The following is a 117,606-nucleotide window of genomic DNA, read 5'->3' as shown; positions in this document are numbered from 1 at the left end:
AGCAAAGTTGAAACAGTTTAACAGAAATAAATGTTGCATGTATTAATATATCTGTTTCCTACAATCATTGTTAATAATTATTTCGAGGAATAATTAACATTAACTTGATCAGACAGTCTCTTCACATATATTATTAATAATATTAAAAGGTGATCTGTGCAACTCTGTTATTCAGGACGTTTGTATCAAACAAGCAGTGGTGTATAAAGTACTTGAAAGCCATACTTGAGTAAAAGTACAGATATCTTACTTGAAAGTGACTCCGGTAAAAGTAAAAGTCACCTGTCAGAAAATGACTTGAGTAAAAGTCTTAGAGTTGCTCATATTAAATGTACTTAAGTATCAAAAGTATCTGGTGTTGAAATGTACTTAAGTATCAAAAGTAAAAGTACAAGTACCAAAATTAAAAATGCTAAGTGCTTTTTATAGTAGGCCTATACAGACACAAAACAACCCAAAATTGTTCAGTTCAGGATTTATTTCAACTGACTGAAAAATTATAACAACACTATATATATATTGTATAATTTTACAAATTTTGAACCCGAGATGCTGAGGTTAAAAAAGTATTGGACAAGTGCATCTGAACTTCTAGAGACAACAAAGAATCAACACAACAGAATAAACAAGTGCCTCTTGATTCTACCTAAGAACACTATTAGACCAAATTAACCTTTTGTGTCTATTAGCTGTATTTTGTAACTGCCTGGATGTTTACCTGCCTGTATATCTGCCCGCCAGCTTGTCCACGCATCTACATGTAAGCCTGTTTATTTATCATTAGACTATCTTCACTGAATGGGCCTGTGTTTGTGTTTGCATTTGTTTGAAGCAGGGTGACAATACACCTGTAGGGTATCTTGCCTGTAGGGACAACAAAGTGAAGACACAACCCTGCTTGAAGTTGTACACATTAGCCAGTTTGTACAATATATATATAAAGACTCAACAGCTTCTAAGTTGTGTTGAGTCAGCACAAAGGGCGGCTAAAGATTGGAATTGGCAATATATAGATATATAATATCTTTGCAAAAATTATATTGGCATTATAGTGAGTGGAAAACTGGGCCTGATTACCCAGGGTTCCATTTGGCGAGGTCCACTAAAAAACCTTAATTGTGTGCGTGAATATGCAGTAGTCCACAACATGAAGCCTGTCTTGCTCTTGGGTTCACAGTGAATGAAGGAGGACATGAGGAGAGACTTTATGGATTTTAGGTCTGAAAACTCTGGCAGCTGACAGTATGAGACCCAAAAAATGAAGAAGACACTTAGAAACATTACACCCCAGTCATATGCATGTGTTATTTTTGGTTGAGCTTTATCATCTTGTAACAAAGTGCTTATAAGTGGTTATTTTTTATCTACTTTTGAAAAAGAACAGACTGATGGAGGCATGTAGTGATAACTGTCACCAAAAGTACTTCAATTAAGTTGAATTTAGGCAAAGTTGAAACAGTTTAACAGAAATAAATGTTGCATGTATTAATATATCTGTTTCCTACAATCATTGTTGTGGAAATCATTGTTAATAATTACTTCGAGGAATAATTAACATTAACTTGATCAGACAGTCTCTTCACATATATTATTAATAATATTAAAAGGTGATCTGTGCAACTCTGTTATTCAGGATGTTTGTATCAAACAAGCAGTGGTGTATAAAGTACTTGAAAGCCATACTTGAGTAAAAGTACAGATATCTTACTTGACTGCCCACAGACTGAGATTAAGACTCATGACCCATGTATAGGGCCAGTAATATACTCTTGTATAAGGAATGATAAGGAATGATATCCTGCTGTGTACTGTTGCTAAGAAACCACATCGGAGTCTTGACACTCCTTGTGTGCTGCATCGTGCTGCAGTCGTCTCATCCATATGCTCTGTGTGGCTTCAGCAGGATCCCCCATAGTCAGTAAGCAAAAACTGATGTGTCTAATTTTGAAAAATATAACATTAAATTTAACTTTATAGCCAGTTGTTTACCAATGTGCTGGATGCACTCATATCTATGATGTAGGTCAATGATTGAGATATTGTAAAATTATCTCTCCACACCCTTTTCTCCTATTGTTCCACCTCTGGCACCAGATCATGTCAATGTCCCAGGGACAATACTGACCTTTGATATGTCTCAGGCCAAATACAAGATTACCAAGCACTTCAAACGTAAAGGTTGCTTGGAAATATGGCAGTTGAGGGAATGGGTTGAACATGTATTGGTGCTGTTTCATAGAGGCACATGATGAACATAGCTTCCAGAGTGTAAGTGCTATTCTCGTCAAACACCTCCAGCACCCTAACATGCATAACTAGCACATGTTGTTGCTGCATTTCTTTACCTGATCCTCCCACACATTGTCTTAATGAGCAGATTTAGCACTCAGTGCTTACTTGGCTCTGCTGAACCACCAGAGGGCCCCTTCATACCATATCAAGTCAAGAATGGTGGAGTTTTTTTGTACTTTACAGGCTTCAGCATAGTGAAAATAATAAGTGTTCTCCATATGAACAAGATATGAAGATTGTTTGTTTAGCGTAGTTCTACTCAAGCCCTCATATTCATTTGATAATGTTTTATTTTCTTCTTTCCTCAATGTTTAACATGGACACTGTCTTCTTTCTCTGTCTCTGATCCTAGCAGGAAAAACTTTAAATTAAAATTTGATATCATCAAAATAAAAGTTTTAGAAATGTATGTTACATTTTTCAGAGAAGGTAGGGACCAAAGGGTTGCTGGTTCAAATATCTGGAACTCCAGATAAACATGGATTATGACATTATTTGTGACCATCAGTTTGAAAGAAAAATGGCTGTGGACTCCAACTGTTTGCAGTCTGGTTGTAAATTCAGAAGAATAGGGCTGTGTGTTTCGCTAGACTAAACAGTCTCATGCTCACATTGTAGATCTTGAAGAAGCACCCATGTTGACAGTGTGACAAGTCCTTCAGCTCCTCTCACAGTCTCTGTCGACACAACTGTCTCAAACACAAGGGGCTGCGGAAAGTCTACACATGCCCGTGAGTACACACACTCCTTCATCAGGCCTCAGTGAATACAATTGCAAATCCGTGCAGGGTCCAAACAATTGTTGTGTTTAACTGTTTGAGTTGCACTCTCGTATGTAAAGGAGTTCTTGTTGCTCTACAACACTACAGTAGCCAATGTTGACAAATCTGCAGCAACCAAACCAAAAAGGATCCTGATGTGTAGTCGATTAAAGCAGAAAAATATTAATGTCTAAGTTGCCCCTTGATTCTTCTTGTCTTAAAAATCCAATGTCTATTTAGTCGAGACGAAACAATGAAAACTGCTCATCCTTGATGCTCACAATCTTGTGTCATACAAAATTTGTTGTACCCTGCCTCTGAAAGTTTAAGTTTTATGCATTGAGAGTTATCACTGTTTAGCGTTAGGAAGAATATCAAGTTAGGCCAATCAGAAATTCAAAAGGCCGCAGTAAACCCTAACCCTAACCGTAACCCACACTTGCATAATACATGCCTAACTGCTAGTTTGGCACCCAGGTCACAAGTGTGCGGTTTGTGGCTTCACCTCAGAGGACATCGCCGCTTTCCACAAACACATTCCCCAGCACAATTCCGATGGCTCGTCCTACCAGTGTCAGGAGTGCGGCCTGTGCTACACCTCCAACCGATCACTGTCCCGACACCTCTTCATCGTTCATCGGCTGAAGGAGCCGCACGGCCTCGCCAGATACTACGGACGTGCCAGGGATGATGATGTGAGTCAGAGGGAGAACCAGCTGGACGTTACGGACGAGAACAACGATGGGAAACCCATCACCAAATGCAAAGTGTGTGGGAAGATGTTTGAAACTGAAGGAAACCTGAACACTCACATGAGGACACATGTAATGGCCTTTATCAAGTCTAAGAGACTGAGTGCAGCTGAGAAGTGAGAATAACTCACTTTTTAACATTGCAAACAACATACAGTACCTTGGTGATTATGCTGTACATAATGTACACAATAAATACTACATCATGTATACAATATACTCACAGAAATATGTAATACATGTTGTAAGTCAGTGTCTTTAAGTATCAAAAACAAGATACTTTATAGGCCTTGAATAGACCTTTTTATAGAGGAGCTTTCTATTTTAAAAAGTTTCCATTGTAGTTTTTCACTTGGATAAGATGATGTATGGATATATTAGTGTAATATGGGACTAATCCTCATACAGTCAGCAGTGATCCAAATTCTCAATGCTGCTAATGTCCATTGAATGTCTGCAAGAATAAATATTCCACTTGGATATTAAGGTTTCTCAGAGGATACGCCACACCAAGCTGAGGTCCTCAATTGTAACTTAACCTCAACTTTGTTTATTTTCACAGATAACACATTTTTCTCTCTGAGCCATTCCTGGCAAAACAGAGGTCCTAGTCTCCTTCTAAAACACCCTGAAGTGAAACTCAATCTCTCCATTCGATTGGAGCTGCAATTACATGGAACATCACAAATTTTAGGAAAATCATTCAAAGATAAATCCTACCTTCAGCTGCACCCCCACACCACCCAGTCAAGTTGTTATATTTTATATATAAAACACACATACCATGAAAATCAAGTACATTAAGTATTAATGTATATAGATGTATTAAGTACATCAGGCATTGTCTAAGACAAACATATGTGCCAAATTTGAAATTAAAACTGCATTTTTGAAAAAGACAGTGAGACTTTGTAAGTTGACGTTTCATGCCTGTCTTAGTACACTATAAATGGCAGCTCTTTGAGATTTCAACTTGACTTAAAACATTTTTTTATGTACCTGAATATTTAAAGTATAAGATACAAAACCCTCACGTGTCTTTTAAACAGCAGTTAATCCACAGATTAATTCACCTATCAATATAGCACAATAAAAACAAAAAAGACATTCAGTAGAAATCATTCAGTTCCTGTGAATTCAATCAAGGTGCACCAAATCACACACTCTCATAATTATATTTCATTAAATTCCTTGAACTATTCCCTGGGAAATTTACCAAAATGAGCCATAGCACATCTATTTTTCCACATTTTCTCTATAAGCTTCTTCAGTTTGTAGTTTATTGTGAAATCATAATGAATGTTGATATTACAGAGCAGTATTTATGTGCATGAATATAAACTTGGCTGTGACACTCATAAAATCAAACCAGTGAACATACCTTTGGAAGTTGTGTGAAAACTATCTACAGCTTGACTTTCAGGTCTCATCATCATCTTCATCACTCTGTTTTGAAAAGCAGTTTTTCTACTCCGAAAAATAAGACAAACTGTCTTAAGCTGTAAAACTGCAAGTGAGAATCAGTCTGTGAATTGTTTGTGGGTTAGAAAGTGTCTTGCATCTGGTGCTTCCATGTTTTTAGACATTTCTGATGCTTGTGTACAAAGTTGTTCTTTGTGTCAATAAATTATGAAACCTGCCAGAGGGCTATCTGATGTCGGCTGCACATAAGACATCAGCGCGTCTCCAAGGACCTAAATCACAAATCCTCTCGTGATCGTTCATACTCCTGCTGAATTTGATTAACAGTGATTTGAAATGCGATTGTCCTGCAATATACTGAATGTTAAAACAATGGACAAGGATATTGCCTTTTTCTATGCCAACCATTCCACCAGTCTGATGGGAAGTGTAGCTGGTGTGTAGGCAAATAGTTCCTAAGCTCATTAACTATAACTGACTTGACTGAAACTATTTCATACTAAATTAGTGCCGGTATTTTCCATCACTGTTGCCTGGTAAATGCAATTTTAGGACAAGCTTTACCTCTAGTGGTCAGATAGTGGACTGTCTGTGGTATTTCTTTCCCCATATTTTAACTTCGGATTTACAGTTAAAATAATATTGAGATAAAAGCTCAAATTCAAGGGGAGTTCTTCTTCTGTGAATATTTAAGGATTTTTCAAACGTGAAATTCACATATATGATAAATCATCTGGAGTCCCAGTGGTAATCATGGGACCACAAAACTAAGTTGATTTTGCACTGGGACATAATCACAAAGCCTGGATCTCTCTGTCAGCCTCCTCATGTAAACCAATCTTTCTCACACCTGCAGGTGGGGATGTTTGCCTTTGCCACTGTAAGTCCAGCCAGAGGATTACTTAATGTGACCTCTCTGAAAAGGGTGTGTCCCTTCCTATATTATTTAAACTCTCCTCTACTAAGATATTCATTCAGTCCTGAAAATGGCTCTGGGTTTTTTGGTGTTCTTTCTGTTTGCAGGGTCTAGTTTAGAGCTGGAAACCACACAGGTAATCCATGTGACTACAAAATGTGAGGAGGACACAAACGCTTTCCTCTGGGAACTAAACCAGGAGAGACCACAGGAATATGCTGTCCGCAGTAAGTGATGCTGCCTTTTTAAAGAAATACATTAATTATGAAAATAGACAATGTGAGATTTCTGATAGTTCCAAATTTGAGACAATAGATTTAAAAAGAAAAGTTGCCCACAAAGACATTGGTTTTCTTAGATTACAAAAATATGTGCAGGACTACAAACTGTAAAGTTATGAGGCCAGTGGTTATAAATCCTAATTATTGTAGTTAGATAGATATATCATTTTATTTACTTGTTGACTATCTAATAATTAATATTTAATTTTTAACAATGTTTTGCCTCTTTCTTTTTAAGACACTTTTAGATGCTTGTTTATGCATGAAATAGGTTCTGAAAACAAAGTTATTCAATTACTCTTCATTATTATTATATTGATTGTTATTATTATTATTATTATTAACATTTTTTTCATAAAATGAAACTGAATTTAATAAATAACTATTCATGTATGTGATTTTATATAAGTTTGAAAGATTTACTCTGTTAAGATCAAAGTTTGAATTCACTGGATCTGGATTTATTTTTAGATCTGCAGCAAATTGTCATTAACATCAGTCCAATAAATATGCCAGACAAACCATGGCAAATGCTGAAAAAAAGCCCTATCTAGCAATGTTAAAGAAAGTTAATACAATATAATTTTTTTTGTATTTGTGTTTATTATCAGTGTATGATGCATTTGGAAAGATGGGCAGCAATGTTAAAGGAGGTAATGTTAACCAGCTGCATGGCTCGCGGCAGCAGTGTCAGTCTGCCCTTAGCTCCACCTTCTCTGGAGAGTACTGCCAGGTGCTTCTTCAGCAGGTAACAACATGAACCGTCATTTTAAGAGATGGTAACTTGTCCTGGCATCTAGCTACAAGGATGGGAGATTTCTATTTCAACTGCAGTGTTTTTACTTACCTAGGAAGCAGTCCGCTATTTTGTGGGTATTTGTGTTCCTGACTCCTGCAGGGAAGAGGATGTGGAAATGCTGGTGCTATACGGTCAGTGATTCTAAAAGTCTTGATTCACTCAGTTTATTTGGTGAAATTTTGTTATCTTGACATCTTGACTTTTTTAACAGGGAGACTTCAGATTGATCAGACGTCCCTCATTCCTCCTTTTCCTTCCATCCTGGTCAATCAAACCGCTCAGGCCCTGTTGATGACCCACTGTTTGTCCAACACCGTTTCCCCAGATGCATTCGATATCATCTGCCTGTCAGTGTACTCGCTACTGAATTATTTCCATGAGTATTGAACTGGAAAAGTGGTTCTTTACATGTGCAGGACTTCATCTGAGGGATTCTACACTCCATCTAAAATACTGGCACCTTTTCTCCTGTAGGGTTGTGTGTTGCGTGATGGTCACGATTCCTCTTGCCGCCACCCTGCTCACCGCTATAATAAGGTGGAAAAAGCACAGGGAGGTCAGTCCTTCTCTTGAATCTTCCTCTATAAACACTGACCTCAACCCTATGGGACCCTATGGGACCCTGAAGAGCAATGGCTCCTCTGGCAGTGAAAGGAACAGTGGCACCCTAGAGGAAAAGGGTAAGTTCACAGGAACATGTTGCAAGTTGTGACTGCAAGATCACCAGAAAATAGATAATGAAATAGACACTGAACTAGGGTTGTAATGATACCAAAACTAAACAAAGACTTTGATAAGAATGTATAAAAAACAACGCTTCATCGTCAGCCACCTGACGAAGAAAAATATATATATAAATTTATATTTGCGACCCTACTCTTTCTGTCACAACCCAAAAGTTGTGACAATAGGTGAGGGTCATATACATATACAATACATATCCATTTAATTCTTAATTAAGTCATCAAATTGTACAAGTAATGGATTTACACTAAAAACTGTAAAAAGCCACAACAAACTATAAAAGAGCCACAGGTTGAGGATCAGTTAATTTGCTTTGGTTCTTTTCTTCGATACCATCAAAAGTGAAATTTATGGAGATTGCATAATTTTTAAACACACGTTATTGAAAAGTATCAAGTATTGATACTTTAGAAAACCCTAATAAACAGCTTCACTTTGTACTTAAATAAACTTTATATATGCAACCACAACAGAGCAGCTGTTACATTTTGAAACCACATATAAAAGTAATTTATGCGCAAGAAAATTTCATTAATAATTTCAAGGTGCAGTAGCCAAATCTTTATATTTATAGATTGCTTCTTTTTTAAAATTTTTATATTGTCCTTATAGATAGCACCAGCCACGCACCACTGTGTTTTCCTCGAAGCTGTGTGAACCGGGGCCTGGAGGCACTTTCTCTTCAGAATACCAGCCAAGGTGTCCTGAGCACCTCCTCATCCATCACAGGCTACTCCTCCCTGAACGGCATCCGTGTCCTCAGCCTGTTCTGGATCATGTGTGGCCACTCCACCCTATTTTCAATGAACAACCCGGGTATGAGATACTGGTATTTGCTCCTTCAGCTCGGAATTCTCCCCATTACTCACATATCATTGTACCTATATTGTATCATCTCTGTTGCAGATAACAAGAAACCTTGGGAGAAAGCAGTAAAAAGCAACCCTCTCCATGTGATTGACTCCGCTGGACCTGTTTTTCTGGCTGTTGACAGCTTTTTGGTGCTGGGGTGAGGAGAAACGTAAAGACAGTGGGGGAATCGACAAGCGGGTTCGAGGCAGTTCCAGAATTTCCCCTGTCAGCCCCTTAATTAAAAGGGCCAGGAAAATGTCCGAGTTGGCCTATGTGAGAATACAACAGTAAAATATATTGAAAGTTCAAGAAAGTGGGCGTGTTGATGACATTTCTAACACGCAAAGTACACATAACTTAAAGAGTACACAAATATTTACGATTTTTCCTGTTGTTGTGAATGTGTCGGACAATCTCCTGCTACGTTCCTAATATGTATAAGGAAGAGTTCTGAAGAATAACCAATTTCTGGATATTATATTCTGGTGTTCATGCCTGAAAGCTGTTATAATCCAATGTATCTGAAAAAGGGTTAAGGGTTAGTTTAAAGGCAGCTTCTGTGTTTCAGGGGTCTGCTCAGTGCCAGGTCTCTGCTAAACTCCATTAATAGGGCTGATGGCAAACTGAGCATCTCTATGGTGGCCAGCTACCTCTTAAACAGGATTAAAAGGTAAAGTGTATTCATCAATTCACCCAATCAACTCATGCAAATCTGTCAGTGTCACAAAGTCATTTTTTCCCATCAGAATCTCGACGCCCTTCATTTAAAACGTGATCTCAGAACCAATGTCGATTTAACTGTTTCTTTCTTTCATTACAGGATTCAGCCACTGCATCTGTTCATCCTGTGTTTCACCTATGGCCTCACCTCTTTAGTACGGGGGGGGCCAGACTGGTTCAAAATCAAGACGATAGCGGTGGGCTGTAAGACGTACTTGTGGACGAACATCCTGTTGATTAGCAATTTTTTCCCAACCTCACAACAGGTACTAATTTTAACCTGTCTCTGGCTGTCTGTTGGAAATGTATTTTCATGTTTATTGACCCACTGTATTTGTTTCTTGTCTCTCTCCAGACCATCTCGTGGGCATGGTACTTGTCTCTTGACTTCCAGTGCTATGCCACCACTCCACTGTTGCTCTATTTTTACAAATTGTATGTCCACTGTGCTTTCATATCATTTCAAAATATATTTTATCATTAGTAGTGTTTTAAAACAGCCACCGCATTTCACACACGTAATCCTACCCATCCTATCTGGTGTTTATCAGGAACAAAGGTGTGTTTGCGGCTGTGGCAGGAGGCCTGATGCTGATGACCATTGCTGCTGGTGTCATCACGACTGCGCTCCTGCAGCTGCCCGTCTTCCATCCATCTGCACTGTAAGATTGTGGTCCAGTGCGAATGCAAATAGGAACCAAATCTATCTAATAATTCCATAAATATGTCTGTTGACACTGACACGTCGTTACTGTAGAATCCAATGTAAAAGATAGTAAAAGCAAACTAGCCATTCCATCTGTTTCTTTTGAATTAAAAAAATATCTTATTCGTTCATTTTTGTAGGTTCAATTTGGATTATGCATCACATTACTATATGAAACCCTACACAAGATATGGGCCATTTTTAATAGGGGTCTTGACTGCAATATACTTGACCACAAAGAAAGATCAGGTCCTAATGCAGAAGGTAAGAATGTATGATTATATTAAAAGGCACCTCACATATTGTTTCAACAAGAATTATATGCTTGTTTGTAATATCAGATACAAATAAAAGTCACAATGCTGCCCTCATGTGTGATCTTGATCTGTTGCTGTTCTTGCTGTTGCTGCAGTGGCAGGCTGCACTTGGTTGGTTCTGCTGTCTTTCACTTATGGCTGTGGTGGTTGGATTAGCCTACGTCCTACAGGAGACGCCAACCTCTCTGTCGTTGCCACATGCATTCTATCAAGGACTACACAGACCCCTCTGGGCTTTGGCTGTGACCTGGATCATAGTGGCCTGCGAGGAAGGTTATGGAGGTAAACAAAACCCGAGTCCTGAGTCCAAAAAACTGATGGTTGTTGAAATATTCAATCTATAAATAAAGTCATCTGGGTCTGGGGTGTCATACATCACAGCAGTTGGCATGAAAGTAATGGAAGTTGTCAGTTAGTGATGTGTTCATGTATTTTGGGGGCGTGGCTTTGACAATGGGAGGATGTAGGATTTATCGTTGCAATTTTTTCAAACTGTAGCCTGCTCTGCTTTACCAGGATTACCAATCTGAGCTTTAAGCCCAAATTACCCTTAACATGAAAAGCAAAATTGTTTAGCTTGCTTTTGCACAGTATCCAAGAACAAGCTGTGATCAGTGGTAGCATGTGTGTACATTTCTTGTTAAGTAATAAGTAAGATATTTTACACATGAAAGCAAATATATGAATGTATTTTAAATTTCTGATTCTCTAGGTTTTATCAAGAGCTTCTTGTCATTGGGTTTCTGGCTTCCACTTTCCAACATGAGTTTTGCCTGCTACCTGTTACATCCTATTATCATGAACATCTATCTAGGCCTGCAAGAGACCCCGATCCACTACACAGACTTAAACTTTGTAAGTGGTTTGTTTCATTTGGTTCGATAAAACCCACATCTGACGCAGAGTTGTCTCTTTCTTTATATACGGTATATATACTATTTAACTTAGTGCACTGTGTCTTCTCTCTTCATTAGATGTACATGTTCCTTGGCCATGTGGTGCTGACGCTGGTGGGGAGCTACGTGCTGACTGTGCTGATTGAGAAGCCCTACCTCCTAAAATACAGCCGTACATAGATGATAGTCAGAACACAATAGAGAACCTTCATCCAGTCGTTATACCTCCATTTCTATACTCTGTTTGTTTGTGCCTTATGAGCTGTGTCAGTTTCCCTGTGGATATATGCTTCCCGGTTAATAAACTTAAGGCACGTGTTTTATATAGAAAAAGGAAATGTCCCCAAAACAAGGTGAGCTTGTGATTGATTGCACTAAAATCAACATTTGCACCAACCTTCAGAATGATATATGTTTAAATATATTGAAAATAGATTTTAGTTGTCAATAAAACATACAACCAATTCATTGTAATTTTAAAGAGTGTGTGTGTTAATTCATAAAGCTCATCATTGATTTCTCACCATAACAATTGTTTCTTGGTGGTGATGGTGGTTAATGAACTCGGTGGCTGCTGCCCGAGGACTATGATTACAACAAGACTGCTTGATATCCAATATTTCTTCTCAGATACTCGACCATTACTGACAGTAATCCATCAATTCACGAAACTTCCATTATGCTACAAACTGTTTACTCTAATCAGCACGGAAAACATCCTTATCTTGGTGATGTTCTCCATTACACGTGGCATCTAGTGCACTTCTGTCCGTCCTGGGGGAGGGATCCCTCACATGTGGCTCTCTCTAAGGGTTCTTTGTTCTTTTTACCCTGTTAAAAGGGTTTTTAGTAGTTTTTCCTTACTCTTGTTGAGGGTTAAGGGCAGAGGATGTCACACCTTGTTAAAGCCCTATGAGACAAATTGTGATTAGTGAAAATGGGCTATACAAATACTTTTTTTTTTGCTTTCGCAAAAATAATTTTGCGAAAGCAGGTGGAGCTCTCAGATGAGCAGTAGCTAGAAACAGTCTATTTTCTCTCTCTACCATTTTAAACTTGGAGCATTGCTGTTTTACGCAAGGCCAAGTCTCTTTTGTTAAACTACTATTTACAACGTGTTGATTTTAGCCGTTAAAGTCTCTGTTCCATCTCACCTGTCACAGGAACAATGATGTTATAGCTCGCACTTGGTTACAAAACTGCCCCTTGCTGTTATTACGATACAACCTTTAGGAAGCGGTTTACGTGGACAAAATGTGCAGTACATGCAATATGAGTCAAGTTAGATCCAATCAAAAGTATTGATTGTCAGAGATGAAGATTTGGAAAGGCCTGGCAAAGATCATTGACAACCTACGGGTCACAACGTGCTATAGATCAAGTAGTCCGGCAGCTGGTTACCATAGCTTAGTTTATTTTAGCTTAGCAAGTAAAAGCAGTAATGTTTCATGCTTTTGCAATTTAAAAACATCGCACCATTTAAATGATTGGAAACTAGCCCGCTGCTTATGTCATCAGGAGATGAGCAAGGTCATTTCAAGGTGAGCAAATTCATAATTAATACTTTTTCAAAGAACAGTTTGGGCCTCATACAGTTGCATTGTTGCTTTGCCAGTGCAGTTAGAGGTGTTACAGGTGTATCAGGTGTATTTTAAATAAAACATATTAAATTTTTTTTCCAATCATAAAAATGAACGTTGTCTCTGTTTTTAACTGTGTATATAGTGACTCATAAAACATTTACAAATGTGACATTACTTGCAAAGCATTAAAGATTTAAACTTTGAAATTCATATTTAATTTTAATTCTTGCACAAAAAATATACAAAAAACTGTATTTACAGCTGCCTTTGTCAGCAGCTCCTCGTCCGTTTGTCGGTTTATGAACCTTTTGTGTCTATTAGCTGTATTTTGTAACTGCCTGGATGTTTACCTGCCTGTAAACCTGCCCGCCAGCTTGTCCACACATCTACATGTAAGCCTGTTTATTTATCATTAGACTATCTTTACTGAAGGGGCCTGGAGTTGTGTTTGCATTTGTTTCCAGTAGGGTGACAATACACCTCTAGGGTATCTTGCCTGTAGGTACGGCAAAGTGCACATTAGCCAGTTTGTACAATATATATATAAAGACTCAACAGCTTCTAAGTTGTGTTGAGTCAGCACAAAGGGCGACTGAGGATTGGAATTGGCAATATATAGATATATAATACCTTTGCAAAAATTATATTGGCATTATAGTGACTGGAAAACTGGGCCTGATTACCCTGGGTTCCATTTGGTGAGGTCCATTGAAAAACGTGAATTGTGTGCGCGAATATGCAGTAGTCCACGACACAGTGTTTGTTTTTGGTTGTGTTGGCTGAAAGTTGTTTTTGCGTTTGCTTATATAATTGGTTGTGTTGTGTGTTTTTTCATCTCGACTTGTTTTAAATCTGTTTATTTTGTTTACGTGGACGTGTAAGATTAAGCAGACACGGCCAACCAATGATAGTCTATTTACCAACAGTTTTTTTTTAAACCAAATACTTCCAATATTTTCTTTAAGAAAAGTTAACCACTTGCTGCTTCGAGCTATGTGTTTATGTGCAGATGTTGACACGAAGCAGGAAAGGGAAAACGAATGTGAATCGAAAAGGAATACTTTCAAAAAATCATGTAAAGTCAACTAATAACATTAATAAAAACAATAATTAAAACCAGAATTACTCAACCCTGCAAAGTACCAACTATAAAATACAATTTCTAAAATTTCTAGGACTGCAAAGCAGTACTGGGCGTCCCAGAGCACATGCATTTTGAAGCGTTGCGTGCGTTTTGCCTGAAAAAAAAAAAATTACTGAGAAAATATTGACACATAGAGCTGTTCAGGCTTGGCATAGAATGCCATATTTATTAATGAGAGACTTTTGTACCCCATGAAGTTGAGACTCCGCTAGGCTCAACCAAGGCTCTGGATATGAAAAACGGATCGAAATGGGGGTTTGGGTTAGCAGGGTCATAGGGAATCATTGAAATGAGAAGAGAGCAGATATCGAAGTTTGATCGGCTGATTGAGATCATAGAGAAATCTGATTGGATTACTGAAACAATACCCACAATCAGCTGATTAGAAAAACAGAGAACTGTGAATAAATGAGAAAGATGACGTTCCTGATAGACATTATGCTGAGCTTCATTAGTGTTTTCTTTTTGAGACGCAGATTTTATTTGTGACCTTTTAACCTTGTTTCATCTGCTAAGCTAAGCCAAGCTAAATGACAATACATCAAACAGATTTTAAAAAGATCATTTGATCATTTGAATTAAATTGAATTAACGTTCAAGTCTGTGTGACTGTTACCTTTTCTCCCTTTTCCCCCCTGTCTCCCTCCAGCTGCCATCATGTGGTCTTCGCCAATGTTGCAACGCTGAAGTCCCACATCCAGAGCGCTCACTGTGAGACCTTCTACAAATGTGCTCTCTGCCCCATGGCCTTCAAGACTGCGCCTGGCACACATTCCCATGCACATATACAGCATCCAGGAGTGAAGGCTGGAGAGCCCAAGTAGGTCTTTGCAAAATTTGTGATATATAAAAAGTTCTCAACGCAATCTGTTTCAATTTTATGCAACATTGAATACAGAATTCAGTAAAGGCTACGGAAACTGTTATGCCTTCTGAAGTACAAAAACTTGAATTTCAATGCTAAATTCAATGCTCAATCACAGATAATTCAAAAGCTCTTTACTCAAGAAGATTCCAACCTCACATCGACACATTTCCTTTGACTTCTCTTTGACCCGATACCCATGTCCAATTCATTTTTCTAAGGACAATCGTCCTCGCTGAGTCATCAGTTGCAGGATTTGTGGGTGTAAGACATGGCGGCTTAACCTGAGTTTGTTTTATTCCATATGGCAACCTTTCACTGACACTATCCCTCATCAGCACTACTGATCATTCAGGTGTTAAGGAGCAGGTTCTCTGTGTGGTTTCAGCTCTTGTTGTGCCTCAAGCCTAAAGCTGCATTACCATCTGAATTTAAACCATTTACACTGAGCTGAACTGTATATTTCAATACATTAAATTATATTTTCATATCCTGATCTGACATAATTTTATTATCAAAAGTTTCTTTAAAACATAAGTTGCAGCTGAAGGTTTAATGTCTTTATGTGAAACAAAACACTCATCAACAGCTGGGACTCTAAACACTTATTTCAGTTTCCTAATAATAATAATAACAACAGACGAACCCTTTTATTCCAACGTCACATCATCGCTCTTCCTTCCACACTGACACATTTCCCTGTAACCCAACACCCATGTCCAATTCCTTTCTCTCAGGAAAACCTTCATCGCTGCTTCGTCAGTAGCAGGATTTGTTGGAGTTAAGGCTCTTATATACTTCTACGTATCCGTTTCTCGGAGAGGTCTCAGCGGGGGACAAAGAGTCTTTTTGATTTTTACTTCTCCGACGACTATCCGTCTAAAAACAATTCCCCGCCAAACCCATAGGTGGCGCAACGGAAGACGAGCTCAGAGAAGCCTACCCCATTTGGGAAGAAGAAGTCCACGTGTCTCCGTTGACATGTTAGCTTGCGTCCCACACACTGAACCATGGCAACTAACAGAACTAAATAAAGTGACACCCAGCGGGTCAAGATGCTGATGTCATCGTTTCTTAGCGCAGCGATTCCCCGGTCTTGTTTCCGAACTGTGTTGCTGATTCCACAGCTTGAATCTGCTTGAGGCTACATGTAGCTAGAAGCTAACCGGAGCTAGCTCCCCCCCAGCTTCCACACACAGTCAGCAGGGACTCCCGGCACTAACAACTACTATCCAGTGTTTGCTTCTAACCTGACGGTATTATAGAAACAGTGTCATGATAGAAGTGGAATTAAAGTCGTGACGGCGGGTTCTTGCACTGTTACCACCGTAGTTAGCATGGTGGCTAGCCTAGCCCGCTAGCCTAGCCTGCTAGCGCCGTTTTGAAAGCTCGTTATAACCGTATGTGACCGTGCACACATGCCCTCAGTGCTCGAACGAGCCACCGTCAGCCGGACAACTCCGCTGGCTTAACACACACGTCACATTAATCGTAGAATCATAGTTGTGTTCATATCTGTGGTTGTGTTTGTGTTTGTGGCTACAAGTAAACAGGAAGTTTGAGGTCCGGAAATACGGAAATGACGTCATACGGAAATGATGTCGTTCGCGGACCAATCACAGCCAAGAGCGGTCCGTCGGGTCTCAAACATGAAGACGGATAGTTAGAAAAATCAGATGTGTACGAAAAGCTGTCCGAAGCACTCGGAGAGGGCGTTTCACGACGGATAGGGTGGTCTTATCTGTCCGTAATAGAAAAAACGGAGAGGCATAAATTGGCCTTTAGACATGGTGGCTTAACCGGAGCTTAACATGTTTTCTTAAGAACACAACTCAAGTAACAGCTGGGATTCGCTTAACACTTCTTTCAGTATGTATGTACCAATTGAGTATTGTAACGTCGTGCAGTCAATTCATAGTACACTTTTGTGTGTATTTTTCAGGTTGATCTACAAGTGCTCCATGTGTGACAGTGTGTTCACTCAGCAGTCCCTGCTCTGCGCACACTTCGACCAGCATGTTGTCAATCCCAAAGTCTCAGTGTTCAAATGCCCCGACTGCTCCTTGCACTACGCACAGAAACAGCTCATGTTGGACCATATCAAAGTAGGATTGAAGAACATCATCATTAAGTCTGCAACAAAACATCATGCAAAATTAAACGATTTCTATTTAAATTCTCTAGAAATGTTTTGCATACCAGTCTTAATGATATAAATTCAGAAATATGATTAAATCTGCATGTGTGGATCATTCATCCAGGCCATTCATGGAACCCTGAAGACCATCGAGGGTCCACCAAACTTGGTCATCAACCTTCCTCTCAGCATCAAGCCCACAAATTCTAATAACAGCACTAACACCAGCAATAACAACAAAAAAGATGGAGGAAATGTTAATCGTCAAGACAAGGGAGAAAAGAAACCTTCAAGTTTGCCACAAAAGAAAAGCAACAGTAAATCCTCAGCAGGTCTCAAGAGCCCTCCAAGCTTAAGATACAGATGTGGGGACTGCAGTACCCTCTTCAGTTCCAGGGAGGTCTTTGTGGCTCATATGAGGCATGAACATGCCAAGGTGAATGTCTGACTTCACTCTTATAGAAGTTTTTTTATTTGATCACATCATGTTTTTGAAATACCTTGTCAGGAAGTGATTTCAAAATGGAGAAGATTCTCAGCATATTTCTAGCATAGAAAGACAAATAATCGTGTTTGGAATGGGCTTTTTTCTTGGTCTGTGGTTATTCTGAATGCAGCTGTCTTTCTAAAATGTGTTAAAGTGACCTGAAGTTCATGAGCCCCGGTAAAGACCTGCTGTTGTCAGGATCGACATGGTAACTTACGTTTATGAATCCCAGCTGCCACCGCTATCGAATGCTAGCTGCCTGTTTATATGTATTTAATCAATATTGAATGTACCATGTATCCAATTTCGACCAAATTGGACACTGCACTTCCTCTGGTCCAAGTGTGAAGCCGATTAGTTGAAGGTAGCTTGAGATATGCGAGTCACATACAGACAGACAGAGTTCTGGAATTAGATAGATAAATGGTGTTCATTAAGCATTTCTTTAGGTTACCCTAGAGAGGGAAACTGGTAATGGGCCTACTGGAGCTGGACCCATTAAACGTTAAGATTATTTTCAGCGTCTTTCTCATGTGGTTCACCTGCGTCTCTGCAACCAGTATTGTGGCTAAAATGATCCTAAATGTGGGTTGTGTATTTTGCATGACTTTTATAAAGACACTGCTGGTACAAAAATTCCACAGAGAAGACACAAATGTGGGGGGGAGCGAGGTGCAGGCGTTTGGTGTGTTTATGTGTGTGTGTGTGTGTATGTGTTCAATGATAAAACCTAAAGTGAGACAAAAGCAAACAATTTTGAAATGTCAAACCCCAGATGTTTGTGTCATGTTGTTCAATATAAACAGGCACTATAAACAAGGACTGTGTATGAGTGTGTTTTGACTTAGTCCTGTTTTCCCTTACTTATTGCATAATGACACTTGTACTTTTCAATCTAAATAGTAAAACAGTAAATCATCGCCTCCTCCCTCCCTTCATCACCTCCTCCCTCCCTTCATCACCTCCTCCCTCCCTTCATCACCTCCTCCCTCCCTTCATCACCTCCTCCCTCCCTTCATCACATCCTCCCTCCCTTCATCGCCTCCTCCCTCCCTTCATTATATGTGTAGTTTAGCTTGATTCATCATGTATGTGGCAGAAAGACAGTTATGTGGCAGGGAAACACTTTGTCTTCCCTCTGCATTAGATGTGCCGTTAATAATGCTCCCTAGGGCTGTAGCATGGCTGTCCCCTGCTTCCTCCAGATGTGTACTGCTGGTGTGTGTGTGTGTATACGTGTGGTTATGTGTGGGCTTGTGTGGGCTTGTGTGTGAGTGTGCATGTTTATTTTACAGATAGGTTTAAGCAGTAGTCAAATTTCCTGTGTGTGGACAATAAAAGATTCTCCTTCAAGTGTCCTGTGTTGGTTTCAGAGGAAATTAAAAGGTTTAATTTAAAGAGGTTTATGTGTGAGCGCAAATGTTCGAGTGAGAGCCTCTGGAGTTTCTGCTGAATTTCTCCCACTGGGCCCCCCCGAGTATAAATTGTGCAGAAAGTTCGGAGGAGCCAATGTGAGAAGGAAGCAAGAGGTCCTCCGCAGTACTCACTGCAAGTGAGTTGGTGTGTTGTAACCTTTTAACAAGAGACAGATGCAAAATAGAAAATTACAGAAAGAAAACCTTTGTCTCAGGGTGAAAAAGCACAATGAGATGTCAAGAGAGCTTTTGCAGATCGTAGCTGACGCGGGTGTCGATGTGCCCGAAACAAAATCAAGTGATCTTTGCAGTGGAATTAATACGTTAGGTCCTGCCTCTGCCTGCTGCAACACCCCTCACCTGAACAAAGGAGATTACTGTGTTGTGAACGCGCCACTGCGGGGAATCTCCTGCTGCATTGTTTATGTGCGAAAGAAAACTTCTAAAGAAAGTCAAGACCCAATTCTATGGGTTTCCTCCGAAAGGACATCACTGAAAAACGGCTTAAGTTACACTTGAATCTGAATGGAAACCATCCTCTTTAATGAGCACCTGCACTCCCAGAATAAACTTAACAATGACCTGTAAACAGTGGAACAGCACCATTCAAACAGAACCAGAAGACATCTGGAGAAGAGGATTGCAATGCTTGAGACTTTTCAGCCATGCATGTTTCATTTCATCCTGTTACCTTGACATCATTTGACCCAGCGCTAGTTTCCGTATCAGAGTGTTTTCCCTGTTGTCACTGGCAAGCAGGGCAGAGACTGTGATGGCTCTACAAGCTCTTGTCTAACCTGCATATCAGAGTCTAGAAACAAAGGGTGTTTGTGTTGTGAACTTTTTCACTGAGAGCCATAGTTTCCATTGAAAGACAAAGCCCTGAGAAGGGAGTGCCTTCAGTCCATGGACTAAGTTTAACATATCCATAGTCTTATTCTGCGTCCTCAGATAAAACTATATCTTGGGGATCATACCGCAGGGCAAAATCGATTCCCTATCATGATGATAATCGGATTATTATCATTACACCATATCGGACTGACACACAAACACAGAAAATGACCCTTGACGGTTGCTGATTTCCATAATGCCAACAACATTCATAGAATAACTTCCCGTTTGGCCACATGTCTTCAAAGTATAAGTACAACGTTCATGTTGTTTGAGTGGAATTGTAGAACTTTTATTTTGAGCAAGGGTCTGAAGATTGTGTTGATTGATTAACAGACTTCGGAAACAGTCAACATGCAATGCTTTAAAAAATAAAAGCAGTTAGGTAAATCAGTCAAACATCTACATACATCTAAGACACTCACATTAACAGTAATGAAGCAAATTCAGTTTCATTTTACGGAAAAAACATTGACCATAAAACTTCATTGTATGTAAACCAGGTGGGAAGAACACACTGCACCATAGACAGTTTATAAAAATCTCAGTACAAAACATCCACACAAGCAATAAAAGTGAAAGTATATTGTAGAACTGCTTAAGGAAGACTCACTAATGACAAGATATTATTCTGAAGTAGCTGCAGAGCTCTCTCTCTCTCTCTCTCTCTCTCTCTCTCTCTCTCTCTCTCTCTCTCATTCTCTCTCTCTTTCTTCCTGTACCAGTGTCTCAACACTCGTGGAGGCGTGGAAGCTGCGGAAGCATTGAAAAAGGGGGAACAATTGCCTATAAGAAGTGGACACTGCTTAATTATCCTCTTGTTGGATAATTAAGCAGTGTCTTATTTTGCAGTTAGACCTACATTTTTAATTTTTCATTGACATATCCAACTCACTTTGTTCTTTTGTCACATCTGATTATGATTGGTTTAAATGAAAAAAAACTCTTTATTTTTCATTGAACATCTATTGTCTTGGTATCCCCTCTAATATGTCTCCAGTTGAGCCATTGTTTGTTCAGGGAGGCCATACCATTTCATTACAGAGGCTCTTGGGAAACTGATGTCAGTCATAGCAGATATACATCTACAGCATCTTCACTTATCTGAACTGTAAGTGTAAAAGAATCAAGAGACGTAGCATCAATTAGGCTGCACCACCAACCTGGTAGAGTGGGCAGGTACCTGGAGGGCCCCGGACCCTCAGAACCCCCAAAAGCCCCAATGTATGGCAGTTGTCTTGAGTAAACTTGATCAACTGCGTCATAAAGTGACTTCAGTCTTGACCCAGGGACAAAACTGAGTTTAAATTTAACACGATATAGAATTGAAATAAAGTTGATGTACATTGTTTTTGGCAAAACTTTCTCCTCTTATTTTGCATTATACAAGATGTATACAATTCCGCAGGGAACATCCATATGAGGAGGCTGCTGTTTAAACAGATAATGAATAATAATGCTTAAACAATAAATATCATAGGATAAGTTCTATTTCTAGTCCACATATACTGTACATGAATAAACATATGACCCATCGAAGTGTCTTATAAACTGTTTTTTGTTTATGTTTGGGTGATGTGAATGTTGTGGGTCAGTATGTTTTCATTTGTACTGTGTTATACTTGATCCATTAACAAAGACTCTTGAAAAGACACACTTTGTAGTGACTGATTTACTTCATGAACATAAAAACACACAAGAGACTCTGTGTGTTGTGTTGTTTTTCCATTTTGATATGTTAAAATCATTTGCTTGTGGCAGTTGAGTGTCATTCACTGCATCATGGGACACTGACTGGGTCAATTTGAGCTGTTGCCTCAAGAGATATCTCATGATGTGAGCTGAACAAAACAGGTCTGATGAGTCATCTTTGAAGTTTGGGCAATTGTGGAATTATGGGACCTGATAGACGACACTGAGACACTCACAGGGGTCTGCCAGCTACTTCAAGTTTAACCTTATTCTAGTAATTTGTATTGTGAAATATCTATCTTTCCATCTAGGGAAGGAGGAAGGAGGTAAACCTCATGGGAATCAATGCTGTAAGTCTGAGTGGTTCTCTGCATGTGAGCTCAGCAGCAAACATCAAACCCAACACAAGCAGAGAGGCGGTGGACTAGTGGCAGAAACTTGGACTATGGGCAGAAAAGGTCTCTGGTTCGACTTCAAGGAGAAACAACAAAAAGACAAACCTGGATTGATCTGTCCAAAAATCCAAGAGGATTCTCCATACCCTGTCTAGTGCCCCTGAACAAGGCACCTTACTCCCCTAACATATGTGTCTGGCACCAGATGGGTTAAAAGCAGAGGTTGAATTTCCCCTTGCATGAGTGTGCCTGTGCATGTCTGTGGATGTGTGCGGTGGACTAGTGGCAGAAAAAAGGTCTCTAGTTCGATGCTGGTTCGACTCCAAGGTTCGACTCCACAGAGTTTCAACAAAAACCTACCTGGATGTGTTCTGTGTGCTCTGACAAATTTCCCTCAATTGCATGAGTGTGCCTTTGCATGTTTGTGCATGTGTGTGGGTTAAATAAAAATGTAAAATGTATCTTAAGCAGCAGAGGAGTGCACTTCCTCCCCAGGCTTTCAGATCTTTGAAGCTATTCTGATGGCGAGGATTTCGAATCACTTACTTAGATAGATAGATAGATAGATAGATAGATAGATAGATAGATAGATAGATAGATAGATAGATAGATAGATAGATAGATAGATAGATAGATAGATAGATAGATAGATAGAGTACTTTATTCATCCCCGAAGGGAAATTAAGTTGTCATAGCAGCCGGTATATTTGAATACAATAAAATACAATACAATAGAATAAAATAAAAAATATTGAGGTAGAAAGAATAAAAAACACAAGCACAAGATAAAATAAAATAAAATAGGCAGATAAAGTGCAGTGGCAAGATGATGTTAATAGTACTGATGATATGATGATACAATGTTATTGTTAGACAGTATATAAGAATAGTACAGTATATATAGTATATAATATAACATAATATACATTTATATATTATACCAATATAAAAGCAGTATATAATAATAATGGCAGCAACAGTATATATAATAATAATAGTAATAGTGATATAATAATAGTAATTATAACATGTACACATGTATAAATATGTGTATATAGACTTATGTTTACAAAGAATATACAGAGAGTATGATATATAGTAGAGGTATGAATATAAGTATTTGACTATACAATAGGTAATATAATATACTATGAGTGTAGGAATATGTAGACAGAGTGTGCAAAGACAATATTATTGTATAAAATGATATATAATATCAATATGGTTTATATGAACACATATCACATATGATGTGAAGTAAGTGTATATGGAGCGGAGTGTTGTACAGGGTACAGAGTGCAAGGAGACAGGTTTAGTGCAGTTCTGTGATGGTGGCTCTGACAGAGGTAGAGGAGTTGTACAGTCTTATTGCGGTTGGGAGGAACGATTTCCTGTATCGTTCCTTAGAGCAGCGGGGTTGAATGAGTCTGTGGCTGAAGCTGCTCCTTAGCTTGTCCAGTGTTTTGTGGAGGGGGTGAGAGGGATTGTCCATGATTGCCAGCAGTTTTGCCAGCATCCTGTCCTCCACCACCTCCTCCAGGTTGACAAGCTTAGAGCCAACCACAGACATACTGAACCTTGTCCAACCACATTGGTCCATTGACCTGCCCAAATACCCTGCGTGGTGCAGACAAAGCCCAGTTGTCCACTTACCACCTCAGCTTCATACAACCCCCATATCATCATGGCTGAGGGGTAGAGTGGTCATCCTTCAACCTGAAGGTCGGCGGTTCGATCCCCAGTCTGAACCATCTGCATGCCGAAGTGTCCTTGGGCAAGATGCTGAACCCTCAATAACCCCCCATAGAATAACAAAGTGCTGCAAGTAGATGCACTGTATGAATGTGTGTATGAATGTGTGTGTGAATGGGCGAATGTGAAACTGTACTGTAAAGCGCTTTGAGTGGTCATCATCAGACTAGAAAAGCGCTGTATAAATACAAATCCATTTACTTGTTACATTAATAGGTGCCTCCATTATTGTGTACGCCATCAATAGACCACATTGTATCCATGCACGCTGTGATCGCTGTATATTCTTTGTATACATAAGTCTATATACACATATTTATACATGTGTACATGTTATAATTACGATATTATATCACCATTACTATTATTATTATATATACTGTTGCTGCCATTATTACCATATACTGCTTTTATATTGGTATAATTACTATCATATATAAATATATATTATATACTATATATACTGTACTATTCTTATATACTGTCTAACAATACCATTACCATCATATCATCAGTACTTTTACCATCATCTTGCCACTGCACTTTATCTGCGTATTTTATTGTATTTTATCTTGTGCTTCGGTTTTTTTTATTCTTTCTACCTCAATATTTTTAATTTTATTCTATTGTATTGTATTTTATTGTATTCAAATATACCGGCTGCTATGACAACTTAATTTTCCTTCGGGGATGAATAAAGTACTCTGTCTATATCTATCTATCTATCTATCTATCTATCTATCTATCTATCTATCTATCTATCTATCTATCTATCTATCTATCTATCTATCTATCTATCTATCTATCTATCTATCTATCTATCTATCTATCTATCTATTGTCAATACTTACTTCTTACATTAATAGGTGCCTCCATTATTGTGTACGCCATCAATAGACCACATTGTATCCATGCACGCTGTGATCCACCATGAACACATGGCAGTCAGACTCTATCGAGCGGCAGCCAATCGGGGCTCGACTATTAGGGCGAGCCTCCGTTGATCGCAGCCAATCAGAAGCGCGGAGCAGGACCCGTGCCTCCGAGTTGTGCAGCGATGCGGTCACGTGACGCTGGGAGAAGGAATGCCAACATGGAGCCGTGGCAAGGACGGGATGTGTGAGCGTTCCACGACAACAACACGACGGAGGAGAACAGGAAAGGCCGAGATACAGCGAGCGATCGACGGCGCTGGGTTACTCCGCCGAGCCGAGCAAGGTAGGTCGAGCCGAATGTCCGGGATCCTCGTCCGCGGAGACGGAGGCTGAGGAGAAGTAGATCCTGTTTTTATGACCCAGGCGAACTTGAGGCTGGTGGATTGATTCCTGTGCAGGCGCAGTTGCGTTCAGGCGCCTCGCTGTCGACCGCGCCTCCTTCACAAGCAGCGTGTTGTGAGTCTGTGCGGGACGATGCGTTCCTCACAGGGACTTCTCCCCCCCCCCCCCACATGTTTCTGGGTGCGTCACAGTGCGGGGCCGTGTTTGTGCAGCGCCTGGTCCACGCACTTTGGAGTGCGAGGCCCCGCTGCAACATGTGCCTGGCGGTCTGACAGCAGCAACAACCAGCCTGTACATAAGCCCATGGAGACGGTGTTACCGGGGGGGGAGGACTCTGTTTGGACTCTGTTTAGACTCTGCTGTCCTATTCGAGGTCCGGGGACCTGATAGAGGACACTGAGACACTCACAGGGGTCCGCCAGCTATTTCAAGTAGGGCTAGGCAACGATTAAAAGTTTTAATTGCGATTAATCGCATGATTTCCCTGATTAATCGCATTTGTATACGCAAAATCCAATAATGAATTAAAAAGTAGTGTATAGCGCAATTTTATTTTCAATGTCCTGCCATATGAACGAAAGTGCCATAATATATGTTGTGCAAACACTTTTAACATCAGCATTTAATACAGTAGCAGTTAAATAAAATATTCAGTGTAAATCTCAACTTAACAATGTTATCAAAGCAAATACAAAATTAAAGCTCATTGCCAGGGCATTAATGTTATCCTCTTCGTTATGAAAAATCTATACTCCTCCCTGCGTCTAACGTAGTCTGCCGAAGCCTCGCTCCACTCGCTGTTTCGTTGAATGATTTGCTGATATCAACTGTGTGTTTTGCATTTAGGTGATATTTTAGACTGGAAGTACTCGCCATGGCAGTGGCTACAAATTACTTTGGTTCTGTCGACTCCGCCGTCTGGAAGGACTTTAAAATGAAAATGGCCATGTGAAAGCTCCGTACCCTTATCCATGGTTGTTTATCCGCCAATTATTTTATTTTTTTCCGGTTCCACAGCAGTCAGCAACAGACTTTCACAAAATAAAAGCCTGACTTTCACAATTAAACAATAAATAATCAAACCTGAGTTAATGCGAGATAAAATAATTGAGTTAAATAAGTGATGAGTTAACTCGATTAAAACGAGTTAACTTGCCCAGCCCTAATTTCAAGTTTAACTTTATTCTAGTAATTTGTATTGTGAAATATCTATCTTTCCATCTATCTGTCTATTGCACCAAACGTGATAAGAGTAACAAGATATCAATATCTAACTTCTCACATGGTAGTAACAGAAAAGTCTTAATGATTGGGGCCCTGAGATTAAAATGACCTTTGTACAAGTGGCCCATATCAATATCTAATTTAAGACATGAATCATAATAGTTTGTTATGTGCAAAATCGTGCATAATTCCATTATAAGCTGTGTTTGATCAAATCACCACAGACTTTTGTAAATAATTTCTGATCATATACGACCTGGAAGTGGCAGCGTGGCTCTGAAGGGGCCCACAGGTTAATATGTCAGTTGAGCGTCATTCACCACATCATGGGACACTGACTGGGTCAATTTGAGCTGTTGCCTCAAGAGATATCCCATGATGTGAGCTTAACAAAACAGGTCTGATGAGTCATCTTTGAAGTTTGGGCAATTGTTGAATTAGGGGACCTGATAGACGACACTGAGACACTCACAGGGGTCTGCCAGCTACTTCAAGTTTAACTTTATTCTAGTAATTTGTATTGTGAAATATCTATCTTTCCATCTATCTGTCTATTGTACCAAACGTGATAAGATTAACAAGATATCAATATCTAACTTTTCACATGGTAGTAACTAGGGGTGGGAACTGGCAAATATGTGAGGATTCAATAGCATTGCGATATTTGGGCCACGATTCAATAGTATTGCGATACTGCGATATATTGCGATACTGCAAGTATTGCGATTCATGTCCCCCATATTATTCAAAGGCATTACAAAAAGAGGGAAATAAGACTGCTCAACTCACTTCAAATGTCACATTTAATTCTGTGAACAACATTGTCTTCTACACATTAACTGAAGTGCAAAAACTAAGAAAGGGTAGTGCAAAAACTTTGTCCTTGAACATTCAGGACACAGGACCTTTGTAATTATTTTCTGAATAGGAGACCTCTCACATGAACGCTGAGCTCCCAGCACATAACTTAAAATTATTTAAATACAATACAGTAACATCAAGCAGACATAATAGAGTAACATAAACCTGAGAATAATCATATAAATAAGAGTAACCTAGAGCTTCAATCAAATTGAGAAAAATAAACAAATGTGTACTGTAGAGTCCAGTCCAGTTGGCTGCAAGGTCATGACCCAAAATGTTAAATTCATTTGGGAATATTGGCATTTTTGTTCAGAAAAAGGAGTTGGTCAGCATGCTCAGATGTTAAAGTGCTCCTCTGGGCCGTTACTATATCTCCTGCAGTGGAGAACATCCTTTCTGCATACACACTAGGTATCTTTTAAACTCTGAAACTCTCCTCGTCATGCTTTGCCAGCCAGGGGCTGTTACATATATAATTGTAAAAAAAAAAAAGAAAAATATTGCAATACTTTGTTTTACAGTACAGATATAATCGCGGGTGCAAAATATCGTGATACTGAACAGAATCGATTTTTTTCCCCACCACTAGTAGCAACAGAAAAGTCTTAATATTGGGGCCCTGAGATTAAAATGACCTTAGTACAAATGGCCCATATCAATATCTAATTTAAGACATGAATCATAATAGTTTGTTATGTGCAAAATCGTGCATAATTCCATAATAAGCTGTGTTTGATCAAATCACCACAGACTTTTGTAAATAATTTCTGATCATATACGACCTGGAAGTGGCAGCGTGGCTCTGAAGGGACCGACAGGTTAATATGTCAGTGACTGCTCTGAGCAAGACACACCCGTAGGACACAACTGATGATATAACTCTGTCATCTGAGATATTCACCATCATGTGATATGTTTTCTTTTACTGATATAAAAAAATAATGTATTGTTAATTAACTCACAGCAGAGGGTTAAATGTATTTGGGTAAATTTCTGCTCATACTTAAGGCTGTTTAATAACATCCTTTCTTGATGTTGCCTGTGCAGGTTTTTGTGCTTCGGCTTCTGGGTCAAGTTTCCTCAACATCCTCTCCTCTGTGTTTGGCCTGCATCAATGGTGTCTCTCAGCAGCAGAACGCTGAGTCTGGAGAATGACCTGTTCAGGGACAGCAGCAGCAACAGCATGTGCTCCCTCGGCCTGGGAGACGGAGCCTGCAGCGAGGGAGCGAGCTTGGCTTCCTGCGACAGCCCTGAGGCAGGGGACTTGTGGATCACGCACAGCCCCAGCCTCGGAGTGGACGAAGATGAGGAGGAGGAGGAAGATGAAGATGATGGCTCTCGCCTGCATATTTTTCTAGAGGCAGCAGAAGAAGAGGAACCTGAGGGTCAGGACCCTAATATGCCAGAATTTTCTTTTGACCCCTCTTCCCATTTCTCCCCGACCATGGAGGACATAGAAGAGTTCTTGAGAGAGAAGATGGAGCTGGTCAAAGAGGTGTTAATGGTCCCAAAAGAGGAGGACTGCCCTCTCCCATGCAGCTCCGGTAACTCTCCATCTTCCACTACGCCCCCGTCCTCCTCTTCAGACACCTACAGTGATGAAGGGATGAGTGCCTCCCATTGCACTTCAAGCCCAAACACACCTCACAATGAGCAAAACAGCCCCAGCCCAGCTGACCCTTCCCCTTCTGGCCAAGTAACCCCCTCACCATCCAACTTAACCCCCTCCATGCTCCTGGGTGCTCCGCTGGTTCTCCAGCTCCAGTCCCTACCTCTGGCCCAGCCTCAGAACCCGGCAGCCTCTCCCCCCGCGGCCCAAAACAGCATTTGGCTCACTCATCTCATCATGGGGCTCCAGGGCGCCACGGGACAAAATGTCACCCTGCTAGCCCCCCAGGGGCCCTCCGGCCCCACCACTATTTTATCACTAAACAGTGGAGATCTCAAGTCAGCTGACCAGAAGTATGTGAAGATCGCCCCTCTGCCCATCACAATGAGGACTGTAGAGATTATGGGTCTGGCTGCGATTAGTTCCCAGGCCAGTGGTCTGTTGAAGGCCATGGCTCCTCGGGTGAGCAGAGGGCCTCCTACAGAGAGGGTCCATAAGTGCGCGCACCCAGGCTGTGGGAAGATGTACACCAAGAGCAGCCATCTGAAGGCTCATTTCCGCCGGCACACAGGAGAGAAGCCGTACACGTGTAACTGGCCTGAGTGTGGCTGGAGGTATGTGACATAATGTGAACTGTACTGTTTAACAATTGTTACAAAGATCAAGGGTTTCGATTAAAGTTTCAGTTTTAAGGATTTATTTGCATCTATGAGCTTGCAGGAGAATGTATGATGGCCTACAGGTAACATAAAAACAAGAAAGGTCCTCCAGAGCTAGTGTATGGTTTGTCCATTCTGAGCAACTGTAGAAACATGAAACATAAAGGTTTCATTCTAAGAAAAGTAAAACTTGACAATTGTTTCAGGTGAGTTTGCGCTATTAAAATCATATAATCATATTTTAATTTCTGCCAATAAATCCCCCTTAAGTATATACACTGGAACATTTAAGGAATACAGTGAGTTATAGGGAGATTTTCCCACTCGTTGATGGAAGGGCCTGCATTTCTGAGTTGTGTTGTTTCAGGCACCAGTGAAATGATGTTACCAAGGAAAATGTTACCAAGAAAAATAGACAAAGATTTCCACAAGGGTAAGAAGAACACAGCTAGAGGGAAAAAGTAGCCAATCAAAGGGGGGTGACCTCAGGCACATTCTAATGCCACTTTCCATAATGAATTACTGCATATTTTAATGAGTTAGCCTGATTGTAAACATGTAATTAATCATTCAGTGAAAATGCAGTAATGGTTATTTTAAGGGAGGACAATTATTGTTCCCATGTCTTAGCTAGCCCATGCATTGGTGCTGCTTTCAGACATGCAGTGAACTCCAGAGAATCTCCAGATCCTGGAGAGGCTGCATGTGAGAAGTGTCTCTGGAGTTCCCCCTGCCAGCCCCTGAGTAAATACCCTGGAAATTGTCTGAATGAACCGATGTGAGAACAAAGCAGGAAATCCTGCCATAAGAGACAGAAAATATAAAAAATAAAAAATAAATATGTCGAATAAAAGAAGCAGTTCACACACATAGAAGACACTTACAAAGATGTTAGGAAAGCTTTTAGCTGGATGTGGCTGAGGGGTAGAGCAGTCGTCCTCCAGAGATTTCTGTGTTGTTGTGAACATGTCTGAGCAGAGAATCTCCTGCTGTGTTGTGCATGTGTGAAAGACAAACTCTGGAGAAAGTCCGGACCCAATTCTTTGGACATCCTCCGGAGTTCTTGTCTAAAACGACTTTACACAACTTACCGCAAAGAAATGACTGAATGACGGGATAGTCATAAATGTAAACCATGGATTAACTGATGTGTTACACTCACCTGGGATTAATATAGACTCAGTTCAGTTTAGCCAACGATCACTCAACATAAGCTCTGATTAAAATCTCTGCAGCGTTTAGTTGCATTAAGTACAATGTGATGAGTGGAGATTTCAAACCATCATCAGGGATTTGCTGTCAGCTGTAGCTTACTTATCCATCATTGCAACGTAAGACTCTTGGCAAAAAGTATACATGCTATGAATGCTACCATTTTCATTATGTTTGGTATTGTGGGGCATTTGTCATCCCCGTCTAGTGCATGAATAATTAAACAGATGAAAGTAACTATAGAAATGGGTCCCAGCATGGTCATTCAAGGGGTTTTCAAAAGATATTGACGTACATTGAAATGTAATCTTTATTTTATCATTTTTTCAACCCCATCAACATCAAATGCTTTGCAGCTTATGTTTCCTTTACAAGGGGTTACAACATTTATATGACCATATTTATCCAAACAATCTGACATATCTGTATAAAAGTAAATCCAAACTAATTGAAATGATCCCAGCCCTGAACATAAACAAAATAACACTAACTTATTAAAATTCAAATAAACGCAAGATATATATCATTTTCCCAAATACATGAATGTTCAGTCCAATATATATAAAGAGTGTCCATATTCCTTATAAAGTTTTATTAGATGACCTCATGCTATAAACTGCAGTACAGTTCCCTGTTAGTTTCAGTTATCAATCCCAATGTTCCCCTATTGATTCCATAAGTAATGTCCACCTTTCTATAAACACTTAACCCATCTATAACCTTAATGACAGATTTTTTGCCCCATTGTATAAATGTTGTTATTAACCTTTCAGCATGGCGTCCTTTTATTTCTCTTTTGTGACTGTTCTCCTTACACCACCCATCTGCTCTTGTGTCGACAGGTTCTCCCGGTCTGACGAACTCTCCCGTCACCGTCGCTCTCACTCCGGCATCAAGCCATACGAGTGCTCGCTGTGTGAGAAAAAGTTCGCCCGCAGCGACCACTTATCCAAACACACCAAGGTCCACCGTGGCTCCAGACCCAGCAGGATTATCAGAGCCACCGTGTGATACCTTCAACTGGCCCTGCACCCTGCCCTCACCCTCCCACCCTGTCTGCCCAGGGCGGCTTATTACCAGGGTGGGGTCAGGGTCTCCCTCAGGACTTTTGGTGCTTCACGGGCAGAACTTTTCTGAAAAATCTTAAGAGCTGACTGCTGTTTTTCGCACTCATTGTTTCTGCGTTCTCCTCTGCTCCCTGCTGTTTACTTTTCACTTGTTTGGTCTGAGCAGCTCGTCTTATACAGAGCTAACAGCCACCTCAGGAAAAGTGGATTTCCTGACCTTCCAACACAGACAGACATAAAACAAAACATATATAGCGGGAGAAAGTCTTACAGAGAGGCCCCCTTTTTCCACCTCTGCTTGCACTACTGTTCCTATTCCAAACCACCAGGTGCTGTTGAGTGTAGGGTGGTGCTGTAACAGTAATGGGAGCGTCTGTAATTATATTATCTCCTTCCTACTTTTTGCATTTGCCCGTCTGTCTTGAAGCCAAACTTCAGGGTCCACACGGATGAAGGTTCCCAATATTTTTGTGTATCGTTAAAGTGAAACATTGTCTTTAGCATCACAATCTTGCCTTGTGTATTAATCATAAGGCATGCGATAGACGCTATCAATGTGTCAGAGCGTGACATCCCTGTGGGGTGAAATTGTGACTAAAGCAGTAGAAGACTCTTCTAAGTATTTTCGATTTTCAGAGTTACAGTTCACTCTGAATGAACAGTGTGACTCTTGATATTAAGAGTAAAAGCTGAGACATTGATTCAGTCATACTAAACTTGTGGCTATGCTCACAGATTAATTCTCCCTAAACTCTGATGTTTTTAAAAATCCGAACCTGGCCTTTACTCGTCCAACCACAATGCTTCCTGTTTTGACCCTTTGTATGCCTTTGCTCAGTCCCAGTCTGCCCTACTTTCTATCAATGCCTTTGTCCATATGGCAAAACCTCACTTGATCCTACTGTTAAAGATAAAGTTACCATATGACTGCTCTTATTGAACTGTGATTCCGTGCTGAGGGTAGCCAAACCAGAAATTCCAGTTGTGGCCCTGTGAGAGCATGAATAATTACACTCTCAGTGTGTGACAGTTTATAAGCTGTTCTAAGAAAATCTCTTGGAAATCGTTGTGCAGCCGACTTACGTGGCCTATGAGCTACTCGGCCTGTATATTGTATTTTGGCTCCATGTTTCAGAAGTGCTCGATGGTTCAAAAAGTGCTGCTCTTTCTTACTTACAGTAGCAGTTACTGTAAACACTTTTTTTTCTGTTGGTTATAGCAACAAGGAAGAGCTAATAGTTTTTAACAGCTGGAAAAGGTTGCTAACATCTATCCAATCATGTGTATTAGCATATACTCAATATAATGTGTACTGAACGTTAAGGACAACGTGTACAGCTTGTAGCCTTTATATTATGTAGATGTTTTTTTTTATCAAAGATGATTTTCGATCAGTGCATTAAGCTATTCAGTGGTGTTTCTGGAGAGGTGTCCGGTCTTTTTTGTGAGTTTGATTGTAGCGTCATCAATCTGTGATCAGTCTGATCCAACGACGTGTCAGGCTGATTATGGTGCGGGATCTGGAGTCCCGCTCTTCCCAATTCTCTAACCATTAAGCCGAATTTGCTGGTTTCAAGTGCACTTGTTTTCGTGGAAATAGAGAAATGGTCGTCGTGCTATAATGGACGTTCCATTAAAAATGTATCAGAACCCTTAAGATGCCAAAAAACAGGAAAGCTTATTTTCTCTGGATGGGTAAACTCCACTGTGATGTGCAGATAATATTATCATGTGTTCTTTGAACTCATCACTTCGGTGCTTGTTCACCCACCCGTGCTTCACACACAGACAGTATAACCGAAAGCTCCACATAACCTTTCTGTAACTGCAACTTACGACTACAAACTGCAGGCTAATGGCAATCTTACCTTAGCCTGAACAACATATGTGCTTTTGGATGAACTTAACAAAGTACAGCACTTTTGCATGTAGCAGTGCAGACTTTTACATCGCACCCATCCTCTTTTCTTTGTCTCTTTTATTATGGACAAACTAGGTTTTATTATTTTTAAACAACAATTCTTAGTAATATAGAAACCTGTTCAGAGTGGACAGACGGTCAGACATGTTTATCTGTCTGAACCAGGGTGCTCTTTGTGTCTGAGCCTCCCCAGGCTGCATCTACTGACCTACATCCAGACCTGTATTCGCTCAACATGCAATTCTCTCTGTTCCTGTCTCAGTCCTGCCTGTGTATTTGTTGTTGTTGTTTTTTTTTGAATACCAGAAATGCTATTTTCCTATTTGCAGAAATAAATAACAAAAAATAAAATGCTGTATCTTTTGTTAATAAAATTGTTGCTCATTTGAATGGTGCCAAATGGAAATATCTGTCATTCAAATATTCAAAGACAGCAATATTAGCATTTGTAATGAAGTTAATGCTGGGGTTGGACATAAATTTTAACATTAAAAAAATAATAGAAAAAAGTGTAGTACAGTTAAGTAATGGTACGGATGGTCAAACCGTACACCCCCGCCCATTCACTCTGCTTTGCATCTGCCAATCGGCTTGTTGCTCCCTCACTGCTCCCTCACCACTCAACTGGAACTAGGTCCCCAATTACATCAGGACAGCAGAAAGTCTACACATCTTCCGCCGCAGGCTAAAGACACATCTCTTCCAACTATACCTTGGATACAAACATTTTTTTAAAACCCTTAGTAGCACTTATATGTGCAACATGTTAGCACTTTGTAGTTTGGCTTTCTTGAAGCCAATTGTACTTTCTTGATTCTTGTTGGGTTGGTACCCTCATGGTGTAATGCACTTATTGTAAGCTGCTTTGGATAAAAGCGTCAGCTAAATGTAATGTAATGTAATGTTAAGAATGTTTTAGCATCTTTTAGCCAATCGTTTTGGCCTCATGACTTGGTGGTTGATCTTTTTGGTTCATTGTCACCACTGTCGTCATTTGGTATCTTCAATACAGAATAGTGAGGCGGAATAGGAATGCAACGTTACTGCAATTGTATAAGTGGCTCAAGCTAGCGACTACCTAGTAAATAAAGTGAAGCATTTAGCCAGATTTAACCAGAAACCAGATGCTTTTCTCAGCAGTTTGTGGAGAACAGCATATGCAATAGGATAATAAACATTGGGCCTATATTGGTTTACACAAAATGAGTTGGTATTCACAGGTTCTTTAAACACAGGTAAACACACTAAAACAGGCCATTGACTCCTTTCCCATTGTCTGTAGAGGAGATTGCTACTATGTTTTTTTCCCCCTCTGGGTCATTTTTGACATCTCAAGCGCACTGACAACTGAGGCCCTCTCTCACCTAGCTGTCCTGTCAAATCAGTGTGTTCTAATTTCCATCTCTGCTGCTCGGAGTTGAAGCTGATAAAAAATAACTGTGTCTTCTTTAGAGTAATTTGACCCTGGAGAGAATGCAGTTCCATTCACACTACAGACAATCACCAGATGTTAGTGGGGTTTTTTGAGCAGTGGACTAAGCTGGGCAGAATCACAACTACAAATGACAGCTATTTTTTCTCTGTGTGATTTTACACTTTAACACTTTATATTGCAATGTTTACTTCTCAACATTTATTTGAGTGTGGTTCATAGTCATACCTTTTTACATATGGCCATAGAAAGTTAATGTCACTTGTAAACGTTTCGTTTTATACACATTAAGTGAATGAAGCGACGTAACATCATTGAGTATTTCTAACATATACCATTTCTGATAAGCCCATTATTGGTTATTAACAGCTATGTGAAGTATACATGGTCTTTAGCTACTAAGGACAGTCCTCAAGCTACAGCAGCTGCCGAGTCCCTCTGTTGTTTGGTGTTAGTACAGTGCCACACACTAAATGAGATCGATGAATCACAGCAGAAGATTTATGGGCAGTAAAACAATGAGCTAAAAGAGGCTTGTCCGAGCTGAGGGGAAGTGCAGCGTCAGATGACTCGAGCGGCTTCTTTAACATTGCATGTAGTCGTCTGACTTATCGTTCTTGTAGACGTATTGATCATTGCAGCCTTTAGGGTGATGCTCCCTTGTACTGGCATTAAAAATATTCTCAATCAAATATGTGATAAATCAGCAAAATGATGGACAACAACAATCGGGATAAAGCTTTTATGGAACACATATGAACCTTGTTTTCATGGCCGACCAGTTACCCGCCTGCTCTCATAAAAGCCTCTCTACTAATTTGCCTAGTGACTGTCTCGGTGAAATGACACCAATCTGAAATTCCTGTGCTGAGCAGCAGCAGAGATTACAGCTCAGAGTGGGTGGCAGGATAACCACACCAAGGCTGTTCCACTGAGGCTCTGGATAAATACATGCTGAAGGCTTTCTAACGCTGATCTGACGACTGCAGTAACATCTTTTTGCTCAATAGTCAGTGGAGGAAGCTGCAGCTTTAGCTCTGTGCGTATCAGGCTGGAATTTGGCTGTTGATGCTTTCCAGTCGTGTTTGGCTAAGGTGGGAGCACCCCGAGGAAGGACCAGCTTCAAAGCAGTTGTCTCCTCTGCTGCTCTGCCCTTTTACACTATCGCTACTCTGGAATAACACAGTGTGAAAAGGCTGCTCATCTGATTCCTAATGTGCAGTTTTTAATTCATAAACTGATCCGGGGCCTGCATCAAAAGAAATAGGCCAGTATCATTGGACAGAAGGGGGTTTCCTTTCAGAAATGAAATATGGCTGCAGGCTGTAATGTAATTAGAGAAATTGACCAACAATTGTGACTAGAGGTTACTGTAGGACAAGCCTTGTACTGACTTTAAATAAGAACAATGATGCCTTTAAAAAGCTGTATATTAATGCTAATGAGTAACTGTGACAAAACATCTTATTTCTAAAGAAAGTTTTTAGAATGCTCTTTTAATGGATAACTTAAAGCACTTACTTCGCCAATCAATAAGAAACTTATTTTAAGAATGGACAAGATGTTTTCTACCTCCCTCATTTTGTTCCTTTCCATCTTTCCATATTTCTTGTGGCCTTTTGGAAACTGTTTTCACATAAGAAAAAGAGCAGTTGCGTGACAGGGGTTTAAATATGCACTGATCAGTACTTTCAAATTAGTAATGGATAAAATAAATTACTTGGAAGAGAATCCTTGTTTTGATAAACCTAGTCGATTTGCTCTCTTTAGTTCCTCTCAGGCTCTGCAAATCATCACACAGACAGATATTTAAACAGAAGTTGGTTAAAGTCAAGAGAGAGCTGTAGTTTAGATATAAGTATAAGTATTAGATCATATATGTTGTATTAAGTTGGACAAAGCATCTCCACTTGCACCCACAATCTTGAAATGAAGCTTTAACATGCCAGAACGCTGCCATCTTGCATCAAAGATGTTATTTGGAGCCAGAGTTAGCACAGTAGCAATCGAGGGATGGAGCCACAGTAATAAGCTTGTTCGACCAATCCTGAGTGTGTCTCTGCTGTCAATCGTGACATTTGACCTTTTTTGTATACCAACGAGTAACTAATTAAAACCAAAATTTCCAGAAAAATGAACAGTTGAACATTCATCAGTGTGATAAGAACTACTTTAAATGACAGAAACCATATTTGAGAAACAAAATTATGTGATAATACTATAAGTTTTAGTTTGGTCCACGTCCCACCACTGACAGATTATAACCTATACTGCAACCAGCCAGCAGTCTAATCAACTAATGGTTGCAGCTCTAGTCCGAATGATGATGTCAGTGAGAACTATCTCATGAAGTGATAAAATCAAGCCATAAAAACAATATAATGCTGCCTTGGAAAACACCAAATTCTGTTATTAAATCATTCATTTTTATATCAGTTGTTTTTTGTGAAATTGGAAAAATAAAAAGGGCAAAAGAATTATGGACAAAAACATTTTTTTTAAATGCACAGTACATCTATGTAAAATGTAAACACATGACAAACCTGAACAAAGTTTAAATCCATAGTAGAATATTCCTCGGCTGTGATGACACACTCAGTCAGTAAATCAATGCAATAATAAAGTATCCATCTATCTATCTATCTATCTAGTACCATAACTATATATATATAAAACTCTATTTAGACCCTCTGGTCTGTCACTGCATCACAGTGAGAGCTGAATTGTCCTAATATTGTTTGGCTGCATGTCAGATTCATATAGGACACACACTATGCTCTGATTGGATGCTACTGAATGCAGATTACTTTATGTTCGTCCCAATGAATTTGTACAAGTTAGACTGAAGTTTGCGGTGAGTCAGTTGATTGTGTGACATTGCTGTGATATGCTGCCACTTGGTGGTGAATCTTAAACATACATTCAATGGCACCTGAGAAAGAGAAGACTATTTTCTAATTAGCTAATAACCAATAACTAATAAGTTGATTTACCCGAGTTCAAGTGGACACGTCTTCCCTTCCTTTAGAAAGGTTAAAAAATCTGTGCCGCAAGCTGATTGATTTCTACACTGCAGTCATTTCACCTGAGAGTTAATATTGATTGTGATCTTTCACACGGAAGATTAATGTCAGATGTTAGTGGGTGTTGTGATTATTTATTTATATCTTTGCATAGTGTTAGAGTGGGTATCTGCTGCCCATTTGTCTTGTTAAAATTCATTCATAAAGCTGTTCACAATTTAGTGAATCAAATCGTATTCGTCATTAATTCACTCATTTATTGAAAACATGTGACTACAGCCAGATAATACAGGTCAATATAAGAGAAAGCTTGCCCGATGAATTTCAGTTTTCTAGGAAATACTTCTTAATAAATAAAATGGGTAAGCAGTTTATATGTAAGTGATAGACATAGGCTTCTTGTGCCCAGTGCATGTAGCGATAGGTTAAAAATCCTGAACACAGTGAGGCAGAAATAAATATCCTGTGATCTCAGTCCCCAACATGATTTTCATATTAACTGTATGAAATTAGGTAACAAGCTCCCTATTTAATATTGACACCAAATCAAATTACAGGAAATTGTATCCACTCATCTTTTATTAACTGAAGTAACTTGTGAATTCGCACAATTGTCAAAGTAAAAATAGAATCTAATAAATTGTACTTTCAGTCAAAGAGTTTTGTTAAATTGGGTTCGATCTGCTAATGGTCGGTAAAATCACGGTATTGATTTACATTTAAACTTGACGCTCAGATGTTGTAGTAACACGTTATAAACCACAAGCCTTCACTGGAGAAATACACAGAACAGTCCTACAAGTTGGAGACGTCACATGTTTGTGTGTTTTCATTTTTATTTTAGTAAAGCAAATCCTCTCAAAACAAAAAGTCTCAAAACAACATGAAAAATCTGACAACCAGAGACACAAGACAGGAAGTGACCTCAATGTGAGTTTAATGGCGCGTTTAGGGCTATGAGGAGAATCGGAATTTTGAAAACATATACAACAGAGTGGTGTTATGAGAGTTTCTGAGGTGTAATGTTTACTGTCAAAGATCATGCTAACTACATCATCCAACAAAAAAGTGGATGTTAAGTATATTGCTTGAATATACTATGACAGTATTACTATCAATGTATTGTTCAAATATGATTAAATACTATTCATTATCTGAGTTGTCACACTTTGTTATTATTATTATTGTTATTATTAAAAGTAGTAGTAGTACTAGCAGAAACAATAACAATATTGTACTCTTACTTCTAATATTAATAATATCAACATATAACAATACAGCAACAGCTACCAACTCACAAAACCACATATGCCTAATTATGTCAGATATGACATAATACTGTATCGCACTTGTAGGCGACGCAGGCGTCCAATTGGAAATGTACGAGGAACAATGAACGCAACATAATTTCCTGTACAGAGGATATATCGTCGGTTCGAGTCAAAGCCAGTTAAATGTATTTCACATTCAGGTATTTGCTTGACACTCGGTTAGAAAGTTGTTTCCTGCGCTATGGCGGCGTAACAGGCTTTCCAGACATGTTTGGGGAATACCCGGACGCGGCTCGACGACTTGGAAATCCTGCGGGCTCTACGAGCGAGGTACTGTTAGCACACAAGCTAAAGTGAAGCTAGCGGAGCGCTAACTTACAGTGGCTCCTAATGTTGCTGCGCTGTGTTGTTTGTCGACTGTCACAGAGACTGACACACTTCAGCTCCCCCCGGACTCACTGTCAACAACCGGGAAATGGATGTTGACACATGTGGCCGACGAACCGAAACTAACATTATCCATCAACAAGTGGTCTTTTATATCAGTGTGTGTGTGTGTGTCTCTGTGTGTGTGTGAGTGTAACTGGTTAACCAAGCTCTCCAGCCTGAGAGTTTGTAGTGCTTGAACAATTCATGACTGATGTGACTGAGCTGACGTTATCGCATCGCTCCGTAGATAAGGTTTGCTAATGTCAGGCGTTATATAACATCCATCGGTAATCTCTCATTCTCTCTCCCCCCCCTCCAGGCAGCAGATCTAACACTGTCCTATTTTCCCTCCATATCACTGGTTTTAACGTGATTAGGACAGATTGTGTGTTTGTGTATGTGTGGGGGGTGTGTCTTCAACCCAGCAGGTCGGAGCAGATTTGCTCTTCCTCATAAGAAGCTTACACACACACACACACGCACACACACACGCACACGCACACGCACACGCACACACACATGCCGACAGATTCTGACAGGGACTCACAGTCTGTAGCATAGAGGGGACAAAAAACTGAAAGCAGAGAGTAGTTGAATCATCAGGAATTATGTTTGTGTGTGTGTTTGTGTGTCATCTTGCTGACAACAACTTTTTAGGCTTTAAAACATGCAAGTAGCTCAATAACCGGAGTGTGAATGAGATGGATAGAGACTTTATTGATCCCCAGGGAAATTTAGGCAAGCTTTGTGTCCCCATGTGAGGGTTGCTGTGGAAACATGGTGCACAAACAACCCCATTTCCACAATTGCATTGTGTGTGAATGTGTTATTGACACTGATCTGGAGCATAAGACTCCTCAGCAGAGCCTCTGCCATGTGGGAGGCATCCCGACATAGATGATGATTGGCGTTGTTGGCTAGCTCGGGTCATAACAAGTCTTCAAGCTGCTGCATGACAGTTTTCTGTCACAGTGCAAAGCTACAAGCGCACTGACAACCACAGCGGCACAAAGGGAAAGTGTAACTGACACTCTACCTGGAAGAATGGTGCAACCACAAGGTGTGTCATTCCTGTTTGTAAATCTTCATGCCTGAAGTGCATCCAGCCGGTGTATGTTTAGTTCATTCTAGGGGCGGGAATTGGCAAAAATGTGACGATTCAATAGTATTACGATATTTGGGCCACGATTCAATAGTATTGCGATTCTGCGATTTATTGCGATTCATTGCGATTCATGTCCCCCATATTATTCAAAGGCATTACAAAAAATGAGGAAAATAAGACTGCTCAACTCACTTCAAATGTCACATTTAATTCTGTGAACAACATTGTCTTCTACACATTAACTGAAGTGCAAAAACTAAGAAAGGGTAGTGCAAAAACTGAATAGGACACCTCTCACATGAACACTGAGCTCAATCATATAATCATATAAATAAGAGTAACCTAGAGCTTCAATCAAATTGAGACTTGCAAGGTCATGACCCAAAATGTTAAATTCATTTGGGAACATTGGCATTTTTGTTCAGAAAAAGGAGTTGGTCAACATGCTCAGATGTTAAAGTGCTCCTCTGGGCCGTTACTATATCTCCTGCAGTGGAGAACATCCTTTCCGCATACACACTAGGTATCTTTTAAACTCTGAAACTCTCCTCGTCATGCTTTGCCAGCCAGGGGCTGTTACATATATAATTGTAAATAAATATAAAAAAAAAAAAAAATATTGCAATACTTTGTGCTACAGTATCGATATAATCGCGTGCGCAAAATATCGTGATACTGAACAGAATCGATTTTTTCCCCCCACCACTAGTTCATTCCCTTTTTAAATTGATACCTTGACATTAACTGGCCACATCAGAGTGCTTAACAGTTCCCTCAGGGAAATGCTGCAGAAAACATGTCTCCACTACGTGTCTGTCTTAGTTGTTAATTGCAGTATTTATCTGCACTTACCATCTCTGTGATGTGCTGTTATTTGAGCTCAAATTAGTCTTTTTACATTAGGTCTGAGTTGTCTTGTGAAACTCTTTGCTTGGAAGTGGTATTTCATCAAGGTGTTTTATTCTTTTTTCCTATTTCAAGAACAAGACAAGTGCTAGGGACACAAAACAACTACAGAGGCAGTGATGTCTAGTGCTTTGTTACAGACTTTTGTACATTGTTGGTTTTCAGTATCGAAAATTACATTTAATTTCTGGTCAGATTCCTTGTTCACATATGTGTAAATTGTTGCCTTTTGCTTGAATAATCTCTTCCTGCACGTCTAGGCAGCTGTAGCATTATCAAAGTGCTCAACAACTGTTGGCAACAAGGTCAGCAGTGATTGTAATCTGTTCCTCATGTTACATTCACCAGTGGTAGTCGAGACTGATGCTGTTTGTTTTCCTCTGGCAAAGGGAATGCGATAGTGACGAATCAGGGATGGATAAATCATCACTGTTGGTAGAGAAATAAAGATATTATATTGGCACGGGTAAAAACAAATTCAAAACACACCAAGCCCCAATGATCTCACAATTATGAAACACCACCAGATCTGAGCACCTCTGAGGGGACGTATGTTTCCTCCTTTACCTACTCTACAGCTACAGGCTGCAGAAACACAGCAGGACAAGGAGTGCTGAAGCTGTTCTCAGCTCTACTCTTTAAGATACACATTGTCATGCTGGGGTGGACTATACAGCTTTCCCTGCCCTCACTTATGTGCTCACTCTCATTGTCAATCACAGCATGAACACTCTCATCTATCATCTTTTTTTATCTGGTGAACAGAGGAGCCTGTCACTTTCCTTCTGAACACCATGTAATTATGTGACCCTTTCATTATTCCCCCTGCTGATGTGACACAGGCAGGAGGGCATGTAATATAAGTGGAGTTTGACCTTCAAGAGTTACCAACACTGTAAAAGAGATAGTTCCCCTGAAAATTAAAATCCAGGTATTATCTTCTCACCACTATGCAGATGGAGTGTTGGGTGAAACTTTTGAGTCCACTAAACACTTTTGGAGATTCAGGGGTAAACAGCGTTGCAGCCAAATCCAATACAATTGAAGTAAATGATGAGTGCACGTTATTCAACAATGAAGACGTGAGGTTAGTGTTCAAGATTTGCTTGGTTACACATTTGTGTCCTGTTGACAGCACACTCGACTCAGTTTAGTTTGATCGTCTGTTGATTACAGAGAGATAAATAGCACTTGCATTACAGAAACTACTCAAGACAAATTGTAGTCAACTCGAACCCTTTTTCTGATGAGCGGTTGGGTTGTTTTCATTCTCAGATGACTGAACCCTGATCATCATCAACTTCGACCACGTCCTCTTTTAAACTCACGTCTACTGACAGTAACCAGCAGTGAGAGGAGGATACATGAAAGCCTAACACATCCAATAAAGCATGTTTGCTCACACTTGCTCACAAAAACACTGCATGAATCCACCTTGCTAATGTGAAGGATGTTTTCATATGACTGGTGACAATTGGCCCGCATCAATGTATAAAAATATAATGTATAAAAATTTTTTTTTTTTTTTTTTTTTTTTTTTTTTGAAACTCAAAATTGAGTAGCGTTGAAATGGCACTCACTTAAAGCACTTTGTTTTGCTTTATAAGGCCAGGCTTTGTCGACAGGGGGGAGGCCGCAGCATGCGTCTGTGTTTTCAGAGACACGCAAGTAGGGGCACGCAAGCACGCAAGAGCCCCTTGCGTGCCCCTTCTTTCGTGCTTGCGTGCGTTCACCAATTTTTGTAACTATACGACAAAGCTACGCAAGTCTCAGGCAGCCCACAAGGCTGTGATTGGTCCGCTAACTACATCCTTTCCAGAGTCATATTTACGGTTTCATGCCCCATAATACCGGCAGAAACCAAGGAAGATTTAGAAGAACGGATATGGACCAAATAGAAGAGCACTTGGCAGAAGAGATCTGAAAGTATGACCACTTGTATAACCCGTCACTGACTAAATACAAGGACACACAGATGACCTGCAATTCCTGGAAGGAGATCTCGGCTGACGTCGGTTTGCAGGTCAACGAGTGTACAGAATGATCAGGGACAAATTTGTTCTCCAGAAAAAGTCATAAACAGTCGACAAAGACTGCCACACACAAAGAAGGTGTCTCTAAGGTTGTCTTTGACAAAAAAACGTTACTCCACCTAGTGGTCTGGCGGTGAATTGCTTTGCTGACTTTGCTAGCTGTCCCTCAGAACGCCACCACGCCACGCCGCCACGCCGCCCCGCCCTTAGCGACGCGACTGTCAACAGTCCACTCCAGGGCAGGGGGGCGTGGCAGCGTGAGTGGCCCAGTCCTTGGTATTTTTTTCTATATGTGGCCCTCGGGACAAAAAGTTTGGACACCCCTGGCCTAGGCAATGATACCACTTAGTCATGTCGTTTTGAATCCTGTTTTTTACCCATATGATTCATGCTGTTGTTTCAAGTTGATATTGAAACGGACAGACATATTACATTAACTGTATATTACCTGTATATACTGAGACCTTCAGCGCACTTCAGGCACAGGCACTTTGTGAACATTATGAATCTGCGACCGAATCCGCGACTGACAACATTTGGAGCACAGAGAGTGGAATGTATATCACCAGTTAATACGATCACCAGTTAAAATAGAGCACTAAGACTCACCAACGTAAGTCCCATTGGTGCAGCAGCGTTGGTGCAGCTTCAGGGTCCTGGAGAGAAAAGCCCAGCAGTTAGTCTTTATTTGCCTAGGCTCAATTACTGCATTTTCTTATATAAAAATAGCATAACCACAGCCCGAGCAAGCAGCCCATTCCACCCATGCAGGTTCAGAACAGGCAATCCATTAGTTATTACAATACATAAAAGTTGGCATTGCCTGATTGGGGTATATGCAGGGCAGATGTATGCATTGCCACTCTAATGCCTTCATTTCAGATTGAAGCTGGGTGTAATAACCCTGGGAGTTTGCCGAGATCACAAAACATATGTTTGAAGAATTTAATGTTTTTCCACTTCTGACTGGTCCAGCAAATAAATGAGGCAGATGTCAATGAAACAGCTTCTGTACGAGCCCACAAAGAGCTGAGAGGAGGTCTAATCCAAAGTGAAAACGCCTGTGTGGGTGTACCTCCAGTGTGCATGGCCTTTAATCTGTGCGTAGGATGTCATGGTGGAAAAGCTGCAAAGTGCAAAGACTGCAGCAGAGCCCCTCAACAGCATCAAAGAAGGTGCCAGATGTGGCCTTGTACCTTAGCTGAAAGAACAATAAAGTCAAACACAGGCGTAAGAAGAAGTCAGCTTCTTTTGAACTACTTTGTTCACAAGCAAATTACAGAACACCAAAATATGTTTTACTGTTACTGAAGCATAATGAAAGCACCTCTAAAAAATGATTTACCATGATTTTTGTGGAGGTATTTTCTTGTCAGGGTTTTAGACAAAGACTGACAGTGCGACACTGTACAATAATAATTCCTATAGGCCTGGAAACTTAGGTTTGTGTTGTAATGTCTATTATTATGTTGGATGTGACATTTGTAGGAGCTGCAGTCATCATATTACAGTAGTTTAGAAAAAATGTGATTAGGGCTTCAACAAACAATTGTATTGATTTCTTTACCAATTATTTTCTTTATTGACTAATACATCATGGAATGTCACATAATAATAAAAAAGCCCATCACAATTTACCAAAGACCATGATGACACACTAAAAATGCCTTTTATTGTCAGACGAATTCTTAATGCACAATGACATTCGGTTTATTATCACTGAAGATAACCAGAAAATAACCAAATTTTTAGAGGCTGTAAACAGCAATTTTAAAAGTGAATTTTTTTCTTTAATATAACTAGTTTAGTTCTTATTGTGATTGTAACACTACAGCTATGATACTAGTACTGTATGTCAGCTTTACAGCCCTTGCCTTATGTGTGAATTACTTTACTTGGTGTAATTTTCTTTTTTCTGAATTATTGGTTTAATGTGAACAAAGTGACATCATGTTTAGATGTGGTCATAGATTGAACCATAATAGGGTCACACTTGAGCAGTTATCCTGCTATACTCACCCTGAACTGAATGGACAAGATCCCTATTCTTTACTGCACACTCTGGCTGACCAAAGGACAAAGAAGATGGACATTTACTTAACACTTTAGGCATCAGAATTTTCCCCTGAAGGGAAAGGCAAGGAAGGTGTTTGGCTTCATCCAGATGTTAATAAAACACTCTATAGTTTATTCAACAGGATGTATGGTGACATTTTCACCCTGAAATGTGGGAAACATGTGAGGAAACAATTGTTATAATAGATGGTGCACCTGGTCTTGTTAAAGAGCCTATTATTCCACGGCTATTAAATAACCATTTACCGCAATTACACACGATTTCTATTCATCTATATGTTTCCAATGGTTTGTGTAGTTTTTTTTTTGCTTTTAAAAAATAATGGTAAAGATGACTAAATATTCTTTGCATACGTCCTGAAGGTAAAATCTAGCACTCTTTGTAATCTATATAGCAGAATGATAATTAGGCTGATGCCTACATTTATCATCTATCTGCGTGCTGCTGTTTATGCACATGCTCGGTGTAGAAGCTTTCACCCGTTCTTTGGTTGACTGATCAAAAGAGGCAAATCAGAGCAAAGTGGTAAAAACAAGAACTAAATTGCAACATTTCATCATGGCTTAATTGTCAGAATGAACTTAAGTGACTCATGGCAGTGTGCTGATATAAGGCTGATATATTTCCCTGAAGCTTTTGTAATTCAATATTGTTGTGCTGTGAGCAGCAATTTCTTGGTTTATGAGCCTAATGATTTTTCTCCTCCTTCAAAAGTGAGAGACATGGACAACTCTGTCACCCTGTGGCAGTTCCTACTCCAGCTCCTATTGGATTCCAGTAATGACCAACTCATCTGCTGGACCAATGAGGAAGGGGAGTTCAAGCTGCGGCAGGCAGAGGAGGTTGCCCGGCTGTGGGGTGCTCGAAAAAACAAGCCCAACATGAACTATGACAAACTGAGCAGGGCCCTCAGATACTACTACGACAAGGTAAACACAACATCAACTCCTCTCTTCTGCAGTGGTTTTAGTTGACTGAAAGCAGCTGCCTTGTATTTGATGTGGCAGCTCAGTATTTGGTCTTCAGATTTCTTGTCAGGTAACTAGAACAGTTCCTTTACATTAACACTATACTACATATCCTCAAATAGAAGGTGGTAGCCAATTAACAGCTAAGTCTCTGCCAAGGGTGCGGCCGTCACCAACAAATAAAGGTTGGCCCTCAAATACAGGCCAGGAAAAAAACAATGGCTAATATCTGTAGTGTGCCTGCGGCAGTTAAGCACTATTTACATTTCTACTTTCTACCACATTTCTATGGCAATGAATCTTATTTTACAAAATTTTTGAGGATTCAAAAGGCTTTCCTCTGGTCCTAGAAGTGGGAAGATTTGAAAACAGGTTGTGTGAATTAAGAGTGGATGGGAATCAATCACAGTTTCTTCTTTATTGCCTTTCTTATGATGAGTTAAGTATAAAATAACAACATGCAATGCTGGTTCAAAATCCAGAAATGTTCTGGTGCACTGATGATGAAAGATAATTGCTCATTAGTTGGTTACCTTTGTTTCTCAATCTTGGGGGAAAAGTCAGAAAGGTTTATTTGTTTAGTATTGTTATTGATTCTGGGGATTCTTTATTTCTTGTAGTTTTTCTTTTTCTTAATAACTGTGTCTTGTAAGCCTGTTTCCGGGTGGGCACATAATGTGTATGAAAAGAAAAAAGAAAAAAATATCAATCTATCATTTCAGTAATATAACCCTCATATATTTAACACTTAAATGAATAGTTCACCCAAATATGAAAATGTAATCATTATCTACTCACCAGTATGCCAATGGAGGGGTGGGTGAAGTGTCTCTAGATGGATGATAAAGTCTCAGCCAACTTTTAGTAATGTACATTGTTTCACAATAAAAGCCCTAAGTTAAGGGTGTATATCCAATGAAATGCTTGAGGCCTTTTTAATTGAAAATTAAAAGGAAGTGTGGTATTGACAGCATAATGCAGTAACTAATGGGGCAAATGGTAGCTGAACAAAAGGATGTGTTATACTAATATGACCAATTATACTCATCAAACAGGGAATTAGAAAGACCTGCCTCTAATACAAATCTACCTTGAGGTAAATAAAGCCTGTGCTCTACATTGTCATTCCCACAAACAACCAGAATGGTAAAGGTCCATTGCTGAGTGACGTGTAGAGAGGGAGAGTGCTGTCTCTCAGTCTGCTTGTGGTTTGGCAGAAGCACTGCCTAACCCTGTGGGCGTTCTGGGCAGGGCTGCTTCGGTATGTGTGGCTGCAGTATTAGTGGCTGCTGGTTTGGTACAGACAGGAAGCACAGAGTTGTCCCATCCGTTAGGCTTTTCTGTGGTCTCCTCTTTTCTATTTTACTTCTAGTGCCTCCTGGGTAGAAACATACTACATGAGGGGAAGTCTTGTTTCTGCTCTCATCGAGTGCTTGCTTTCATATACTTCTTTAGGTGATGTAGTTCTTTTTATTTTGTATTCCTACCTACTAATTCCACAAACGTCTCTGTCTGTATGTAGAATGCATATCTGGAGAACAGTTCATCTCATTGGCTTCAAAGTTGGCATATGTATTGTAAATTGCTCAAGAAATGAAGTATGTATGAAGTACAGATTTTGGTGCGATTAGGACAGTCTTCCTTCCTAGTCTTCTTCTACATCCAAGGATAAACTACAACAGTGGTTAGCAATGGTATTAAACCCGGAGTCAAAATCTTAACTTAACTGCAGATAAACATATAAAATAACATAAAATGTATTCTGACATGTGTTTTCTGTGTCTTACAGAACATCATAAAGAAGGTGAATGGTCAGAAGTTTGTCTATCGCTTTGTGTCCTATCCTGAAATCCTGAAAGGAGATGTGACTACCCGAACAGATGGTGGGGATGTGGGTGGTGGGGGCGTTCCACCCTTAACAAGAAGGGACAGCACCCAACAGGAGGGTGAGTCTGGTGATGGAGGACAGGAAGGAGGTAGCACAGGGGCTCTGGGTTCAAGCATCAAGCAGTCAAACCGTAACGACTACATCCACTCAGGCCTGTACACGTCCTTCACACTCAACTCGCTACAAAATGGACGCCAGCTCTTCAAGTCCATAAAAATGGAGAACCCAGCAGAGAAGATGGCAGACAAGAGGGGTCTCACTGCCACAGCCCAGAGCCAGCCACAACAGCCAACTGCTTTGCCGTCTGTCATCAAGTTTGGAAACACCCCTTCGAAACCAGCACTAGCATCGCCTCCTCAGGTTGCCAACGAGCCAATCATTGTGTCCAACCACTTCAATCATCTGCAAGCTCCGCCCCGGAGGGTTGAAGACATCAGCTCACACTCCTCCCTGCCGCACCATTCTGTCTTCTTATTTGAACACATCCGCCCATCAGAACCAACGTTCAGCTTATCAGAACTGACGTCAGCCAGCCCATCCCGAAGTTTAGTGCCTGACTCCTCTCAGGAACTGGTGATTGACAGCGACATCGAGTCTGGATCATCTCAGCCCACAAATGCTAAGGCGGCAGAGCTGAGAGACTCTCAGGCACAGGAGAAGGCAAATATACATACAAACACATCACACGCAATTAATTAGTTGTCCCTGCGACATTATTATCTCTGTCAGCTTCTTATATGTTCCAACTCCAAAAGTTTTTAAAGTTCTTTGTGTACTCTGCTTCACTGGTTTGAATTTCATGCACCAATCAGATTTGAGCAACTTTTGACATTTGAATCTGATGACAGTTTATTTCCTTACCTTTCAAAGCCGACTCAGTTAAATTTAAATGCACCCATATATTAATGATGAAGCCAAATAAACTTTCAATAAATAATAGCTAAGACTGTGACACGAGTGTCATTGTGAGTGAACTCAGACTGGAGCCCAAAAAACAGCGCTTAGTAGATCTGCAGGCAGAAATACTAATTCCATGTTTGTAAATCCGATAGCCACATCTATGGTGAGCATTAAAGCATCTCACATGAACAACAGGTCCATTCTTAGGGTCAATGGGTTACGACAGCATCAATTTTGGAGCCCATTGGTTATTCGTCCGATGGTGGTGGCCTCTGTGAGCAACAGCCAATATTTGGTGGCTTTTGGTGTAGACAGCAGATAGACAGACAGCAGACCAGACTCTGTCTTCCACTGCCGCACACTGCTTACTGTTTGACTATTTTCTATTATCAGTTAAACATTTCTTTACAAAAGACAGGTCTTTAGGTCCAAACAACATTTTGTCTTATCTTTATTACCAGCTATTTGCATATAATTGCAGATACAAAAAAAAAAGTAAATAGCGATACATTTTGGTCAATGTGTTTCACAGATTCTGCAGACTCACAAACAGAGTCTGTTTATGATTACAACAACAAAGAACAGTGAGAGTGATCAGTAAAATATTAAAGTTATGTGAAACATAAAATAATGAAAAGACTCTTATGAAATCTTATAAAGAATTGATAGTTACTGCACAGTCAAGTGATGATTCTGTTTAAGTTCATCACGACACACCAAACCATTGTCATTCAAGGAGTCAAGCTTAGCACTTTTCATACAATGTAACACAAAGGGCTTTACAGAATAAAAGCAATAACAACAAAAAAAACATCCACACACTGAGCAAAACAATATTAACAGACTTGTGATTTGTTGTTATTAATATCTTTTGTGATATTTATAGTTGCTAAACTATGCAATTTGGTTCTTGTAGTCATGCAGCACCCCACCCAACAACCACTAACGAAGGAAAAAAAAATAGGTTTCACTATTAACTTCACTCAAGGTGAACAACAAAATGAATCCATAAAATTTCTGTTCTTACGCAATTAATCCAGGGGATCATTCTTGTGTGTGTTCTATATTAAAATCTAAACTATTATGGCTTACTGTTTCTACTTTAAAAATGTGTACACTGCCTAAGGCACATGCTTTGCTAATGTATATCCACAGATATTTTAGAGTATGACAAGTGTCTCACTGTGTCCAGCAGGTGGACAGCGGCACCGCTCTCTCTGGAGATGAGATCTGTTTTGTGGATGCTGAAACCAGTTCATCCTCAGTGAGCAGCTCTACCACATTCAGCACTCAGAGTTTTGGAAAGACACGCAAGCCGCCCAAAATCCTGCAGATCAGTCCACCTGCTCTGCTGGTCACCGCGTCCGACTTCTCCCCCATGAACCTCTGCAGCCCCTCACTACCTACTGCATCTCTCACACCAGCAATGCTACAGGTGAGTGGGGTCCTTTTTCCTGAGGTTGTGAAGAGAATTTTACTTCAGGTCACACTTAAACAATAAGCAAACAGCAGCAAGAAAATGAAGTGGTTGGACAGTTGAGTAAAGTGCTCAGACTGTTTAAAAGATTAAAACATCTCATGATACCAGTTTGCAGGAGTGATGTGTGTCAAAACAGCACTTGAAAGCAACAGCAGAAAAGTAATTGTGAAACTCACACAAATATAAACAAACTCGATAAAAGATTGAAATGCTGATTTGGTGAGCATTTGTTTTCAGGCTCATGAGGGAAAGAATAACAGCGCCACGAAACCTGTCTGAACTAGATTGAACATGTTGATGATAAATGAAATGTGTTATGTGAATATAATTCTGTAGCTGTAAGCATGCAGCTTGATGCTAGTGCAGGGGTAGGCAACCTATACTATCGAAAGAGACATTTTGCCCTCTCTTCCCCCAAATAAAATTTGTCTGGAGCCGCAAACATATTTGATAACACAGCTTATAAAGTTTTATATATAGTTATACTAAACATTTATAAAAACTAAAGTTTTAAATAAAGAAAACTGTTGACATTTTATTGCTATTTCCACCTGCTACAACAAAGGAAAACACCAAACTCTTATGAAGAGGAGAACAAAATACACTGGCATGTGTAGGCCTACTTTGAAATAAATTAAAAACAGAACTATCCAGGCCTATTTGAGTCCTCCCCATATTTGTGGGAAATGTATAAATAAGAAGTAGACCACTTTGAAATTAATAAAACATATAGCTGCAGACTTTTCTCTTTTGGGATTTATCCATGCTTAGCCTACCAAGATCGGGGGTCGAAGACTCAAGATTAGTAATACGATGTGACGCCTATTTTACTTGACAAAATATTCAAAATAAAAGTGAGAACATGTACGAATGGAGGCGGACACAGAAACTGAAGCTAGGTACAAACCAAATGCAGCTTCTGCTTATGTGAATGTGACGTTCATTCATGTTCATCATATAAAAACTGATTTGTAAAGTGCAGCGCAACATGCACAACACTGTACAGGGAGCCACTGCAGAGGGGCTGAAGAGCCGCATGTGGATCCAGAGCCGCGGGTTGCCGTGCTAGTGAGACAATCAAATGACCCAATTTCTTCCTGCCACAGTATGTAAACACTTTTTCTGTCAACAACATGGCAGCATCCATCCCACAGAGCACCTGCTGTAGCCTGAATAATTTGTGAGAAGTATAACATATCGTCTGCAGTCCTGACTGTGACTCACTGCAATGTAAAGTCCTGCATCCGTATGGAAGCAGCATAGTCATCAAAGAAGAGAGAGCTAAAAAATGTCCCCTGTGTAATGCTGCATTAATCAAAATGTTTAAAAACAACAAAAGTTAAAAAAAATGTGTTAATTATTTAAAAATACAAATTGGGGTTGCATGTGCTGTACATATATAATTATTTCTACATCCAACAAAGCTCAGTGTTAAGTGCTGAACTGATACTATCGTATTGTGACTGTTTTCCATGCGATTATGTGCATCTCCATGTATTGTGGTGAAGCGGCTAGACCTCTTACTTACTATAAACTTAGTAAAGTAAACTAAGACTGTAAGTAAATAGAAAACACATCAGCAGACAAACATCATTAGGCGATTAAATAACAGTCAAGAACTGGTTTTGCATAGAGAACAGCATTTAATGTTTATGACCAGTAGGTAGCAGCAGAGCTTCATTTATCGTTTGATGCTAAGTTGTTTGGACTAGTTTTGTTGTGATTAATTTAATCCTGCTGATGCTGTTTATAGACCACATGACTGTAAGATACTGTACAAATGTCTATTAGATCTGCTGATTCCAAGAGTATATTATTCTGTCTCTTTGCAGTAGGTCAGCTTAGGTCAGCTTAGGTCATGGGATCCACAGCTAAGACTGCCAGGAGTTCCACTCTGATTTCTCTCTCTCCGTTAGAGACTGACTGAAGGCAGTGTCTCTTGGTCATATAGGAGGAGTCTGTTGAGTTTCTTGATTATCAATACAAATTGATGTAGTTAAAGGTTTTTACTAGCGTGTAAATTACCATTGTGTTCAGTATCTTAAAATTTGACCTAACCCTTCATTAACAAACCTAAAACAAATTATCCAGAGTTAGTGACACTATAATGTGTTATAAGATTCCACTAAAAACTGAAAAATACATGTCAATAAGTGATTATAGACCTATTGAAATAGATGTGACAGGTAAGAAAACTAAATATTTACTCAAAGGCGTGTGATTTGTTCTACTGATCCTGTGTGTGTGTGTGTGTGTGTGTGTGTGTGTGTGTGTGTGTGTGTGTGTGTGTGTGCGTGCGTGCGTGCGTGCGTGCGTGCGTGTGCGTGCTGAGTCGGGCTTCACAGAACTTTGAACAAACAGGCAAACATTAAAAAGTCAGCTTCTATATGTAAACAAATTAGCCAGTATCAGCCATGGCTGCTTCATTGTTCACATTGTAATGAAAGTGACATAAGTCTGTCTTGTTTGTCTTCCTCCTCAGACTCCCACACTGTTGCTGACTCCCAGTCCTCTGCTGTCCAACATCCACTTCTGGAGCACGCTCAGTCCTGTCGCTCCACTCAGCCCAGCCACACGCCGCCAGGGAGGACACCTGTTCCAGTTTCCGTCCGTCCTCACCCCCCAGTTCCAGATCCCTGTATTCAGCACAGATGGGACCAACACGCCAGGCCCCATTTCACCAGACCCTCAAAAGACATAGAGTTCAACCGCCCAGGGATCACCATGTCTGGACCCAGACAGTCAAACTCTCCACACCCCACCACTCCAGAACTCCATCTTCTGCTCCCACATCCAGGACACTAATGTGGGAGCTCCGTCATGACCTTTCCCCCTCACACTGGTGCTTAAAAGTTCACTACAATCTGCTGTGTGGAGAGAGGAGATGAGGAATCCAGGTTTGATGGATGAAGGTCATACGTTCATAGCATTTACACCCTGAGGATGCCAAAGTGCACTCACACACACTTGCAAAGTATTTTTGTCTGGCTTTTTTGGGATCCTCAGTCACACCAGTTCAAAGGAGGGAGGAATTTCCAAAGCAAACGTGTGCAAGACCAATAAATTTCAGAATTTTCAACCTTTCCTTTAGAGCTCCCTTCTTATCTTGTGCAACAGTTACTGCAACAAAGAAAGCTCCCAACCATGTTTTCCTCTGCTGACACTCTGCTCCTTTTTGTTGCGCTGTACTTATGCTCATGTACCTTATGCTCATGAAACTAAAGCTCTTAATTTTCAACCTGAACTTCAATGTCAAGCCTTGCCTTCAGCTCCTCTGTATTGTTATAGCCATATCCAACAGGACTTTTACCTTGACTGTCTTATTGTGACGTGTGGCCATAGTCCAAGCTGAACCTTGAATCACGCCTCTTTGTAACTGTTCTAGTGTGTGTATACAGTAGAATAGCCCTGAAAGCCTGGTGTTGCCTGGTCTGCCTCCAGCCAGAAAGCTTTCAATGACACAAAGTGAAGCCATAACCCTTTCTGAGCATCGACTCTGCAATTAGAAACTCACAAACCCTGAACGTCTTACTGCTCTGCTCTGTTGCCTTTTTAACTTAACTGGTAAAGGCAGACATAATTCACCTATCCTGGAAGAGATAATAGTTTCAAGTTATGAAAAAAAACGGGTAATGAAATGGCAAATTTTCTAAGAATACAGTAGTTTGACATGTTGAAAAATACAGTTGAGAGTTAAATGACAGGATTGATTCACAGCTATCATGTTTGACCAGGAAACACGTAGCTTACCTAACTTAGACTAGCACAAAAGCTGGAAATTGGTAATGACTAGTTAAGCTTAGTTTGAGAGTAACAAAACATTTTCTGCTCACCAAAAAACACTATTATTTGTGTGTTTTAATACACCTGGCAGCTACAAATCCTAATATTTTCAAAATCCCAAGTGAAAAAACAACATGCTGTCTCTAGCTACAACTACTTACAGCATAGACAGACATGAGATAGGTTTCAACCTTCTTATCCAATTTGTGGTAATGCATACTCAGTGTATTTTACCTTAATTTCTATTCTGGAAGTGACAGCAGAAAGAATTGTTCCTCGTGAATCAAAATGACAGCAGACCCTGGAACCTTGTTCATTGTCCACAGGTCAGTTTCCTTTATTCTTGTAAATTAACGAGCTTTGACGTTTTATTGCTTGCAGTTTCAGTGCAGCTACTGAAACCCAGACTGAACCTCCTCATCTTAGTAGCTGGACTCTTTCACTTTAGCCAATCTGAACTACATTGACCTTTAATCAGGAGGATGTAGAAATGTTATAGAACTTTCAAGCACCTTCCTGTCCCCTAAATCTTTCTCGACGAGATGATAGGCCATGAAAGGTCTGCACCTGTTTTCTACACGACTTTGAAGCCATAACTCTGAGACTCAGACTCCCGAGGTATATCCCAACTTTCTATGCTATTAAACATGGATATTGTACATTACGCTTGTTTACACGAAAAATATAACACACGAGTGAGTGTGTTTACCCAAGTGTCACTTTCTAACCCAGGGATGGATGACCAATGAATCTTTTTTTTGGCGGGGGGGGGGGGGACTTTGCTCACTTTTACTTAACCTACAGCCGTCCATCAATGATACATGGTGCCTTACCACAGCCAAGCTCAAGTTTCCCTCCCCAAAGTAGACAGAGTACAGATTTAACGGTAAACGACAGCGCTCCTGTTTGTTTTTATGCCATATCTTTGAGTATACCAAACCAGAGGCCAGAGGAAGTTTGAAATAAAGTTCACCGCTACATTGCATGTGCTGCAATGTTTTAAGGTTGCCTCACTCGACATAGAGACGGCAGCATGGGTTTATATGCACAGCACGTAAAACTGAACCTGGCCAAATTGTAAGAGTTGGCAACCATGTCTCTATCCAACCTGCGTCTAAATCTTTGTGATAACAGATCTACTCAGAAAATATAAATATATATATATATAGGATAAAAACCTATATCATTTTTGTGTAATCTTTTATTTTCCTGTAACACCAATAGAATTTTAAGATTAATTTCTATTTTTGTAATGGCCAGATAGGTAGAATCTGCTATTTTTGTTTCTCTGATTTAATGTTCTCTCTGTGCATGTGTTTTTCAATATGTTGTTATCCTCTTGTGGAGGTGGGCAGCCGTGGCCCTGTGGTGGTGTTGGCTTTTTTTATTTTTTATTAAAGGAAATCAAAGCCTTATTGGGAGAAATGTAAATCCATGTTTTTATATGTGATGTGTTTTGATATAGTGTTGATATTGTACATGCAGATGTTGTGATGAAACGTTTGCACTTAAAAATGTCGGGGTTCCTGTAGTATTGGATTCTGTGGCTTTTCTATGACTCAGATTTATGACATGTTGTTGACGTTTGCTTATTGAGAAATTTATATTTTCCCGAAGGGAGGATAAAGTTATGCACTTAGTATTTTATACCACAAAACAAGAGTTCAATCTTATCCTCTACAGCACATATGTTGTTTACTTCACCTCATTGTAATTTGGCAGTACAATATTTATTTATATTTAAGCCCGATAGATTTGGTTGCTTATATTGCAGGGTTAGAGTAACCCTAAACCTGCAACCTTACTATAAAATAGAGGGAAAATAACCTTGAAGCCCATTTAAAAGTTTCCCCCATCAAGACTTGTCATGAGCATATTTGTTTGTATTTTCTGATGATGTTTTTCCTTCAGCTTATCTTGAATTGTAAAATCTTGTTTAAAAAAAAAGAAATGACATTGTTCTCGCTTTGTTTTGTCCAGTTCTCTATTTGTTTGAAGCTTTTTTCAAATGTTTACAAGCTACTTGTCTTAAGTGGCGTATTGATGTGTGACAGCAGGTTAAGAGGAAGTGTTTATAATGGAAGAGATAAGTGAGACCAGTAATAAAAGATCTCAAACTGACCACATCGCCTCCGTTCTGTCATTACCCTGTACACACTGTGTGCGTGCGTGTGTGTGCGCACAAGCGTGCAGAAAGGTTTTCATCAAACATTGTAGAGTATCTCCACATGATAAATATTTGGAGCAGAATGATCAGGAAAATTGGTCCCAAAAACACAATTCCTAGAAACAGTCAATCTAAAGTTTATGGGATCAGAAAATTACTCAATCATATGATAAGTAAGGTAAGGTAAGTGAAAAAAATCATGTCAGTCCTGGTACAAAAATGCATATATATATTTTTTTTTTATCATATCGTAAGATTCATTATTTAGCTGACTGATTTGGCGTCATAAGGTATAAATTACATCATTTTGATATGGCATTATTATAATAAATAAAGTCTGACTGCTAAAGTTCACCACCAAGAACCCACAACACTGCTGCTAACACAGACTGACAGGTCATGTTTTAACAGTAAGAACACGTTAACCTCCACATTTCATTCACACTGAAAAGTTAATAATCATTAAAGTGAATTCAGCTATTGCACATTCATAGAGCTGCTTTTTGATCATCAGGCTTCAAAGTAGAAGTCTCTGTCTCTAGTTTCAAAAGTGTTGAGCTGGAGGAGGACAGGCTGCAGCGCTGTGTCTCGGCTCTGGAGGGATGCCAGTTTCCCTGAGACTGTTCTCCACACCGTGTCCCCTGGTCCCTGAAGGAGCCTCAGATCACGAGCCTTCTGTCGGTGGCTTCTCTTTCATGTTCATGTTTGAAGATGATTCTGACAAAAAAAACATGTTGATGTGTTGATTATTTGAATACTGACATCATGCAGGCTGCTGCTGATGTAGTTCAGCAACCAAAGCCAAACATCCTGAGGCTGGTTGCACCAACAAAACTACGCCCGGTCTTAGCCATGCACATTCATGTGAATGCTGACCTGTCTACTGCTACTTTATAGAAGTGTGTCTGATTAGAAGATCTACATTCAGCACCAGGAGACAGTGACTGCTAGGTGGTCCGATTAACAAATAAGAAGAAGCAGTCACTTTGGATCAGAGGTATGTACAGCTGTATTATCAAAACACCATGACTGAGTGTTAACTTGAATCCAGTATGGACATATTAGTTTGGCAGCTTTTGTCCTGTTAAGTTTTCCAGTCTTGGGAGCAGTTTTGCCACGTCATGATAGTGTATTCAAACCACCTACTGTACATTCTGAAAAGATGATCATATGGTTAATATTTGAAGCCACATCATGATTCACATTTAAGCTTTAGCTTCGGATAAACAATTTTTTTGTTTGTTTTTATTAAAATAATTCTCACAAGAGAAGGTTAGCTTTAAAAAGATGTTCTCCCAAAGAAATCTGACTTCCCCTTTAAAACATTTGAATAACTATTTTCTTACCCCATAAATGTCAACCTAATCATTGCCACCCCTCAGCATAATGATCTTGTATTTGTGACCTCCATCACACACAAGTGGTGTCAGTACCTTTGTCATGGAGATTATTTTCATTGTTGTTTATCTGTTTGTCTTTTAGCAGGTTTACGCAAAGACTACTTAACAGATTTTCTTGAAACATAAGGATGGGACATGGGTCAGGGAAGAATAGAATAACTTTTTGCACATATCCGAACAAAGGCGTGATCAAGGAATTTCTTTCACTGTCTTTAACATTGCGACACACAGAGTTTTTATTTTCACTGAATTCCCAAGATTCATGGATCTTGATGAAAAGATCGCGCATATTTTGGAGCGCCTTCATCATTCAAAGGGACCTTGGCAATGGTATGTGCTCTATTGTGCTTATAAAGCCTTAACTCTTTTTTGTATTTTTTGTATTCTCAAACAAAGTCCAGAGAGTTGTCGGAATTTCAGTACTCAGGTGTGTGTTTACCTGTGCTGCAGTTTCTGTAGATGGACTGGACATATATGAGCAGCAGGAAAAGGCAGAAGCCGAGGATGGAGGATATTGTACCACACAACAGGAAAGCGTAGCTGCCGTGAATTTGGATCATCTGAAGTGAGAGGGACACGGACACGCACACGCACACGCACACGCACACGCACACGCACACGCACACGCACACGCACACGCACACACACACACACACACACACACACACACACACACACACACACACACACACACACACACACACACACACACAGTGGGGTTTTAATCTCAAACAATTAACTGTAAAGAGCAATGTGGCTACAGAATATAGGTTTCTCATGGCAGTGCATCATTGTTCTGACTACTGCTGAAACAACTTTACAATGAGGTCCACACCAAGCTTTCCATACACTCTATTTATTGTTATAAAATTAGTGACATATAGGAACAATAGGATGTGTTCACAAAGAGTCGTGAGAGACTTCTTACCGATCCCACGATCAACTGCAGCATCATCTCTCCTGTGCTGGCACTGGTCACCAGGACAGTTGTGACACAACCTGGGAGAAACACAAAGTGTGTTGGGTTATAGAGGACTGAAACATATGTAGTCACCGGTAAATAATAAGGAAATACAACATAAATGTTCAAATAAATTAAAAAATAATTACACATTTAAAAAAATGTAATAATACCCAAATACATAAAAGTGTAATGTAGTCCAACTTAATAATCAGATGATGGATTGGGGTGAGTTGATGCCCCAAGTTAAGGAGTTTAAGTATCTTAGGGCGAGATGGACAGGCGGGTCGGCGCAGCGTCACTGGTCACGCAGGAACTGTACCGGATCTTAACAGTGAAGAAGCCTTGAATTAACCTGTTAATTTACGTTCTGATCCTCACATGTGGTCACGAGCTCTGGGTAGTGACTGAGATAACAAGGTTTCTAACAAAAGCAGCCGGATTAGTTTTCCCTGTTGGGTGGCTGGTCTCAGCCTCAGAGTTGGGGTGTGGAGTTCAGACATCAGGAGGAAGCTCTGAGGAGCAGCGCTGCTCCAGGCATCTGGTCAGGATGCCTCCTGGGCACCTTCCTTTAGAGCAGTGGTCACCAACATTGTCGAGCCCAAGATCACTATCTAATTCCAAATTACCACCCACTTAGGAGGGTAATATTATTTATTTTTAGCAATTTCTGTTGAAGGCTGAATGTACAAGAAATAAATATACACACAGAGAGGCTGTTTTGCAACTTTTTCTATTCAATGCACAATATTCAAATTAATATCAATTCATATTTACAATGCACAAGATGTAGCTTCTCAGTTTTCCACATCATGTTCTGCAGAGGAGCTGCTACTGCAGCACAGTGGTTTTACATACAGGGTTTGATTTTAATATGGCCACAAATATGATTATTGCCTTGTATGAAAGAAGTCCCTTGTACTCAAATAAATACCAGTACTACACAGTATAAAGCCATGCATCTTTTCCGCTCTGGCAAATTCTTCAGGATAAAAAACCCTTTTTAAACAAGGGAATGGATTCCATCAAAAGAAAAGCTGGAGTGCTTTATTTTGAAAAGGCATACAGAAACTGCTGCAACTATTTGTTTGTGACAATTCATCAGATAAACATTAAAACTCAGGTTTCTCTGTTTATTCTGCTGTGAACCAAGATGTTTATCTGTCTATTACACAAATGTATTTAAAACCCTTTCCGAACACATTTTAAAGCAAAAGCACTCCAGCGTTTCATTTTCGGAATCCACCCATTTGTTCCAACTGGGCTTTGATTGTTATCGACAGAGCGAAAGATGTGCATCTTCATACCGTAGAGTCCTGACATTTACTTTAGTCCATAAACCAACTTGTTCTTGAAGGAAATGCAGGAGATAAACCTGCAACTCCAAAACTAGTAGTGCACACACAGTGCGTGTGACAAACCGACAACAGACACACAGCTGATCTGCGGCGCGAAGACAGCCAGTGAGTCCAGAGAGTTTGGGGATCGACAGTGAAGACTGGGAGATTGACCGATAGATTGCGATCGATGGGTTGGCGACCACTGCTTTAGAGGTTTCTAGGGCACATAATTGATACTGATATTTGGTGTTACGTTGTGTGTCAGAACTTGTGTATGTGTTCTTTTTTACCTTTGTAGTCCATGATGTCCTCTGTAAAAGCAAGCATGGAGGGAAACACGCTGCTAATGCAGAGTCCCAACACACAAGTACCGATGAAGAGAAACACTGAGCTTTTGTAGAAGATCATCAACAGGCATTGCACCAGTATGACTCCCAGCTGCAAGAGGAACAGACGGACCGAGAGTGAGCCAATGACCAAGAACAAAAAGACTGAGTCAACAAAATCTGAGTTCATAGTGTCACCAAAGAGGTGAAGAGGGGAAGGTGAGTTTCCCTAAGATACCTATGCTATGGGGTCTGAGGAAACCCATGTGAATGCAGAGAGCATTCACAGATCATAAAGACAGAATTACTTCAGGTTGAATCAGTCTTGAATCTGCTGAAACCTGGAGTTTAACCATGGGAGGGTAATGTTCAACCAACTGAACTATTTTGGCTTGCTAAACTGTAGTTATGGAGACTACACAGTGCCAATCAATATTTTAGTAAGTTAAGGTAAGTTTTTTGACATTCTGTTTGAATACTCACAACCCTAGGGAACAATGTCATATGTCAAGGAGAGCTCATCAGCTATCAAAGCCCAGGGTTGAATCAGGGTCCTTCCACTTCCCAACTGAACTGAGGCTACACTGTGCAAAACACAGGAACTTTTTAGCAAATATATCACAACTTAAAAGCACTTCTGAAATGTTAGTATCATTTGAAATTTAAAAAGACATCTGATTGGCTGTGGAAACCCAGGAATGGACCAAGGACCTTTAGATCCTTCAGGCTAACGATCTCGAAACTGAACTATTTCAAGAGGCTAATCCACAGATAAGGAGGCTATGCAGTGCACATAACAGAAACTGTTTTAGCAACAATCATACGAAAAATTTTGAACAATATCACAAGAACTGAATTATTATGTGTACTAGTTGTCTGAACCCACAAGCTCCCAAAAGCAGGAGCCAGACTTTGGGCTCTTTCACAGTGTGTGTGTGTGTGTGGGGAGTGGGTTGGCATTGGGTGATGACCGAGCACTGTCTTTGTTCCAAAGTTAGACTGGGGTCTTAAGATATCCATTGTAAGCACATGAAAGTAACTCATCCACAATTGGTCCCTAACTGTTATTGTTTAGAAGCCCTAGAAAAACAGAACTGTCCATGATAATATGAATGCTTTGTTTATAAAACTTGTGTTTACTTTCTGTTGTACTTGAGGTTGTTGATACAGAAGTGTTGCCATGTTATGTGGTGGCTATGAGGTGAAAAGCATCTCAACATCTACTAAAATTTGAAAAGACATCTCAAAAAACAACTTTTCACAAACTTTACAGGGCTTCTATAATGTCACCTTGACCTTTCAACAATGTCTGATCGGCAACGTGTCCCTGAGCGTACACCCCCTTCTACTTCAGCAAACAGAAATTCAGTTACAAAAGAACCAAGCTGCTGGATGTTTGCTTGATATTGTAATAATAAACTATTCAATAAAATAAGCAAGCCTATTTTTTTGCCTAGTTAAGAAAAACTAGGAAGAGGAACGTCCAGTTCATCCCTGTGCCGCAAGATATACAGTGAAGGAAATAAGTATTTGATCCCTTGCCTATTTTGTAAGTTTGCCCACTTGCAAAGAAATGAACAGTCTATAATTGTAATGGTAGTGTTATTTTAACAGTGAGACAGAATTTCAAATAAAAAATCCAGAAAATCACAAAATATTAAAGTTATAAATTGATTGGCGTTTGATTGAGGGAAATAAGTATTTGATCTCCTACCAACGAGCAAGAATTCTGGATTCCATAGACTAGTTTGATTAGTCCTCTCGCTTCAAGAAAGTACTCAGAAGCGCAACTCGTTATCTGTATGATACAGAATCAAAAGACACCTGTCCACAGAATCAACCAGTCAGATTCCAACCTCACCACCATGGGCAAGACCAAAGAGCTGTCTAAGGACGTCAGGTACAAGACTTTAGACCTGCACAAGGCTGGAATGGGCTACTAGACCTTCGGTAAGCAGCTTGGTGGGAAGTAAAAAAACGTTGGTGCGATTATTCGGAAATGGAAGACACACAAAATTACCATCAATCGCCTTCGGTCTGGGGCTCCACGCAAGATCTCGCCTTGCGGGGTATCGATGATCATGATAAAGGTGAGGGAATAAGCCCAGAACTACACACCAGGAACTTGTTAATGATCTCAAGACAGCTGGGACCACAGTCACCAAGAAAACCATTGCTGACAAACTACGCTGTAATGGATTGAAATCCTGTAGCGCCAGCAAGGTCCCCCTGCTCAAGAAGGCACATGTACAGAGTTAATATAAATATTTCAGCCCAGACACCATAGCAAAATGGTGCAATTTCTTTTTAGATTAAATGTGCCCTTGAAATCGTAAGTCATGTGACCAGTTACGTACACTGGGTCAGTGTAATCAGGAAACAGATTGTCTCCTCAGCAGTTGGTGACTTGGTGGTATAAAATACTTCAAATTATGCAAAGTAACCAGGTCATTTGTCTTGCTTGGACTGACAATGAAGTAGAGTTTTTACAGACAGTGAAAGTAAGCAAAGCTCACTTTAAAAAGACCCAATCAGGTTGTCGTGTTGTAAAGGTCTTACCAGGCTTTGTGTGGACACCTGGTATGAATCTAGTCAAAATAGCACACTGAAACAAAAAATATATTACTCTAGACAAAACTTTAGAGCTGCACTCGGGCTTGGATCTAAAACACATGTTACCAATAGGTGCGACTGGGTCCTTAGAGTGCTGAAGATGTCAAAGCAGTTTAGTTTGGTCTTCAGTTCTTGCCATTTTACTATATACTTGCTGTACTTAGAAAATAATCTCGAAGCTAAACTTTTTCTTGTATGTTTATTTTAATAGTTTGAGTTATGTTTGATGTCTGCCTGTTGATCTTTTTTCTCACTGGACTGTAATTTCAGTCTAGACTTTAAGTTGGATTTGTCTTTTCGATGTGCATTCATACCAGACTGAAGGTGAGCAGCGTGGGTGCTGTGTATTTGTAGGACAGGTAGATGAAAGCCAGTCTTCCTGCTGTGATTGAGGCCCAAAATATGCTGTTCAGATAGCCAGCAGTCTTATGGCCCATCAGCAGAGGAGGGGAGATGGCGTAGGTGTAGATGAAACCAGCGTATGAGCCCTGCATGCCAAGAAACACAGACAATTTACACAGAGAGGTCAACAAAATGATTCAGGAACTTTAGTTGATAAGGGTCGAATCCAAACTCAACTCAAAGAATAGCAACAGACTGTTGTTTGACGTAAACAAAAGCATAAATTCTGCAGCAAACATTTTGTTTCATCTCCTGCCTCTTTCAAGCTCCAGACAATGTCTCAACATAATTTTCAGGACATTGGCTGGAGTTCACATGGGAAAATGGTCAGACTGAGTTGTGACTTTAAAATTGTTATTTCTGACATAAACTGTAACATTTAGTCTTATCAAATATAGTTAAAGAGCAGAGCTGCACTAGAGACATCCAGCTCATCCCCCTTTCGGCCGATGCTGCAGCAGGCTACTACACACTGTAGTGTCACAGCTGCAGACATCGCATCCTCAGTCCCTCCTCCTCATCTCTGGAGATTTCTATCATGCTTCCCTGTCTTCCACTCTCCCCACCCTCACCCTGTATGTTAAATGCCATACCAGGGACCATAAAATACTGGACTTACTGTATGCAAATGCAAAGGATGCATACAGCTTCCCTCCCACTTCAGGGAGGGAGGGATGGATGTGTGTCACTGTGGCCTGCTGCACCTGAATGTTAGTTATTTGATTGTTTGAAGCCGGCTACTTATTCCTCATCTATTTATATGGAAATTCTGTAATTTGGTGACCTCTCACCTGATTAAGTCCATGAAAAGCATTATACTCCAGCACCTACGCCCTCTGGTGAGCACTGAGCTGGACCCCCTACAGTTCGCGTATCGGCCAGGCATGGGTGTGGACTGCCACCTGGCTGCATGGACCATCAACTACCTCACCGACAGACCCCAGTATGTGAGGCTTTGTGACTGTGTGTCGGATGTAGCAGTTTGTAGCACAGGAGCCCCTCAAGGAATAGTGCTTTCTCCTTTCCTGTTCACCATATATACATCGGACTTCAGACACAACACAGACAGCTGTCATATCCAGACATTCTCTGATGACACAGCCATAGAGCCAGGAGACTGAGGTCCTTCGGAGTGTGCAGGACACTCTTAAGGACCCTTTATGACACTGTGGTGGCATCCTCAGTGTTCTATGCCAATGTATGGTGGGGTGGTGGATGCACTGAGAGGGACAGGAAAGACTAAATAAACTGGTTAAGAGAGCCAGCTCGGTCTTGGACTGCCCTCTTGATCCCACTAAGGAGGTGGGTGAAAGGAGGATGCTAGCAAAGTTAAATTCAATCATGGACAACACCTCTCACCCCCTACATCATACCGTGGGGGCCCTTAGCGGCTCTTTCAGCAGCAGACTGCTCCAGCCAAGGTTAAAAAAGGAACCCTTCAGCAGGTCCTTCATTCCCACTGTTAGACTGTACAAGACCATCCTGAATGTTAAATAATTGCTGCTTTGGTTATGTTTAGTTACAATAACTTGCACAGTTTTTTTCTCTAGCACAATTTTTCTTGTACTATTTTGTACTACTTTTAAGAAGAAGAAACTCTTTGCACACTTGTTTATTTTATGAACAACCATCTCACTCTTGTGTACAAAAGATTCTATTCTACTATTCATCCTGTGTGTCGTACAAATCATCCTGTGTGTAGAAGTTCCTACTTTTTAATTTAATTCCTATTTTAATGCTATTTTCCTTTTTATTTGTCTTTATTCTCTTGTCTGCCTCATTCTGTCCTTCCTGCTGTAACAAATGAATTTCCCCCGATATGTGGATAAATAAAGTTCTATCTAATCTAATCTAATCTAGCTACAGTAACCTTCCCATTGTTTTTTCCTGATGTCTCACAGTTCCCATGCATCCCCCTGCAGCCTCACAGTTTGAGACATCCTGGCACAGAGGTTTTATGTGTTGAATATCCAATGTGTGTTATGTTGGCGTGAACACTGACTATGATCCCATCGGTGATGAAAAGGATGGCTCCGCCTAGAGCATGTAGGATGAAGAAAGTAGCAGGGCGGCCCCGGAGTGTAGCAGGGTTGCAGCAGCCAAACCAGCTCACGTGTCCTGGAGGAAAAGGGATACAAAGAGATTTGTCACTTCATTTGAATAGCTTTGCGACAAGCACACACACACAAATACATCCATCCATTACCTTGGCCACTGTCCTGGGTGGGACTCGTGTCAGGCAGCGAGTCCTTATCCAGCAGACGTGGACTGTTGTTGAAGCATGGCAGCAATCTCTCGTGGTACATGAGAGCGAGCACTACTGCAGGGACAGGAAGCTGGCAGAATACACAAAGAATCTCTTGTTGACTAACTGAAGAGTCAACACTTCCTGTCAGTTGATTCTGTTCGTGAACCTCCTCTCATACTAGTTGAGTCCACTTTGTCTCATCGTACTCTCTGCTTGGAGCAGCTCCAGTTCAAAAAGAACAGCACAGCTTGGCCTCTGGAGACTTACACACTGAAACAGGTTTCTGTTATTTTTATAGCATTATCAATAAATCAATCAAATTTTATTTGTATAGCCCATATTCACAAATCACAATTTGCCTCATAGGGCTTTAACATTGTGAGACATCCTCTGTCCTTAACCCTCAACAAGAGTAAGGAAAAACTACTAATAACCATTTTAACAGGGTAAAAATACATAGAAACCTCAGAGAGAGCCACATGTGAGGGATCCCTCTCCCAGGACGTACAGAAGTTTAATAGATGTCAATGCAATAGATGTCAATGCCATTATTACTGTATAATCAACAAATGCCTACTGTAGAACCAGTACATAGCATGTTGTTGTACAACTGCAAAGCATCATGGGAAAAGCGCTCACTGACAAGATTCTTCACTTTCTTCCGCATTTGACTTCAGCAAGTTCACCAAGATCAACATTTAGTTCATTCATCACAGTTTTAATTGGCCTGTGCCTTAGAGGCACTCTACACTGTAGATGGCAAAATAATGATCAAAGGTGAGGCTGTTTGTCCTCTTTGGGAACTGTAACTGCCTCATAAAAACTCTGTGTGTTCACCTGTTCACCTGCAGCAGCAGAGGACGCACTATAGACAAATGGAGCATGGTCAAGTGTTCAACCTTGTCTGATTGCATGTCTGAGGTATTTGACTATATCCAAACAAATTGTGTGTCATGTCAAATTTGTTCAAAGTAGATTTGGGGAAAAACTGACAGCCCTGGTAGAAGAGACTCTGGACTTTCTGTGTTATCTTTCCACTTACGCAAATCACACGGTTTCAACCGGCTTAACCAAAGTCCCTGTCATCGTCCAATTATAATAAGTCCTGGTCAATATCACTTATGAGTCTCATGTATTAGTGTCCTGAACTCACATTGATAAGAGCCATGATCCAGAAAGCATAGGACACCCTAGTGACGACGACACCCTCAGTGTACAGAGGATACTGGGAGATGTTGTGCAGTGTGGTTGCATGGCCGGAGAGGCTGCTGCGGAGGTGCTCTAGGTCTGATGAGGAGGACGAGTTGGAGGTCCAGTTGGTCGCATGAACACAGTTGTCATCTGCCAGGAACGGATCAGCCACCAGGGGACTGACCAGTGCTCCCAGGCCAATGAAGAAATGCAAAGCCTGTGGAAGGAGATGCCAAGATCCAAGTATTGACTTAGAGGGCTGCCCAAACGTTTGCAGCTTCCACAGTTACTATTAAATTGTTCTTACTTTTCAAAGTCATGATATAAAAAGTAACCATGCATATCATATGAAGAAGTGGTTTAGCAAAATATGATCTGTACACAGAGGCAAAGCATCAGTGGATTTAACTTGGAGGCCCAGAGTTCCCTTTACATCTTCTCACTCCTATTCACTCCATTTGGTGTGGCGTCAGCACAAGTCAGTGTCTAATTAAAGATGTATGTGGCTAAGTTATAAGATGTGTGTTGAGGCTTGCTCGTCATTGTTATATTGAAGAACGAAGAACTTGAAAGTTTATTTTTAGTAGTAAAAGTATTTTATGTTATGTTGCACTGCTCGTCCCTGCTGTCACTATTCTAGTGGTATATTTACATTGTGTGTCCACAAGGTCTTAATTTTGTACTGGTCAGAATACAATACAGTCACCGTGCCATCTTCAGCCTCAACTCGTGAAAATAAACCAAGAACAGACACAAACAGACAGACGTTCACACCCGTCCTCTCCCCTCCCCCTCCTCCTCTGACCTGCAGGAAGATGGCCGAGTCCTTCTGATACAGCTTCACCAGCTGCCGGTTGGCGATGGTGTCAATCACCCCCATGGCTTTGCCAGCAAGCGCCATGGTGATGGCCAACAGCACCACGTGGTGACATAACGGTATGATGGCAAACACGAGCGAGATGATGAGCGTGGAGGACAAGAGAGCAGCCAGGGAGGACAGTAGTCTAGAGAAGAAACAACAGCAACAGCTTTAATCTTCATGTTTAGAGACTAACAACAGACTCAGTGCAAATATATAGTATTTCTTTTTAAATGACCCCATAGTCATCATATTCTAACCTTGTTGTTATTAAAGTGACTCAGCCCAGGCCAGAGTGACTTCAGGCTTTTTCTTGTTATTGCAGTAAGGTCACCTTGATGCTCTGCTACTGCTCTAACTTTTATTTACCCAGTATAGACACGTTATCTTCACCTTGTATTCCCCATTCTTTCCTGCCAACTTTCCAACTTTAACCTTGTCCTACATAACTTTTAGTTTGCTCACAAGACTGTTCAGCCTGTGATGAAGGCTTGCAATACAGATTAGTGAGTAATCATCACAGGATAAGAATCCTCGGTAAGCATGTGAACATGATGAACGCTGAGGTTTTATGTAATGTTTTCAATGTTGTGTAATCTTTCTGTAGTTTTCCCAGTGGTTATGTCCAGTGTCACAAACAGAAACTGAGGTGCTCTCTCTCCTTGCTGTCTTTACCAAAGTGCTTTCCCAAGATTTAAAAAACAAAAGGTACATTAAAGTTCATGGATATTTACACCCCATCAACCAGAAGTTTAATTCTGGTCACTGCATTGCACAGAAAAACTGTTTTGTCAGCGTCTAGACGAAGAAGATGATGAAGAAGAAGAAGATGATGTGCCCCCTGTGTTGCAACGCCCCTGCACTTAATCAACTATTCTATGACTGGCATTAGTTAGCTTATGCTAATGCTTACTAAGATTTTAGCTGGGAGTTGAATATGATATACGAAAAAGGAAGCATCAACCTTTCTGTGAAATAGAATAAACAGTGCTCTAATCATCCACCTCACACACTCACATTTACACCTAAGGTCACGGTTGAGTCGCGGTTGAGTGGCTGCTCAGTGTGAGGTTCAACACAGACCGAGACAACCGTCTGTACTTTGAATGTTACATATTTGCCAGTCAAATCAAAAATTCAGCCTGGCGAAAGTCTCAATGAAGAATGATGTGGTTAATGAAATGTTCAACATCCGTACACTTTATCAGTCACTTAAATGATTCAGCCTCAAAGGCAGGACTGTCGACTCAAGGCAGTCAAGATCAAATTGGATTAAATTCGCATTCCTCATATTTGTGAGGACGTGACCTTGATGTCCTGAATGGAGGCAAATCGGACACAGCGTGAGGGTAGACTACAATTTAAATTCAGATACTAACTGATACTAATGGGTTGAAAAGTTACACAAGCAAATTTTGTATACGAGGCAAAAGGCCTTGAAGACTAACAACCCAGTCTGACAAATTTTGAGAGGTCAGTAAAGCTTCTGATTCAACAACATTGAAGTATTTTACAGTTATTACAATCGTTAACCTGCCTCCGACACTCCTTATCATTAGCCGTTTAACTCTTTGCGGTTAGTCGATAGCCATCTGTTAAGTTATCATTAAGCTAGCATTTTAATGTGGGAGTTGGACAGAAAACGTTATCGGTCCGGACTATACTCAGGTATAAATACAGAAACAGTAATTATATCAGAGTTGCTGTGAATTTGTTTCTTTTTGTACCTTTTGCCATGTTCACCATGACTTTAATATAGAAAACAACATGGTGAGGATCACTCCCATTACTTCTCCCCAACCACACTCACGTTTTCTTGAAGAGTCCTCCCACGCTGGAGCCCACCAGCAGGAAGAGCTGCTGGGAGAAGAAGACCCAGGTGATCTGCTGCAGGGTGGACTGGGTCTGACACCTCAGGTCCAGGATGGTGGGTCCCAGGAAGGCGATGCACAGGCCGAAGCTGAAGAACACGCTCCAGTAGGTGAGAGTCTGCCTCCAGTGACGCTTGAACAGCGAGCAGATGCGCTCGTCCAGCAGCTTCATGTCGGTCCTGAGAGGAGATGCACACAGCCTCACGGCCACGCGTCTACACTGAGACCAAGAGGAAGTATCAGCGGAGAAAGTAAACAGTCAATTAAACACATTTGCCAGGCGTGCCGGTTATCTCCTGTTGACAAGGACGTGGCGCTGATTGGTTGATGTCCCTAAGGTCCCGCCCTGCTTTGGACCAGCGTCTGTTTCTCTCTGGGAGATGTGATGGGACAATACAGACATATAAATAAATATAATAATTATAATAACTTGAAATGTTACTGGAAACAGCTTGCACACAAAAAGGACGTATGGTTTAGGACAGTAACATGAGCACCTGACATAAGATACATTTATAAATCAATCTTTGTCTCATACTTTTACACAATTTTGATATAGAGAATATTATATATTTCTTAACACTAATAAATATATTTTTGTATTGAAGACCATATATACAATCCCTGTGATCTTGTTCCCTTTCCCAGCACTCTAATTTATTTTTCATCATATGTAATCATCAAAAACTTTCATTCATAATCGTTTTATTCACATGTACTTTTGGTTCGTATTTTTTTTAATTAATTAATTTGAATTAATAGTTCCAGGAAATACAGAAACGATTATATGTATTGATTATCTTTTGAAAATAAAATCTTGCAACAAAAGTGAATGAAACAAATTCAGGTGAGTTAATTGGGTTGTAGCAGTTGTGGGAACAAGTCTATCTTTTCAAAGTAAACGCAAGCTGAACTCAAACGACGTCTGGTGATGAAAATGCAGTTGTCCAATAGCACCATCTGCTGTTGCCCCAAGTTATTGTTCATTTGCATTTGCACTGTATCCTTCAACATGTATATCACATCATCTCATAAAGTTAAAATGAACTATGAAAGAAGAAGACTTTGAATGGGTGAGTGTTCGAGAGTTTTAATAGCTTATATATTGATTAATTAATCAATTATTTACTCAATTTTATGCCGGTTGGCAGTCACAGTACATTCAATTTCTCATTTTAGAACAGTGTAGACAAATCACACAAAATATCACATCTCATACAAAATCTAAACTTTTCTTTTATAAAACATTTAGACATAATCTCTTTTTTTTAATTTCATTTTAAATACAGGGCTCTATTTTTTTATTACAGCATAAAACTCACTGAGAAAGATGAAAACAGCTGTTAAAATACATATATATTATTTCTTTGTCATTACAGTATTTAAAATAGCTTCATTTACCACAACTATAACACAAAGTAATACTTCTGCCACTGAGGGAAGGAAGGGGAGGTTCGGAAGTGTAACATCCACAGAGCGTCCCTGTGAAGTCCCTGGAGCTTTGCCCTGAATTCCCCTCTTCTTGTTGCCATCACCTTTACTTGAGCTGACTAACAGGTGATCAGAGGGTTGGAGGGTCACAACATAATTCTTCCATCAGCGTCATTCACGTTTAGAGGTAGGAACACTTTCAGCAACCATTTAACTTTTATTGGAAATAGTCTCTTCACTCAAACAAACATAACACCCCACACCTGCACATGCCGCTGGATTGCTTTTGGGGTTCAGCGCTTGGTTTAAGGCCCCTGAACACACTCCTCCTTTTGAGGCTCAAACCAACAACTCCCTTGCCACTTTGGTACAAAGATCCCACTATATTGCTGTTAAAAAGACCCCTCACTACACGCTTCCTTACACTGAACCAAATAAAGCCGACATACTGCCACCCTGGTTTGGATAGCATGCTTAGTGTTCTGTAATCAGAGAACATGTATCCAGAATGCCTGCTTTCAGCTTTACACAGATTACATTCAGTGACAACCTCCACTTCCAGATAGAAGGTGGAACATTTCTGCCTAAAAGAGGTTGTGTAAAAGGGGCTCCTGATTATTAGCTTCTCTATCGCTGGCTTGCCTGGAAAATCTTCAATATCATTCATTTTTGCTCCTGCTTGGTAACCTCTTTACATATTCTTAAACAAATTATCCTGGAATGCCTAATCAAAGCCGACTGCTGTCAACTTGCTGCACATTTCTTTAAGACGTTTGCCTCTAATCTGAAAGGCTTCCTCAGTTCAGAGGGACGGTTGAGTCAAGGAATCAAACCTCATAGGGTCGTTCGTACGATTGTCCTTGAGACATGTAATAGTTATCAAGCTCTTGGGATAGTTTGTTCATCTCCTCTGTGTGTGTACACTGTCCATAACAAATAATGTGTACACACTTGCATTAACTGCATTCTATTCTTGGGCACTGTGGAAGCCTCCACAGCAGTACACAGGAAGGGTTCTCTAGAAGACTAAAGCAGGGGAACCAGGATGTGGTGGTTCTTAGTTGAAACTCTTACTTTTAGAACAGCTATGATTTGGAAGAAGTGATAGGGTCAGGAGTACAAATCATCACTAGCAATACATCAGACAGCAGACCACAATGCTTGGAATTTTTGGAGGCATGAGTCAGGTTTGAAATCCTGTAATTTCAGAGTTTTGTATATATGCAAGGAAACTGATGGATGTAACCAGCCCAATTCTGTTTTGGGAGAGGTGAGGGGGTTTCCAATATTGTCGGACGAGCTGATAAGCACTTTCAAGGTAGCATATGGACTCTCACGGCCAAGTTACCAGGATGTGAAAGATGCAAGTATGCTATTTCAGAAGGTCTTAATGAACAGTGTCTGAAACCTCCTCTCCAAACCCTTTCCACAATTTCCAGAAAACTTGTGATCCAACATTAACACACACTAGTTGTAGTAAGTGGTCAAGTGTGAAGGTGGGAACGTTAGCAGGGTTGGAACTTCTCTTTCCAGCTATCTTGTTTTAATGCTCTCATCTATTTCTTGATGTGAGAGACTGATAATGGAGTTGCACTCATATGTCCACAGCACTGCTAGGAGGAGAGACTGTCAAGTACAAGCAGTCTGCAAATGTGTGTCATCTCCATACTTCAACCATTCATCACACCTCGCCTCTATCAATGCTGTTCATCTCATCATCCCATGTTTGTTCTGCAGTCATTCACCAAAACTTTGAACCCTTTTGGCCTCTGATGTGATCAGATAATAGGTTACAGAAAAAAATATTCTCAAATATAATATAACAGTCTCATAAATGAAAGGTATAAATGGATCTTCAACTGCCTTGGAAGGATTCTTGTACCATCCATCTGCCCTCTCTTGCTCTAGTTAGACATACATGCGACCTCCACTCCTTTTCTGAACCATCTGCATTGTCTGGTCATGCTTGCACATCTCTGAGTGTCAACAGTTTTCATTGTGCGTACAATCCAACAGTTATTTAATACTCGGGAAGGGTTCAGTATGCCTCAGTCTTAGGTTCTTATAGGATTTTTCTACGCCTTCTCAAATAATCTGAAAAAACTGTTCCCTCTCTCAAGCTCTGTTTTCTCATTCTTCACACAACTTCTTTCCTTTTTTTTCAAGTGCAGCACCATGACCTTTGAGGAGAGCCTGTCCTCCATTATCTCCATGTGATTACCTCATTTAGCCCATCTCTGTGACAGCAGACTTATTACCCACCACACATAGGGCTCTTAAGAAAGCTGTAAACACATTTCAGATGATGTTATATGACACAACTGTAATTAATGACTTTGTTTCAGACATCCTGCCCACAAACCAGTCACAATTAAGGAAGATGAAAGGAAACATGTCTTCTAAAATCTACATCAAGTCCTGTTGTTCTTCACTTAACATCTCTGGAGCCTCAAAGCAGCATGTCTCATTCCTATTGAGGATGGAATCATCAATATTTACAAAGGAAACAGTCTGTCACCATTTATCTTACTAAACCAAATTATAAAAAAAAGATTTGGTCCGCGTTATTTAAAATCGAGAAATAATTAAATAAATTATTGTGACATTTTTTTACGCAACTTCTTATCAATAGGTTGGCCGATATCAAAGTACAGAACAACTTAGTGACTGGAAGTATGATGGTGATAGGAAGCCACTATTGCGCTCCACACAAACTGTCTCCATCTCTTTCATATTGCACTGTTAATTAATAAGACAACCTTGATCAGACCCCACAGGTTGTTTATGTGGCCCCAACCCTAACCGTGTCATTGGCACTGGAACCCCTCCCCTCAGCATCTCCTTGTCTGCAGGAACTCAGCAGCGCTGGACGCGGAGTGTTCAGATGGAAACAGAGTTAGGAAAGATTAACTGTAGCTCAGCAACATGCCCCCATCACTTTTCTTACTGAAGATCACTTCATTATCAAGGGCATAGGATTTAACCTCTGGGCTTACTGGGGCTTCGTACAATATGGGGTCATATTTTCAAACCACAGTAGGTAAGAAAGACACTTAAGGAAAGGAGCAGGCGTCAGAGGACACTTCTGGTTTGTGCAAATAGGAGACTAAGAAATACAAACACTCGCAATGAGTTATTTACAGACACAGAGCAAAAGCCTCCTAACACACTGGATGCACTAGATCAAATAGAGAGTCTTCACAAGCCAAGATATCATGCACAGTTTACTAAGGCAACTTCAAGAGCTGAAGTGAAAGTCAGCTGTTAACACTGCATGGAACAAAACCCCACGATGCGCTGAAACATGGAGTCGGTGTCGCAAGGCAAATCTGCTTTATATTCATAATGGAGTCAGATGAACAGTGTGATGCTACGATTTCAATGTCCAGATTATTTGTGTGTTTCAAGGCTGTCAGGTCACATGACACCTGAGCCACATGAGCTGCCATACTGGGGGATCTTCTGAATTGGACATTTTTAATTCATCACAGATAAATCCGATTAAGCTTAAATTACGTCACATTATGAGCTATCTTACATATTCAAGTAGCTAACCACTGTTACTTTCCCCAAACATGTTGGATTAGCTATACAAGGTTGAATCTCTTCTGTGGTTTCTATTTGAGGTTGGAACGTTTTGCTTAATTTGCCTGTTAATGTGTGAATCCTTTTTAAAAGTACACACTCTGAGTTTGTTATTTAGCAAGTGTCTAATAGCACCCAGGGCTATAGCTACAGGGACCATTTTCTATAAGTGACAGCATGTTTTCAGCTAATTCTGTATAAGCTAACAAATTAAAGCATTTTCAGATTTAACATGTGTCCATTTGACAAAGTTCCGGCCAAAAATAATAATAATAATAATAATAATAATAATAATAATAATAATAATAAAAAATGTCCCTAACAGAATTACTCTTGTTCTTACAGAAAAGGCTTTAAAACCCTTTTTTAGACAAAAAATACAATAAAAAGTTCATAAAGCAAATCTGTAAAGTTAATTTATACATTAATTTGGGGATGCACAAATACCAAATGTATGCGAAACATTTGATGCTAAATCAAAAATCAGAGTGTACCTTTGAGCTACATCTTTGTGTTTTTTTGGTGTAGAGATAAGCCTTAACATAATTAGTACAAAACTATTTGAAAAGAAAATGACCTCAGAAGATTTTTACACAAAACTGAAGCAACTTCCTTTCGCATCCCAACTCTCCTGTTTGTTTGACCCAGTGGTGTTCAGGCAATACTTCTTCACACTGACAGTTAGATAATGTTCCAGATGTGGTCGCTACCGTGGATGGCCAGAACACCGGGTGTGTGCTGAACAGAAATGATACATGTCAGTCCTATGTGAAGAAGTTTTATTTAGTGGACAGTTTTTTCCTTGAAATGTGTGTGTGTGTCAGCAAGATACTTAAATATCTGCTGTCTCTACCGCCACTGAGAAATGGCACGTTTGCAGCTGATTGTGCAAATGTATGCAAATGTGTGTTTGTCTCAGCTCAGTCATTTCAAGCGCAGTACAAGTTAGTTATTTGCAGAGACCATGTGTGTCTCCACAGTCAGCTGCCATAGAAATGAGTGAGTGCATGTGCGTGTGTGTAACTGAGGCATGCTTGTGAATGTGAGCAGCTGTGTTGGCCTTAGTGCTGTGGTCTGTAAAGGCTGCTCCTCTTTAATGTGCGTCTCTCGTCCCCCTCCGTGTGTCCTCTAGAAGATGCTTTGTCTTCGGTTCTTTCCTCGAGCTGAGGAGAGACAAAGTGAGAACACACTTATTCTACACTTGTAATTATTCACAGTCTATAGTCTATAGACACAGTCTATTTACAGGAAAGCAACAACTCCATCTTTTCCCTGAATGCATCACCCCTTTAACCTAAATTAACTTGATGCTTCTTGGTGGTACTCAGGTGGATATGCAGTCATAGTGAGACTTTAAATTAAATTAGCTTATCAGAGTGTATACTAGACTAGACAGTAATTGGCTTGAATATGAAAACAACCCCTTGGTTATTAGTCCCTGTGAGACTCATTGTTCTACTATTTCATTTGTGTCACAATAAACAAACTCAGCATGTCGGCTTCTTGCAAAGCATTGCCAATTAGCAAAGTACATGCTAACCCTGTTGTGGTCAAGAGTAAAACACACACGAGTTTAATACTGTTTCACTACAAATAATTCAGGAAACTCCCATTGTAAGAGATAATCCATCCCATAGTTATCAATAAATACTTTGTTAGTCTAATGTGTTTACAAAACACGACATTACGAGAATATAAGGTGAAAACAAATCTTTTTTATTTACAGGTCTAAGATGTGCAGAACTATTTTAACATCATAACATAATTATCAGAATTGCCCAGTATGCGAACAAAGTGTTTGGCTACTAGTAACTATGACTTGTAATCAGCTTATAGTGAATTCATATCATGTCACTTGTGGCGGTCACTTACTTAAAGGCTGAAACACAGAAGTGCGGTGGCCTGGGTCCTTCTGGAGCTGCACCTCTCTGAGGGAAAACACTGAGCCAGCTAAAACAAAGAGGAGGAGAGAAACACTGATCAAATCTGTGTGTCGCCCAGACGTTTTTTCTTTGGCCCAAAATAATTGAAGATTGAAGAATAGAAGATTTTTTTTTCTCATAAGCACTGGTTTAATCTTTGACAGATTGTTTTAGCTTGTTAATAATAATGGGCATCTTCAACCAAACACCTAAATTATTTGGTAAAAAATGTCTTCAGATGTAAAGTCCCACATTGTTTAGCACTAGCCTTTTTAAAACGTTTAACATGTTATGTCAAATCCTTCCGAGCATTTTGTTTCAGGATGTTTTTCAGAACTTCTTTTCTGTTCACAGCTGAGTTACCGAGACCTGTGGATCTAAATTACACCTGAGAAGCCTTTATAGTGTGTGAACAGTGTATTTATGTGTGTGTCTTACTGTCTGCCAAATTGTGTATATTATCCCCCAGAGTCAGGAAGTAGGGGTGTCGCAGAGAAGCTTCAGCTGACATTCTGCTCCTGGTGTTGTACTGCAATCAAAGCGCAAAAGCAGTTGATTAGACCAACTGTGAGATCCATGTTCAGGTCTGACTCAATCCCGGTGTGTGAATGTCATCGGGCTTTTGTCTCATACCAGCAGCAGAGCAGACAGCAGGTCAATCCCCTCCGTGTCCAACCTGGTGGAGACAAAGAGAAGAGCTCAGTTTGCACATACTATGAGTGTTCAGAAGAGTTACTTTGTTACTGGTAATAAAACAAAATAATAAAGGGATAAATATATTAATGCGTGTTATGTATGTATGAGAAAATAAGGTTAGTTACGTAGGCAATAATACATTTTTATTGTTAAGCTAAATGTAACATAGGGCAGATAATACTAATTCCAGTGCTGCAATAAAATAGTATAAAACGCTATTATCCATCAGTGTATTATCTTATCTACTAAGATCGTTGACTAAGTTTAAAACAATTTGTTAATGTAGGTCGATGAAGCTGTTTAGCAGCACAGACCTGGGGCCTGCACAAAGCGAGTTCAACTATCCAGGCCAGTCTGATAACCTGGACTACGTAGCTGGTTATCAACCATCTCAGTCAACTCTGGGTTTTATTATGCCGCTATGAGCACGTCCATGTGTCAGAGGTGGACTTTTTTTTGAGCAACATTGTAAGAACCACAAATAAAGTTCTTATGATAATAGCACCAATTTCGCACCTTGTTTAGAGACAAATTGTAATTTGTGTATATGGGCTATACAAATACAATTTGATTGATGATTGATTGATTGAAGTGCTGATATCTGGCTGTAGAGTCTGTTAAAGCAAGTTACACAATTCGCTTTCAACAAGGTGAAATGTATATGATGATAACCAGAAAAACCAGAGTGAACAAATGAAAAGTCTGGACCAGCAAAACAATTACACTGAAATCTGCTGACGTTTGTTTTTTCTTTAATGTAGCCTAAACTCTTCTGTCCCTGTCAGAATCCTATAGATTGATGACTCTGGTACCACAGTCCTGATTGGTCAGTAGTTCGGTCGTTGAGAGGTTTCCACCTCTATTCTCAAACTCAAACTAGCAGTTTAAAAGAAGTTACCATGGTGATTTACCGCAAGGCTAAAAACTCTGAGTTAAACCTCATGTTTCAACAGTTTCAACAAGTTAGCTGACAAGTCTAGCAGGTCCTGTTATTAAATTCCGCTTAATACAAATAATCTATTCTGTCTTTTTGACATTAATCTTCATATCCTTTGGACTGAGCCTGAACTTGTGTTTGGGACAAGTAGGCTACAGAACTTCACCTCACTTCACTTTTAGCAGGATGGCTAATATGCTAAAATAAGGTGGTGAACATTCACCGTGTACATCAGTATGTTAACACTGTCAGTGTGAGCACGTTAGCATGCCAAAAGCATTTAAGTGAAACTAGCACAGTGTAGTTCAGCCTCTTAGGCCAGCTGGTATGGCTGCAAACAGTTCATCTCGTCTTTTTTGTCTCTTCTGTCACCACTCATCTGAACAGACAGAGAAATGTCGTGATACCTGGGTACGTGGTTGATGAGAGCTTGAGGTCTGTACTGAGGAAAGAGGTAGGACCGAAACTCGTCATTACTGCTGATACCAGGCCAAGTGTCTTCTGTTGGAGTGCCTGAAAGAAAAGGAGTAAAGGAACTGTGCCGTCATCTTCTCACACAGGACACTGTCACATCATATACTCCTTTTTATCTGGCCTGAAAAGATGCTGTTATATTCTGTTGCTCTGTTACCTATGAGTCTGAAAACGAGATGTAGCTCCTCCTTCACAGTGGCACCAGGAAACATGGGACGACCTGTCGCCATCTCAAACATGATACAGCCCACTCCCCTGGAAGAGGACGGAGAAGATCAATTCATGTTGTTGGTGAGGCCTGGTTCAATAAACACACAGCTCAAAGTGTGCTAATCATAAGTGCAAACACGTATGGTGTGAGTGGGTCTTTTTTTCCATCTAGGATGGTGTGTTGAAGAGGTGTCCTGTTGTCTGATGAGATGATATGTGAACTCATAAAAGCCTGTCGTGTTGTTAGAGAGATACAGTTGTCTCTCCATTGCAAATTGCGGCTGGGCAAACGCACACACAGGGAAGGTGAACGCAGACGAATTACTCTCCATTGTGTGATAGTGACTCATCTCTCTGCTAATAACTTGGGAGATTGAAATAGATTCAAAGAAAGCCTGGACTATCCTCACGCTGTTAGGTCTCCATCTAGATTACAAGGTAACAGTATCACACAGAGCCAGGGCTAGCACGAGCGTGTTGAGGACCCCATGTGCTGTGTGCTGCCCTAAAGATTGAAGCATGTCAGCTCTGTTCAGATCAAATACAGGTTAAGGCCACAAGTGACGTGTGAGCAGAATTATTAATGGTGGGTGGATCGGGGCCTCAAGCATCTAAACTAATAATAGTTAATCACAGCTTTGATATGAGCAGCATTGGAATCACTTCCTAAACAAACTGATCTCGCTCATGTCACATTAAGATTTTTTCGTTTGATTATTAACCTTTTTTACACGTGTTATTAAGTAATCAACAAGACTTGGAAGGTGGAGGGGGTTGTCCACAATAGGTCGGTGGTTAAATTCCCAGCTCCTCCAGTCTTTATTCCACAGTGTCCTTGGGCAAGAAAATGAACCCCAAATTTCCCCTGAAAGTGTGTGAATGGCAGGTGATAGAAAGTGTACTGCATAAAGAAGCACTGTATGAATGTGTTTTTGAAGGCGACTTGTAGCATAAAAGTGCTAACTACAATTCATTTACAGTTACCTGATCCAGATTGGCCTTATACTCTTGGTTGTAATATGTTTGAATAAATACGTTTTGAATACAAAATTGCTGAGTAAAATAAATATAAAATAAAAAATATATTACAAAGAATTTCTTTTGTGAATTTATCCATCATTTAATACTTGAAAACACCAACGTTAGTGTCAGTTTGGCCAGTTTTGATCCGTTGTTACTTTGCACCCACATTGTGTTGTTTTTCCCACCTTCTGAGTTGCTAAGGATAAAAGCGTCAGCTAAATGAAATGTAATGTCTGGTCTAGTAAACCAAGGAGGTAAAGTGCAACTTAGACAACTAATAATCAATGTCCTACTCACCACATGTCGATGGGTGTGGAGTATTCTGTAGAGCCCAGGAGCACGTCAGGGGGCCTGTACCACAGAGTGACCACCTCATTGGAGTAGGTCTTAGTGGGGACGGACTTGGCCCTGGCCAGACCTGACAACAAAAAAGGTTGTGAGACCTGAGTGACAGCAGATTGGATTTAATCAGACTACATTTACAAACCTTAATTTTGACAATTTGACAAAGATTATGATACATAAGTCTAATATAGTGAATTAGAGCAGTAATATCCTCATATCCTCTTCTGACATCTACACATTGTGTTGTCATAGAGTGTCCGACAGATCACTGAATAAAAATATTCGAAATACAGTTTATTTGCTGCGTCGAGTTAAAAATATTGAAAAAGAGTAATGGACCTCCAGTGGGCTTGTCTACCCACTTCCAGTAAAACAGAGAGAGGGGCATAGTTGCTAGGATACAGGAAGCAAAGGTGCTAAAATGAAGAAGACTTAAGAAATGAGAGTAAAATAAAATTGGAAAGTGAGTGGAGCCGGAGTGTAAAAGTTTGCTTTTTTAATACCGAAGTCAGCCAGTTTGAGCTCGCCCTTATCATTGATGAGCAGGTTCTGAGGCTTTAGGTCTCTGTGGAGGATTTTCCTCTTGTGGCAGTAGGACAGGCCACGCATCAGCTGGAACATGAAGATCTGTAGGTATACAGTGAAGATCAAACTTAGACCTCATTCTTTCTACATGTTATAATGGAATACAATGGTGGTTCTAGCCTGTAGGGCAACTTGGATGACAACCATGAATTACCTAAAATACATACAGTCATACTTTAACAAAAATGTCAAAAATTAAGTAGATATATTAAGAACATTTCTAGAATACACATAAAAATTCAAAAAAGTAAATTGCACAAATCCTATATCACACAAATAGAGCAACACACTTATTAAAAGAGAAGCTAGTTATGATACTATTTCACATCATCCAAGAAACACACACACTAAACTGGACAACTGAATTCTGACCTAATCATTAATATCATAATATGAAATCATGAAATCATTTATCTTGGGTGCTACTGATGCCAAACTGATTTATATAACTTGTTTGTTTCCTCAGGCTTTCAGCAGAGAGACGTGAGGTAAACTTCTGCCCATATTTAAATCTGCCATTAATGGATTATTTTTAAACTAATGTGGCCACGTTTTACTGGGAGTAAAAATGTGACAGATGACCTGTATCACCCTTTCGCAAAATCAACAGAATGTCTGCCCACATCCCTATAAAGCATCCCGTTCCCTGAGGGCCTAACCCTAACTAAACATATTCACATTCTCATAATAGACACGATACTTCTATACTTCAGCAGCTGAGCCGTCCTCTGAGGATACGCAGCCTTGATGTTTGGCAAATGTCCCCATTGTGGGACAAAGGAAAAGATTATCTTGTCTTTTTTAGGGGTTGAGTGCAGAAATTCAACAAAATCTTAGAATGAAAAGGTAATACTGGCTCTGCCTCACATCCCTGAGACTTTCTGCTTTTGTAAAAAGTCTTTTCAGAATCTTAAAAGACTCCTTGAATAATAAATGTGAAAAAGAATGTTGTGCTACACAAAAGATTTTCAACCTATTTCCAGAGATGCACTTTTTTAAAAACCCAAACAAAGATGGTGGCCAGAAATAACAAACTCCTTTGCTCAAACTGTTGTTTTTCAGATGTTGTTAATATAAAATAAATAAATATATTATAACATTTTTAAGTGATTAAACTGATGAAAATGGTTTTTATTTAGCAGTAGACTGAGTATTCCTTTAATCCATGATGGTTAGAAGAGAGTCTGAACAGTCTGAAAATACCTTCAGAGCTTGGTCGAAGACCCTCTGGCTTTTTCCAAGCTCACCAATTATTTATTTTTCACACTCAGTTACTAATGAATCATGTGGTGCATGTGTCAGCACAGATGTAACCCAGTACATGTGCCTGTCTGTCTGAGGTGTGTGGTTGGTGGTGTGCCTGACATCTGATGCAGCTGCGGACAAATAACTTCCTGGCGTGCAGCTCACCTTGACGTTGTTCATGCTCATGAGATTCCCGCAGTTGTCCAAGTACTGTTTAAGGTCACTGTCCTGGAAGACAAAGTACTTACAGTATTCACCTTCATATTCATATCTATATTCCACTTTCGTCTTTGAGGTCAACACTTTCGGCACTTACAAGATACTCAAACACCAGCGTGAGGCAGCGGTCCGTGTGGATGATGTCATGCAGCGTGACGATGTTGGCGTGCTTCAGGTTCTTCAGTAGAGACACTGTGCGGACAAAGAAAGGAGAGAATGCCCCACCAGTAAAACAACAACACTAGTAACTACAACAAATCAATCTCTCATCACCTCAAAGCTGCTTGAACAATACCTTAGCCATGATTTAAGGTTCAAAATTTGTTTCAATGTCAGTTATCAGGAACAAAAGTATGAGATCAATAAACCACGCTGCTGTGTCCTCAGAACAGGACATGTAGTTTAAACTCTATAGTGCACATATCTTCACCAAGGCCCCATAGTCCTCTTAAACTAAATCAAGCTGCACAAATTGGAAACACTCATAGAAATATTCAAGATTTTTTAATTAGAATCCATGAATTATTCCCTGTGGAATCAGTGAAAATGTCTGTCAAAATGTGAAAAACATCAATCTCACAATTTTGATAAAAAAGAAAATCATACCAAAAAAATCAGTAATTTGTACATTTCTTCCAATCCACACCATGATGGGTTCTTCCTAGACTGCATCCTTCCACCAAGTTTTGTGATAACCTATCCAGTAGTATTTGCATGATCTTGCTCAAAATCTAAAACCACTAACATGCATTGTTCTTTTAAATGAAAGGTATTAAAATTGAGTTTCGTGAAAGACAAGATCTGAGAAATGTAGTAAAGTCAATTCTTTCTTGTATTGGTTGGTCCTTAAATAGAATTATTATCTACTGGAGGGCAGGACACGTGGTCCTCAACCTTGACGAACAATTTGAGTGTTTGTGTGTGTGTTTGTCTGTGCTTGTGTGTGTGTGTGTGAGTGTGTGTGTGTGTGAGAGTGAGTGAGTGAGTGTGTGATGTGTGTACCCTCTCTGATAGCCGTGCATGGTGCTCCCTCCTCGTGCTCTAGTCGAATCTCCTTCAACGCCACCAAGTTCTCTGTTAATTTGCTTCGCCCTTTGAACACTGTCGCATACGTCCCCTAAACACACACACACACACACACACACACACACACACACGATACATCTGTAGGTGACATTCTGATAACACTATATACAAAAGAACTCTTACAGATAGGCCTTTAGCTATTAATAGCAACAGAATAATGAAGTTAATGTGACTGGAATCTGTTTATCGTCACTGCCTGTTTCTTTCTCATCATCATCTTTAAAGTAGCGCATAAACAAAAGCTTACCGCAATATTAATTGCAGCGGACTGAATCAGGTTAGAAGTTTTAACCAACACTATCACCCACAAGCAGCATCACACTACTTTAACGACTTAAATGTCATGCGAGCATTTTAAACGGCCGCTGATTTAAACTTTTATTTAAATACATATTAATTTCATCAGGATCAGATGTTCGTTCTCATGGTTATGCTTAATTTACACATGATACATGATTGTGGATGTTTTAATAGTTGTGAATGAATTACTGGCTGAAATGGGTTATTTTTTCTGTTTTCAGCTGCTGAGCCTCGTGACTGGGTTCAAGCAGATTCCGTCACTAATCATTCTAGACTCCTCAAGGCAACAATTGTTCTCACATGAATGGTTTTGTATGTAAGCACATCATGTATGTCACACAACTTAAATGCCATGTTCATCCAGTGGGGCTCCAAACATTGTGAGCCTGCAGGGGCAACACATCCAAGCACATGGTGTAAATGCAGCTTTAATACTGTCCTCATTGTTGAGTTGCAGGAGCTACAGCCGGAAGCTGGACATGCGTGTACTGTAGTTTGACTTGTTCAGGCATATAAACAAAGCTACTGTGTTGTTCCCGGTTTTGAAAGGCTCCTGCATGCCCCGAGAGATTTGACTCACAGCCTGGCTGAGGAGTATAATGAAAACTCAACGAGAACTTGTGGTCAGTGCAGTTGACATAATACATCTGAGAGATGGTTTATTTCTGTTTGATGAAGTTTACTCCAACTAGAGTTACTCCTGAGTAGCAGCAGCGGTGGATGTTATGGTTACGCTTTAAACCTCACTGGACTTAGAGCCTGGAAGTTGTTAAAAGGTGAATGTGTGAGTAATTGGGAGAGACGTACCTCACCCAATTTGCCGAGCTTCACGTATGTCTCTAGTTTCCCAAAGCCTATATCAGACTAGAAGAAAAAAGAAAGAGCCAAATTAGTCTTTCACCATTCACTCCTTTGACTGCACCTTAGAATACATTTGCAGACTTAATTCAAGTACATTGCTTTTGAATGGTGAAATGGAGAAAATATCAAAGAAAATAAGGGACCTTTGACAAGATAAGAGGACTCACAAAGACGAAATATGCTCTGAACTGAGACATTCACTGGCTGAAGAGGAATCTCCCAAATACAAACAAGCCAACAGGGTTACTAAAGGAGATTTATGAGAGCAATCAATAAAATATATATTACCGTGGTCCGTGACCCTTGTCAAGGTTCAACAGTTCATAGGCTGATAACGTGTATGGATAGATAGAGAGATCATGTGTAGTAACTAACCAGTGAAGCGCGTCGAGACGTGCGACTGAGAGGTTTGCAGAGCGGTGAGTTTTCACTCTCCAGCTGCAGTTTCTGCAGAAACTCTGGAGGCAGGCGGATGTCCATTGGCAGGGACATGCGCTTACTGACATCCTGGAGGAAGAGAGCAGAGTTCACAGCATATATATTACTCCTGTCTGTCTGTTCTGGATATAGAGATACATTTTATTTCTGGCATTATGAAAATGGACTTTTCATTTGTCCAAGGTCCTTTTTAGTCTCACCAATCTCAGATGGGATTGGCTCCATCCCACCTGTGATCCTCAAAGGACGATAGGTGTAGATAATGGATGGATGGATGTTAGTCACATAATTGCTTTATCCAATCTAGTATTCTCACCTCATTTCATATGGCCTAAGCTACAGTGAGCTAGTTACAGTAAGTTGACATTAAATGATCTTGGATTCCTTGCTTACTTGGGTGACTTGTACATAAATAATCTATGTGCAGAAATTAGCTCACTCTTTGAGGCATTAATGAGGCTTTAAGCAAATCGTCACCAACAGACTTCAACCAGGTCATCTGCTAATTTTGCACCATGTCAAACTGCTATGGCCTAATATTATGTTAGCTTCCAATATAGACCAGTATAACATTGATTTCTGTGCATAAGAGGCAGCTACTCTCCATATAGCATGAATTAATCATTCATCAAGGCTTTTTTTAAATCATCAGATACAGACAGTCTAACAACCAGCCTTCTGAAAAAGAGCTGCGGCTCCAGACCAGAATCTATGTATTTGCCACTTAGTAATTATAAACAACTGCAGATCTGATTCTCCTCATCAGGAACCCTTTCATGGCTGTGTTGGGCCTGAAGTTACAGTAATGTTACTAATTTTTTCACAAACAGGTTGTTATTCTCATATCCATATCAGTAATGGCATTACAGCCAACAAACATCATATTACTCACACACACTGGTGAGAGAGGTCCGTGATATGTTTATTCCTAACATAAATTTTAACCTAATCAACATCAATATACTCATTTTAAAACACTCTATTATACCTACCATTCTTCACACCGCATACGTTAGTCACTGTTTTCTTTTAACTTCAGCTACAGATACATCGAAGACAGGCAGGATGTTAAGCCAGTAAGTAGATTGATTACAAAAGTACTCAACTGTGCCATCATGTCTGCCGTCATAGTTACGGCTTATTAGAGAATGAGTCATCGATAAACTAATCTAAAAAATCTCTCAGTCCTGCAGTGCTGTAGGTCCAGCAAACACTCCCTTTTCTTTTTAGTTTTTTCAACTGTTTGGATCTCCGCTGTTGTTGAAGGTGAGTGGAGGTGTGCTGAGAATTACATGTACAGACAGTCACAGACAAAACCTACAGAATGTGGCTTACTGCAGGCCCTTTAATTGTTAAGAAGTCATCAGTTAACAAGGTGATCTCCCGTTTCAATAACAGGACAAATCTAGGCTTGTCATTGAAATAATAAATGTTAATAAATATCTTTTGGTCTGAATGCTCTGTTATGTTTGCCCTGTTGAATAAGCTAAAACGTAGATAAGAGGAATTTTCACAACCTGTTAACCATGTGGTCATTATCATTGGCTGACTGATCTATGAAGCATTAATCAACCACAATTTGCCATCTGTTATAAACCCCTTTTTCACAAATACCTACACACGTCAATCCACACTGTTCAGCTCGCCGCCCTCTCACTGTCACACCATTATTTTTGTCTTCACAGCACAGAGTCCTTTTCTGAGTGCTCCTCTCTCTCTGGCACAGCCTATGCATGTCTGGTACGAGTTGTGCGGGGTATGAGAAAGATTGAGAGTGAATCACATAAGCTCCACAGGGACATTTTCTCAAAAGGTGGAACTGTGAACTCTCTCATATCCAATAAAAAATGATAGTGCTGCGGAGAGAGTAAAAAGTCTCTGAGGTGACTCATCTCATCAAGCTGGTGGAAATAGAGAAATGACTCCCGGGGAAGAGTTTAAACAGCGAAACAAACTACCTGTGTCCCTGTCGACAACAATGTCAGAATAATATGTAATGCTTTTAACGTGAACATGGACTGTACGCTTTCCTGTAAGCGCTTAATCGGTAGCACAGACATGTCTGTGTAAGAAAAGCTTGGCAATGTGTGAATACAACATGACAAAACATCAAAGTGAACGCTTTCCTTTATATTAACCTGTGCTCTCCCACAGCTGCTCTTTGAGATCATGCTACTCACCTCCATGGAGAAACGTCTGTGCTGGGCCTTGCTGTTGTAGTGGAGTTCGGAGGGAGACTCAGCTCCTGGTGTGGTGGGTTCAGGGCTCATGGGACTGGCATCATGAGAGGGAGGACCCAGTCTGTCGGGAGTCATACCTGACCAAGAAAACAAATCAGTAGATGAACAGATAGCTGGTGAAGGAAAAGCCAATGGTGTGTAAACGACACAGAACACCTGCTGTGCTCATCCGAGTATATTCTGGTGGGGTTGGAACACCATTCACTATCGCATATGATTAATTCAAAACGTAATGATTTAGACTGTAGGTGTTTTTACCCTGAATGTCCTCTAAATTCCTCCTCTGGAGCCGGGTGGATCACAGTGAACATTGAGGCTAAAAACATGGTGTAATTAACAGCGTCTTGAGTCAATTTTAAATGTCAGGGTTTACGGTTGCATGGCTGAAACCACAGGAGCACTATGGATGCATTTCAAGTTATTTTATTCAGTTTGAAGAATCAGTCACCATTTGGATTTGGCTGCAACTCTGTTTACCCCTGACTCAACCCCCTATATCGGCATAGTGGTGAGTAGACAATGTGTCCATTTTTATTTTCCTTTTAAGTTAAGGAGCTGCTGATTCCAGCTTTGCAGACATAAGAGCGGTGTCAATGTTCTTACATTGCTCTTGATAAGAAAGCAGATAAGTGGCTTTCCCAAACTTATTAGACAACAAATGCTGTTACTGACTTATCTTCTTATCACAACCACAGAATTTAACCTCAGCTATTTCAGAGATGAGGCTCATCAAGACGACAGAAGAGATCACAGTTATAGCTGCTGAAGCGAACATATGAGACAGTGTAGGGGGAAGAATGGACTTTGATCCTCCTCATACAGCGCTGAACGTGGTGCGTGTTTGATGCCTGCTCGGTGTCTTTTGAGAGCTACCCTGCTGTGAGATTTCAGCCACAGTTTGATCTCCAGTTTCAATGGCGACTGTTGGCCGCCTCATCGGTACACAGGCGTGGGGTGTTAAGTGGACATGTCTCTCCATTTAATTGGCAGCTTCCCGATGTGTGTGTGTTATAACCAGTCCCTCCTGGGTTGAAGCATTTAGCACTTTAACTCCTTGTTTCCATGGGGACAATGGCTGACAAGGGATGCAGACCCTGAGTCACACCTTGTACATCTCTTTAAAGCCTCCCCCTCAACACACACACACACACACACACACACACACACACACACACACACACACACACACACACACACACACACACACACACACACACACACACACACACACACACACACACACACACACAAATGAATACACAGATACATCAATTTTACACCTTGGCCTATGAACTCTCTCATTGGAAATTCAGTAGTGTTGCATCATTTAAACAAACACACAATACATTCATATCGAGACAGGTGAATCACAATTACAGTAGTAGACAGACATATGGAGGCACTGGTTTTTCCATGCAGAGCTTGACAATGTGAAAAACTCTTGGATGAGTTTAACAAGGCAGAACGGCTCCTGTCTGCCCACTTTGTGTCAGATTTATAGACTAAATGGGCTGGAGGGATAAAATGACGACCTGTTTGCTAGTCATTTGAATATCACAGCTACAGCACTTCTTTGATCTCCTGATGCTAATTAGGGTCAGTGAAGGCGACACTGATGTGAGCACACACACACATGCACACCGCACACTGTGCCACTGTTCCTGATTGCTGTGAGATATGGATGGCTGCCTGCTACAGATCTTGTTAGGAAAAGGACAATCCAATACGCCACATGATGTTTTTGCAGCGTTTCCATCTGAAATTGTGATTACAGGGAGAGAGAGAGAGGCAGAAAGAGAATGGCTAAATAAATTAAATAGTCAAGAAAACCTGTTGGGGAATAAGCTTTAGATTTAACATCCACACTGAGTTAAAGATCAGGAGTTTAAGATCCTATTTGTTGATTTCTTTATTTCTAGCGATAAAGTTCAGGAAGATTTATGTCCTTCTGGAAAAAAACAAAACAAACATTTCTTATTGCTGCATGAAGCACACGCAACACACAATAGTTCAAATATATTGATGTACGCTCTGCTGTGTTAGAAATCTGTCCACTAAATGATCAAATAACCGAGACCATAACCATGTGCCTTGTATTATCTCCATTCACCATTCCGCTGCCGTTAAATATAGTGCTTTATTTATTCATTCAGTGTGACCTTTTAACATATATGATATCCTCTTGAACCTACGCTCAAAATACATTCTCTACATTTAAACACAGCTATATGTTGTGTGTCACTCTTAGGGAGCATGGCATAATCTCTCAGGAGAGGATGGAGGGAGCAAGACAGAAAAGAGAGGTGAAATGAAAACTCTTTTATAAACATGAAACGTCTGCAGGGATGGTTCAACCTCTGTATGTCGCTGTGTCCTCTTTCGTCTTCGCTCAGTTGGTTATCTTTGTTTGTCCTCTTCCTTCGTCTTTCTGTCTGATTGTGTGATTGTGTGTGTAAGGTTACCTCTGTCCTGACCTTCAGCAGCAGAGAGACATGCAGGCAGATGTACTCAGGGGGCTTTAAACCACACAGCCAGCTGCTTCTCTCTCCGGCAGCTGAATTACAGACTCACTGATGTGCACTCTGTGTTCACACAGCAGGCACGAGCTTTAGTTAGAAGCTGATGACTTAACTCAAGTGTTATCGTAAGGATAACGCCACCTGTTTTCAGCAGATCATGGTTACTTTGTGGCTACCTTGTGCATTTGATTTGGCATTACCCTCTGATCCTCTCAAGTAGCATGGCATAACCCATGTTTGCATATTTTAGTGATATCAAAATGTCCCACCTTACAGCAAACAACCTACATTTAAAGGCAGCAATACACAGTGATGTTCATGAAGGGTTACATAATGTACTTACATCATTGTTATTGCTTCTCTACACTCAAACTCTGCACAATAAAGCAGACACACTTGAAATGCTAATTCTGAATGTATTTCTCTACTTTTCCTTATCTATCCCCATTCATCCCACAATAGCCCTCATTTCCCCTGGAAGCCTGCTGATCCTCTGTGACTGAACGCCAGCAGCGGTACCAGGCGTAGCAGGGAAAACCCTGACTAATCTGTGGGGGTCTGCTACAGACACGGAAGCAAGGAGGGCTTTTGTACTGGGTATTAAAACCCAGAAATGGATTGCAGTATGTGCTCTATTATTAGACATGACCTATTAATTTAACACTGAGACCAAAAGACACCAGGAAATGGACGAGCTCAAGGTGCAGGACTTTCAATGTGTTTAATTAACCCGTGCTTTATAGGTTCTAAAAGGTTTTCTTCAGCCAATGTAGCCACCCGGTCAGAAACCTCCATCGCTGATTATTTCCATTTGGGGGAAGTGGAAAGTTGTGAAATACATTGATGTATCACGTTTTAGGTTGAGACAGTATAATTAATTTCTTTCAACAGTTTTGTTGTTCATTTAACATTCATGGGCTGTTTCCAGATAAAGAGCTAAACAATGAGCTGAAACTTGAAAGGTCACTATGTTTTGGCAAAATGTTTTCATTTATTCTTAACCAGGATTGTACAATTGATACGACCTGCTATTCTATGCTAACTCTATGCTATCACTGATGTGTACTGGGTTCTACTTGCTTCTGGTCTTGAGAAATGTATTGGTTATCTGATTATTCTATGTTTGGAAGGAGATGGACAATAATTGCTTATGGGTAGAGATTTGCAAAACGAAGAGAGCTAGTCATCAAACAGTAGCTGTGCACAGTTAGCACGGCCACATACATTAATGTTTCAAATTCAAGAGGTACGCATAGATTCTAGTTCCAGCCACAATTACATAGATGATTTCCTTTTAGTTAAATTGTTGTCTCCACCATCTCTGGCAATGTAGCTGTTAAATGCTTCACTAAGCCAAGCAGCTAGTCCATAACGTAGATGCAGTTGGAATCACATAGAAGATAGCAGAGGGAGAGTATTGTAATACAATAGTGTTGTTAGACAGCTAAGATGCTAGACAGGTAAGATGCTTCATACAGTTGAGAGGAGCTGCAGATTCATTCACATTTCACATATGAACTTGCTCAAATGTTGAGTTACATTAACATTGACTAGTGTAGTAGCAATGCCTGGATTAGGGGAAGAGTAAATATTTGCATTTGTTGGTGCAAAAATGTAATTCTCCACAATTTAGGGTCTTGAAGAATTGTCTGAACAGGGTGTTACATTTAAACAAAAACTCACCTTTTTTTTATTGGGACCCAAACAAAATTAGAGAGGGTACAGTTGTTTGCCTGTTTATATCAGTATTGTGATAGAGGAGAATTCCAGAAGATAGTTCCAGGAGATGGGGGCTGCCATGCTGAATTCTCTGTCTCTATAAATTGACAAATTATTGCAGGGGATGGTGAGCGGACCTGTGTACCGTATCTGAGGACTGAATGGATGGATGGATGGATGGATGGATCTTTGCAGTAATAAAAAGCTGACACACATGGCTGAATGACACTTCAAGTGAGGGGAGATATAGGGGTTCTTGCCCACCCTCACTTCAAGTGAGGGTAGAATTAGGGGTTCTTACCCTGAGTGTGCTGAATGTTGAGCTGGTTGATCTGCTCAGTGAATTCATTCTCCTCAATGGTCTCGGTGCGAGGAACAGATAGAGAGAAACGTCTCTTAAAGTTCTTCATCTTGTTCATGGTGCTGAGGAGCAGACCCTGGGGGGAGAAAGAAACATAGAGAATGACTTTTACCAACAATATCCAATCAATCCTCCACTACATCAATACATACAATACATCAGCTGACTCTTGGATGATTCTCATGGAGAAAAGTTTAATGGTCCGATATTTGAACAATAAGGTTGTGCCATTAAAACTACAGAGTAATATGAAGACGTTTTCAATGCAAACGAATCCAGAAATAGATCTTATTGTGTACAGAACATACAGTACAGCCTCAATCAAAGAAACTATGTAAACATTCCTTGCTTGCAGGGTGTGGGCCGCGTGTGTGGGATCTTTTTGTGCGACTTCACCAAAGACAGTCATGTTCTAATGAGGCAGAAATCAGCAGGAATACAGCTGATCAACAGAGTCCCTGCTTTGTAGGTTACACAACTACAGCAAGCCCTATTAGTTCATTTTCACTTTCCTGATTTTCTATTTTTCTCTCATCTTTTCATTCTTGTCCCTTTCCTCGCTCTGTGTGGTGCAGAGGCTGGTGTCATGGGGTCTCCACGATTCCTTTAGTGTCATGGACATGTGCATGCGTGTGTGTGTCTGTGTGTTTCTGCTCATTATTGTGAAAGAAGAGATGTCTGTCATGGGCTCAATTACAGCAAGAATCCCTCCTTTTATTTTTAGGCCTCAATAGCCATATTAGTAAGATATTACTGTCACAGATGATTCTCAGTGTATTGTTAGAGCACGCATGCAATGTATGCATGCATGAATTCATGCAAACAACTGCACACAAACTTACTCAAAATACACACAGCATCTAAGTTCTAGAACTGTAGGCAACTAAAAAAAATCTTGCTTGTTAAAATCCTAGCTACTTGACAACCATGTAACTGCTAGCAGGGTAAAATGTGTGTAATCACTGGATTATCTCAATGGTCATAGAGCAGTGGGTGAACTCTACATGGTCACCTCATTAGCCCAAATGAATTATAAATAAACAAAGCACAATTAGTTATTATCGAACAAAACAGTGAAATACTCCAATTCTGCACTGTTCATACTGAAGCCCTGAGGTGCTAAACACAAAGTTGACAAAGCATCAAACCGAACAAGTGCAGCAAGAGCAATTACTTTTTAAACATTGTGTCAATAAGCTCCTTCAAGACTTGCACTGAACTCCAGATAATCCAGAGGATGCAAATGTCTGACTTCTGACTCTCTCTTTAGTGTCTCTGGCAGGCGGTCTAGTAAGAACACTATGTATTAGCCGAATAAACTAATGTGAGAACACAGCAGGAGATCTTCCGTAGGATTCACCATGAACCAGTGTGTTAATAATGTTTCAAAACTCTGAAGTAACTCCAGACTAAATTGCAAGGACACTCTCCATGTCTGAAAACGGCTGTAGTTTGGAGTAAGCGTTCAGTAAACATTAAATCTGAGATATAAGTCTCCCTTAGGTTGGCAGAGTCCAAAGTAGGGAAGAGCATATGTCAACCAACCAGTCGACCAATAGACTACAACACCACTGATTGCAACCAGATCTATAATCTCATTATAATCTAATAATCCACTCCAATTTTCTCCACTACATGAAGCACATTTAGTGTCTGCACATTAATAATGTTTGAATATACAGCTACGGCTGCTTGTTATAAACAGAGTGAATCCATGCAGCATCATTGTGGAGGGTAGAACAAAACAGAATGACTGAAAAAAACATGAGGAGTTATTTTTGTGCTTTACGCTGCTCAGTCACAAGTGGTGGGTGGAAAATGTTCAGTACCCCAAAGAGGAAACTGGCAGAGTGGAAAACCTGCTATTTACATGCTGCTGGGTGTTTTTACAAAGAAAGAAATGTCTGTTCTGAGGGAAGACAATCATTTGCAATATTAACACTTTGGTAATCAGAGATTGTGTGTGGGACAAAGGGGAAGCTGATGTAGACGGGAAACTCGGGAAACAAGTGAAAAATGCACCAATTTGTTTTCCTTGTAAGAGTTCAGAGGATAATAATAAGTTGTGCCTTATATGGCTTGAATACTTGTGAAGTCTTAAATTGACACAGATGGATTTCAGACGGTTTCCTGTACACACCCCATTCTTCTGATATGTGGTTTTGTTGTGATGTAAGTAAGCTGGAATATACTGTATATCTGATGTAATTTAATGGTAAACAGTAGGAATTTCATACAAGCTGAAGAAAATTATGAAGTACCCAAAATGAGGGAGTTGTTGTGCTCATGCTGTACCATGTTATTGACATACTCACAGCAGTCACAGTTAATTTCTTGCTACTTTCAATGCTAGACAGCTAACTTGTAATAACTACAGCAGATGAGAACAGTCTATCAAACTTTAGCCAGCAGTAAAGACGTGTGCCACATAGACGTTCACCTCAAACCAGATATTTAGCAGTTTTCCATTTCTGATTCTTTATGTCGACATAGTGAAAATGACCATTCATCAGCACTCATGAGAGTTCAATGATTGTGAAATCACGATAAGCCACAAATACAGTCATTCAATTTCCAATAATAATAAGACACAGCCCCATTAACACAGTACCCAAGTTGCATGGGCTCAAAACTACTTAGATACCTGTTGACTAAATGTTGCATGCTACAGAGTAGAATATCAAAAATTTATAATAGAAAATAAAATATATATATATAAATATATATATATATATATATATGAGGCTGCAGTGAAGCTCCAAGTGAGCAGCAAAGTGTCCGCTGATGTCTGTGGGATGAGGGGCGGTGGATTGTCACTCACTATATATAAATATGATGATCTTATTTAAATTATTGTTTATCTGTCCAGTTACTTTGAACTGCTCATCCTGGGGCATTATGCATTAAAAAGGCTTCATCTCCCACTCAGTTCTTCCTACACTGATGCAAACCTGCTCAAATTAAAGCTGATACTTGGCACTCAATCAATTATTTTTTATCAAAGTGAATGTGCTGAAGCCTAGAGTCAGAAAAACAAAGCAAATGAGTTACTGTCCATATACTTAAAGTCTGAACAGTATAGAGGTGTAAGTTAGTCCAGAGTTAAGATAAAAAAACAGAGGCTTTCTAAGAACAAGAGAGGTGTGGGTGGCAGCCATAAATTGAACAATGACTGGAGGAGAGGAGGCAGCTCATAAAGTGACAGTAAGTAAGTAATCCCCAGATCAGAGCTGGGGAAAAATGAGGATTTCTCATTATAAACCATGGGGAGCATTTAGAAACAATCAAAGTCTTGGTAGCTCAAAGGAGCCACTGCTAGAATCAGGATCGTCAAACCTGTCAATGTCAAAGCCATGTTCAGTGAGCATCTTAAGCAGTAACTCAGTTTTATTTTTCTAGAGCTAAAAATTACCCTTGGCTCAGTCATAACTTTATAACTGTCATCATCACTACAGTAATGGCATAGTTTTTCTGCTGTTACTTCTTCAAACACATGATATCTTAGCACAATAATTCACTGCAAGGAGTTTTCTTCCAGCTCACTGTGGTTATTCTCACAGGGATTCTGAATGATAGGATGTTGCCAAATAACCATTAAAATATAAGGCAATAGAAGTCAATCAAAGTGCATGTATAGTTAAGTTTCAGATTAATGACACAAGAAAAATTTAAAAAAACTTCGGCTATCAGATACAAAGCAGATACAGATGGAGGAGACGGACGTCTTTCTTTGCAGAGGGAAATGCAGGTGGCTGCAGGGCTGATGTGTTTATGGTTGTGGCTTGTGCTTTTTTGCTGAAAGAATGTGTGAGGTGCTATTTTTGTTGGCTGACTTCCCCTGTGTCTCAGCAGGGTTAAGCTACACTGTACTGTAGGTCTTTACTGTGAAACAGGAAGTGCCTCCAGTCGTCTTTATACCGGCGTTCAATAGAACAAATTGCTCTAAACAAGAGGTGTAATCCACTCAGGCAAACTGGCGTTGGTGTTAAAAAACAGTACAAAGAGCTGTTTGTCTGAGGAGCTGAATAACAGTGCTGTGTTCCTTTACTCGTTTGCTCTGTTGTTATCTTTTCAGTGAGGAGGACGTGTTTATTTCTGTGAGTTAACTTCACACCTATATCCCTGCAGCTTTTAACTGATGCTGCATAGGAGCTTTTCTCAAGTGTTTCCATCAATGACTGTATATAAAGATTGACAACACCAGTGGTGGTCCAACATACATGCACAATTCCTGAAATTCTAGTTCACTAGGAATCACTAGCTCTATAGCTTTGAGCAAAGCAACACATTATTGAATATATTCTTGAAAAAATGTTCCCTGTTCGAGCACACTGTGTTCTTAAAAAAAGCTTAGAAAATAAAAATTCTTAAAACATTATAATTTTTATTGTTTCTATTGTAAGTGAGTGACTACTATTACTATTACTACTATACTTAAAAAAGAGGCCAATCAGATTTCCGCTTGGGCCAGTGGCCCCTGACCTCCCCCTTGCATGGATCCGCCCCTGGATAACATAGCTTCCTTGAAGCTGAACCCTCTTGATTGCCCCCCTTGTGGCTGGCTGCAGTGTGGGTCATGAACCTGCCTCTTCCGTTTTAGCAGATGGGAAATGGACCAAAACAAAAGAGTGCATGTGCAAAACATTGTTCCCAAAGATGGTCCCTGCCATTCTAGGTATTTTTCATCAATGTATCATTATCAACGATTTGTATAAGCTCTTTGATGCAAAATAGGGTGAAACGACATGATTGACAACTGGGGCTGACTTGTGATTGGTCGGTCAGGTGTAACAGCAGGATGTCGTTAATGCAGCTCCACTTCTAGATCACTTCTGCACAGACCCTATCTCAAAATGACTTCACCAAGATGTACACGATGGCAGCATCCATATCTCGGATATTTTTGGCTTAATTTTTGTACAGCAGGGGGAGAGAAGACATGTTGTCCATCTTTATTTATAGTCAATTGGAGTCACTCAGATAAATTATGTCAGGGTTTCTGATTTTGTATAGAGTAGTGCTGTAATAACTGCTGTGCTGTGCCATTAAATCCATCTTGTGACTTGATCAGTTCCATTCTGGAAAACATTTTTATAGAGGAATAGAAATGTATCCGGGAAGAAATTTGACTCAGTCAACACTATATCCAAATGTATCACCCCATCCACTTTTTCTATTGATAAAGATACTTAGAGTTAACTAAACTACTTTAAGCTCAGTCTAAAAATCATGCAGATGTATGAAGCTTTTTTTCTTATCTTTATTCAAGAGCCTGGTCTTTCAGTTTGAGAGCATGACTTGTTGAATTTATGTTCAGATTGTATATTACTTTTCATCAAAACCCTGACCTTGCACTCAAATAGCCCCTGTTGCACTTACATTTGCTCTGTTTCTGCTCAAACTGTGTGCTTGCACTTAGATAAATTGTTGCTCTGAAGGATTTCCTGTGCTCTAAACTTCAGCCCTTCTCCGCACTGAGGCTGCTTTCTGTGTGCTCGTGAATCTCTGCTCTCAGATTTCTTCTCTGCTCTTGGATTTTTTTGTGCAACAACCCTGCCTCGTTGCGGGCGCATTCACTTTACTTCAGAGCGTCCCGTACGGGTGGTTACTCCATTATTATACTACTATTATATGTGCTATTATAATATATATATAAAATAAAAAGTATGTGCGCTGGTATATACAATAACTGACCTTTTATTCCAAAGGTCATAAAGAAAGCAAGGGGAAGTCCATATAATAAAGCCATGAACCCACAAGGCAGAGATCATTTCATTGGTTGACCAGTGGTCAGCACTACACCTGACATTCTACTGGCACATGGCCTGAAGGAAAGTTGGATTTCTCAAAATCATCTAACAAAAAAAGACGGTCTTGAGTTTAAAAGGGATCACATTACAACCACTTGCTTAGAATGTGTAATGGCTTCACATATACATTAAACAATCCTGAGAGAAACAAGGGCTCATCATTATTGGGCAAGAGCTTACTCTGATATCAATGTAGTGCATGAAGGGTGAGACGTCCCCCCTCCCCCTTGCCCTTCTCGAAGAGGGGTATGTCCTCACTGTTAAGTTAAAGGGGAGCAGCACATTTACTCTGGAGCAAAGTGACAGACTCAACCTCTGACCAAGCATCATTTCCATTATCAAAGCTCCGTGCTTGTTGATCTGTATTGAAGTGGACTGATATATAGAGCACAACACGCAGTGTTAGCTCTAAACAATCCTGCATTTGCAAAGGACCTGCACATGCATACAGCACAATCCAGTATAACCTGTTTTTGCCTTGAGATTGAGATGTAACAGAGGAAGAACATAATAGTTGCAAATAAAGCCAACCATGACTGAAAACAAAGGGTCAGTGCGAATCATATAATGTTTAATTTCACCAACAATTAATCAATGACAAATGGGACAATGTAAAGTACAAACTGTTTCTTATAATTCCTCTTTATGAAAAAAAATGCACTGAAACAGTGAACAATAAACAAAAAGGTGGTTAAGAAGAATGACAAATGAGCTTCATGTTGAGTTTCGAGGCTACTTATCTTTGGGTGACATGGTTAAAGTTTCTATGAATGAAAGATTTAGTGAAATGTTTCAAATACTAACATGAAAGTGTTTTCTGCAAGCTTGAAAGAGTCCAGGGCCCATTCGCACGTCTAACATAACCTCATTTCCACCCATTGCTGCCTGTTTACACTTTAGACCAACGCTATAAATCTGAGCTTAGTCCATAGGGATAAAGAATCTTTCTTCTACTTTGGCTCTGTTCACTTTGTTGTGTAACCAAACCTGTAAATCATGGCTGAACATTGTGGAAGTACGACGATGTAAAAGCAGAGTTTGAGCTGAGGGTTAGGGAGTCATGAGTCAAGCAGATGATTTGATTTGTTTCTTATTTGCAACAGCAATACCACAGATTCACACTCCGTGCAATCTCCATCCCAATCTGTGCAAACTGACAGCAGAGCATCACAAGACTTTCAGAATTAAACCCTGGAGGGTTTTATAATCCACAGATGGAGATGGGCCATTAGCAATTATATCTTAAATGATCTAAATGAGTTGCTACCAATTAAATTAACTCTGTTGCAAATTATCTAGTTTTTGAGCCAATGTATGATACGCTGTGGCTACGTTGTCTGTGATATAATCTTGTGGGATTAAAAAAAAAATAGATATAATACATATTAATCAATGATTATTCTTTTCATGAATCATCAAAAAAAATGTGTGTGCATGCTAAGAATAGATCTTAAGTAGTCACAGGTGGTTACCAAGCATATCTTGAATTTTAATAGTATTTAGAATTCTTTTTATGATTTTGAAAAGCGATTATATGTCTCTTCCAGTTCATAAGACAAAACATCTGCGAAGCGATTTCTTGAGATGTCAAAGAGCTTGATAAAATTGAGACTGCAGTCTCAACAAAGTGTGAGCACTCAAATCTTATTCTCCTCAAGAATCAGCCTCTGCAATCTTAAATATTAGATTGATATCATCATTTGTCGTCAAAATGCTTTCAGTGAAATGATCCTCTCTGTCAAAGCAGCTAGTGTTTGTGAACAGGCAGCCGAGTGTGAGGATGTGAGAGGTCTGGTGTCTCGCCCAGATGAGAGTCTCCACAGGTCCACACCAAATCTCTTGTTTTATACTTCTTATGTGATGGTCTGTCATTTTAGTTTGTTATTTCTGTCTCTGGTTTTTCTGTTTCCTGTTTTATTTTGTACTCTGGTGTTTCTTGTGTGTTGACTCTGTCTTCACTTCCTGTTGGTGATTGTCTTCCCAAATCCTCATGTGTTGCACCTGTGGTTAATCAACCCTGCCTTCACCTGTGTCTATTTGCCCCTGCCTTCCTCCTTTGGTATTTAAGCCTCTTTGTTCCCCTTGGTTCGTTGTCGGGTTGTACTTGTTTCCACACGTCGTTTTCACACGTCGTCATAACGGATAGTCTTGTCTGCTGTCTCGTCAGCTTCTTTCCATGTTCTCAGTGCGCCTTGTCGCCAGTAGTTATCTGTTTGTGTTCCTGTTTTGTTTTTGTCTTTGGAAGAGACTTTTGTTATATTAAATTACCTTTTATTTATAACCTCTGCATCCTGGGTCCATCTCTCCCTCAACTTACCGTGACACTTATTTACAGCGTCCTCAGCATGAGATCCTCTTCCTGTCGTCTGCGCTTGTTCCCTCTTCTCTCCCCGCCTTGACTGAGATGGAATATGAATCATATATTTTCTCAACAGGACATGGAAAATACAACGGCCCCACACTGACAGGGGGTCTCTTTATATTCACTGAGCTCCCTCATTTGCCTTCTTTAACAACTTAATCGCATGTGCCGTCAGTAAAAGTGCCTTATTGCATTGGGCAAATGGACTGTGTGTTTGTGTGTGTGTGCAGGACTGGCGGTGGGTTTCATTTATCTTCTAAACGACAGACGTCTGTTTGAGGAAGGGTACAGTTTTTAGGGTCTGGATCTTTGTAGAGGTTCTGGCGTCACTCACTGAGTGGCTCTGTTAAAGGGAGGAAGTTGGGTGACACTGTCTGACACACACAAACAGACACACACTGCTTCATATGAGGTGCCAGCAAATCTCAGTTTGCCCGTGGCTGTGATCCTCCCTCGACACAAACACACTACATGTTGCCACGGCGCCCAATCTCCTCTACACTTTTTTTCCTGCTCCCCTCTGATGTCTGTTCGTCTTTCTCTGCCCTCCATCTCATGCATCTTCATAAAGGTTTATTCTGATGTAACATTTATTTCTAATACATTACGGACAAATCAAGACAGACAGTTGACTGTGATGCATCTTGTGAGCAATATTACAGACGGGATCACAAAGTCATTTGATGTGTTTACTGAAATTAAACAGCAACTCTGAATAATGTATTGTAGATAACTTTACTTTGTACAGTAGTGCTATTCCAAAGATTGCTTCCCTGTCAGCAAAAAATATAAGATGAAGATACAAAGAAGACCTGATAAAAAGCCAACGCAGCAGCTTTGGACCTGACCGCAGGCACCACAAGCCAGAACACTGAGATCATGTCCACTGTGTAATTGGGGAGATCTGAGGCTTTTAGAAAGATGTCATCACAACAGAAATGATCCTTTGTTGTATGTTTAAACCCTAAAGTGATGACCCGACTTCACAATGGTATCGTTGAAGCAAAATCCTTTAACTCACACTTGTTGTTCTTTAAAATCATGACGCTGATTGTCTCTGAACATTAGCAAAGTAGTTTTTCTACCTAAACTTACAACAATTTACCCAAGTAGGGATAAGATCGGAAAACAAAATTGTAACATTTGTAACAGCTTTGGACGGCCCCAACAAATCACAATGGCTGCATTTCCAAAGGGGGCTACTATGAGAAAACAATTGATACAGAAAATCTGACATCTGTGGTAACAGTGAACACAAGTCACTGTAAATTGCAGTGACCGAAGGACCAGTCAGAGGACAAAATGGTGAAATACTGGAGATCTGGAGATCTGACACCAGTAAGTAAGGAACATGTTTGAACTAGTCTGTCACTAGCTAGCATCCTCAAAATATGTCTGTCAGTCTGTCTTTAGTTTATATAGCTCGAGAACTGTTCATCTTATTGGCTTGACACTTGGCATGTGTATTGTTTGAAGCCTCTTTGATACAAGAGAGAAGAGTTTGTTGGAGCACAAAAACATTACACATAGACAGCGGGACATGAAGTACGGTTGGGATACATCCACAGATGAATATACTGGATAAATTAGGCCTGAATGACGTTCTGACCTTGAGCGTCATTAGAGGCTGACGTGAAATGTGTAAAAGTGTAATTAACAAAATTCTGAGAAATTCAGTCAAGTTGCTGAAAATAACATTGTTCAAGAATATAACTAAGCAAGAGAAGCTCTGTCAAAGAGCTTGATTCTGTTTAAATGAACTGTATTTCATTTTTGTGCTTTTTCGAGTCTTATTGACCACTCAAAGTGCTTTACAGTAATGTTGGGGAAGGCCCAGTGATCTGACTTAGAACAAAGGCTCGTAAAATTTGAGACTTGCCCAGGGAGACCCCTTACATTTAAAAATCCAGCATGGAGCCCTTATCTCCATGTGGCAGCAGATCACTTCCTGGGTCCTGTGAAGGACCCCACTGTAAGCCACTCCCGGAGACTTGACTTCTGACCTTTCAATTGGCCGAGGGCCACACTGACCCCTGACCCCTCCTCCAGGGGGCTGGTACCTCCCAGGTACTACAAAAGGTGCTGACCTCCCAGAACTCATTCTCTTTTTACTCCGATGCTGATGTGACAACGAGACCCCCCCCCCCGGGGTCTCACTAGTTAACCCAGCAACTTAAGGAGGCAACTAACTCTTTGTCCTCTTTTTCTACTCCAACGCTGAAGTTACCACTAGGCCTCCCGAGCCTTTACCAGACGACTCAGTAACCTAATGGAGGCGATAAGACGTTTGTTTCAATTAATTTCATTCATTTATTCTTTTATCTTAGTCGACGTTTTTATTTTGAAAAGGACTTTTCCTGTTTTAACTTGGAAAGACCAAACAGGAAATTGCTCGCTGGACGATCTCAGACTGTTTCATTTTTCCCCACGGACTTTACTTTTGTTTTTCCAACGATCTACCAACGGCTTCAAACCAGCCGTCCCCTGCAGAAGTGCGAGATTCATTCCGCTGAGGAGCACGAGCTCCACATCCCTGAAGAAGAAGGACGACGTTCATCCCGTCACGGAGCACGAGAAAATCCGCTCCTTGTCCGGTCCAGCGGCTGAGCTCCGGAGCTCCGCTCGTGAGAGAGACCACGTGATTCACTGGCCCCCGACACATTCGCGCCGAGGCGCAGACACACCGCGAGGGTGGTACAGTAAGAGACTTGATTATCTGGGCAGATGTTAGTTTTAATACGTAGCGTATTGATTTAATACTTGAGTGTATTTTGTGGGTGGAACCTCCGTGTTCCATTGTTTTAGCCGGCCACTACTCCGAGCCGCTACTTCCGGTTTGATGGCAATGTTTTGTGTTACAGTAAATAGGGCCGCGAGAAGCGCCTCCGCCCGCACTGTTAACGTCTGTGTGAGTCTGCAGTGATTTCACCGATCAGAACCTCGGCCCACAACGTTTGCTTGAGGGCTGAGCGGTGAATCACTGTTAACTCATCTCAGGCGTATTTTTAAGAGTTCGTTCTCTTCCCTCTCTCTCTCTCTCATTCTAGACCGACCTATACACGTTTCCGATCTGTATTTAGAATACAGTTCATGTCACATAGTTACATCTATACTTAGAGAGGCTGAACACATCTGGAAACCATGCGGCCCAGGGCCAAAGCAGAGACAAAGAATTCTCTTTGTCTGAAAATCCCTTTGTGTAATTCATGTGACGACCACCAGTGTGAGCTCCGGCCACATGGTGTCATTAACATAGACTCCATCTTGAATAACGCAAGTTAACCCACCATTTTGAGTCTATTATTGCCACGCCTCCTCTCTCTCTCTCCTCCCATCCTGGCTCTAAATTCATAACGGCTCCGCCATCTTGTTTTGTAGTCAATCCGCCATTTTGAGAGTTTTTAGGCCTTGATTCCACGAATCATGATTGGCCGCCATCTTAGATGTGACTGCGTCATCGCCACGCCCCCTTCCTTTTCTCTCTCTCTCTCGCTCTCTCCCACACACACACACACACACACACAGACACTTTGATAGACACAGGCAGATACACACACACAGAGACACATAGATGGACCAGAGGTTACATGCGTGTTCTAAATTGTGATAAGCTGCTGTTGTTATCTTTGAAATATGGGAGTTTGTTAAAATGATAAATCATTAAATAACACTAACTTTATTTCACATACACACACATAGACACACATACACAGAGAGACACTTTGACACAGACACACACACACAGAGACAGACATACATAGGTAGACCGCAGGTTTTACATGTATTTTCTGAATTGTGATAAGTGCTGCTGCTGTGTTTATCTTTGAAATATTGGAGCTTGTTAAAATGATGAATCATTGAATAAACATTATAACTTTATTTCCCCTTTTTAATAAATACTTTTGTAATTAAAGTATCTGTAGTCTGTGATTATTTGTGCATAAGTGTGTGAATACAGCTGGATTATGATTGCCTGTGCTCGAACTTAGAAGCCTTCACTGTTTATTAAGTAATCGTTAATATTAAAATATTGGCATTTATCATTATGAGACTGATAATTATAGCTTGATATGTTGGTCCCTGGAAACCAGGGTGGTGCCCCCCTTTCTCAATTATTAATATAGATAGTATTATTCTTAAATTGATAATTTTATTGTTTTTGACTAATTATTTTCATTATTCTTGGTTGATAACCTTATCATTGTTAATTGATAGCTTGTACTTTCTAATTGATAATTCCTATTTTCTCATTAGTGGTTTTATTGTTATTTGATTACTGATCATCTTCAATTAATAATTTAATTATTTTTGATAGATAATTTATTATTTTAATAATCATATTTCATGATTATTAATAATTAGCCAACGTCAAGTCTACTCCTATTGCACAACAGTAATCACATTCACCCATTCACGTTGCGTGTAGTCTGTCACACATCAGTCATACGGCACAACTATCTTGCCAAAGGACACTTCAGAATGCAGTTTGGAGGACCCCAGGATTGACCACAACCTCTCTGACTCCTGACCCGCAGCTGCCCCCGACATCATGTCTGTCTTTACTGTTACTTTACACTTTGAGATAAACAACTGTTCATTAAGCTCAGCAAATACAAATAAAAGCATTTTAATTTATTCGATTACACCTTTATATATGTTTGCTTAATTTTTGGTACATGTATATTTTGATTGGCTCCTGCCCAGGTTGGATGGATATTTTTGTATCCTGTGTGAATGCAGTCACGTTCTGACTGGGGGGCTACACAGCCACCATCGACAGGATGCAGCCAAGACACATCCTGAACACAGAAATCAACATAATAATGAAGTTACTTGAGTATGAGTCCATGTTTTTAGGTAAATTCTACATAGCATACCTTCAAATAGAGGTGGATGGAGCAATTGCTAATAAGCTGGTTTCCTCCATTTTGGACTCTCCATCCCCTCAAAGGTCATCACTGTAAAAACATGATTTGCCCAGTTCAAACAAACTATTGTCCTTTTGGCCAGTGACAATCTGCTGGAGCAGCTCAGTGATAGTTGCATCAGTGGGGTTGACAAGGATTAAGTTGGATTCAGCAAAAAGCCATATATCATTGGTCTCAAGACCCTAAATTAAAATGCACAACTACCCTGATGCATACTCATGTGGAGTCGGCCAGCTGATGGAAAGGATGCAGGGCTTGTTTAGATGGGCTTCAAGATTTTCTACAGGTCAGTGGACACAGCCATCACAGAATATGACACACATTGCAGCATCCACCTGTGAGGCATAAAGCAAAAGGCATGGGGATACACAAGTGTGACTCACGCTGGGGGATGCGTGCACACATACGCACGCTCAGATTCAAAACCTCAGGCAAATAATTTCTTACGCTCTCTTTCATTTTTTGCTCTCACCCAGTTTGTAGAGATAGAATGAATGAATCAATGGTCGTGAAGTGATAGGCCACGGAAAAGCTGCTCTGGCACAGTGTCAGGGGCAGACCGTTAGCAAGTTAAAGAGGGGACCACAGCTTCCTCCGTATGCCGTGTTTGTCCAGTGAAATCTGGTATGGCGGCTTCCTGTTCCGCACAGTCTGCCAACACAAGCTGTGATCTCTGAGAGGGTCAGGATGGAGGGGGCATAAACACGAAAAATAAATGGTGAACTGTCTGCCATTTGGAGAAACATCTTATGAGATAAGAGATACACAGGGAGGACAAGAAAGAAAACACACTTAAGATTTGTTTGAATAATTCTTATTGGGGCTCTTATCTTTCAGTATGAAACTGAAGTCCCATTAATAATAACCACAAGTCATCAGTGTTGGTAATAAGAAAAGATTTCCTGACATAACCTTTTTATCAAACTAGTCTTGCACAGCAGCAACACTTCTCCCATTACTTCTCAGCATTTCAGCAACATATGCCAGCAAACCCACAGAAGAGGAGTTGCATCAGTGAGTTCAAGTTTCAGAACAGAGCAGGAGTGCATCAACATTAGAAATAAATTCAACACAAATAATGTTTGGAAAAGAGGAGAGAGAAGAGAGAGAGAAACATAGGGTGAGGGAGGGGAGAGACAAGGAACAGCATCAGGTTTCAGCTCTGACTAGTTGTTCGGAAGAAGCATTCCCATGTATATATTATATACATGGGAATAATTATACTAATCTAAAAGGATATTCCACAATTGCAAAGTGTATTGTGTTACTTCACAAAGTACACACAGTAGTGAGTCAGGAGGCCAGGGACTTCTCAGCTTATCAACTTTACAGTGACTGCAACCAACCAGATTTTTTTATCACATCAGCATCACTGTCAAACAATACTAGCATTGCCTTCAAAGGATTGTTATTTAACTTTTTTCTCCTGAGTAATAAAAGAAAATTGCTGTATATTTCCAGTCTTCCTTCAGAGTTTGTGTTTCAAGTGAAGACTGACCCTTCAAAAAAACAACAGTGAGATCTGTGCACTGCTATGATTGGATGAAGCAGCCTCTGCTAGCCAATCAGATGTGAATTCATCCCACCTTCACAGGCAGTCTACAAACAGAAACAAAAATTCCACTTGTCTTTTTTCTATTTCTATCCAACCATATACTAATAGATCGTTAGACAAATAACTTCAAAATGACCGAAAAATACACTTAGATTTTTTATGGAAAATGTAACTGATAAATATTACATGGACCTGTGTCATCTGTGTATGTATGTGTGATTGGTCATATTCTCAAAAACTGACCTTTGGCCTGGGGCTACATCACTGTCTGCTCCAGTAGTTCATATGGACTGGAAAACAGCAAAGCTTGTACACACAGACAACACACACACACATGTTCCCCTAAAGAGATGAATGGTGGTGATAGTCCTGCTTCACAGAAACCACAGTGGCTTAAACATAATTACTGTTTAACAGCTGCTGTGTACATTCTGTAATGCAGCTGATCTAATTTTAGCTGCCATTATCCAGCCAAGTTCTTAAAACAATTAGAAACACACTGTATAATGGAGACACAACAGTGTACTGGGAAATCCAATGAAAAATGCACACCTCATGTATCTTTACCAAACAGTCTATGATCTGGACTCTGAATTCTGAATTATACCACCTTAATCACAGATGTGAAATTAGAATTTTCTCTGTTTTCAGATATAAAGTTTCACAACTTTAAGGCAGTATTTATAGGATTAGATCCACATGAAATGTATATCTAATAACTGTTGACTATTATCAACTGTTAGTTTGGCCACATGAAGTATTGTGTTCTGTGGTCAATTTCTTTTAAGCTAAATTTTGGTCTCCTCCACCACCTCATAGAAAAATCAGGATTTTAAAGCTGCTCTAAGCTAGCTTCACATGCTAGCAGCCAAGTCAGTTGTTTATTGCTGGGCAGGTAATGTAGTAATAACACTTCTGTCTGTCACTGCAAGCAACCCTTCCACTTAATACATAATTGATTTTCATCAGTTATTGGTTTAGACAAATATTGATTACTTAAGCTTTAAAGAAAAGCACTTATCTTCATCAGTCTTCTGAAAGCAGTCATTTGTTAATTCTACTGAATTTTATTTGAAAACTATTCATACAAACTGAAGAACCAAGAAACCAGAGAATTAGCTGAGTCTGATCATATCTGTGTTGATTCCACATACAGCTCACAGTCAGATTGTATCCACATGAACTTTGAACAGAGCCTGAAGAGAGACTCCTTAACAACAGTCTTTTTGCCTTAACACTGTCTCACTTGATGAGAAGTTGGAATAGTTGCAATTTACTGAGTATGAGACTTCCCTTAAGCCCTGATTGTTTTAGGAGATAGAATCAACCCGAAGGTGGTCCTACCCGCACAGGGGTAATCAATTCTGCCACACATCGCTCTGTGCAGAAGAAAAGTTGAGAGAACATTAGGTCTAGAAGAAACCCTGAGCCTGTGATTCGGTAAGAGAAATCTAGCGGTCTTGTTGCTTGACATCTTCATGACATGTTACACAAGGCGAGTGATTACAAATATCTTGTCACATTCTCATGGCCTCTTTATCGCTGGGCTAAAGCTGCGATAAAATGACCTTTTGTTTCCTACCATCCCATCTTTTCTTGGACTCGGGTCTCACTAGACAACAATCGCTCCCTTATTTGCTCTGTTATATGGTTTATATATCATGCCTGCCATCTCTCTGACTGACTGACTTACTTGTCTTTTCTTTATTTTGTTTATCCCATATTGTCCTTGGGGTCTCATTCAACTCACATCTTCATAGATGTTTTCTCTCATAAAGAAGACGTCACTAGAAGCAATACTGACAGTAGCATTGACAGCAACAATAAACCCCTCTGTCTTCCCCTCTGTTGCCGTCTACATGTCACCCTCTGCCCCTGTGTGAACAGAGGGCCTAGTGTATCCAGGGGCCGTGAGTGAAGAACAACACCACTGGGGTCAACATCAGACTGGCCTGTTGAATCACAGGTTATCACGGCTTGTGCAACAGGCCACTCATGTCATTAGGGCTGTTTTGTTTGAGCATTTATACCATTTTAATTTATAATAACTCAGAATATAACACGGAAATGCTCTATCTAGTTCTAAATGACAAAAAATACAATAACAAGGTTTTTTATAACGTATCACCTTTTATATATTTGTTTAAGTTTAACTGAAATGAGTGTTTAGTGAAACCCATTAAAAAAACTGCCAGCCCACAAACATAATTTTTTTTTTTACTTCTATTTGTATGAAATTGTCATATACTGGATTTATGAGTGTAAATCAGATATAAAAAGGATGCAAATTTGCTTATAATGCTATGAAGATAATTGTTATGCTCTGGACTATTATCACAATGTTGTTTGATAACTGCAGGAACAAGGCTTTTGTGTATTCAAAGACAGTACCAAGCAATTTATATTAGCTTTTCTTAGTTTGTCAAACCTCAGAGCAATGAAAAAAAGCTTATACCAAGTATATAAACAACTACAACAACCACCGGAACTGTCCCCTTTCATCTTGAGGGACCTCCGCATATCTGAACTCCTCACCCTATCTCTGAGGCTGAGCCCAGCCAACCATGGAGAGTCCTAATTTCGACCTCTTGTATTCACAACCTTGTTCTTTCGGTCGCTAACCAAAGCTTGTGACGATAGGTGAGGGGTTGCAATGTAGACTCACCCATAAATCAGAAGATTTTCCTTGTGGCTCAGCTACTTCTTTTCCACAAAATGGCCCCAACAGTCCAGTACAATGTCTGCATAACTCCTGACACTGCACCAACCACCTGTGCACATGTGACATACATTAACTAAATGATGATGTCTGAGGGTCACCATGGAGCTGATGTTAAGATGTGTTAACGTGAGGCCTGACTAGGTCTCTGCTGACTATTTTTGAAATTACCTCTAGGAACAAGGAAAAGAAGGGTTGGAGTGGAGGAAAAGGGTTCTTGTGTAAAGTGAGGGAAGCAAAGAGGAATAGAAACAAAGAGGAAGAGTCAGGAACTGACAAGAGAAAGAGCAGGGATTTTTTTTTTTCTGTGGAGGAGATAGCAATGACACACACATTTATCATCCTCAGACAGGCTCAGTCTAATGGACGTCTGTTTGTTGTGACGGAAAACATGAAACTACTGGAGCAAGACCAAAGGGGCACATTGTAGAATTGGACTGAGCGACTACCTGCTGACAACGAGCCAGCCATTACTATACTGCAGCTTACAAAAACCTGCAAGAAGCCACATCTTAATGATGTGTCATTTTCACTTCCCTCCCTGCAAACTCTGAATGCTATTAGTGTCAATGTTAGTAGACTTACCAAGGGCAGGTATTGGGCTTAGCAGGCAGACCGTGTGTGCACTACTCATGATGATAACACCACCTGCTAACACCCTGACACCTATTGCAGCAGCCATGTTGGTGCTTTACTGGCCTCCATGCATTGTGTTAACCTCAGGCTGTCTCCCTTGTTGTGGAGGAGACACATCTGGATGATAATTATAGAATAGCATAAGAATATGGCTATGCACAATCCGTCAGTCTTCAACAGTATTTTCAATTGTAAGAAAATCAGTGATTGAAATCACTAAAAGGCGACTGACATTCATTAACATCCGCTGACATCTGTCTTTTGTCTTCTATGGTAAAATCAGCATATACTTCTGCATCAAATGAGAGGTCGTTGTCAGCTCTGGCTGTGATCAGCAGTGATGAAAACATGACATCCAGGTGATTGGTTAATTTGGCAAGACAGCAAGGTAAGAGAGCGCCTGTCTTGTTGTGTTTGTATATGGCCTATATATATATATATAGCGCTTTTCTAGTTTTGATGAACACTCAAAGCGCTTTACAGAGCATTTTTCTTTGCCATTCACCCATTCGCCCACACATTCCTACAGTGCATCTACGGGCAGCACTTTTTACATGAGAACAGCAAACCACGGGGTTCAGTATCTTACCCAAGGACACTTAGACATGCGGAATGGGGAAGATTCACGTTTTAAGCCACAGCGTTTGTGAAGGCATACATGACACACCGGGGAAAAGAAAACAGATACTTTACTTGCATTGATAGTTGATCATCTTTTTTTTTATAGATTAGCTGTGCCTAAAATACCTGCATAAACCCAATTTTTGGTGTGTCTGTTTTCAAACACAAATACAAACATTAACAGGAACTCAATGTTCTTTTAAAAAAGAAAAGAGTCCAGTGATGTAGACTAACTGGCTGACTCGGCACATGTATGTCTACCATGTCCTTCTCCACTAAACAAAACAAACCATGACCATTAAATTAGTTATTTCTTTTTAAGTTTAACGGCATAACAATGCATTAGTGTTTGAGACCTTTACATCGGTCAGATCTCGTCACGTCACATTATGTTGGATTATACTGATGTGTTGGGACTTCTCCCTCAGGTTTTGGCTCATGGCCTCACTCCTGACAGGAGATGCTTAGACAGGAGAATCTTAGACAGGAGAATCTTACGTCACACCACTCACACGCAGCAAACACATACAAGTCCCAAGGTGAGTACTGCCTGTGTCATTGTGCGAACCACCGTCTAATATCACATCATAGCTACAGCACTGGACTAACAACTGGGGAGGATGAAGCCGGCAATTATTCAAAGCGCCTAAACACCACTGAGTGTGGCAGCTAAATGTGAGCATGCTGGCCAACCTCCTGCCCAGACAAACAAATCCTGGACTTCAGGGTGTCATCACACAGCTTCACTCCACCAGGCAGGGCTTGTCACAACATTTGTGTTGGTCCAGTGTTCCCTGCCGGCTGCAAAATGCTACATTATATGAAGCATTGGCTGCCTAAAATAGTGTGGATAATTTAAAAAAAAGCTTGATAGCTTGGCTATGAATGTACCACCCACCCACATATGAGAATCTTTCGAAGCGTATAGGATGAGAGTGACGAAAAACATTTTATTTCCGTGAGATAATGTGAACCTGGCAGCAGCAGTGTCACAGGAAGGAGCGTGCTGCTGATGCTCATCCACACCAAGACATAATTTGACCATTTTGACTGTCATATAAGATTAAGATGAATTAAGATACATTTATTTGTCCCAAACACATGCACAGACATGCACATGCAAGGAGGGAAATTTAACCTCTGCTTTTAACCAATCTGGTGCAGGACACACGGAGCAGTGGGCAGCCATGTACGGCGCCCGGGGAGCAGATGTTGGGGGAGTAAGGTGCCTTGCTCAGGGGCACTAGACAGGGTAGAGAGAATCCTCTTGGATTTTTGGACAGATCAATCCAGGTTCGTCTTTTTGTTGTTTCTCCGTGGAGTCAAACCAGAGACGAACCAGAGACCTTTTCTGCCCATAGTCCAAGTTTCTGCCACTAGTCCACCGCATATTGAATGCATCAGTTGTGAATTCTTCTGCTATGCTATGTCTCTATGAGTTGTGCATGGAGAAAGATTTTACAATCTCTAAATGTAGTATGTGAGATAAGGTTGAAGGCTCTGAAAACAAGCATGTGGACCTTTGATATTTGGCAATGCTGTTACAGATTTAAATTATGCTTTCTCAAAGGACTGCAAAGATACCACCTAAAGCACCATGCTAAGACCATATTAGTACGAGCGAATTTTAGTTTATTCCAAGCATCCTCATGTTTATAACGTGATGCATTTTCCTGCCACTGCTTCACTGATCAATGCTATCCTTGGTAGAGTGCAAATAAGCGTTACAGTCTACTGTCAGGTGCAAAGAAACAGCCGGCAAACATAACTCTGATAAATCCAACCCCCTCCCATCAGCTCTCTTGTCAATGCTACACCCCCAAAACACATGAATGTGCACATCTAACTGCTAGAAGCCGACTTTACTGTTGATGAGGCAGGCAGATCAGTTAGTGACTGACAGGTATAGCTGCCAATCGTTACATTGAGAACTAATTAAATTATTGATCTTATTAATTACAGTCATGCAAAGGAGCGATCGTCCCCAATTTGATTTACTGTTACTTATCAGGATGTGTGCTAGTATGTTATTTTGGTTGTGTTGTGTGCATGTTAACAAGCAGCTGCTGTTGTTGCTAATTTATTAGTGTGTACTGTACGGTGGGATCACAGTTTATTTATTGTTTGATTGATGGCAAAGTACTAACCAATGAACATTCAAATATTTTTCTGCTGTTAGTAAGGAGCTGAAGGCAACAACATCACAATGAAAACCCACGACCCTTATACAAGTGACAATTTTGTACGTTGTTTTCTCAAAATTGCAAGAGGACTACTTCATCTAGACATTCTGCCATATCAACAACATTGTCTCACATAGCCGCTCTATAATCTCTTTGACACTAAAGCAATGGTAGAGCCTACATATCTAATGGAAGTGATCTTTGCGCTGTTTAGGTAACAGGCTCCAGCACTAGAACACTTCATGGACATGACGGGTTATTTTTACCAAAGATGCTTGACTGTTGAAGCATTTAACCTCTTAATGTTTCATCTCAGTGGCCAGTTGATCGGCTGCTGAAACACGAAACGCCTTCCATTTAGTGCGTTTGACCAAATGGTTGAGCGTGTTTGTTCATCTGTGAGTGGTGTTTAGCGCCGGTGACAGGGCTATTGTTGAATATGCTTGGCTCTATCTTCCCATTGCCATGGCTGAGTGGGCCCGGGGCTGTGTGATAAATCAGGGACTCGGTAATAAGCTGCTTATGTAAACATTATTATTGTGCCTCAGCTGCTGCATGCTAAGGCAAACATGTTGCTAGTATGGACACTGAATTACTGCAACATTTGCAGAGGCAAAGAGGTAGCTGATCAAATGGTACTATTATCATGACAGGCAGGTATACAGAGACTCGGCTGACTGTGCAAGCGTTACTTGTTTTGACTGATTTGACAAAAAGAGGCAAAGCTATCAAAGATGGACAGAATTTGAAGAAGGACAGTACGAAAGAAACAATTAGTGACATTTTTGTATATTCCATCATCTTGTTTGGAATGAATCGTAGGTTATTACATTAAGTCATCACACTTGTATTTATCAAGCTGCCTGTTCCAGTAACTAATGAAGCATCGCGTTATTTCATGCAGTGCACGGAGTCGTGTGCTCAGCGTCATAAGCTGTCAGCTACTCCACCACCCCAGCCTCTACCTTTTAGCACCAAGGCCAACATGGTCTCGGTAAAAGATATTCATCTTGAACAAACGTATCTTGCCTGCTTACGCCCACCAGTTTTTTTTTTTTCACATGTTCCCTGTTTAATGTAAGCATGTTGCATGGCTAATCCAGGGAACATCCAAAGAATGGAGCCATCTGTGCCTGGAGTAACTGTATTCCCATTTGTGCAATAAATGGTTAAATCATGACAAAGTGTTCCTGACTGAACTATCTTAAATGCATTAATAGTATTATCTTGTCTTCATTTAACTTGATTAATCTCATAATTTTCTACATTGTCACCATTGTGCGCTATCGTCATTTGCGCACAGCGTGTATTTGGTTATTAGATATGAATGGCGGCAGAAGGAATGTCCAAAATAAAATCCTTCTTTTTGGACACAATGTGTCTGACAGAGGTATTTGCCATATTGTGTTATTTGCCATTTCTTTTTCCAGTTGTATTTGACCCCAGCAGATGATTTAGCTATCTAGCTTTAAATAATGTTAACTCAGTAGTTGAAAATAACCAGCTGAAAAAAACAAGACTCTTAAATGTGGAATAAACACTTAAATGGGTTAATGCTAAATGCTAAAATACTAAACCCAAAGCTACATGGCCCAGGAAAACATGTAAAGCACCTCACCAGCTGATGATCCTTATACAAGACACAGAAACAAAGGAGCCCGATTGTTTTTGTATTACACACTAGAGCGAGAACATTTGTAGTAGAGAGTCATTTTCCTAATATAGCCCTGTTTGGATGTTGACTGAGGAAAATACAATATAGAGCACAAGTCATGTTATGAGTTTGAGGACAGTCTGCTAAGATTAGCAACTCTTTAATTTAGTTGCATCTAGTGGTGAGGTTGCAGATAAGTACATGAATGTCCTTCACATTACCCTCTCTTACGAGAGTATAAAATAATTTTAAGCCACTGTTTGTTTTGTCTGCTTTGGGCTCCTGTAGAAACATGATGGACTCCATGGTAGAGATCCCTCCAGATGTACGTATAAACGTCTCATTCCAATATAAAAAATTAAAAAATTGTATTCTGCCGACAGATGACCGTAAAGCCTTTACACACTGGCTTTGGGCATGATAGCAGATTCCTAATTTAGACTATAAACTTGTTAGCAAAGCATGCTAACATTGTCTGCAACACAAATGAACAACACTGTTCGTTCAATCCATTCAATCTTCATTCTAGTGGTTTGATTTTGTAAAGGCAGGATTGCACCTAGCAAACTTTACATAATATTACTTATAGAGAGCTCTGTGCACACGGTGTCGGCATATCGAGAAGCCACAGCCTGACACACCATGCTTAATTGTGGTGGCTATATCATTATTGGACAATAGCTTTTCAAAAGAGTAGTGTAAGAATCTGCAAACCTGATAATAAATCTAATGCTATATTTGAATTGAAAAAAATTGTATCACTTCAATGCTGTAACATGGAACATAAAAATAAAATGGCTAACGAGCCATAGTCTAGTGATGCTTCTGAAGACCCTTCAACATAATTATAATTATGACATAGGTAGCTGATTTATTCAGACTGTGACGTGTTCAACATGAAAAACATTCAACAAAAGTCCAACTTCACACTCACATGTATTTGTGCTACCACTACAGCAGCCTAATCTCTGCATTATTCATCAACACATGACGATAAGATGGAAAAGGGAACCAGGTTTGTGTACGCACACACACACACACACACACACACGCGCACACGCACGCACAATCACACCAGACATCCAATCCAGGCCCTTATAGGCAAACAGTGCTGTGTGTGCTGTGGAGGGACTTGTGTGTATTTGAGTCCTGCATTACTACTATTCCAGTGTCAGTTTACATGTGAGTACTAATGCATGAACTGGACCAGAGAGCAGCAGAGAGGTGGGTGAGTGACTGCGGGGGTTTCACATGTCCTCGTGATCTTATTGAATTGGTGATCAAAAAAACAGAAGCAGCAGTTCTGGACATTATGAACTTTTCATACCATGTCGTCTCATCTTTCCTCACATCAGTACCTGTTGTACTTACTGTACATTATGTAATGGCCGGTCTTGTCACAGTTGGGAAATACTATTACACGTCCGTTCTCAATTTCGTTCTGCAGTTTACAGCAACGTGATCATTTTAATGGTCACACACTCTCAGAAATGACTCACATAAAGATCACCATTAGTTGAACCTCAGAAGGTAGTGACAGATAATGTGGCCAATTAGCAGACCCCAGTGGAGCACAAGACGACTCAGAGAGATGGCCAGTGAGCTAATGAGGAATCCTGAGACAGAAATGATGGACAAATCTCTTGCACTGTACAGCAACACATCCTTCTGCCTCTCTCTTCCTCCCCTAACCCCTGACCCATGCTGTGAGGTTGATATGACTGAATGAAAAATGTGAGCGGACGTGGCTGCAGCAGAGATACAACAGAGGAGCAGAGGTCATACACACACACACACACACACACACACACACACACAGGAGGGCGTGATGAGGAGGAGATGCGGCTACCTTGCCATCCCAGGTGTCCCTCACACACACACACACACACACACATTAATCCACAAGACGCAGGCAGCTCTATCACAGTGATGGACAGACGGCTCAGCAGGGAGATGTGGGAAATGGACCAACCTGTCCACACGTCCTTCTGACAGCTCACGCTTCCAGGCTCCCTCCGTCCACCACGCCGAGCACCGAGGGCCACCTCACTGGCCAGAGAACTGGAAAGACTAGACAGAGAGTCGGAGGCACTGTGGAGACAGCTCAGGAGAGGAGAGAGTGCTGCTCTGAAGGCTTTTATAATCAGCCTGCAGCTCCACCCCCCACCAGTCTCCGACTTTGGCCCTCCTTCGTTGGTATGGCAACAGCCAATCACCACGCAGCATAACGCGAGCCTCCTCCTCTGCGTCCTCCTCCACCTCCTCCTCCTCCTCCTCAGTCAGCCTCTGGTGTTGACAGTCACACACCAGCATGAGCTATGGAGGCATGTGTGTACATTTGTGTATGTGAAAGAATTTTTTTTCTGATTTTGTGTGTATGAGTCTAAAATCATTTGTGTGTGTGTGTGTGCATTTGTGCATCTTATGCCAATGCGGTTCTGCATGTGCAGATGTAATCATGTGTGAAGACTGCATGTGTGTTAATGTGGGTTTCTGCTTTTTTTCTTGCATGTGTAAGGGGCATGTGCCCTGTTCAAGAGCCACTGTTTGTTGTGATGGTGTGTGTGTGTGTGTGTGTGTGTGTGTGTGTGTGTTTCCTTTAATTAGCTGTGCA

General features: G+C 40.3%; 5 protein-coding genes across 5 annotated transcripts; 3 read left to right on the top strand and 2 right to left on the bottom strand.

The window, feature by feature from the left end:
- Positions 1-6,213: 6,213 nt before the first annotated feature.
- Positions 6,214-11,638, top strand: LOC133000726 (O-acyltransferase like protein-like). Its single transcript, XM_061070702.1, has 15 exons — positions 6,214-6,370; positions 7,036-7,172; positions 7,276-7,354; positions 7,435-7,570; positions 7,698-7,903; positions 8,580-8,783; positions 8,874-8,976; positions 9,388-9,489; positions 9,640-9,805; positions 9,895-9,974; positions 10,091-10,201; positions 10,386-10,509; positions 10,658-10,844; positions 11,275-11,417; positions 11,537-11,638. Exons 1-15 carry the CDS (start codon positions 6,214-6,216, stop codon positions 11,636-11,638), a joined length of 2,037 nt encoding a protein of 678 aa, XP_060926685.1.
- Positions 11,639-24,963: 13,325 nt separating this feature from the next.
- Positions 24,964-34,006, top strand: si:ch211-117k10.3 (Krueppel-like factor 15). Its single transcript, XM_061069441.1, has 3 exons — positions 24,964-25,040; positions 28,235-29,410; positions 31,510-34,006. Exons 2-3 carry the CDS (start codon positions 28,302-28,304, stop codon positions 31,676-31,678), a joined length of 1,278 nt encoding a protein of 425 aa, XP_060925424.1. The 5' UTR covers positions 24,964-25,040; positions 28,235-28,301; the 3' UTR covers positions 31,679-34,006.
- A 5,528-nt stretch (positions 34,007-39,534) lies between these two features.
- On the top strand, positions 39,535-57,071 carry elk4 (ETS transcription factor ELK4). Its single transcript, XM_061070455.1, has 5 exons — positions 39,535-39,711; positions 46,646-46,860; positions 48,689-49,447; positions 50,883-51,122; positions 53,650-57,071. Exons 2-5 carry the CDS (start codon positions 46,654-46,656, stop codon positions 53,866-53,868), a joined length of 1,425 nt encoding a protein of 474 aa, XP_060926438.1. The 5' UTR covers positions 39,535-39,711; positions 46,646-46,653; the 3' UTR covers positions 53,869-57,071.
- A 710-nt stretch (positions 57,072-57,781) lies between these two features.
- On the bottom strand, positions 57,782-70,500 carry mfsd4aa (major facilitator superfamily domain containing 4Aa). The gene is made up of 10 exons (XM_061070598.1): positions 70,268-70,500; positions 68,404-68,602; positions 67,561-67,815; positions 66,366-66,495; positions 66,162-66,277; positions 64,072-64,245; positions 61,109-61,256; positions 59,446-59,516; positions 58,957-59,077; positions 57,782-57,834 (listed from the first exon to the last, which is right to left on the bottom strand). The coding sequence occupies exons 1-10, from the start codon at positions 70,498-70,500 to the stop codon at positions 57,782-57,784; spliced, it is 1,500 nt and encodes a 499-aa protein (XP_060926581.1).
- Positions 70,501-76,472: 5,972 nt separating this feature from the next.
- Positions 76,473-117,031, bottom strand: cdk18 (cyclin dependent kinase 18). Its single transcript, XM_061070187.1, has 16 exons — positions 116,965-117,031; positions 92,465-92,600; positions 87,866-88,002; positions 85,623-85,754; positions 85,194-85,250; positions 84,003-84,117; positions 83,098-83,192; positions 82,947-83,009; positions 81,455-81,578; positions 80,904-81,024; positions 79,531-79,628; positions 79,307-79,412; positions 77,900-77,942; positions 77,705-77,795; positions 77,217-77,294; positions 76,473-76,507 (listed from the first exon to the last, which is right to left on the bottom strand). Exons 2-16 carry the CDS (start codon positions 92,580-92,582, stop codon positions 76,473-76,475), a joined length of 1,413 nt encoding a protein of 470 aa, XP_060926170.1. The 5' UTR covers positions 92,583-92,600; positions 116,965-117,031.
- Between the last annotated feature and the right edge of the window lie 575 nt (positions 117,032-117,606).

This window comes from Limanda limanda, chromosome 4, assembly GCF_963576545.1.
Source record: "Limanda limanda chromosome 4, fLimLim1.1, whole genome shotgun sequence".
Lineage (NCBI taxonomy): Eukaryota > Metazoa > Chordata > Actinopteri > Pleuronectiformes > Pleuronectidae > Limanda > Limanda limanda.
Note: the sequence above shows the minus strand (reverse complement) of the source record. Positions and strands in the feature narration are given on the sequence as shown.

Coding starts and splice junctions, on each gene's coding strand:
- elk4 (XM_061070455.1), top strand. CDS start 46,654: ATGGACAACTCTGTCACCCTGTGGCAGTTCCTACTCCAGCTCCTATTG. Junction 49,448..50,882: donor ACTCTCAGGCACAGGAGAAG/GCAAATATACAT, acceptor TGTGTCCAGCAG/GTGGACAGCGGCACCGCTCT. Junction 51,123..53,649: donor TCACACCAGCAATGCTACAG/GTGAGTGGGGTC, acceptor CTTCCTCCTCAG/ACTCCCACACTGTTGCTGAC.
- si:ch211-117k10.3 (XM_061069441.1), top strand. CDS start 28,302: ATGGTGTCTCTCAGCAGCAGAACGCTGAGTCTGGAGAATGACCTGTTC. Junction 29,411..31,509: donor TGGCCTGAGTGTGGCTGGAG/GTATGTGACATA, acceptor TTGTGTCGACAG/GTTCTCCCGGTCTGACGAAC.
- mfsd4aa (XM_061070598.1), bottom strand. CDS start 70,500: ATGAAGCTGCTGGACGAGCGCATCTGCTCGCTGTTCAAGCGTCACTGG. Junction 66,496..67,560: donor GGATCATGGCTCTTATCAAT/GTGAGTTCAGGA, acceptor GTATTCTGCCAG/CTTCCTGTCCCTGCAGTAGT. Junction 57,835..58,956: donor CTACAGAAACTGCAGCACAG/GTAAACACACAC, acceptor TTTTTTTGTCAG/AATCATCTTCAAACATGAAC.
- cdk18 (XM_061070187.1), bottom strand. CDS start 92,582: ATGAACAAGATGAAGAACTTTAAGAGACGTTTCTCTCTATCTGTTCCT. Junction 88,003..92,464: donor CAACATTCAGCACACTCAGG/GTAAGAACCCCT, acceptor TTTCTTGGTCAG/GTATGACTCCCGACAGACTG. Junction 84,118..85,193: donor AGCTCGGCAAATTGGGTGAG/GTACGTCTCTCC, acceptor GTGTGTGTTTAG/GGGACGTATGCGACAGTGTT.
- LOC133000726 (XM_061070702.1), top strand. CDS start 6,214: ATGGCTCTGGGTTTTTTGGTGTTCTTTCTGTTTGCAGGGTCTAGTTTA. Junction 8,784..8,873: donor ATTTTCAATGAACAACCCGG/GTATGAGATACT, acceptor TCTCTGTTGCAG/ATAACAAGAAACCTTGGGAG. Junction 9,806..9,894: donor TTTTCCCAACCTCACAACAG/GTACTAATTTTA, acceptor GTCTCTCTCCAG/ACCATCTCGTGGGCATGGTA.